The 144,179-nt window shown below is 43.3% G+C and overlaps 1 protein-coding gene across 3 annotated transcripts; it reads right to left on the reverse strand.

Moving 5' to 3' along the window:
- Nucleotides 1-23,185: 23,185 nt before the first annotated feature.
- Nucleotides 23,186-83,517, reverse strand: GATA6 (GATA binding protein 6). Of its 3 annotated transcripts, none has more exons than XM_073550848.1 (7): nt 83,374-83,517; nt 81,643-82,564; nt 69,985-70,151; nt 65,361-65,486; nt 64,991-65,081; nt 62,804-62,913; nt 23,186-28,562 (listed from the first exon to the last, which is right to left on the reverse strand). In XM_073550848.1, the coding sequence occupies exons 2-7, from the start codon at nt 82,517-82,519 to the stop codon at nt 28,392-28,394; spliced, it is 1,542 nt and encodes a 513-aa protein (XP_073406949.1). In that variant the 5' UTR covers nt 82,520-82,564; nt 83,374-83,517; the 3' UTR covers nt 23,186-28,391. The 3 variants fall into 3 exon arrangements, with proteins under 3 accessions (XP_073406949.1, XP_073406950.1, XP_073406948.1); XM_073550849.1 differs by lacking the exon at nt 83,374-83,517 and adding an exon at nt 83,053-83,349; XM_073550847.1 differs by lacking the exon at nt 83,374-83,517 and adding an exon at nt 82,854-83,039.
- Nucleotides 83,518-144,179: the final 60,662 nt, after the last annotated feature.

The following is a 144,179-nucleotide window of genomic DNA, read 5'->3' on the forward strand; positions in this document are numbered from 1 at the left end:
TGTCCACTAGTTGGGCGCATTCCTTCTCAGCCCTTATCCACATGCATGTCACTTGACAAAGGTTTTTAATATTAGAGTTAGTTCTGTCCCAATTACGATCACTGTGGAGCGGTGGGATGGCTTTTGAATTTTTTTGATCAAAAAACATGTTTACTAAATACCATATATTGTTTTCATTCACTATGCTATTTATTTATTTATTGCAGGGTATTTAATCATTATGTTCCTGTTTTGTTTTTTTCTGTTCAGTGGCCAGCGTGAACATACGCTAACCCGCTGCATGCACACCAGTTTATTTCCAAGTTCATACCTTTGCTTTGGTTTTTTTTACATAGTATATTAGTGCATTATGGATCGCTAATCCACCTGATTCCTTGTCCCTTTTGTATATGCTCAAATTTTATTCTTGCAGATTTTTTTTTTACATATGAGAGAATGAAACATACTCTAAATTTTCTGAAAGTTAAGAGTTATGGATCCATACAAGGGCATTATGCAAAATATATAGAAGTTGGTGCATCAAGATCATCTTTAAAGAGTTCTCTATACCCACAACTGATAGTAGTTGCCTACACCACGCTTCTATTTTCATTTTAAACCTTTCCAGAAGAGGACATATATTCAGAGATGTCTAGTCTTGACCTCTTTTCGTGATAATTATACCAAGGTATTTCAATTTCTCAACCATTTGTATTTTGGTACTGTATGTTCTAATATAGCCATGTTAGTGAGATTATCAATATGTAAAAGAACAGATTTATCCCAATTAATGGAGAGACCTAACCATGAACCAAACTCTTCAATAATATTTATAACAGGATTAATAGACTTCTGGAAATCACCAATATATATCAACATATCATCTGCATATAAGGAAACCCTTTCATCCAGATTGCCATAGTCAAATCCTTTGCGAGAGTCTAACATACTGGCCAAAGGTTTGATAAGTTATTGTGAAAAGGAGGGGAGACAAAGGACATGCTTGCCCCTCCTCAACGCAATTGAATTATATGAAAGACGATTAGTCCTTATTTTAGTTTGAGGTCCAGAGTATAATAGTTGTTTATATGATAGAAATCTAGGAGCCAGCCCAAACAGTTTAAGAACCTTCCACAAATATTTCCATTCAACACTATGGAACGCTTTGGCAGAATCAAGAGATAGGATAGTTAAGATCCATTATTACATTTGATTTTTTGCAATTTTTTGCTGTGGATCGGTTTGGCATAAAGCCTTACTGATCCTGATGGATAACCTCCGTAATGATGTGAAATTATCTGTTTGCTAAGGGCCTTTGCAATAATTTTGATGTCAACTGATAAAAAAAAGACGAGACGATATAACTCAGGGCACAGTGTGTCTTTCCCATTTCAAAAGGACCAAAACAATTGCCTCACTCAGAATTTTGGCATTTGTCTAACTTTTCTGGTCTCATTAAAAGTTTCCAGTAGTTTGGGAATCAAAGAATCAAGTTCCTTATATTTTTTTTAATAAAATTCACTTGGCAGTCCATCAGATCTGGGCACCTTTTCATTCGCCAGGGATTGTAGGGCTTCTCTAGTTCAGCTATTGCTAATGGGTTTTGTAAGCATGAGCTACTTTCTTTTTTAAATTTAGTTAATTTTATTCCATCTATAAATGACCTAAGCTCTTCCCCATTGCTATTAAGACTGGATTCATATGTTGGTATGGTAAGAATCAAAGGTCTTTAGTATATTATCAGTTCCCATTAGAGTTGAGCGAAACGGGTCGAAAAAATTCAAAAGTCGCCGACTTTTGGCAAAGTCGGGTTTCATGAAACGAAACCCGACCCTAGGATGAGGTCGGCCACGAGGTCGGCGACTTACTCGCCAAAGTCGCGTTTCAAAAGTTTGTTTTGCGCTCTTTTTCAGCCAATCAGGATCCACGGACACTGTGGGCAACGTGATGACCTAGGCACGGGTCACCACCATCTTTCAGAAGGGCATGCAAGTGATTGGCTTGCTTTGGTGGGCGTCACAGGGGGTATAAAAGGGCGTGCACGCCGACCGCCATCTTACTTCTGCCGATCTTAGTATAGGGAGAGGTTGCTGCTGATTCTGTAGGGAGAGCGTTAGGCAGGGAAGAAGACAAAAAAACTGCTTCTGCTGCTAGCGATTTGGCCTGCACAACACACAAGTCACTGTGTGTGCAGTGCAAGGGGAGGCTATATTGTGGTGTATCAGTGGTGTTGGTTGTTGGGCTGCCTTTTAAGGCTTCCTGACACGCTGGCATTGCTGTTTGCCCACTGCTCCGCAAACTGCTTTTTTAAAAGCAATCCAATCTCCCTTATCCTCTAGTCACTTTTGTCACAGCTGTGCCATCGAGCGTGTCACATAGCGCTCAGATATCAGTGGGCCTCACACAATCCACAAGTGTGCAGTGTCCAAAAGTGTGCGCAGAGATTCAAAATCTCCATTATCCTCTCGTCACTTTGGTCACAGGCAGCTGTGCCATCGAGCGTGTCACATAGCGCTCAGATATCAGTGGGCCTCACACAATCCACAAGTGTCCAGTGTCCAAAAGTGTGCGCAGAGATTCAAAATCTCCATTATCCTCTCGTCACTTTGGTCACAGGCAGCTGTGCCATCGAGCGTGTCACATAGCGCTCAGATATCAGTGGGCCTCACACAATCCACAAGTGTCCAGTGTCCAAAAGTGTGCGCAGAGATTCAAAATCTCCATTATCCTCTCGTCACTTTGGTCACAGGCAGCTGTGCCATCGAGCGTGTCACATAGCGCTCAGATATCAGTGGGCCTCACACAATCCACAAGTGTCCAGTGTCCAAAAGTGTGCGCAGAGATTCAAAATCTCCATTATCCTCTCGTCACTTTGGTCACAGGCAGCTGTGCCATCGAGCGTGTCACATAGCGCTCAGATATCAGTGGGCCTCACACAATCCACAAGTGTCCAGTGTCCAAAAGTGTGCGCAGAGATTCAAAATCTCCATTATCCTCTCGTCACTTTGGTCACAGGCAGCTGTGCCATCGAGCGTGTCACATAGCGCTCAGATATCAGTGGGCCTCACACAATCCACAAGTGTCCAGTGTCCAAAAGTGTGCGCAAAGATTCAAAATCTCCATTATCCTCTCGTCACTTTGGTCACAGGCAGCTGTGCCATCGAGCGTGTCACATAGCGCTCAGATATCAGTGGGCCTCACACAATCCACAAGTGTCCAGTGTCCAAAAGTGTGCGCAGAGATTCAAAATCTCCATTATCCTCTCGTCACTTTGGTCACAGGCAGCTGTGCCATCGAGCGTGTCACATAGCGCTCAGATATCAGTGGGCCTCACACAATCCACAAGTGTCCAGTGTCCAAAAGTGTGCGCAGAGATTCAAAATCTCCATTATCCTCTCGTCACTTTTGTCACAGGCAGCTGTGCCATCGAGCCTGTCACATAGCGCTCAGATATCAGTGGGCCTCACACAATCCACAAGTGTCCAGTGTCCAAAAGTGTGCGCAGAGATTCAAAATCTCCATTATCCTCTCGTCACTTTTGTCACAGGCAGCTGTGCCATCGAGCCTGTCACATAGCGCTCAGATATCAGTGGGCCTCACACAATCCACAAGTGTCCAGTGTCCAAAAGTGTGCGCAGAGATTCAAAATCTCCATTATCCTCTCGTCACTTTTGTCACAGGCAGCTGTGCCATCGAGCCTGTCACATAGCGCTCAGATATCAGTGGGCCTCACACAATCCACAAGTGTCCAGTGTCCAAAAGTGTGCGCAGAGATTCAAAATCTCCATTATCCTCTCGTCACTTTGGTCACAGGCAGCTGTGCCATCGAGCGTGTCACATAGCGCTCAGATATCAGTGGGCCTCACACAATCCAAAAGTGTCCACTGTCCACAAGTGTGTGCAGAAATTCTAAATCTCCCCTGTCCTATAGACACCTTGTACCTTGTTTTACATTACTATATAGTTTGTTGGATTTTGTCTACATTTCTATCAAAAATGAGGAAGGCTGGTGGAAGAGGCCGTGGAATTGGGCGGGGGTTGGCAGCTGGTAATGATGGTGTTGGTGGTGGATCTGATGGTAGTGGCAAGAGCAAAATAGGACCGAATGCAGGAGGTGCTGACCCTGCGTCATCGTCTGGCTACATAAGGCCTCGAACGCTTAGTTTTCTAGGAGTTGGCAAACCGCTTTTAAAGGCAGAGCATCAGGAAAAAGTTTTGTCTTACATTGCTGACTCAGCCTCCAGCTCTATCGCCTCCTCTTCTTCAGTTGTAAAAAGTAAAAGCACTGAGTCGTCATTGGAGGTTCATGTTCATGAACCACACCTTTCCTTGTGTCCTTCACCCCAACCAAGATTGAAGGATGACGCAGGCCATACTACTGATTACTCCATGGAGCTGTTTTCACATACCATGCCTGGATTATCAAGTGAAATGGTTAATTACCCAGGCCAAGATGAATCTGACATGGAGTGCACTGATGCACAGCCGCTGATGGATGATTCTGCTGGTACATTCACTCAGAGCACTACATTGTCCTCGCAGTGTACAGAGCCAGATTTTGACCCTGATGAGACTCAGGTGCCCCTTCCCGCACACTATACCACCATACACGGTGACACAGAGAAAGGTGCACATGACATAGAAGAGGAAGTGATGGATGACCCAGTTGTTGACCCAGATTGGCATCCATTGGGGGAAGAGGGTGCTGCTTCCAATAGCTCAGATGAGGAGCATCCACAGCAGACATCGACATCGCAACAGCTGTTATCTGGCAGGCCCGGAGCACTCCAAAGACAGGTTCCAAACATCAAAAGAGTTGCTGGACAGCTTGTCCAGAGGGTCAAAAGATCACAGCGTGCTAGGCCGCAAAATGTCTGCCAAAGTAGGAAGAGTGCAGTGTGGCACTTTTTTGAACAAAATCCTCATGATCAGGCCAAGGTTATCTGTAAGAAGTGTGCAAAGACCTTTAGCCGAGGGAAAAATCTGAAAAATTTGAATACCAGTTGCATGCTTAGACATTTAACCAGCATGCACTTGCAAGCGTGGACACAACACCAAACCTCAAGTGCCACATGTGCAACTGATCACAACGAAGGTAGTCAGCAACGCTACATTGTTTCCCCCACTGTAAGCCCACCGGTTAGCACAGCAGCAAATGTTGAGGTGTCGTTGCAAGACCACAGCAGTCAGGGAATCCCACTGTTATATCAACTAAAGACTGATTCTAGGCCATCAGAAAGAACACCAACTCCATCACCATCATCAACCCTCTCTCAGTCCGCCCTGTCCACCGCTACTTCCACCATATGCAGCTCTCAAGTCCAGCTCACCCTCCCAGACACTATGAGTAGGTCAAGAAAGTACTCAGTCTCTCATCCGCGTACACTGGGTTTGAACGCCCACATTGCCAAACTAATCTCGTTTGAGATGATGCCCTTTCGGTTGGTGGAAAGCACAGCTTTCCGCGAACTCATGGCCTATGCAGTACCACGCTATGACCTACCCAGTCGCCACTTCTTCTCTCGCAAAGCCATCCCAGCCCTCCACCATCATGTGAAAGACCACATTGTCCATGCACTCAAGCAGTCAGTGAGCGGAAAGGTGCACCTCACAACTGATGCATGGTCCAGTCGGCATGGCCAGGGCCGTTACGTGTCCATCACTGCGCACTGGGTTAATGTGGTGGATGCAGGGTCCACAGGGGACAGCGGTGGTGGGACAGTGCTGCCTAGCCCACGGTATAGGAAACAGTTGGCTGTAGGCGTTCGACCCTCCTCCTCCTCCAGAAGCGAAAGCTCGTCCACAGAGCGCAGTCGTACGAGCACTCCATCTGCAGCTGCCACTGTTGCACACGATGTGTCCCCCTATCGAGCAGCTAGTGGAAAGCGTCAGCAGGCTGTGTTGCAGATGATGTGTTTGGGCGACAGACACACCGCCGAGGTGCTGGCCGAGTACTTGAAGCGACAAACTGAGTCATGGCTGGGCAGTGTACATCTTGAGGCAGGCAAGGTAGTTAGTGATAACGGCCGTAATTTTGTGGCAGCCATAGCCCTTTCAAAACTCAGCCACATACCTTGCTTGGCTCACACCTTGAACCTGGTGGTGCAGTGCTTCCTCAAAAATTATCCGGAGTTAACAGCCCTGCTCCAGAAGGTGCGAAGACTGTGCGCGCACATCCGCCGGTCGCCTGTACACTCCGTTCGTATGCAGAAGCTGCAGCGATTGCTCCACCTTCCCAACCACCGCCTCATTATCGACATTGCAACAAGGTGGAACTCCACCCTGCACATGGTGGAGCGGCTGTGCGAGCAGAGGCAGGCCATAATGCATTTGTGGGAGGATACACGGCCAGGCACTTTGAGAGCAGACATGGAGTTGACAGGCGTGCAGTGGTCGAAGCTGAAAGACCTTTGTAAAGTCCTTCAGTGTTTTGAGGAATGCACACGGCTGGTAAGCGCAGACGACGCCATCCTAAGCATGAGCATCCCACTTATGCGTCTGCTCATGCAAACTTTGACGCACCTTAAGGAGCAGGCGTCTGCAGCCAATGTTGATGAGGAGGAAGAGGAGGAGGGAATCCTTGATGACATTCAGCCATTGTCTGCTCAGGGACCTCTCCTGGACGAGGTGGAGGAAGAAGAGGAGGAGGAGGATGATGGGGATGATTACTTAGGGGAGGAGGATGCATCTCGTGGGGCAAGTGAAAATGTTGGCGTGGCAAGGTCTGGTACAGGGTTTATGCGTGACTGGAGGGATGTGGATTTGCCAGAAAGTGCTCCTCCACCCAGCACTCGCAGTGCATCATTGACACCGGGAACATTGGCCCACATGTCAGATTATGCCTTGCGGATCCTAAAAAGGGACCCCCGCATTGCCAAAATGATGAACGATGACGACTACTGGTTGGCCAGCATCCTGGATCCACGCTATAAAGGCAAATTACAAAACATCATGCCACAGGAGAACCTTGACCTAATATTGGCTAATAAACAAGCAACTCTGGTAAATCGGTTGCTTGAGGCATTCCCAGCACACAGCAGCGGTGATGGTTCTCACACGAGCCGTACGGGCCGGGGGCAGCTTGGCAGAGGTGTTCGTGGTGCACACAGCAGAAGTGGCGTTGGAGACAGGGGTTTCATGACAATGTTGTGGACTGATTTTTCAAATACCGCTCACACAACTGGTAATACTGCATCGATGGAAAGTGACAGGAGACAGCAGTTGTCAACTATGGTTACAAACTACTTTTCCTCCCATATCGATGTTCTCCCACACAGGTCATTCCCCTTTGACTATTGGGCCGCTAAACTGGACACCTGGCCTGAATTGGCCCAATATGCCTTACAGGAGCTCGCTTGCCCAGCTGCAAGTGTGCTATCGGAAAGAGTCTTCAGTGCAGCTGGATCAATCCTGACAGAAAAAAGGACCCGTCTGTCAACCCAAAATGTGGATGATCTAACCTTCATTAAAATGAACCACGCATGGGTTTCCAAGGATTTTGTCCCACCTTCCCCTGATGACACATAGGGTGACAGAAAAATGGCTTGCTTTGGTCCACCTCTTCCTGGTACTTCACCTATTTCGCCTTTTGCATCAGCTGAATGTCCAACATCAACATATGCCACTTTCTAAAACTCCCTAACTGTGCTGCCTCCCCCCCATGGCCGGGGTCACCACCTACCGCACGACACCGTGCGAGTGCCGTTGCCCTGGACAGGTGGGTAGGCCGACTCTTGGGCGCGGGCACTGGCACAGGGTCCCTCATAGTGCAATCAAGTGTCTCTGACGGTGGTGGTGCACACCCGCCGTCAGACACACCGCTGTACTATGAGGGGCCCAGTGCCAGTACCGACGCCCATGAGTGGGCCCCCTTTGCTTGGGCAGGGCCCCAGCATTTGCAATCTTTACCTCTCCCTGCTCCTCCGCTGTGTAATCTGGGCCGTCAAATCCATACTGTGCCTGACACCGTCTGAGCCTGCCTCCTGAGACATATATTTTGAATGTGTACGCTATCCATACATGTTATCCGGGGATACGGTACCCTTTCTAACCTTTGTGCAATCACGTGCAATCCATACTGGGCCTAACACCGTCTGAGCCTGCCTCATGCTGTATAGACATATATTTTGAATGTGTACGCTATCCATACATGTTATCCAGGGATACGGTACCCTTTCTAACCTTTGTGCAATCACGTGCAATCCATACTGGGCCTAACACCGTCTGAGCCTGCCTCATGCTGTATAGACATATATTTTGAATGTGTACGCTATCCATACATGTTATCCAGGGATACGGTACCCTTTCTAACCTTTGTGCAATCACGTGCAATCCATACTGGGCCTAACACCGTCTGAGCCTGCCTCATGCTGTATAGACATATTTTGAATGTGTACGCTATCCATACATGTTATCCGGGGATACGGTACCCTTTCTAACCTTTGTGCAATCACGTGCAATCCATACTGGGCCTAACACCGTCTGAGCCTGCCTCATGCTGTATAGACATATATTTTGAATGTGTACGCTATCCATACATGTTATCCAGGGATACGGTACCCTTTCTAACCTTTGTGCAATCACGTGCAATCCATACTGGGCCTAACACCGTCTGAGCCTGCCTCATGCTGTATAGACATATATTTTGAATGTGTACGCTATCCATACATGTTATCCGGGGATACGGTACCCTTTCTAACCTTTGTGCAATCACGTGCAATCCATACTGGGCCTAACACCGTCTGAGCCTGCCTCATGCTGTATAGACATATATTTTGAATGTGTACGCTATCCATACATGTTATCCAGGGATACGGTACCCTTTCTAACCTTTGTGCAATCACGTGCAATCCATACTGGGCCTAACACCGTCTGAGCCTGCCTCATGCTGTATAGACATATATTTTGAATGTGTACGCTATCCATACATGTTATCCAGGGATACGGTACCCTTTCTAACCTTTGTGCAATCACGTGCAATCCATACTGGGCCTAACACCGTCTGAGCCTGCCTCATGCTGTATAGACATATATTTTGAATGTGTACGCTATCCATACATGTTATCCAGGGATACGGTACCCTTTCTAACCTTTGTGCAATCACGTGCAATCCATACTGGGCCTAACACCGACTGAGCCTGCCTCATGCTGTATAGACATATATTTTGAATGTGTACGCTATCCATACATGTTATCCAGGGATACGGTACCCTTTCTAACCTTTGTGCAATCACGTGCAATCCATACTGGGCCTGACACCGTCTGAGCCTGCCTCCTGAGACATATATTTTGAATGTGTACGCTATCCATACATGTTATCCAGGGATACGGTACCCTTTCTAACCTTTGTGCAATCACGTGCAATCCATACTGGGCGTGAGAACGGCTGGCGAGCTGTTAAGCAAGCTACAGCACCTGTCCAGACAAGTACAGGGATTCCCTAGCGAGGAGACTTATTTGATTGTTTTCAATGTTGGGACAGCAATTTTTGGGGAGCACTATACTCTGGAGAATGATAGATGGGGCCCACCATACACTGGAACATTCCAAAGGTGGACATCAGACACTGGAGCAGCATTTACAGGGCCCATTATACACTAGAGCATTAGAAATGGGGCCCATTATGTTTGGAGCATTATTTGGGCCCATAAGACAGTGGAGCTTCATCCATGGGGACCAACATATACTGTAGCATTATGTGGAGCTCATCATATACTGTTTCAAACATTATATGGGACCAATGATTCTGTATGGAGAAATAGATGGGCCTCGTCATGAGATGTAAAAAGTGAGGTATTTTTCATTGTACTATACCACTATTTCTCTGCCGTATCGGAGCATGATGAGTTGTGGTATGTGTTAAAGGGGCGCTCTTTCGCCCAGGGCACATGAAAACCTGCAGTCAGCCCTCCCCCCCCACAACTTTAGCCAAATAACCCCCATTTTTCAGTGCGTAACTTGTATTATGAAGTTAATTAAGGTTGACAAGCTTAAGTAAGAAGAATTGATGCTTTTGGCATTCAAATGGGCACTGTAGGTGTGTTTCCTGTCCTCCTCTCACTGCCGACTTTTATTCCCCATTGACTTACATTGGGTTTCGTGTTTCGGGACGACCCCGACTTTTCCCTATAATCGGACGATCTTGCTCTACCCGACTTTTGGAAAAGTCGGGTTTCACGAAACGAAACGCGACCCTAAAAAACCAAAAGTCGCTCAACTCTAGTTCCCATTATTATGTCCCCATTTTCCGTAGTCAATTGATTGATATAAGATGGGCCTCTCTTGTGATTTAACTATGGCAGACAGAATATGCACCGCACATTCTCCCTGTTCAAAAATTTCTGCTTTATAAAAAAAATGTTTGTTTTCCACCTTAGAAATAAGATGATCATTAAATAATTTCTGGGATGCTTCTAATTCCTGTCCAGTACCAACTGATATGCAAATTGCCTCTTTAGAGAGAAAGAGGACTTGAACTCTATAACGCCACCTGCTGGACTTAGTAATCCTACACGTTACAATCGACCCTTTAATGAGTCTTGCAATATGACTTAGGATTAAAGTCAAATCAGTACAAACTGATTAATTTAAAACATATTGACCTTCAGTTTGTTGTACATCATTCTGGAGTTTGCGTGAATTCCTTATTTTTAGCTTTGTAAATAAAAATATCTAATATATAAAGCTCAATGTGTGTGTGTATGTATGTATGTATGTCCGGGATTGGCATCCGCACCGTCGCAGCTACAGCCACAAAATTTGGCACAGTCAAACGTCTGGACCCCAAGAGCGTCATAGGCTATGTTGTGAGGTGAAATTTTAACCCCTCATGTTCCAATTCACCAAACAATTTTGCCCCCATCTACATAATGGGGAAAAAGTGAAAGGAAAAGTGTTGGAGGCAAATTGACAGCTGCCAGATGTGAGCAAGGGGGACTTAAAGAATGAGAGCAATGGCGCCAAAGAGTATATACCGTACAGTTGCTAAGGTGGGACCCTCACATGGGATACTCACCACACGGGGATATGAACACACACACAAAATGTGCCACAGACTACCACGTGCTTCAACACATATACCACCCTCAGCACATATTTCACCACACATACACCAACCTCGCCACATAAAAGTCTAAACACAAAAGTCGCCACTCAAAACGCGCCACACTGTCCCAGAGCTGTTTAAAAGATGAAAAATGAGCTGTGATTGGTTGCTATCAGCAACAGTTTTCTTTGTAGACAGTTGTGGTAACTGAGGCCTATTATTCTTATCATTTCTATGGTGTTATTATCCTTCTGTAAAGCTGGAAATAACATAATTCATTACCGTGCCAACACAGACCACCCTCTGACACAGACTGCAGGGGGAGCCCAGTATCACACAGAATAGGATTAGATACACGGCTCAGCAGTCAGTATCACACAGGAGAGGATTAGATACATGGCTCAGCAGTCAGTATCACACAGGATAGGATTAGATACATAGCTCAGTAGACAGTATCACACAGGATGGGATTAGATACTGTTAGGAATGGCGGAACGCACCAAATAAATAAATAATAAAGTGTGTTCTCCACTCGGGGTCCACCGTGCAGAAGGTGTTAACACTGCTGCTAATTAATGGCAGACGCACTATATGGCGGTATAATGCGCACAGGTTCAACGTCACCCGATGTGCACAGAGCGGACTCTGTTAACTCACAGAGGCGCTGTAACATAAACATAAACACCGAGCCTGTTAGACTCACAGGACTCTGCGAAATTGCACGCACGGTATCTGGTCACAGGACAAGGGTCCAAGACAGGGGCCGTTGTCCATCTAGACCTACCGTGCGTGCGGCATCGCAACTGCGGATGCCGGTAAGTGCTGCTGAAGGCAGCGAGGCGGCACACACAGCCGCTATGCGATAGTGCCGTGAGAGACGTGACACCACCGGACGCTAGTGTAGAGGTGCGGTGTGCACAGTGGCCTATGGCTTGCCACTGACTGGCGCTGACTCTTTCTATAGTTCCCTATCCACATGCGTAATATCAGAGGGAAGGGAATCTTAATAAGTCAGTCACCAGAATCATACATGCATCACCATTCACACATCTAGCAAGAAGAGTCTATACTAGCGCATGGCCGAGCGGCCATGCGGGCCTTTTATAGCCGTGCGCTGCCGGAACCTTCCAGATCTCTGAGATAGACCAATCAGATATAGAGAAGGACCTGAGCATGTGACTCCCGACCTCCAATGGGAGATCGTCTTGTGAGCATGCTCAGTGGAGTGGCAGAGGAACTTAGCCTCAGGAATGACTTCTTGCAGAGCAGCATGTGAGGCTCTGGATTCCTGTTGTGTAGCTGCAGGAATCTGATGCCTAACAGATACACGGTTCAGCAGATTGTATCACACAGGATAGGATTAGATACACGGCTTAGCAGTCAGTATCACACAGGATAGGATTAGATACACAGCTCAGAAGTCAGTTTCACACAGGATAGGAATAGATACATGGCTCAGCAGGCAGTATCACACAGGATAGGATTAGATACACAGCTCATCAGTCACTATCACACAGGATAGGATTAGATACATAGTGTCAGGAACACCGCACTGCACTTGCTCACTGAGCCAGAGCGTGTGGCCTGAGTACAAAGACAGTGCACAAAGATACCTGCGGAGCGGGCAGCAGTGGTGACAATGCATGCTCCAGGACCTGAAGCACGTGACTGCTGGGGGCGTGGCCTAAGCTCCATGGAGCTAGGAGCTGCAGGGAAACTCCTAGAAAGGTAACTATAGGACAATGTTACCAAGGGGCATAGACAGAGACAGAAACCAGATCAAGCCGAGGTCAAAGCACAAGATAGCAATACAGTATCAAAGGATAAGTGTTATGAATGAGTCACCGTAGGAGACAAAAACAGAAATACTAGCTAAGTCCAGAAAACCAGAGAAGTTGGCAGCTATCGGATTGCAGACCCCTGAACCTATCAACAACAACTAGCAGTAGCCGTGGGGGGTTCCTACGGTGCTCTAGACCCCTCGATCACAGCCGGAGAACTACATAGCCTAAAGACAGAAAGGGAAATCTAAACTGCCCCAGAGCAGACCCCAAAGCAATAGGCAGCCCCCAATGGCGGTGAAGCAAGAAGAAAAAACACTCACACAGATAGAAAGATAGGCTGAGCAAATGATGGGGCCCAAGCTAACTAAATAGGACAGGATAGGAAAGCTGCTGTCTGCAATCCGCCAAAAACCCTATCAAAACAAGGGCCAACAGGCTGTTAGGGAAAAAGGCCCTGAAGACGCTAGGCTTCAAAAAGACTATATCAGCACTCAGGTATTTTCTGAAGACAGAGCAAAAAGGAATTCAACTCACCCCAGAAGGGAATGGCAGAAATTCAGAAAAACAAGGCAAAACAAAACAAAACACAAATGCAAAAAGCAGTGCAGAAAACTTAGCTTTTGAGGAGCAGGAATCAGACTGGTCTCCTAGAATCCCTCAGAGAGATCACCAGCAAGGCAGAAGGGCATCGGCTGCCTTATATCCAGTCAACAATTCCCGTCACCCAATCATCATCATCATACCCAGGTGCCTGGTAATCAGCCTCACTACCTTCCTTCACCAGAAGAGGGAGTTCATCAGACCTCAATGGTGAAGGGGAAAATGAACTCACAACAGATTAGACAGAATGGATAGTCAGGACGTAGCAATAGATCAGAAAACCAGAACGGGCATTAGACGTACAATAGGGGTAAACTGTAACGGAGTAACGATAGCCAAGCCAGGAGGTCAGAACCAGAAAAGACAATGGTACCAAAATGAGAGATGGAGTACAGAGTGAAGGAACAAGACGGGTCATACACGGGAGACAAACAAACAACGCAGAGTACACGCACACCAGGGGTCATACACACCAGAACAGCAGTATAACTGACAGAGAATGCTAGTTTGGAGTGAGTATAAATACCCCTCCCAGATCCAAAGAGAGGCCGGCAAAAGTTAATCCTGTGAGAACAGGACATTAACCATGTCCTAACCATGACAGTACCCCCCCTCTTAATGGGGGGCCACTGGACCCCCAGGTTTTTCAGGGTACCTGGCATGAAAAGCCCGCACCAGTCGATCAGCGTGCACCGAACTGGCCGGAACCCACAACCGATCAACGGAATATCCCTTCCAATGGATAAGGTACTGAAGTCTCCGGCGCACCCACCGCGAATCAACGATGCGCCCTACCTCGTACTCCAGTTGACCCTCTACCAACACTGGTGGAGCCGCAGATGAGGGATCTTCTCTAACTGTCCCCACAGGTTTTAATAGGGACCTGTGGAAGACGTTAGAGATTTTGAAGGAGGTGGGCAACTGTAATCTGTATGCCACCGGATTGATCACCTCTACAATCTTGTATGGGCCAATAAATTTGGGGCCCAACTTCATAGAGGGTATTTTAAGTTTGATGTTACGGGTGGACAACCAGACTTTTTCCCCCACTGTCAACGCAGGAACCACCCCCTCCTCCTGTCTGCAAAATGTTTGAACTTCTTCTGGGCTTTGGAGATGTTCCCCTGTACCTACTTCCAGAGGATTTTTAATTGGTGTACCATCCCCTCGGCACCAGGGCAATCCGAATCCATACGGGAAAATTCACCAAACTGCGGAACAAATCCATAATTGACCAGAAAGGAAGACTTTCCGGTAGACTGATTAATCTGACAGTTGAATGCAAATTCTGCCATGGGTAATACCTCACACCAGTCTTCCTGTCTGGAGGAGGCCAGGCATCTCAGAATCTGCTCCAATGACTGGTTGGTGCGTTCCGTTAGTCCGTTGGATTCCGGGTGATAGGCAGAGGAGAATGACAACGTGACCCCCAACTTCATACAAAACGCTCTCCAAAACGTGGCCACAAATTGCACACCCCTGTCCAACACCACGTTCACAGGCACCTCATGCAGTCGAACAATGTGCTGTATAAACAAGCGGGCCAAGGTTTCAGCGGATGGTAAGGCAGGTAATGGCACAAAGTGGGCTTGCTTAGAAAATCTATCAACCACTACCCATACCACTGAGTTGCCCTTGGAAGGTGGAAGGTTAGTGATAAAGTCCATGGACAGGTGTGTCCATGGTTTATCCGGAATTGGTAAAGGCACCAATTCCCCGGCCGGCCGGACCTGAGAGCTTTTAGAGCGTGCGCACACCCCACAAGTATTCACAAACCTTTTTATATCAGTACCCATAGAGGGCCACCAAAAACCCTAGCTACTGCCCCCGGGTAGCTGCAATACCAGGGTGTGCACTTAACACAGAGTCATGAAATTCTTGAAGGAGTGTGGGACGGAATTGTTCGGGTACAAACAATTTACCTGGGGGTTTATTCCTGGGAGATTGAGCTTGTGCTTCCAGAATCTCTCTCTGTAACTCAGAGGAGATTTCAGCTGCAACCACTCCCAGTTGAAGAATGGAGGAAGGAGTTTCTGGAGGGGACACAGAATCAAAACTTCGGGATAAGGCATCTGCCTTTACATTTTTAGACCCTGGTCGGAACGTGATGGTAAAATGAAATTGAGAAAAAAAAATGCCCACCGAGCCTGTCTGAGGGTCAATCTCTTAGCAGACTTGATATAGGCCAGGTTTTTATGATCAGTGATGACCGTAATGGGATGAGCGGCCCCCTCCAAAAAATGCCTCCATTCTTCAAAGGCCAATTTAACTGCTAACAATTCCCTGTTACCGACATCATAGTTTCTCTCGGCCGAAGAGAACTTCTTAGAGAAAAAGGCACAGGGTTTGAGGTTAGTCAGGGTAGAGGGGCCCTGTGACAATACTGCCCCCACCCCCACCTCCGAAGCGTCGACCTCGACGATAAAAGGTCTTGACGAATCGGGTTGTACCAACACAGGGGATGTAGTAAAACACTTCTTTAATGCCAGGAAGGATTTTTTTTGCGGCCATGGACCAATTTTTTACATCTACCCCTTTAAGAGTGAGGTCCGTCAAGGGTTTTACCACCTGCGAGAACCCTTTAATGAACTTCCTATAATAATTAGCGAAGCCCAGAAATCGCTGCAACCCCTTCAGGTCATGAGGCTGCACCCAACCTGTAATGGCCTGAACCTTCCCTGGATCCATGCGGAATCTCTCCCCGGATACAATTACACCCAGAAAAGACAATTCTTGCATAAAAATGAGCACTTCTCCAGCTTAGCATACAAATGGTTCTCCCGGAGTCTCATAAGCACCGTACGCAGGTGATGCAAGTGTGACTGACTGTCCTCAGAGTAAATCAAGATGTCATCCAGGTAAATGACTACGTAACGTCCAAACAAGTCAGAAAAAACAACATTAATAAAGTTCTGAAAAACCGCAGGAGCGTTAGTGAGGCCAAAGGGCATAACCAGGTTTTCAAACAGCCCCTCAGTTGTCAGGAACGCTGTTTTCCATTCGTCCCCCTCCCGGATCCTTATAAGGTTATAAGCCCCTCGTAGATCGAGCTTAGAAAACCATTTGGCCCCCATGAGTTGATTGCATAGATCAGGAATCAACGGGAGAGGGTACGTGTTCTTAACAGTAATTTTGTTCAGTTCTCGAAAGTCGAGGCACGGTCGCAACCCACCATCTTTTTTCTTTACAAAGAAAAACCCTGCTGCCACGGGTGAGACCGAGGGCCGAATATGCCCCTTGTGAAGGCTTTCTTTAATGTACTCTTTCATAGCTTGGCGCTCAGGCCCGGACAAATTAACCGCTTCCCGACCGCCCACAGTAGATAAACGTTGGCGCTTGCTGGGCTTTGTGCAGCACCGACGTTTATCTACTGTCGGCGGTTTTGTGCCCCCCGGGACCCCCACATACCTTATAACGCGGGGATCCCGGTGCACAATGCATGCTGGGACCCCCGACGTCATCGAGACCTGATTGGTTCAGATCCTGATGACGTCAGCGTCACAGCAGCCAATGAGAGCGCTCGCTGGGAAAGCTGCTTGTTTCCCGGCGATCTCACTCATTGTAACGTGACTTCTCCTCTGATCTCACACTGACAGATGATCAGAGGTGAAGCAGCGTTACTGTGTGACTAGATCGCTGCCTGGCACAGCTGATCGCTGCCTGGCACAGCTGTGCCAGGCAGCGATCTTGTCACACAGTAACGCTGCTTCTCCTCTGATCATCTGTCATTGTGAGATCAGAGGAGAAGTCGCGTTATTATGTGCCAGGCAGCGTTCTTGACACATAGTAACGCTGCTTCACCTCTGATCATCTGTCAGTGTGAGATCAGAGGAGAAGTGGCGTTACTATGAGTCAGATCGCAGGGCAGCTATCTTGTCACAAAAAGAAAAAAGTAAAGAAAAAAAAGCAGGTACACAGGTTACGGCTAGGGCTAGGGTTAGGGTTAGGGCTAGGGTTAGGGTTAGGGCTAGGGCTGGGATTAAGGTTATGGGTGTGTTGGTGTTAGGTTTGTGGTTAGGGTTATGGTTAGGGCTGAGATTAGGGTTAGGGGTGTGTTGGGGTTAGGGTTGGAATTAGAATTGGGGGTTTCCACTGTTTAGGTACATCAGGGGCTCTGTAAATGCAATATGACACCCGCAGACCATTCCATCAAAGTCTGCATTTCAGAACATCACTACTTCCCTTCCGAGCCCCACCGTGTGCCCAAACAGCAGTTTTCTCCCACATATGGGGTACCAGCGTACTCAGGACAAATTGGACAACAACTCTTAGGGTCCAATTTCTCCTGTTACCCTTGTGAAAATAAAAATTGTGGGCTAAAAGATCATTTTTGTGGAAAAAAAATGATTTTTTTATTTTCACGCCTCTACATTATAAACTTTAGTGAAACACTTGGGGGTTCAAAGTGCTCACCACACATCTAGATAAGTTCCTTGGGGGTCTAGTTTCCAAAATGAGGTCACATGTGGGGGGTTTCCACTGTTTAGGTACATCAGGGGCTCTGCAAACGCGACATGACACCCACAGACCATTCCATCAAAGTCTGCATTTCAGAACGTCACTACTTCCCTTCCGAGCCCCACCGTGTGCCCAAACAGTAGTTTTCTCCCACATATAGGGTACCAACGTACTCAGGACAAATTGGACAACAACTTTTAGGGTCCAATTTCTCCTGTTACCCTTGTGAAAATAAGAAATTAGGGGCGAAAAGATCATTTTATGGAAAAAAAATGATTTTTTATTTTCATGGCTCTACGTTATAAACTTCTGTGAAGCACTTGGGGGTTCAAAGTGTTCACGACACATCTAGATAAGTTCTTTAAGGGGTCTAGTTTCCAAAATGGGGTCACTTGTGGGGGGTTTCCACTGTTTAGGTACATCAAGGGCTCTCCAAATGCGACATGGCATCCGATCTCAATTCCAGCCAATTCTGCATTGAAAAAGTCAAACGGCAGTCCTTCCGTTCTGAGCTCTGCCATGTGCTCAAACAGTGGTTTAGCCCCACATACGGGGTATTAGCGTATTCGGGAGAAATTGCACAAAAAATTTTGTGGTTGACTTTCTCTTTTTACACTTGTGAAAATAAAAAAAATGGTTCTGAAGTAAAATGTTTGTGAAAAAAAGTTAAATGTTTATTTTTTCCTTCCATATTCCATTCATTCATGTGAAGCACCTGAAGGGTTAATAAACTTCTTGAATGTGGTTTTGAGTACATTGAGAGGTGCACTTTTTAGAATGCTGTCACTTTTGGGTATTTTCTGTCGTATTGACCCCCCAAACTCACTTCAAATGTGAGGTGGTCCCTAAAAAAAATGGTGATGCAAATTTTGTTGTAAAAATGAGAAATCGCTGGTCAACTTTTAACCCTTATAACTTCCTAAAAAAAACAAATTATGTTTCCAAAATTGTGCAGATGTAAAGTAGACATGTGGGAAATGTTATTTATTAACTTTTTTGTGCGATATCACTCTCTGATTTAAGGGCATAAAAAAAGTTTGAAAATTGCAAAATGTTCTAAATTTTCGCCAAATTTTGATTTTTTTAACAAATAAGCGCAGATCATATCTAAGAAATTTTGCCACCATCATGAAGTACAATATGTCATGAGAAAACAATGTCAGAATCAGTAGGATCCGTTGAAGCTTTCTAGAGTTATGACCTCATAAAGTGACACTGGTCAGAATTGAAAAAATTGGCCCGGTCACGAAGGCAAAAACAGGCTCGGGTGCGAAGGGGTTAAACAAACGAGCCTTGGGTAATTTGGCTCCAGGTACTAAATCGATAGCACAATCATATGGTCTATGTGGTGGGAGCGCCTCAGCCTCGCTTTCAGAAAACACATCTTTAAAGTCTCTCAGGTACTCCGGAATACCCTCCAGACCGACAGATGACACAGATACGGATTTGATCGGATTGACAAAAGGAACCGGGTTACAACACAGACCATTATCATTACATCCCCATCGGGTGATCTCCCCCTTCACCCAATCAATAAGAGGATTATGGCGTTGCAACCAAGGCATTCCCAATACCAGTCCTGCAGGCAGATTATTCATAATGAAACAGCTTAAATTTTCCACATGAGTGGAACCCACTTTCATAGAAAAAACTTCAGACATAAAACAAATTCCATCCCGGGTAAGAGGGGATGAATCCACAGCCACAATTTTAACAGAGTCTTTTTAACCTGACTGTCCCTATCTTATTAAGAGTCACAACTTGGGCATCAATCAGATTAATGGAAGAACCACAGTCAACAAAGGCGGTGGTCATAACAGGACCGCCAGCAATTTCCAATTCAAACTGGAGCACCATTTTTGTACATGAGAAAAAATGTACCTGGGAGTCTTGACAACCTCCTCGATTGTTGCCCAGACTCAGTCATTTCTCTCATGGTTTCTCTGAAGAAGGGCAGGAGGGGCAATTCCTTTTCCAATGTCCAGAGGCTCCACAGTAAAAGCATAGTAGGTTGCCTCTACTGTGCCTTCTCTCTTTCTCCTTAACGAGACTGACCCAACCTTCATGGGCTCAGATACAGGTGCAGTGTCACACAATTTGGGGTACAAGGGAGACTCTTGTTGCATCATTCCTCTAGCATGGATTCTCCGGTCCATACGGACCGCCTGCATCATGGCATCCTCCAGGGTATCAGGAGGCGGATGTAATGCCAGAGCGTCCTACAGACGGTCAGAAAGGCCCCTGCAAAACAACCCCCTCAGGGCGGCGTCGTTCCAGGATACTTCGGTGGTCCAACGTCTAAACTCTGAGCAGAACCATTCAGCAGAGTGCCTCCCCTGTGTCACACTCATCACCATATCCTCAGCCAGATGCACTCTATCAGGCACGTCATAGATGTGCCCCAGAGCCTCAAACTACAAGTTCACTGACATACGTTCAGGAGCAGAGGAAGACAGAGAGAAAGCCCATGCTTGCGGAGCCCCCCGAAGTAGGGAAATACTGATCCCCACCCTCTGGAACTCATCCCCGGAGAAGCGGGCCCTTAGAGAAAAAAAAAAGCTTGCATCCTTCTCTGAAAGACCTGAACTCCTTTTTATCCCCTGAGAAAGGGTCGGGCAATTTGACCGGAGATTCGGCGGACGCTAATGACACATCCCTACCCCCAGAACTAGAAGCCCCTGCATCGACAGCCCCCTGCACAGTAACCACCAACTGTTGCTGGGTATGGGCCATCGTGCACTGTTCCACATTGAGCTTATGGAACATTTAGGTCTGGTGCTTGACCTGATCAGCCAAGGCTTGTATGGGATCCATGAGGATAACACACTTTTTTTTTTCTCTTCAGAGGAAAAAAAAAACTGAAATGGTCAGTTATAATGTCAGGAACACCGCACTGCACTTGCTCACTGAGCCAGAGCACCTGTCCTGAGTACAAAGACAGTGCACAAAGATACCTGCAGAGCGGGCAGCAGTGGTGACAATGCATGCTCCAGGACCTGAAGCACGTGACTGCTGGGGGCGTGGCCTAAGCTCCACGGAGCTAGGAGCTGCAGGGAAACTCCTAGAAAGATAACTATAGGACAATGTTACCAAGGGGCATAGACAGAGACAGAAACCAGATCAAGCCGAGGTCAAAGCACAAGATAGCAATACAATATCAAAGGATTAGACAGAATGGATAGTCAGGACGTAGCAATAGATCAGAAAACCAGAACGGGCATTAGACGGTACAATAGGGGTAAACTGTAACGGAGTAACGATAGCCAAGCCAGGAGGTCAGAACCAGAAAAGACAATGGTACCAAAACGAGAGACGGAGTACAGAGTGAAGGAACAAGCCGGGTCATACACGGGAAGCAAACAAACAACGCAGAGTACACGCACACCAGGGGTCATACACACCAGAACAGCAGTATAACTGACAGAGAATGCTAGTTTGGAGTGAGTATAAATACCCCTCCCAGATCCAAAGAGAGGCTGGCAAACGTTAACCCTGTGAGAACAGGACATTAACCATGTCCTAACCATGACACATAGCTTAGCAGACAGTATCACACAGGAGAGGATTAGACACACAGCTCAGCAGTCAGTATAACACAGGATAGGAATAGATACACAGCTAAGCAGACTGTATCACACATTATAGGATTACATACACAGCTCAGCAGTCAGTATCACACAGGAGAGGATTAGATACACAGCTCAGCAGTCAGTATCACACAGGAGAGGATTAGATACACGGCTCAGCAGACAGTATCACACAGGAAAGGATTAGATACGCAGCTCAGCTCAGCAGTCAGTATCACACAGGAGAGGATTAGATACACGGCTCAGCAGACAGTATCACACAGGATAGTATTAGATACACGGCTCAGCAGTCAGTATCACACAAGATAGGATTAGATGCACGGTTTTTATGTGCAATATAATCATTATAATTTGTTATAACTAACCACAGTTGGTTACTATGCCCAGGCAACGCCGGGCTCTGCAGCTATTTTCTTATAAATACTCTTCTAACATATGCCTTCATGGTATCCCTCAATATTATTTTTGATGTTGCTCCCTCATTTATTTAAAAAAAATTATTTCAGTACCTCCTTTATAGAATTACCTACCAACATGAGCCAGTATGGATACAATCTCCACAGAGATCTCATTGTCTCCTCTGTTTCCCTTGTTCTCAAGTGCCCATGAATCAGAAAATGGTGTGAGATCCCACTTGGTAGATATTCCACTTCATGGATTAACAAAGATTCTGTTCCAATTGCCAGATCAGTCCGTGATAAAGAATGGTGTGACATTGAATAGCATGAATATTGTTTAACTAGAGGATTTGTCACGTTTAGCATGCGACATTCTGGTGGATGAAGCAACACACACAAACAAAGGTATGGAAAAAGGGAGAGGAAGGCCCTAACAATAGGGAATGATGGATGGGGCACCTCTTAAACAACGACCTGTGTCTATCCCTAAGCTCCCCTAATGCCCTATGTGGGTCCTTCCCCTCACCGCCTTCACGTGCCTTGTCCCTAGCTGTCACCTCACTATACCCTGGCTAGTGCACAGGCCAGCAAGGAAGTTAGCATCACCACTGCAGATGGTATCAACGCAGGGGGTAGTGACAAGCACGAGACAAAATTGATCTGTGGTGCGAGTTTCAAGTCCACAACTTGTCAGCTTGTCTTGCAAGTGCGCAGATTTTCCCCATAGACTTGCATTAGGAGTGGAAAATCCACAGGTGAAAAACACATATGCATCTTTAGTGCATTTCCACTGCAGAAATGCATCAAAAACGCAATAAAAAATGTGATAAATGTGTTGTAAAAAAAAAAAACCTAAAAAACGCAAGTAACCTTATTTATTTAATAGGTGCAGAAAATATGCAACATCAAAAACTCACAAAAAACTCATCATGGGAACGTAGCGCAAGATTGAATATATTCAATAAAATGTCAAGGCTTTATCGCATGCTTTCTACATTTGACTACTACAGCCTATAAAACAACGTTATTATCACGTTTTCGAAATTCCAGTGGTTTGTTTTATATTTGGCCACATTTGATAAAATTATTCCCTTTTCTAATTTATTGCAAATCCATACTGTATTTTAGCTTCAAAGTTGACCAAAGGGCTAATCTCGTCTTTTTTTGACCAGCTACAAACATTGCAGCAACACAAACATGAAAAAAATGCCCTCATTTATGCAACAAACCAATTGACGTAAAATGTAGGTATGAGAGAGGATTTTTTCTCCAGCTATGCAAGCACTCATTGCATCACGGTACCACAGTTCAAGGATTCAAGTAAAGCACAAGCAATGATAAAAACAATAGGCTTTTTTATTATTTTTAAAGCTCTATTATGGTAACGTTTCAAACAACATCCCATAAAAAAAAAGACAAAAAAAAAATAACATAAAACTAACTTAGCAATGTGCCAGTCACACAAGTGTGGTTCTTTACCTTATGTACATATTTAACACATAAACATTTTTTAAAATTTAACATGTGTTGCTCTTTGCACACATTCAACAGCAAATAGGTAGTGGGGTTATTAGCATTCTTTTTATAAAGTTCAATAATAAAGACCATTTTTCCTGAGAATATTTGTTCTTGAAAGAAAATTACAATTAGAAAAAAAAAATACAAAAAGTTCATTTAAAATCTTGTTGAGGGAGGGGGTAGGGGGATGGGGGCGCCTGTCAAGACATGGGAAAGTTATAAAAATGCCAGCTTAACATTATTATTAAATTATTAAAGTACCATTAAGTTAAAATGTATACATTCCATACAAAAAGTTGTTAAATCTTATGTAAATGATTCAACACTGATTGCTGCAATGACAATTGCACTTTTCTCTATACAAAAAAAATTGTACTCTGGAAGAAAACGTATCATTTGCTACCCTGTATGCACTTAGAGACTGAGCAATCCAGTCACATACATAAACCTCAAATAACGATAAACCCTCCACCAGAATGTTGGCTACGGTAATTGGAACACTTTAGAAACCTAGATCTGGATGCTTGATATCACTTAGGTTTGGTTCTCACTCAGGTTAGGGAAATTTGTTCTAATTTTTGCTTTTCATAAATGGAAACAGGATCTAAAAAGAAGGAACAAGGAAAAATATCTCCCAAAACCTTATCTTCCACTGTCGTAGAAGCCATTCTTATCTGGGGTGACAGTAAACAGAGACCTGGTCTCCAAATTTTTGGTGACAACTGAACCTAAGTGACATTTGCTTTTCTTCAAGATAAAATAAAGCAAAATGATGAAATTGCGGTGAATGGTGCAGTCTACATTAAAAGAAGAAAGGAAGAATGGATGGCAAGTGTTGAGCTTTTTAGGTCATATAATAAGCGACACCTGTACTCCAAAAGTACTCGACCAATTGTGTTAATGTTTGGTATTTTCCCAATCTATATTTGGCTGTAGACACACAGTGGGTATGTCTTTTTTGGTCTGACATGCACTGTGAGCTGTGAGATCTTATATAGACAGGTGTGCGCCTTTACAAATCAAGTCCTAGCAGTATAATTAAACACAGCTGGGCTCCAATGAAGGAGTAGAACCATCTCAAGGAGGATCACAAGAAAATGGACAGCATGTGACTTAAATATGAGTGTCTGAGCAAAGGGTCTGAATACTTATGACCATGTGATATTTCAGTTTTTCTTTTTAATAAATTTGCATAATTTTCTACATTTCTGTTTTTTTTCAGTCAAGATGTGGTGCAGAGAGTACATTAATGAGGAAACGATGAACTTTTTTGAATTTACCAAATGGCTGCAATGAAACAAAGAGTGAAAAATGTAAAGGGGTCTGACTACTTTCCATACCCACCATCTTCTAAAATATAAAACCGATTAAACAATAATAATCTTTATTTATAATAATAATAATCTTTATTTTTAAACCACCATTCCTGCCCACACAACAAGAAAGAGGACCTTTCAGAAGTTTGAGCTTGTTAAGGTGGCCACATCATGGAATAGTGGCTGTAGAGATTAATAAAATTTAGTTTTTCGTATGGTCTTCTTTGTTGCAGATATTAGCTTGTTATAAAATATTATAATTCTGGGGGGAGGGCTTGTCTCTGGGATTTGTCTCTGGGAACATGTGCTTTTTCCCTTGCATGAAGTTGTCCAATCAAAAACATTCTGAAAAAGAAAACACCGCTAAAGAAGCTTGAACAAGCTTTCTCCTGCGAGACATGTAATGACTGATCTATGTAGCTACTGTGTAGTATATAGCATAGCCAACTATGATTAGAAACGCTAAGGGTGCTTTCACATTGCATTTTGACACATGCTCGGAGGCCCCGTTGGGACTTACGTCCAGACACCCCGATTCGTGGCCATAGACTAGTGGTACCGAGTGAACGTGCGCCATGTAGTGCATAATTTTCAGGCATATACACTTACTGGAGACACACACCCAGGCGCAGAACTACTGTATGTCTGATTGTCTGCCTCCAGTAGGCATATATGCCCGAAAATGATGCACAACAGAGTGAACATTCACTCTGTCGGCACCATTATAGTCTATGACTCTGTCAGCACATACGTCCCAATCCCATTTTGTTGAGCAGTTTGGATGTAAGCCCCGATGGGACCAAGAGATTTATGACAAAACGGAATGTGACAGCACTCATACAGATTTCATCTCAAGGTCATCAGTGTGGGAGAGGGGGGGATTATAAGAGCTGCCAGCACTGTGAGAGGAGAGCTGCAGAGTTGTTCGTATTCATATAGATCTGCACTATTCCCCTCCCCCCACACTGACTGATGTGAGATGAAAAAGGTGTTTAATGCCTAGTGTAATCACACTCAGATCTGCTCTATACAGTAGGTGCAGAGATAAGTGTTGAGAGCAGGACTCTGTCATTACTTATCACAGGAGAAAATATGTTTTTCTGACATTCTGGGGGGCGTCTTTTGTTTCCCCCCTGCTTATGACTGGTAAGTGTCATGGGGAGAAGAAGTAAATGCCCCGCAAAGAAAAATCTCTGCCAACACAAACTTGGATTTATCAGAAATTATAACCTAAGCTTTACAAAATAATATACTTGTAAGAGATGAAAAATTCAAAAATCAAAACATTTTATTTGGTTATTATTCCATGATTTGGCCAATTTAACATGCTAAAATTGATGAAATGTTCTATTTAAAGGAAATTGTAAGCTTGATTTTTGGTACTAAGCAAGTACCACCAATGCCTGTAAATCTCTTTTCAAAGTTGTCCCTATGGCAGTGATTTTCAACATTGCTACGGATCTCAATAGTCATCTGGGCCGTGCTGCAGCAGTCATGCTTGTAAGGCTACTTTCATACTAGTGTTTCCTGGAGCTGTGGAGGGATGTGCACGGCCACCATGAAGCTCCGCCCACGGCAGCACCTCCTCCGGTCAACTCCGCCTATGGGCGCATGACGCTGTATGCGACCTGCATACCCTATCTTTAGCATTGGGTACGCAGGCCATGCGCAGCTATGTGTTTACCGGCGCATGCATCCTTTTGACAGTGCGGCGCATGCATCCTTTTGACAGTGCACCGTGCGCACCAAAATGCAACACGGTGTGTTTGGCGCAGGATGGTGCACCGTCAAAAGGATGCATGCGCTGGCAAACACATACCTGTGCACTGCCTGTGTACCCAATGCTATAGATAGGCGGAGCTGACTGGAGGGGGTGTGGCCGTGGGCGGAGCTTCACGGCGGCAGTGCGCATCCCTCCGCAGCTCCAGGAAACGCTAGTGTGAAAGTTGCCTAATAAAAGTCCTACTGTAATGATGTTCACTTTACTTTGATTGACATCCCACGCTATGTGTTCACTTTCTCCTTCCTTGTAAAGGCCCTGCTAGACAAGTCAGCCAAACTAACCGATCTCTGCAGGTTCGGAAAATCAACTAATGTGTATGGGTTCAAGCTTCAAGCTCCACTCTGACAGATCATGGGAGCAGGGCGAATTGGAGGGGGAGAAGGATTGGGCACTTCTGATTTCAACTCCCATTCTTTTGTTCTCCCTGTAGATAAGCTAATGCTTTTTTGGCTTGGCAGCATCTTAAGGGCCCGTTACACACAGCGATCTCGCTGGCGAGATCGCTGATTTTGTGACACATCAGCGATCTCTCCAGCGAGATCGCTGTGTGTGACATCCAGCAGCGATCGCCCCTCCCCCCCCCCTGCGGGGTATTGCTGATCGTGCTGGATCGTCCTGGCCCATTTTTTCATCACTGGTCACCCACTGGCCAGCGCGCATCGCTGCAATGTGGCAACGGGAGCCAGCGATGAGCGACGCTGCACGCTAGTTACCGACGTAAACATCGGGTTTCTAAGGGCCGCGGGGCTGCAGGCAGGGCGGGAGGTGGAGGCAGAGTGGCGCACAGACCGGAGTAGCTCTGCTATCTGCTTCTCCAGTCTGTCAGACCAGAGTAGCAGATAGCAGAGCTACGCCGGTCTGTCTGCGCCACTATGCCTCCACCTCCCGCCCTGTCTGCACTGCATGCTGGTATCTAGGGTAAACATCAGGTTTCTAAGGGCCCCACGGCCCTTAGAAACCTGATGTTTATGTTGGTAACCAGCGTGCTCGCTGGTCCTGATCGCTGGAGGGGCTGTCTATGTTACAGCTCACCAGCGATCAGCTAACAATGTCCAGCGATCCCATCCACGTCGGATCGTTGGTGGGATCGCTGGGACATCGTTATGTGTAACGGTACCCTTACTCTCCTCTCCAAATAAAGCCCTCATGTATGCTTGGATGAGCTGATCGTTCATGTGTATGAGGGAGTCAGGAGAGATTGGTGATATGTATGGCCAACTTTAGACCGCTAAAAAGGAATTTATTAGCTCTGCTTCACGATGGTGTTATGTAGAATAACAAAAATCAACTTAACAGGTTCAATTTATTTAATTCGTGATTGTGATTCAGTTGTATTTGTGGGTTTGCAATAGGCAACCTGACATCCAGGAAGATCTGCAGCTGTTCATTCACAAGACCATTTGGCAATAATGCTATAATGGGATTTTTTTTCACCATAATATGGATTAGCATTGTACAGGATGGCATGCCATCTTCTGAATGGAGGACCAATAGGAGTGACAGCAGAACTTCTTGAGATGACAAAAGAAATAGTGATTGAGCCAGTTACCATAGAAGAGCCATTTATGGTGAAATTCACCACCTGGAAGCCTGAAAAATAAAATTGGGTCAAGTGTCTTTTCACAAGGCAGCATTTCTCGATGTGTGATTGAGTATAAAGGCCTTCTTCTGAAGAAAAGTATTTGCATCCATCCAGGTTAGGAAGTTCATTCAACAGTGGTTTCTTTGAACAAGTATGACATGTATCTTTTGGTATCATTCCTCTTGCATAGATGATCGACAATGTTCACAATTCTCTACATGAACCAAGGCACTAAGGATTATAAAGTGTTCTTCATGGATGTATGAGGATCAGAAGTCCGCAAACATACTTCAACAAGTATCAGGAGGAGGCATACTGATACTCAAACCATTCCAACAGTTATCAAGCCAAAGCCAAAGCACACCAAGAATCTTGCCTGACAGAACCGCCAACTTCAGATGAGGATCCTAAACTGACAGCTGAGTACAGCCCATCCTGCCCTGTGTATTTTAGTGCATTGTTACCGGGGCTGGTGCTCCCACTTTGCTGAGAAGACATCAACAATGACCCAACCTTGAAAAGAAAATGAAAAATATTAAAAGCTAAATATAAGTGAATCGTAGGAACATTACCGGTAAAACATTGCTAATTACATTCAAAAGCTGTGATACGAGGGGCGTCTGAAAATTTCAAGGCCCACCCATGAAATCTTTTTTGCATGGTCTTGTTTTGCAATGCAATATGTTATTTAGTTAGTTGAATGGTCTCATGAGCAATCTGGATTCATTTTGATTTTTTTTTTCCGTTACAGCATTTTAACGTTGGGTCGCAAGGCTGAAATATGGAAAAGGAGAAATTGGCAAAGTTCACACATCGGCTGTTGAAATGGCTGCAATTCCACCTTCCACCAAGGTGCTTTTTCATCTGTGGGAATAGCTGATAGTCTGATGGAGCCAAATCAGGGGAATAGGGTGGGTGCTGAAGCAGTTGGTAACCACAGGAGTGAATTGCAGCAGCTGATGTGTGAAATTTGCCAACTTCTCCATTTCCATATTTCAGCCTTGCGACCCAACTTTAAAATGTTGAACGGAAGCAAAAAAAATCAAAATAAATCCAGATTGCTCGTGAGACCATTCAACTAACTAAATAACATATTGCATTGCAAAACAAGACCATGCAAAAAAGATTTCATGGATGGGCCTCGAAGTTTTCAGGCGCCCCTCGTATGTGTCTGATTTTCATCTAAACAGTCAAGTAGGATACACGGGGTAATAAGGAATTTGCCACTTGGTACTCTAGGTCCAGTGCTTAGGGCTGCACACTTGACAGCTGATCGAGGGCTGCACTGCTCCAAACAGATAATGGCATCAGTGATTCTTCAGATTATGAGAGATGATTGCAGGAGGAGTATCCTGTAAGTATTTTTGACTGACTGGGGCTCCTCAGATCAACACTAATAGGGTAGGTTCGCAAAACCGATATCATCCAAGTGCATTTTTTTTCACAGACACATACATTTGCATTGAAGATTTTGATCCGACACTCAGATCAAAATCCAGAGAGTATATCATTGATGACAGTGTCATCTCTGGAAATCACTGATAGCACTCGTATGAGAAAATTGCTCATGCACACAAGCCCTTAGAAAGAGCAATTCTATAAGTTTTAGACCATTTTATTAGAAGATGGAACAGCTAGAAACTGCTGAAGACTGGAACAATACACCAGCTAGAGACAGTATGTGCGTGTGTGGTATGTATGCGTGTCTTACTATGCAAATTTATTTCAATGTATGTCGCATTATTCCACACAGTATGCTAGAACGCGATGTAGATAAAACTGTTCACATCTCACAGTGGTAGGATGCAACTTTAGCATACAGTGAGACTTGTTGCCTATACAAAACCCCTCCATTGCTAGGCTCCTCCATCACTAGTCCCCCTCTAGTATGGACAATTTTCTACTCCTTCTGACCAGTCAGCTGTCACTAACTTCAGCCTAGAACAATATTACCTACAGCACGTGTGTAACTGAAATCAGACGACCAAGCAACTCTAGGCTTTTACCTCAAATTTACATCTTAGCCCTGGCCCAGGGTCATTTGGAAGTTTTGGGTTGTCATTATGATTCAAAAAGAGAAAACACAGTAGTTTGACAATAAATAGCTTCACGCAACCACTATCCATGAGTGGAGAAAAAGTTTTGGTTTTATCATACATATTCTCTGAAAAAAGGCCACGAAAAAAATATTCTCATGGGGTATGTAAACTTTTGAGCACAACTGTACATTTATCTATTGCAGCATTGATAATAATTTTTATGGAATCACAACTGATGAACAAAAATAAAGTTTTATCATTTATGTTCCCCTCTCTTAACACTAACTATCACTATGATTGCTCAGAAACAATCAAATAATAATGATAACTGGAAAATGTAAAAGGCCACTAATGGGGATGTACAGTGGGGAAAAAAAGTATTTAGTCAGTCAGCAATAGTGCAAGTTCCACCACTTAAAAAGATGAGAGGCGTCTGTAATTTACATCATAGGTAGACCTCAACTATGGGAGACAAACTGAGAAAAAAAATCCAGAAAATCACATTGTCTGTTTTTTTTTCATTTTATTTGCATATTATGGTGGAAAATAAGTATTTGGTCAGAAACAAAATTTCATCTCAATACTTTGTGATATATCCTTTGTTGGCAATGACAGAGGTCAAACGTTTTCTGTAAGTCTTCACAAGGTTGCCACACACTGTTGTTGGTATGTTGGCCCATTCCTCCATGCAGATCTCCTCTAGAGCAGTGATGTTTTTGGCTTTTCGCTTGGCAACACGGACTTTCAACTCCCTCCAAAGGTTTTCTATAGGGTTGAGATCTGGAGACTGGCTAGGCCACTCCAGGACCTTGAAATGCTTCTTACGAAGCCATTCCTTCGTTGCCCTGGCGGTGTGCTTTGGATCATTGTCATGTTGAAAGACCCAGCCACGTTTCATCTTCAATGCCCTTGCTGATGGAAGGAGGTTTGCACTCAAAATCTCACGATACATGGCCCCATTCATTCTTTCATGTACCCGGATCAGTCGTCCTGGCCCCTTTGCAGAGAAACAGCCCCAAAGCATGATGTTTCCACCACCATGCTTTACAGTAGGTATGGTGTTTGATGGATGCAACTCAGTATTCTTTTTCCTCCAAACACGACAAGTTGTGTTTCTACCAAACAGTTCCAGTTTGGTTTCATCAGACCATAGGACATTCTCCCAAAACTCCTCTGGATCATCCAAATGCTCTCTAGCAAACTTCAGACGGGCCCGGACATGTACAGGCTTAAGCAGTGGGACACGTCTGGCACTGCAGGATCTGAGTCCATGGTGGCGTAGTGTGTTACTTATGGTAGGCCTTGTTACATTGGTCCCAGCTCTCTGCAGTTCATTCACTAGGTCCCCCCGCGTGGTTCTGGGATTTTTGCTCACCGTTCTTGTGATCATTCTGACCCCACAGGGTGGGATTTTGCGTGGAGCACCAGATCGAAGGAGATTATCAGTGGTCTTGTATGTCCTCCATTTTCTAATTATTGCTCCCACAGTTGATTTCTTCACTCCAAGCTGGTTGGCTATTGCAGATTCAGTCTTCCCAGCCTGGTGCAGGGCTACAATTTTGTTTCTGGTGTCCTTTGACAGCTCTTTGGTCTTCACCATAGTGGAGTTTGGAGTCAGACTGTTTGAGGGTGTGCACAGGTGTCTTTTTATACTGATAACAAGTTTAAACTGGTGCCATTACTACAGGTAATGAGTGGAGGAAAGAGGAGACTCTTAAGGAAGAAGTTACAGGTCTGTGAGAGCCAGAAATCTTGATTGCTTGTTTCTGACCAAATACTTATTTTCCACCATAATATGCAAATAAAATGAAAAAAAAACAGACAATGTGATTTTCTGGATTTTTTTTTCTCAGTTTGTCTCCCATAGTTGAGGTATACCTATGATGTAAATTACAGACGCCTCTCATCTTTTTAAGTGGTGGAACTTGCACTATTGCTGACTGACTAAACACTTTTTTTCCCCACTGTATTACTACTTAGTGCTTAGCGATTTATGTGCTATAAAAAAGACCATGCAAAGTAATATAAAAGAAAATATTTACAAAGAGAAAATGGTTAAAAAAAATGATTATACAATTAAAGCAGCCCTGTATTCATCTCCCTTGGCATTTTCCGTGTTTTGCTACCTCACAACCTGGAACTTCACTATTTTCTTTGAGGTTTTGCATCAGTTTATATACAGAACATGCCTACAACTTTTAACATTTGGTTTTCTTTATTGTGAAGCCAACAAATCAGACAAAGTAACTGAAAACCTCAGTATGCATAAGTATTCACCCACCAAACGTCAGTACTTTGTAGCCTCCTTTTATGGCGACTGCAGCTGCAAGTCACTTTTGGCCAAGTCTCTATGAGTTTTCCACATCTGGCCACTGGGATTTTTACCCATTCCTCAAGGCAAAACTGCTCCAGCTCCTTCAAGTTAAATGTGTCAAGGGGCAGTAGTGGGAAAACAGAGGACGAGGAACCTGGGCCACTGAACTGCCCCTCAGGCTAAGGAGGTGCCCTGACTTTCCTTAACTTGAGGGTACACTTGATGGTAGTGAGGCCCAAGTCCCCGACCTGTCCCTATCTCCTGTTAAGCCCTGAGCTAAACCCCCAACCCCTTCCCCAGGAGGTTAGACAGGGAATAAAGTGAACTGCACTGCAAACCAAAGGAAAGATAAAACAAGACACCAAGGGGTTAAAGCAACTAAAAACCAATGCTCCAAGCAGCAGAGTAAGGCACCCGATCAGCATCCAGCAGCAACACCACTGCTCCAGATATGCTGAACCCCCTCTGCACCAGTTAGGTCCAGTCTTCAGAAAGGTTGGTTAGCAAATGATCAGTATTACCAACAGTGAGTGCAGCACCTAATGACCCTTTATAGGAAGGAGGGAGTGGTCACACCTGCTGACTGATTAAACATGTACTAACACCAGCAGCCACCGGGGGGAAACCCAGCAGCAGACTCACTAAACTTGTAGTAACACCAGCGGCCACCGGGGGAAAAAACACATATTAACCCATGAGGGCCAGAAAAAGGTTTATGTAAGAGAGTCCAGACTCTGACACAGATCCAAAAATGGATCATGACAAGATGATTTCCTATGGTGAACAGCAAGTCAGACCACTGATTCTCAATTGAATTAAGGTCTGGGCTTTGACTAAGCCACTCCAAAATATTTACACGTTTCCCCTTAAATCACTTGAGTGTTGCTTTAGCAGTATGCTTTGGGTCATTGTCTTGTTGGAAGGTGAACCTCTGTACCATTCTCAAATTACTGACAGATTGAAACAGGTTTTGTTCAAGAATATCCCTCTATTTCGCACCATCCCTCTTACCCTCAACTCGGCCAATTTTCCCTGCATTTGCAGCCGAAAAATATCCCCACAATACTTCCACTACGATGTTTCACTGTGGGAGTGGTGTTCTTGGGGTGATGAGCTTTTTTGTTTGGCACCAGACATAGCATTTACTGTACCTTGGTGGCCAAAAAGTCCAATTGTGTTCTCATCTGACCACAGCATCTTCCTCCATACATTTGGGGAGTCTCCTACATGTCTTTTGGCAAACTCAAAATGAGCCTTACAACTTTTGTGTGTAAGTAAAGGCTTTAATCTGCCCACTCTCCTATAAAGGCTACCTATATGGAGTGTATGGCTCATTGTGGTTGTATGGATAGATATTCCAATCACTGCTTGGAAACAGGTTTGTTGTGGTACCATGTTTTTTCCCTTAGATGATAAAGAAGGGGGCTGGGGAGGGCACAGCCTAAAGGAAGCCCCCCATGACTGCAATGGGTGGGCAAGTTTTAAATTTGTTATGGCCGGTTCGAAATGATTAGCTGGGATGGGCCAGGGGAGGAGTTCGGGGTGGGGGCAGCCTGGATAGTGGGAAATAGTGCTTGAAAAGCCACACTTCATCATCGGTAGCAGAGGAGAGAAGACCCACCTGTCCGCTCACAGGAAGATGGAGACCGTGGAGCAGCTGTTTTCCAGACTCCAAGATGCGGCCCGTTCCAGGAGGGGAGGTTGGCTCCAAACACAGCTGTCCTCCCTCCTCAGGGCGGCGGATCCACCAGGAACCAGCCGGCGTGGAAGAAGGACCCGGCCCCCTGAAAGGCTGTCACCGGAGGTGACAGCGCGCAGCAGGCAACGGCTGCGGAGCCCCTCCAGGGACCCTGTGGGCAGCACAAGCGCCGGGGCTGCTTTCCCTCTCGCCGCCCGTCCCGGCAGGAATCCGCCCAGCCGGCCTGTGAGCGCTTATAGCCGAAAACCGGGAGCCGCACAGGACCAGCAGGCCAGACCGGATGTGACGTCGCGGGCGGGAGCCGAAGCATCGTGGGGCACGGCGGCGCCTAGACGGCCCCTGGGAGAAGGAGCAGGCCACGGCAGGTCTCCTTCACCGCGGCGAGGACGGCAGCGGGCGGCACCTGGAAGGACGGCGGTAGCGGGTGATGCGGCGGGTGCAACCTGTGAAAAGGATCGCTCCGGGGTGCCTGCCAGTCGGGGTGCCAGACGGAGTGGCACGATGGGCAGGAGGGGGCAGTGTGAAGACACCCTGCCTGGCCCCAACGCAGCATGGAGGGCAGAGGGAACGGCAGGCGGGAGACAGCAGCGTGAGGACTCCCTGCCTGGCCCTAGTACAGCACGGAGGGCAGAGAGAGCGGCAGGTGGGAGGGGTCAGTGTGAGGATGCCCTGCCTGGTCCCAGCACATCATGGAGAACAGAGGGGGCGGCGGGCAGTCACGAGCTGATGTCCGGCAGTCGGCCGGAGGATGCTACGGACCGGTCAGGCTGGTCCGGGTCCAGGGACCGTCGCAGGTCCCGCTCAGGCGGGAGTTCCAGAGAGTACCGGGATTCGCGAGCTTGGGTCCCCCTGGTGACGAGGAGGCCAGGGGCGCGGGCCTTGAGCAGCGAAGCGTGCATCGGGATCACGGAGGACGCCAGGATTCTGGATATCCAGCTGGCGGGGACACAGCACCCGCGCAGCTATGTGAGTATGGCTCTATGTCTTGTCTGTCGCCCGCAGGGGCTGTATTGCAGGATGTTGGGGGTAGGATGGGAGATGCTAGGGAGCAGGGGGGGCTTAGTGGGCCTACCGGGGCTGAAGTGCCCGGGCTGAGGGATATTTTGGACAATATGTCACAAATATTGAGGAGACTGGAGGGGGGTAGTTGGGGAAGCAGCTCCATCCCCGCCGGGGGCATGGTTAGTGGGTCGCGGTTCCGGCAACCAGCCAGTAGGTGAGGCGCTACGCTTGGTCGAATGCGACGCGGGGGCATCGGCGGGGGTATCTGTCTCGGTGCAGACGGAGACAGAAAAGGGTGATAAGATAAAACTGGACGATAGGGCTAAGGGGGAGGTTTATGTGTGTTTTGAGGGGCCTTTGTGTGCCCATTTAAAGAAAGAAGTGAAAGAAAAGATCTGGCGGGATGAGTACGTGGAGATATTTTCCCTTCTTCCGTTGGAAAAATTTAACCTGGATAAGGGGAAGAAGGATGATAGTAAAAAGGAAGAGGGGGAAAAGAGGAGGTGGTGACTGATTCCACAGACCTTTGTGAACTGGATGCAGGCATTCGCTATTTTGGCAAGTGTCATAGGTGAAAAGTCTCCGGACAATTGTTCTGGTTTGTTTTGTTATTTAGATGCTATTGGGGAGGCGCATCGTATTTATGGGGGCAGGCGTGGCTGCGATATGACGAGCAGTTTAGACAGAGGAAGGCGGTAAGGCCAGAGATAAAGTGGGATCAGAAGGATATCGGGCTGTGGCTGAAGGTGATGGCTCCGGTGAGGTATGGGCAGTCCTTTCACGGGAGTGGGGTCGGCGGCAGTCAGCAAGCAGGTCACAGAAGCGGTGGTCAGGCAACCCAGGGAGGAAGAGAAAAGTCGGGCAATATAATGATGGGCAGTGTAAGTACGGGAACAGCTGCAAGTTCAAGCATGTGTGCTCACACTGCAATGGCAGCTCGCACGGGGCTTCAAAATGTTTTAAAAAAGGAAAAGGTAAGCCGAACATGGGTGCCGGTCAAGGGGGAGAGTCCGGTGAGAGTTCAAGAGATGGCCCCCTTTCTAAATAGGTACCCAGCTCGGGCGGAGGCAAGTGTTCTTTGGAACGGTTTTGTTGAGGGCTTCAAGATTCCACCTCCCGGCCACGTGGTTCCTGTTTCGTTCAAAAATTTGCATTCGGCAATGATGCATGCGGAGGTGGTGGATGCAAAGTTAAAAAAAGAAGTGGAATTGGGTAGGATGGCTGGTCCGCTCCCCACGGCTCCGGTAGCGGGTGTAGTTGTTTCCCCTTTGGGGGTAGTTCCGAAGAAGGAGCCAAACAAGTTTCGTTTGATTCAGCATTTGTCATACCCAAAAGGTTTGTCAGTTAATGACGGTATTGATAGAGAGTTGTGTTCCCTGGAGTATACCTCCTTTGATACGGCGGTGCTTTGGGTTCGTCGGTATGGTTCAGGGGCTCTGTTGGCAAAGACGGACATTGAGTCCGCGTTTCGGTTACTGTCGGTTCATGCAGAAAGTATCCCGCTGTTGGGTTGTTTTTGGAACGGGAGTTTCTACCTCGATAGGTGTTTGCGCGATTTCGTGTTCATTGTTTGAGATGTTTAGTACTTTTTTGGAATGGGTGGTAAGAGATGTTACAGGCATACAATCTATCATTCATTATCTGGATGATTTTCTTTTTATCGGTCCCCCGGATTCACCATTGTGTAGGAACGCGTTGGCAGCCATGGTTTGGGTGGCAGAGCACTTTGGGGTGCCGCTGGCATCAGAGAAGACTAAAGACCCTAAGACCGTTATAAGTTTTTTGGGCATAATCGTCGATTCGGAAAGGATGGAGTGTCGTTTGCCAGAGGACAAGTTGTCGTTGTTGAAACAGGAGGTTGATAGGATTGCGAAGTTGCGGAAAGTGACCCTGAAGGAGTTGCAATCTTTATTGGGGAGATTAAACTTTGCCTGTAGGATCATGCCTATGGGTCGCATTTTTTCTCGTTGCCTGGCTGGTGCGACAGCGGGAGTGAAGGCTCCGCACCATTATGTTCGTTTGACTAAGGAGCATAGGGAGGATTTGATGGTTTGGCAGCGTTTTTTGCGGAATTACAATGGTCAGTCATTGATGCAGGAGGAGACTTTGAGCAATTTTGATTTTGAGATTTATACGGATGCAGCGGGCGGCTTTGGTTACGGCGCCTACTGCAAGGGAAAGTGGAGCGTGGGGCGGTGGCCTCCGGCATGGAAGTTGTTGGGCCTTACAAAAAACTTGGCGTTGTTGGAACAGTTTCCTATTGTGGTAGCTGTTTTGGTGTGGGGTCCCATGTTCGCGAATCGGAGAGTGCGTTTTTATTGCGACAATGCAAGTGTAGTGGCGGTGATTAACAGTTTGACTGCCTCTTCTCCCCCTGTGATCAGGTTGGTTAGGGTTTTGGTGCTTCGTTGTTTGGAGTTGAATGCAGGGATTTCCGCAGTGCATGTGCCCGGTGTTACGAATTCAATAGCAGACTCTTTGTCTCGTTTTCAGTGGGGGCATTTTCGAGAGCTGGCACCAGGAGCGGATGCCACGGGCGTGGAATGCCCTTCTCATCGGTGGAAGGTGATTATGGAAGAGCGGGAAGACTGATTCAGGAATCGTTATCGCATCAGACATGGTCAGCCTACGAATCTTCGTGGCGAGTATGGCAGAGTTGGATGGCGGAATGGGGCGGGGTTAGTAGCGAGGAGGATAGGATGTTAGCGGTATTGTTTTTAATTGGGAGGGCGGCCGACAGCGGTTGGTCCGCTGCTAAGGTAAACAAGTTTGTAGCGGGTTTGGCTTTCGGTTTTAAATTACAGGGAATGAGGGATGTGACCAAAACTTTTTTGATAAGACAGGCTTTGAGGGGGTTTCGCAGGGGTAAAAAAGCTTGTGACAAGAGAAGGCCTATTTCGTTTAGTATGTAAATTTAGACAGAGTCCTGGAGGGTATTTGTACTTCTGGATTCGAATTGGCGCTTTTTAGGTTGGCTTTTTCTTTGGCCTTTTTTGGAGCAATGCGCATTGGTGAGGTGGTGTCAGGCAGCAAGGTTTCAGCCGGTGGGGTGTTGGCAGAAGACGCGGAATTTTGGTCAGGGGGCATTGTTTTTTGGATTCGGCGTTCAAAAACTGATCAATTGGGTAAGGGCAGACGAGTAGTTTTGGGCCGAGTCGAAGGGGCAGTAATGTGCCCATGCAGTTGTTTGAAATCATATTGGGATGCGTGGGCAGGTAGGGCAGGTCCTCTTTTGTGCCATGCGGATGGCACCTATTTGTCTCGCTTCCAGTTCATTGCGGTCTTGAAGAAGGGATTGTTAGAATTGGGCCTTCCCCTGGACAGGTACGGGTCCCATTCTTTTAGGATCGGGGCTGCAACTGAAGCGGACAGTCTTGGCCTGGGGGCGGAGGCGATCAAAGGAATTGGGAGGTGGCAGTCGGATCGCTATTTACTTTATGTTCTACGTTAATTGTGGTGGTTATATGTCCAGGACTGTGTTTTCCATAATCTGTTATGTTTTTTCAGGTGGCGACCCCTTTCTTGCCTGGATATTTGGACACGCGTATGTGTATTGGGGTGCGCTACGGGCTGACGCGAGGCCAGATGGTAGGCAATTGGGCTTTAGGAGGGAGCAGGTTCTGGTCCATTGGTTGGGTTTCTGAGGTATGGTGTGGAGCAGGGTGCTACCGGAATTAGCCAAGTCCGCTCGCCTGGACAGAACCCCCGATGTTATTGTCATACACGCGGGGGTAACGATTTAAGGGTCAGGTCGGTGAGGGAACTAATTAGGGACATACGTTCCGATTTTTTAAGATTGTGGACGTCTTTCCCGAACGTGGTGACTGTATGGTCGGACGTGGTACCTAGGAAGAGGTGGAGGCAAGTGAGGTCTTTAAAGGGGATTAACCGGGCTAGGGTAGAATTGAATCGGGCAGTGTCGGGGTTTGTGTCTAGAAATGGGGGAATTAGCGTTAGGCAGGTGTCGGTAATTTTTGGCTGGACGATGGGGTTCATTTAAATTCTATTGGTGTTGATTTGTGGGCATTGGCAATCCAGGATAGGATTGAGAGGGCCTTGGTGGTTTTGGGGCACTCACGAGCCTGAGGTGGTCAGGGCTGTTCGTGGTTGGCGGGGGGTGGGGTTCTTGGAGTTGGCGGTGATTGGTCGGGGAAGGAGTTGGAAGTAATATTCCCGACAGTTTTAAAATGGTATGGGGGATCTGGCTTTTTGGTTATGAGCTCTGGACGGGGTTTTTACCTCGGGAGCTCTGGTGGTTAGTCTCCCGGAACGGGAGTTACGGTGCCCTCGAGCTGGGCTGGACGGCTGAGGGTAACATGGTGGTCGAGTTTTTACATTGGTTTTTGGGCCAAAAAGGTTTTATAGCCAGATCTTTTAGCTCCAAGAACCCTCCCCTCATATTATTTGCATTATGATTAATATTTTTGATGTTTATTGTTAATGTTATTGTTCGTTAATAAAATCGGCCGCTGTGGCCAAAATTATCCAAAGAATTTAAAATTGTAGTGTGTGTTATTTTAGGAGTGGGGGGATACTAGGAGCTTGGTAGGTATTGGGGAAAAAGGGAAAAACTGTAGTCGCCATATGCGGTCATGCATTTGATGTGCTCCAGGGGATCTTCAGAAATGTGGTTTGTTTTTACCCAAACCTGACCTCATAAACTTTATGCTTCTCAACAACTTTGTCCTTTGGAGATCTCCTTGGTCTTCATGGTGGTGTTTGGTTAGTGGTGCCTCTTGCTTAATGGTGTTGCAGCCTCTGTGCCTTTCAGGAAAGGTGTGCATATACTGACAGACCGTGTGACACTTGGATTGCTCATAGGTGGACTTCCTTTCACTAAGCATGTGACTTATGAAGGTAATTGCTTGAACCAGAATTTTTTTAGGAGATCCATGGCAAAAGGGTGAATAGATATGCACATGACAATTGCTAGTTATTTGATAACATCAATTTAATTTATGCCTATATTTTTTACTTTATTTTACCAACTTAGACTATTTGGTGCTGATGCATCACACACAAATTGGATTACAAAAATATTTAAACACAGGTTGTAATGTAACAGGTAAAGAATCAAGGGGAGAGGGGTGAACACTTTCCCATGTCACTGTATGTTTCGCTAAAGTGTGAAATCCACTGGGACCTTGGCCTACCCGTCCATATCTTACTTCTCACAATGGAAAATTGAACCACCTTAAGACACTCAAAATACTGTTAGCAACTATAAAAGACGATACACTGAATACAAACATGTACATGTCAGTGTTTGGTTGTCTAGTATAAAAATCACTCTCCCAATCAAGCGATATAGGTAGTATTCTCATCTATCAACAGATTGTGTTCATATATCATGAGCTTGATATAGTGTGTGTGTGTGTGTGTGTGTATATATATAAACTAAACATTGGATCATCTCTCGAAAAAAGTGGTTACAAACTGTCATTTTTATACATCTGTTTTGGCAAGCCTCTTGCTTAGTAATTAGAAAAGCTGTCCTTCTTTATACTGTTTCTATGAGAATCTGATATATAATAATAACAAAGAACAAAAGCTATTTTATAGTAATAAAATATTTATACATTTTACATTTATTTTAAGGTATGTAAAGCAATACAATATATGGTATGGATTGAAGAATGTGGACTTTAATCTACAATAGAATAAAATAATAGTGTACATGGTGGCATTTGCATTATAAGGACACTAGAGGTAATATAATGGTGTAAATGTGTCATAAAATATGGTAATAAAACATATACCATTTTAAAAAACACTTTAGTGCAGATTTACCAATATTTTTATGCCACTTAGGTAGAAAACAGTAACAAATGTTTTTTTCTAGCCTATGGCAGATTCATCCATAAGTTATACATCCTGTTTATGAATCTGAAGCACGCAGCACTTTAGGGAGCCACACTCTTTATATGGGCCATCAGTATAATAAATTGGCCCTAATGTGCCAGTATTTATCCGTGGGGTTTAGAATGCGACCTATAATCTACATTTTTTGCTCTAGAAGAAATATGGTTTCTATGTTGCTTAACAAAAACGGTTTCTTTAAGTAAAAGATTCCAAACTCAGACTTCAAGATAGATATGTGTTTTTCTTCTCTAAGGAGTTCACAAAGCCAGACAAATCAGAGGCTCTCTGGTAGGAATTCCATGCAGCTATACTTAAGTTGCCATTGTAAATTATGGCATCGAGATTTGCAAGAAGGATCTAATAACTATGGAATTACAGTAATCGGCCAATAATATGAAGTTGAAGTGTCAAAACGCCATTTATAGGTCATCGATTGTGTTCTGTCAAACAGATTTCAAACTGCAAACTGCATACAACATTATATAGATCTACTAGACCTGATGAGCATGGTGTACTTTCTTTGAAAGCCAAGTAAGAATAGCTGTATAATCCTTTAAAAAGTGTTCACACCTGATATTGTGATAAGTATTTTATGCGACTCCTATAATGCTTATTTTAATATTAAGATTATACAGACATGAAGTACAAGAGCCTCATCGGAGCTACGAAATCATTTTGATAATTGATGAAGTTTGCTTTGTAAAATCTGGTGACTTGAAAACTAAATATTACAGATATAACTACAGAGTTTAGTAAAAAATTTTTGAAAGTTTTGATAAGTCAGAGGTGGGCAGCATTTTAGTAGAGACAGATCTTTATCAAGGCTTGATAAAGATCTGTGTAGATCGAAACGTCACAACAGATGGCAGAATAAAGTGATTGAATTTCACCAACCTGGGAAGCGCTGTCCTCACTTTTTTACATCGTTTGGACTTTTTTGCCAAGAGGGACTCCTTGGATATGACGTGCGCTTTCAGGATGGGTAAAGTTAACCCTTTGTATAAATGAGGTGCTGTGAACTACCACTTATTTGAATATACATATGGGAAAGAGTCTCTCTCTGCTTGATGGGATGGTTTCATTGTTAATTTAGTCCATAGCACTTTTTGCTAGCTAACCATGCTTTTACAATGTAGCAATAGCTTGCCCTCCCTACATTCTTTGAGATATGTGACCCTAAAGTTAACATAAGCACTATGCATGATCTAAAATAGTACTGTATATTTCCCTATTCAGTGATGTACATTCTGCTTCTTTCTACCTGATCTTTTCTTTAAAAGACTCTGCAACTGATTCACTTAAACTTTTTTTATGTGTACACATGCCTAGTGTTTGCTAAATCCAAATATTTTTTCTATACATTTTGGACATTCACTCCTTTTTCTCTATTTTTCTACCTACAGTTGGTGCAGAAAGTATTCAGACCCCTTTAAGCTTTTTACTCTTTGTTTCATTGCAGCCATTTGGTAAATTCAAAAAAAGTTCATTTTTTTCTCATTAATGTACACTCTGCACCCCATCTTGACTGAAAAAAACAAAAATGTAGATATTTTTGTAAATTTATTAAAAAAGAAAAACTAAAATATCACATGGTCATAACTCATAAGTATTCAGACCCATTGCTCAGACACTCATATTTAAGTCACATGCTGTCCATTTCCTTGTAATCCTCCTTGAGATGGTTCTACTCCTTCACTGGAGTTCAACTGTGTTTAATTAAACTGATAGGACTTGATTTGTAAAAGCACACACCTGTCTATATAAGATCACACATCTCACAGTACATGTCAGACCAACTGAGAATCATGAGGTCAAAGGAACTAAGAAGGAGCTCAGAGACAGAATTGTGGCAAGGCACAGATCTGGCCAAGGTTACAAAAGAATTTCTAAAGTACTCGAGGTTCCTAAGAGCACAGTGGCCTCCATAATCCTTAAATGGAAGAAGTTTGGAACCACCAGAAGTCTTCCTAGTCCTGGCCGACCAGCCAAACTGAGCAATTGTGGGTGAAGAGCCTTGGTGAGAAAGGTAAAGAAGAACCCCAAGATCACTGTGGCTGAGCTCCAGAGATGCAGTAGGGAGATGGGAAAAAGTTCCACAAAGTCAACTATCACTGCAGCCCTCCACCAGTCAGGCCTTTATGGCAGAGTGACCCGACGGAAGCCTCTCCTCAGTGCAAGACATATGAAAGCCCACACAGAGTTTGCTAAAAAAAAAACACATGAAGGACTCCCAGACTATGAGAAATAAATTCTCTGGTCTGATGAGATGAAGATAGACCTTTTTGGTGATAATTCTAAGCGGTATGTGTGGACAAAACCAGGCACTGCTCATCCCCTGCCCAATACAATCCCAACAGTGAAACATGGTGGTGGCAGCATCATGCTATGGGGGTGTTTTTTCAGCTGCAGGGACAGGACGACTAGTTGCAATTGAAGGAAACATGAAGGCGGCAAAGTACAGAGAGATCCTGGATGAAAACCTCTTCCAGAGTGCTCTGATCCTCAGACTTGGCCGAAGGTTCACCTTCCAACAAGACAATGACCCTAAGCACGCAGCTAAAATAACAAAGGAGTGGCTTCAGAACAACTCTGTGACCATTCTTGACTGGCCCACCAGAGCCCTAACTTAAACCCAATTGAGCATCTCTGGAAAGACCTGAAAATGGCTGTCACCAACCAGTGGCGTAACTATAAAGTTATAGGCCCCGGTGCGAACTTTCAAATGGAGCCCCCCATGCCAAAATGCACACACATCTCCGCTCCGTACACCTCATACACGCGCGGCTCCACTCCGTACACCTTAAGAATCATAGAATCGTAGAGTTGGAAGGGACCTCCTGGGCCATCTGGTCCAACCCCCTGCTCAAAGCAGGATTCGCTAAATCATCCCAGTCAGATGTCTGTCCAGCCTCTGTTTGAAGACTTCCATTGAAGGAGAACTCATCACTTCTCGTGGCAGCTTGTTCCACTCATTGATCACTCTGTCAAAAAGTTTTTTCTAATATCTAATCTGTGTCTCCTCCCATTCAGTTTCATCCCATTGCTTCTAGTCTTTCCTTGGGCAAATGAGAATAAAGTTGATCCTTCTACAATGTGACAGCCCTTTAGATATTTGTAGACAGCTATTAAGTCTCCTCTCAGTCTTCTCTTTTGCAAACTAAACAATCCCAAATCCTGCAACCTTTCCTCATAAGACAGGGTTTGCAGACCGGTCACCATTCTGGTTGCTCTTTACTGAACTTGCTCCAGTTTGTTGATGTCTTTTTTAAAATGTAGTGCCAAAACTGGACACAATATTCCAGATGAGGTCTGACCAAAGAGGAGTAGAGGGAAATAATGACTTCACGTGATCTAGACTGTATGCTTCTGTTAATACATCCTAGAATTGCATTTGCCTTTTTTGCTGCTGCATCACACTGTTGACTCATATTCAGTCTGTGATCTATTAGTATACCCAAGTCTTTTTCACATGTGCTGTTGCTTAGGCCTATTCCTCCCATTGTACATTGTACACACGCGGCTCCTCTCCATCCACCTCGTACACACGTGGCTCCGCTCCGTACACCTTGTACACATCCAGGTCCGCTCCGTACACCTCATACACGCACGGCTTTGCTCCGCACACCTCGTACACATGTGGCTCCTCTCTGTACACCTCGTACACACACGGCTCAGCTCTGTACACCTCGTACACACACAGCTCTGGGCCATACACCTCGTACACACGGCTCCACTCCGTCTAAAATTGTACACACACAGCTCTGCTACATCCACCCTGTAAACCCCTCCTGACCCCACACAGAAACTTTACCTCGTCCAGCACCATGACAACCAGCACAGCGGAGTCCTGCAGACACCGAGGCTCCTGATCATGTGACCCCTGACTCCTCCCCTCCTGTGACCTCATCACAGGTCCTGTGCACACAGAAAAGAACAGCCTAGGACATCATTGCAGGCTGTGGGGGGCTGTGGTGGGTCTATCTAGGAGGGCGAGGATGGGATGCATGGGGGGGACGTGGCAGCTCAGTGCAGTGCAGGAAGAATAGACTCCTGGGCGGGATGAAGGGGGGGTTCAAAAACGGCACTGTCCCGCGAGAATCGGGATGGTTGGACGGGAGATATGGTCTGACCAGCCGGGCCCCTGACTCCCCCCAGGCCCGGTCGCAGTGGTGACTGCTGCGACCGTGGTTGTTATGCCCCTGCCACCAACGTTCACCAACCAACCTGACGGAACTGGAGCGGATCTGCAAGGAAGAATGGCAGAGGATCCCCAAATTCAGGTGTGAAAAACTTGTTGCATCATTCCCAAGAAGACTCATGGCTGTACTAGCTCAAAAGGGTGCTTCTACTCAATACTAAGCAAAGGGTCTGAATACTTATGACCATGTGATATTTCAGTTTTTCTTTTTTAATAAATTTGCACCCTATCTTGACTGAAAGAAAACAAAAAATGACCTTTTTTGAATTTACCAAATGTCTGCAATGAAACAAAGAGTGAAAAATTTAAAGAGATCTGAATACTTTCCATACCCACTGAATTCTGATAAGACACACAAGACATAAAACAGGAGTATGTAACTGATCCCCTAAGGGCAAAGGGCATTATGAAGGGAGTGGAAGCAGGAGGAGTTGTGACATCACCTATTGTGAAAACGTGGATCTTGTGTCAGCTACTGTGTATAGAGGAGTTACTATTCATGGTAATCCTGTCTGTAATGATAATGAGATTGCTGAAAAGTCTTCTGTGGGGGTCAGGGTGGGTGCATCTTACTGTGATGGTGGCTGTGGGGCCATCATACTGTGTAAAGGAAGGGGGCATTATACTGTGTAAGGGCAGTAAGGGGACAACATACTGTACAGGTGATGTACTGCGGGGACACTATATCATATATGGGGGAATTGTGGATACCTCATGTTGTGAGGGGATCACTGTACAGACTTTATAATGGAATACGTCAGTATTGGGGCAGCATACTTTTGGAGCTTATTATGAGGTTGGTACACTGTGGATGAGAGTGGTATTGCGGAGTAAATTGTGTGAGGAAATTCACTGCGGGGTATCAAACCATGTGGAAAAAGGTTATCTCCCTGTGGGGGGCATAATCCTCTTCCTTGTGTTTAAAAGTTGGGATATATACTTTACTGTGACAATGGTTATGTATACTGATGCCGCCTACTCTGACAATTTTTTTTTTTTTTTTTGGGGGGGTTTGAGGTCCAATATAGACTCTCGATATGGGGGCCCATGATTTCTATGTATGTCCCAGAGAGTTTAAAAACTGTTGCTTTTCCTGTGCTGGTTATCTGATAATAAAGATGACCAAAAGAAAGTATTAGTGGTATCAAGCAGGCATGGAGTTATGGAGCCAAAGAATATATTATGCATCATTCACTACAATGGTGCGACAATAAGCATTAGAATGTGTAGGGGGGGCTCCGACAGGTTTAACTATAGGCATTACTATGAACCTGGCTCAATTATAATGTTAATATGACCTTCAGGGGAGAGGAGCATTTTATTTTCCACCTTCGGAAGCGGAAAAGCTGGTACATCTTCACTTCTTAATGATCTAAATACAGTAATCAAATAAGAATAGAAGTGAAAGTCTTAAAGCAAACTGGTTACCTGTTTTGGCCGCTATAAGATGCGGCCACTGCCTTTCAGGGCTTATCTACAGCCTCTTCTTGTGAGGCCACCCTCCTGCTTGCTTCATGGCTCCCCGGCATCGCGCTCCTGTTGAGGGCAGAACAAAGTACTGCAGTGCGCAGGCACCGGGAAAGGTCAGAGGCCCAGTGCCTGCCGCTCTGCAGGAATTTGCTCTGTCCTCACCAGGGCAGAGAAGTATGCCTACGCAGGAGCGTGATGCCGGGGAGCGATGAATCAAGAAGATGGGAGGTGCCAGACCCGGACCTGCAACACCCATTGGACCGAACCACATCGGACTACCGCCCCCCCCCGGGGAGTATAATAAAACTTATTTTTCTTATTTTGCAGGTCGGACCGGGGGCTTATCTACAGCATTTTAGAATGCTGTAGATAAGCCCTGAAAGGCGGTGCCGTCTCTTATATCAGCCAAAACAGGTGACAGGTTCCCTTTAATTGATGACATTAATGCTTGTAACGATCGTTTCCTGCTGTTCAAGCCTAAATGGACTAACAGGAGAATCTATATTTTTGCCTTTGATGGTGAAGCGTCATTGTGTACAGGGTTTGGGTGTGTAGATAAAATATCTATGGTATGAAGATGAAGTTGCTGATGCCACTTTCTTGTGAATAGATCTAAGCCAGAGTATTTCATTGCTGGGAACTGTTTTGCAATAAATCCATTTAGTGCCCTAAACACTGAATTCTTTCAGCATTCCTTTACTTTTACTGAGCTCTTTTATATATATGGCCATAATCCAAATAGTTCTTATTTAAATTGATATAATATGAGACTCACAAAATATAAGAAAAAATATCATACTTAAAGGGGTTTTATGGTTTCAGAAAACACCTGTATTCATGCTGCATTTTGTTAAAAAACAAGCTTTACTCTTCCTCCGGAGAATACCTCTATGGCTATGTGCACACGTTGCGGATTTGTTGCGGATCCGCAGAGTTTTTTCCACGCAGAATTGCTCCAAATCCGCAAAGGAGTGCTCAAGCAATGTTAGTCAATGGGAATTGGTGTGCACATGCTGCGGAAAATTCCGCACTGAATCGCAGCATTTTCTTTTCCGCAGCATGTCAATTCTTTTTGCGGATCTGCAGCGTTTCTGCATCCATTGACCTACATTGAGTCAGTCAAATCCACAGCCAAACCGCAGGTGTAAAAAGGTCTGTGGATTTGCTGCAGATTTGAGAGCCAAAAACGCTGCAGAAATGAAGGATGAAGTGTGTAGGCAGAGAATGTGTGTGGGCGGAGAATATGTGCGAGCAGAGAATATGTGTATGTCTGTCTGTGTCTGTCTGCGGGTATCTGTCAGCAGGCGTTTGTGTGTTTAGCCAGGCATCGTCTGATGGGACTACTACTCACATCCGGCTATGTCTGCTGTCACATATAACAGTGACAGCAGGAGCAGATGACGGGACAGTAGTTCCATCATCCGGCGACTGTGTTCAATTGTAAAACAAAAAAAAAACATTCATACTCACCAAACACCTAATCCTCGCGCCCTCATTCTCCTGCAACAAAAATAAAATAATAAACCAACATATACTTACCTTTACGCTGTATTCCATTTAATAATGAGTGTCCCACGACGATCTCACGTGTAGAACCATCACATCAGGAGATGTGACTGCTCTACCTGGCCTCTGGTGATACACTGACAGGAGGTAATCCTCCTGTAGTGTATCACTGCGCCGCCGTGAGAGTTCATCGGAGTTCGTGCTGTCACTTGTGGCACTGTTGTGTGAGAAAATTCTCATGCAGTGGTGCCGTGAAAGTACGAACTCCGGGAGACTCTCAGTGGTACACTGCGGGAGGATTAGCTCCTGTCAGTGTATCACCGGATACATATAAATAGAACCTGGCACTCAACTTAATGCTGGTGAATAGTTGCTTTATTTGTAGTACTAAACAAACGTTTCAGTCCCAAGGACCTTCATCAGTTACATACTAATAGTTACAGAACAAGTGTATAGCAGTACAGACAAATATATCCACATCAATAAGATAAACAGTCTTAATGCCTTCAATGTTGAAGTGAGTAACAGGCTTAGTGAGTCTGTGTCCTGACATGGCATCCACTATTTGAGACAGGTGTCTTATTGATGCTTCTCCATTACTAAGCCATGGGTTTGAGGTCACCGGACATTACAAAGGTGACATCAACCCCACAAATATTACCCCACTTGCCACAGCTACAGGGCAAGTGGGAAGAGTGAGGCTATGTGCCAGAACTGGCACATCTATATATTCGCTTATGTTTGTTTTGTGTGTGTAAACATTATATTTGAACATGGTATGTAATGATATTATGGTCTGCAATTGAGAATGAAAAAGAAGAGGTTGGACAAGGAAATTACATCACAATTCTTTTTTTGTTAAATATTATATCTTTATTTTGCTTACAAAAATGCATACAAATCCGCATCAAAAACGCATAAAAACCGCTCGGGATTTCAACTGTGTTTTATCCCAAGAGAGGCAGAACCCACGCAGAATTTTACAAAAGCAAATCTGCAACATGTGCACATACCCTACGTCTCCACCACTATTCCCGGTTTCTGTTATTGTCAGCAGCGCTGATGTTATACAGCGCTGCACCAAGTCACTGAGCTCAGCAGTTCTGAAAGGGCAAAGCCCCTGTGCAAAGCAATTGGCTGCAGAGTTGTAGACAATGACAGACAGTGGCGAGGACAGAGCAATGACTTTGGGAAGCAGTTTTGTTTTGGCTTTTTTTAAATGCAGCCAGAGGGAAAAGAGTTTACAAAACTGTAAAACCCTATAACCACATTATAACTAGCTAATATATTGATTTTAAAAAATCTAATGATGAAAAATCTGTTTCTCTAATTGTCTACTTAAAAGATTCCTTATATTCTGAAAAAAATGGCAAACTTTTTGGATTTTCTAAGACTAGGGTTCCCAGTACTGTAAGGGTTGGGGTCATCGAAAGATATTTGGCTCCTTCTGTGTGATCCACATTGTTGATGACTACTGTAGGGATTCTACTCGCTTAGGTGTGACGGGAGACAGTCAGGAGGCAGGTCCCCTTAAAGTTCATGCGGTTTATTACGTCATAAACCAAACAGCACGTCACCAAAATAAACAGCTTTCAGTTCAGGAGACAAAGTAACATCGAATGTCCTTTCCTTCAGGCTCAGTTCGCGAGCCTCAGCGCACACAGGAGGTATATACCCCCCTCACACACAGCCCCCTGGTTCAGGAGCAGGCCACATTATAAGGGTGTAGTCACACCCACGAACCCAGCAGCTGACTGGTCACATGACTGTGACCTCACCACAGGTCCTTCAAAACAATAATAATACAGCAATATTTGTCATGCCTTACATTATGGAGACAAGCCATTTATGAGACACATATCTCCCATCGACTACACAACCCTTAGCCACGCCACATACCTCCCCCCTCTGCCTAAAGCCATGGGGCTTGGCACTTTCACCTACCAGGCAAGGGATTCTTGAGAGGGCATCGGCATTACCATGTAGTTTCCCGGCCCTATGCTCTACATGGAAGTCGAAATCTTGCAGGGCTAAGAACCATTCTTACCCTTTGTTTCCCTCATCCATCTGAGTGGGGCATGGTCGGATATTAATCTGAACTTCCGTCCCACCAGGTAGTATCATAATGTATCCACTGCCCATTTTATGGCCAAACATTCCTTCTCTATAACTGATTAATTTTTCTCACAAGAAGACAACTTCCTACTCAAGTAGAGAACAGGATGCTCCTCCCCACGTATCTCTTGGGAAAGGACTGCTCCTACCCCGACATCTGAGGCATGTGTCTGGAGGACAAATTCACGTTTAAAGTCTGGAGCCACCAAAACGGGTTGCTTACATAAAGCTCCTTTCATTTCTTGGAAGGCTGACTCCGCCTCTTCGGACCAACTGACCATCACTGACTTTGTCCCCTTAAGCAGGTCAGTTAGAGGTGCAGCCATTGTGACGAAGTTTGGGATGAACCTCCTGTAATATCCTATGATCCCCAGGAAGGCTTTAACTTGCTTCTTTGACAGAGGCCTCGGCCATGTTTGAATTGCCTCCACTTTATTGATTTAGGGTTTGATCTTGCCACGCCCTACTACGTATCCGAGGTACTTGGCTTCTTCTCTACCCAAGGCACACTTCTTCGGGTTTATTGTAAACCCCGTCTCTCTCTTAGCGCATCAAACACTGCTTGAATCTTTTCCAGGTGAGTCTCCCAGTCCGGGGTAAAGATGACGTTATCATCCACGTATGCCGCAGCGTATAGCTTATGAGGCGAAAGGATTCTATCCATCGCCCTCTGGAAGGTTGCCGGAGCTCCCTGCAGGCCAAACGGCATCCGGACATATTGGAAGCACCCGTCTGGTGTGGAAAATGCCGTCTTCTCCTTGGCTTCCTGTGCCATGGGGATCTGCCAATATCCCTTTGTCAGATCCAAGGTGGTTATGTACCTGGCAGATCCAAGTCTCTCGATGAGCTCATCAACGCGTGGCATGGGATAAGCGTCGAACTTGGAGACCTCATTCAGCTTCCAGTAATTGTTGCAGAACCTCCATTCACCATCCGGTTTCGGGACCAGGACAATCGGGCTCGACCAGCCGCTCTTGGATTCCTCAATGACCCTGAGCTTCAACATATGCTGGACTTCCTTGGAGATTACCTCTCGACGAGCCTCAGGGATTCGATAAGGCTTCACGTTCACCCGCACATATGGCTCGGTCAGAACTTCATGCTCCACAACCTTTGTGCACCCCGGTAACTCTGAAAACAGGTCCCTGTTTTTCTGGCGTAACTCTCGGCACTGCTGTTTTTGGTCTTCGATAGTGTCTCCGCTATAGTAACCGCTCCAACCTCCCCTGCTAGGTTGCCCAGCAGGCACGGAGTTACCGCTGGCTCTCTATCTTGCCACGGCTTGATGAGGTTGACATGGTAAACCTGATATGGCTTCCGTCTTCCCGGTTGGTGGATCTTGTAGTTTACGTCTCCAAACTTCTCCACCACCTCATACGGCCCGTGCCACTTGGCCAAGAACTTACTCTCCACCGTCGGGATTAGCACGAGAACTCGGTCTCCCGGATTGAACTGCCTCACTCTGGCTGACCAGTTGTAGACCCTGGCCTGAGCCTCTTGTGCCTGGCGGAGATTTTCTTTAACAATGGGCATCACCTTCGCAACCGGCTGTTGCATCAGTGCCACATGCTCAATGACGCTTCTGTGGGGCGTGACTTCGGCTTCCCAGGTTTCCTTGGCTATATCTAGGAGACCTCGCGGATGTCAGCCGTACAGAAGCTCGAAGGGCGAGAACCCTGTGGAAGCCTGAGGGGCTTCACGGATAGAAAACAGCAGATATGGTAAGAGACAATCCCAGTCTCTACAAGTCTCTACAGTCTTTCTCTATGGCTTTTCTTAGCATGCTCTTCAGTGTCTTGTTAAACCTCTCAACAAGGCCATCTGGCTGCAGATGGTACACTGAAGTCCACAACTGGGTGATTTGCAGGACTCTGCACAATTCCCTCATCACCTTGCTCATAAAAGGTGGGCCCTGGTCGGTCAGGATCTCCTTTGGCAGACCCGTCCGGGAAAACACATGCACCAGCTCGCGGGCTATACTCTTCGCGGAGGAGTTTCTCAGGGGAATTGCCTCAGAATAGCGTGTGGCATAGTCCAGGATGACTAATATATACTGATGGTCCCGAGCTGATTTAACTAAGGGACCGACCAAGTCCATGGCAATTCTCTCAAATGGCACCTCAATAATGGGCAGTAGCACAAGGGGGTTCCGAAAATGAGATGTGAGGGCAGTTAACTGACTTGTCGGGCAGGAGCTGCAATAGTTCGCTATTTCCTGGTGACACCCAGGCCAATAGAATCTCTGTACAATCCGTTCCTGCGTTTTTCTCACCCCCAGGTGTCCCCCCAAGATGTGTGCATGGGCCATGTCCAACACTTTCCGTTTATAGGGGCCTTGTACTATTAACTGCTCCTCCCTTATTTTTGTGACCTGGTATAACAATTCCCCATTCAACATGAAATAGAGAAACCTTGTGTCTGCTCCCGGCTCTTGTGTAACCCCATTAATGACGGTGACATTGTTGAAGGCCTCCCTCAGCGTGGGGTCCCTCTGTTGGGCAGTCCCAAAATTCTCACCGGCCACCCCTAACTCCGGAATGTCAGGTACAGGGGACACTTCCTCCTCATCCCCAACAAGGACACATAAAGGAAACCCATCTGCCTCTGTTGGGGTTGATCCCTTATTAGGGTTCATGGGTTCCCTGCTCTTGTTAGCCATCTCAGAACCCTTACCCCACAGATTCCAAAACAGACAGAAATCGCGGCCTATAATTATCGGATGCAACAAGTCCCGAACGACGCCAACTTCATTTGACTAGGTACCATGCGCCATTTCAATGTTCACCCTGGCCATAGGGTAGTCTTTTGCATCACCATGTATGCAACGATCGCCAACCCTTTTCCCCGGGAGTAGGTTGAAAGGAAAACTGACCCTTACAAGGGTCACTAAGCTCCCAGAGTCCAGAAGCGCCATTGCTGCTCGACCGTTCACCTTTACGGGACAGGCATGTGGCCCCTCGTTAGGTGGCGAGTTCACACTGCAAGCTGGATATGCATAGTATGAACTACGGCGTCCCATGCTGAAGTCCATCTGCTCGGTGGTCTGGTATCAACGGACAGCTATATGTCCTGGCCCGTGGCACTTCCAGCAAATAATATTACCCGTGGGGACCTTGGGCACCGCCTCCCTCACCACTTTTGACCTTGAACGCGCCACCCCTTTTTGGGACTTCGCCCCCTGCTGGGGCCCCCAATACGGAATGGGCTGCTTCCCCAAGGAACCTTCCATCCCCTGGTATCTCTCGACCAGCCCAAGCAGTTCATCGGCATTGGGCAACCCAAGTCTGTATGGGTCTCGGCAGAGAATGCACAAACCGATCCATGGCCACTCACTCTACCATCTGTGCCGGGGAAGACGACTCTGGCTGCAGCCATTTCTGGACCAGGTGCAACAGGTCGAACATTTGGCGGCGGTTTATCCCGGTGATAGGCCCAGCGATGAACTCGCTGTGCCCTGGTAGTCATTGTCACCCCCAAATGTGCGAGAATTTCTGCTTTTAGTTTGGGACTGTAACAACCCTGCTGGCATCACTGCATGGCCTCCCATCCCCTGCACACCAACTTACTTTCTGCTTCAAGCCATGCTGTGAATTCTGTCTGTTGCCAGTCCTGTGCTCTGTGCCTCTGCTCTCCTGTATGTTTCCTGGCTATGTGTGTGTAGGGGGGTGGCGCCAGAACTCTCTGGTTCTTATGCAGTCAGGGTGCATCTGTCTAATCTGTCCCTGTCCAATCACCTAGAGCCCTTGACTATTTAGTTCCGCCACACCCACTGAAACATTGCCTGTGCAATGTCTAATCTCAGTTAGTATCTTGCTGCTGAGGAAGCTAGGCCCTTTCCTGTGTATTTCCTCCTTCTCTGGAGGAATACTTCTTGTCTTGCTTTGTACCTTGTCTGCCTGCCAGGAGGCTGAATATCCTGGCCCTTGAGTCTTGGTCCCAGTACCTTGTCTGTACTCTGTCCTACCTTAGTCTCCCTTTCTCCTTGTCTGTGGCTTCCTTCCCTGCTGTGTCTTTCCTTGTGTCCTCCCTGTCTGTACATCTGCACCCTTGCAGCTCTGTCTGTGCATCTGCACCCTTGCAGCTCTGTCTGTGCATCTGCACCCTTGCAGCTCTGTCTGTGCATCTGCACCCTTGCCGCTCTGCCTGCTCGGCTGCCTTGCTGCTCTGCCTGCTCGGCTCCATAGCCGCTCTGCCTGCTCAGCTCCCTAGCCGCTCTGCCTGCACGGCTCCCTTGCCGCTCTGCCTGCATGGCTCCCTTGCCGCTCTGCCTGCCCGGCTCCCTTGCAGCCCAGCCTACTCTGCTCCCTTGCAGCCCAGCCTACTCCGCACTCCTGCGGTTCCGCCTACTCCGCACTCCTGCGGCTCCGCCTACTCCGCACTCCTGCGGCTCCACCTACTCCGCACTCCTGTGGCTCAGGTCCTAACCTGTTCCAACATACTCCACTTCTTCCTGCCTAAACCTATATCTGCCCCTGCTGTGTGAACAGGCCCCTACCTGTTCCTTTCCGAGCCATGCCCGCCTGTCCTGTGTCTCCAAGCCGTGCCTGCTTGCCCTGTGTCTCCAATCCGTACCTGCTTGCCCTGTGTCTCCAAGCCGTGCCTGCTTGCCCTGTTTCTCCAAGCCGTGCCTGCTTGCCCTGTGTCTCCAAGCCGTACCTGCTTGCCCTGTGTCTCCAAGCCATGCCTGCTTGCCCTGTGTTTCCAAGCCGTGCCTGCTTGCCCTGTGTCTCCAAGCCGTGCCTGCCTGCCAGTGTACCAAGCCGTGCCTGCTTGCCCTGTGTCTCAGCCATGCCTGCTTGCCCAGTGTCTCAGCCTGCCTGTTAGTCACACCTGTCCAAGTGACTTGTCCCCGAGTGGGATCAGCAGTCAAAGCCAGACACCACCCTGGAGTGGCACCCGACAGCTACCTGCCGCACAAGCCTGACCTCACCATCAGAGGCTCCAGTGAAGACCGAGGTAGCTGTCGTAGTCACGCCCCTTTCAGGGTAGTCTGGTTTGTGGCACAGTGGGGCCACAACCCCCCAGCTCATGCCATTCAGCCAAGGAGCGAGCGTGACAGTTTGCACAGGCCATGGTCCCCGCTGAGTCCCATGTCCTTTCGCTCTCGGAACAAGATGAGCTTCTTTGCCAGTATGGGCAACCAAATAAATTTACCCGGTCTGAAGCCCAATCCTTCACTGCTCCTCCCACCATTGTGGTCTCCAATAGACTGTTTGCTCAACTAGAGGCTGGCATACCTAAAGTTGAACCTCCCTCGGACCCGCCAAGATATGATGGGGACCCTAAGCAGTTTTGTGCCTTTGTGGAGCAGTGCCTATGCTATTTTCAATGGCATGCTCCCTACTTCGCCAGCGATCGGGTAAAGGTAGGATTACTAATGTCCTACCTAACAGGAGATGCATTGCAGTGGCTTAACTCCCTTTGGGAAGCGGGGGATCCCATCACCTTGAGCGTACCGGCCTTCCTGGTGGCCTTCTGCAAAGCCTTTGACAAGCCAAGTACAGTGTCTCCTGAAGAGTCTTCCCCCCTAAGCTTCCAGGAACGGACCGGACAAAAGAAGCCTTGGGCCAATTCATCTTCTCCGTCGGTGACCGTCCATGACCCATCTGTTCCTCAACCTGCCAGAGCAGCCCCCCATGCAAGATCCAAGAGGTCTAAAAAAAGGGGCTGGCTAGGTTGTCGCCAGAGGCCAGTCCTGAGAAGGAACAACCTGAAGGTCTCTGCCCTGTGAAGCCAAAGCTCCAGAACCTTGGGTCAGTAGGAGAGACTGCTGTTGTGAGTTCATTTTTCCCTTCACCGTTGAGGTCTGATGAACTCCCTCCTCTGGTGAAGGAAGGTAGTAAGGCTGATTACCAAACACCTGGGCAGCTAGATGATGACTGGGTGGCTGGAATTGAGGACTGGATATAAGGCAGCCGACGCCCTGCTGCCTTGCTGGTGATTCTGCTGGATTCTTGGAGACCAGTCTGATTCCTGCGTCTCAAAGCTAAGTTTTTCTGCTCTGCTTTGAACACTTCAGTTTTGTTTTTGCTTTGCCTTGTTTTTTGGGAGTTCTGCCATCCCCGGCCGGGGGTGAGCTGAATTCCATTTTTGTCTCTGATCTGTTGATCTTTTGCTCTGTCTTCAGAATATACCTGAGTGCTGATTTAGTCTTTTGAAGCCTAGCGACTTCAGGGCCTGTTTTTCCTATCAGTCGGTTGGCCCATTTTGGATAGGGTTTTTGCGGATGGCAGACAGCAGCTTTCCTATCCTGTCCTATTTTAGTTAGCTTGGGCCCCATCATTTGCTCAACCTATCTTTCTATCTGTGTTAGTGTTTTCATCTTGCTTCACTGTCATTATATGTTGGGGGCTGCCTATTGTTTTGGGGTCTGCTCTGGGGCAGTTTAGTTTTTCCCCTTTCTGTCTAGGCTATGTAGTTCTCTGGCTGTGATCGAGGGGTCTAGGGCACCGTAGGAACCCCCCACGGCTACTGCTAGTTGTTGTGGATAGGTTCAGGGGTCTGCAATCCGATAGCTGCCAACCTCTCTGGTTTTTCTGGACTTAGCTAGTATTTTGTTTTTTCCTCCTTCGGTGACTCATCATAACAGACTGCCCTTGGTGAGAGTACCTCCTCTCCACTAAAGTCTGTGACTGTTCCGGTGCCTTGTGGGAGTTTCGGCCCTGCAGATGTCTGTAAGCTGCAAGCCAGATGGAGTCTGTGCGTGGTTCCTGCTCCACAGTTCCAGAATCCTTTGAGGGTGTTTGGTGATGGCCGAGCCCTACTTGTGAACAGTCCAGTACTGAGGGGTCAACTACAACTCCTAATCGGAGAGTTATACACGAAGACATTTGTTTTCCACCTGCTGTCCAGTTTGCCCACCGGTCATTCAGAGCCAGGCACTCTACTGCCCCTTCCGGTCCAAAGACCCAGCGTGGTGCTGCATTTGGAACTGCCTAGCCAACAGAGGTTCCTAGTTCCACTACTGAAAGGCCGGTTTTCTGTATCGTCACCTTCTCCACCTGATGGTTATTAATTCATGCTGTGCTGACGTCACTGAAGAAAAGAAAGCAGTGGCGTTATCTCCGCACACCTCCGGTCACCAGTCCCCAGGAACATCCCTGTCGCTTGATTGTCTTCCCCAGGATAGTGGGCTGAAGATGGATCCTGAGTGGATGCCCTCGGCTCCTCTATGGCCAGTGGGTGAAGGTCCCAGGATTAAGCAGTACTCGTTCGCCAACTTGAAAGAAGTGGCCCAGTCTTTTCCGGGTAACAGGCGGAAGTGGCTCCCCGTATGTATGCCTCCAACTTCCATGTGGCAGGTGGATGAAGAGGTGAGAACAGTGGCCTATGTATCTCCGTTTTTTTACCCATCTGGAGGAGGACGTCCAATTTTCTTGGAATAACGGGCTAAAAATTGACTCTGTGCAGGTGTCTTCAGTTTCTAGCTGGCCGGCTGATGTAGGAGCGAAGTTTGAAGCTGCCAGGGCCCCGCTTTTTGCCAATCTGGAGGAAGAAGTCATTGCACCCTCTGTGTTGAAAGCTGTTGGGCACCAAGAGACTTGGCACTCAGTGATTCTGGATGGCACGCCTACTTCATCTTACCAGAAGGATGCCCTGTCAGCCTGGACTGTGTGTGGTCCCGTACTCCTTCTTCTGGTCATTCTGGCAGGCTTGAGGAAGAGGGGCCGTAAAGGGGGGGTACTGTAACAATCCTGCGGGCATCACTGCATGGCCTCCCATCCCCTGCACACCAACTTACTTTCTGCTTCAAGCCATGCTGTGAATTCTGTCTGTTGCCAGTCCTGTGCTCTGTGCCTCTGCTCTCCTGTATGTTTCCTGGCTATGTGTGTGTAGGGGGGTGGCGCCAGAACTCTCTGGTTCTTATGCAGTCAGGGTGCACCTGTCTAATCTGTCCCTGTCCAATCACCTAGAGCCCTTGACTATTTAGTTCCGCCACACCCAGTGAAACATTGCCTGTGCAATGTCTAATCTCAGTTAGTATCTTGCTGCTGAGGAAGCCAGGCCCTGTCCTGTGTATTTCCTCCTTCTCTGGAGGAATACTTCTTGTCTTGCTTTGTACCTTGCCTGCCTGCCAGGAGGCTGAATATCCTGGCCCTTGAGTCTTGGTCCCAGTATCTTGTCTGTACTCTGTCCTACCTTAGTCTCCTTTTCTCCTTGTCTGTGGCTTCCTTCCCTGCTGTGTCTTTCCTTGTGTCCTCCCTGTCTGTGCATCTGCACCCTTGCAGCTCCGTCTGTGCATCTGCACCCTTGCAGCTCTGTCTGTGCATCTGCACCCTTGCAACTCTGTGCATCTGCACCCTTGCAGCTCTGTCTGTGCATCTGCATCCTTGCAGCTCTGCCTGCTCTGCTCCCTTGCAGCTCTGCCTGCTCTGCTCTCTTGCAGCTCTGCCTGCTCAGCTCCCTAGCCACTCTGCCTGCTCGACTCCCTAGCCGCTCTGCCTGCTCGGCTCCCTAGCTGCTCTGCCTGCTCGGCACCCTAGCTGCACTGCCTGCTCGGCTCCCTAGCTGCTCTGCCTGCTCGGCTCCCTAGCCGCTCTGCTTGCCCTGCTCCCTTGCCGCTCTGCCTGCCCGGCTCCCTTGCAGCCCAGCCGCCTTGGCTCCCTTGCAGCCCAGCCTACTCCGCACTCCTGCGGCTCTGCCTTCTCCGCACTCCTGCTGCTCCGCCTACTCCGCACTCCTGTGGCTCCGCCTACTCCACACTCCTGCGGCTCCACCTACTCCGCACTCCTGCGGCTCAGTTCCTAACCTGTTCCAACATACTCCACTTCTTCCTGCCTAAACCTATACCTGCCCCTGCTGTGTGAACAGGCCCCTACCTGTTCCTTTCCGAGCCGTGCCCGCCTGTGCTGTGTCTCCAAGCCGTGCCTGCTTGCCCTGTGTCTCCAAGCCGTGCCTGCCTGCCAGTGTACCAAGCCGTGCCTGCTTGCCCTGTGTCTCAGCCGTGCCTGCTTGCCCAGTGTCTCAGCCTGCCTGTTAGTCACACCTGTCCAAGTGACTTGTCCCCGAGTGGGATCAGCAGCCACAGCCAGACACCACCCTGGAGTGGCACCCGACAGCTACCTGCCGCACAAGCCTGACCTCACCATCAGAGGCTCCAGTGAAGACCGAGGTAGCTGTCGGAGTTACGCCCCTTCCAGGGTAGTCTGGTTTGTGGCACAGTGGGGCCACCACCCCCCGGCTCACGCCATTCAGCCAAGGCGCAAGCGGGACAGGGATACTCCTTGGCGTCTTGTACAGTTAAGTCATAGTACGCCTTCTGGGGCTCCCCTGTCAGGTATGGGGCTAGTACACCTGCCCACTGCTCTGGCTGAAGTTTTTCCCTCTCAGCCACCCTCTCAAACACCGTCAGGAAGGCCTCAACATCATCCTCAGGGGTCATTTTTTGTAATGCGCGTCTTACCGCCTTCTCGACGGGGTTGGTATCAGCCAGACCTGGAGTTGGGGCGCTCTTCCTGCCCTCCGGGATAGCGGTTGCCAGAAGCTACATCTGCTGCCGTTGCTCCTGCTGGCTCTGCTGGAACTGCTGCCGCTACTCCTGCTGGCTCTGTTGGAACTGCTGCCGTTGCTCCTGCTGGCTCTGTTGGATCTACTGTAATAACAGCCTGTTGGTCTCCTGTTGCTGTGCCTGGACCTGGACCAGGTGTTTCAGCAGGTCCTCAATTATCCCAGGCAATGCTTGCTGGCTTGTTGCAAACTTGACCCAGGACATGCAGTAACAGTCTCACGGCTCTGCTGGGAACGCTGCCCGCATTCTCCACCAATTGTAGGGATTCTACTCGCTTAGGTGCGATGGGAGACAGTCAGGAGGCAGGTCCCCTTAAAGTTCATGCAGTTTATTACATCATAAACCAAACAGCACGTCACCAAAATAAACAGCTTTCAGTTCAGGAGACAAAGTAACATCGAATGTCCTTTAGTTCAGGCTCAGTCCGCGAGCCTCAGCGCACACAGGAGGTGTATACCCCCCTCACACACAGCCCCCTGGTTCAGGAGCAGGCCACATTATAAGGGTGTAGTCACACCCACGAACCCAGCAGCTGACTGGTCACATGACTGTGACCTCACCACAGGTCCTTCAAAACAATAATAATACAGCAATATTTGTCATGCCTTACATTATGGAGACAAGCCATTTATGGGACACACATCTCCCATTGACTACACAACCCTTTGACATGCCACACTACATAGAAAGAGTATACATCCCTAAACTTACAGCAAAATGCTTATTTTTAGTTGCCAGAGATTCCAGGAAAAATTTCTCAGAATGTTTATCTCAGAACTACCCTGTTTATTTTCACGACCAATGACTTATATTTACGTCATCAACTGTGTCCATGCCTTTGATGCTGAGCCCGCATCTTTCCCCACACTTGATGGTTTTCCCTGCACTTGATGACTTTAATCAGCTATCAATTTCCTCTGGATCTCGGATCTACCCTCGACTGTTAACCAGTTAAATGCTAACAGCAGCATTTAACAAGCGCATACATGAAGTGCGTCATTAATCCAGCCCATCGGCATGCCCGTCAACATGATTGCAGTTGTCATGACAGCCAGGGGTCCACTGAAGACCACCATGCCTGTCATTACGATAGTCCTTTGAATGCAGATTCGGGGCCAGCGTTCATAGGAGATTGTGATTTTTGCTAAACATAGCAGGGTTGGAGCACTGATATGTATAGTACAAGCGATCAGACGATCGCAGCTTCAAGTCTCCTAGAGGGACTACTAAATACATTAAAATAAAAAGTAGAAAAAAGTAACAAAAAAAATATAAAAAAGAAAATACAAAAAAAACGCAAAGCTCAAATCACCTCCCTTTTGCCCAGTTCAGTCTATTAAAATATAAAAAACCTACAAAAGACAAAATGAAAAAACCCTGCTATAATTAAATAAGTAAAAAGCAAAAGTGCATTTAAATCATACAGAGTTCTTAGTAATACTGTATTTGATCAAACATAGCATTGTATTGTATTATAGCAGGCTTTTTTTCATTTTGTCTTTTGTAGGTTTTGTATGCTTTTTGGCCATGTGAACATGCATTTATATGCTGCATGTGTACCAACTCAAACCAAGCTCAATTTTTGTGTTTTTATCAAAATATAAAGTACATTAATCCGATGGATAACAGCGTAATGAGAAAAAATCAAAATGCGAGAATTACATTTTTCGGTCGCCACAACATCGCAATAATTTGCAAATAAAGGAGGTCAAATCATCATATCTTGCCCAAAATTTCACCGCACTTGGTATTTTTTTCCCGTCTCCAGTACACTATGTGGCAGAATGAATGGTGTAAATCAATAGTACAACTCGTTTCGCAAAAAAAAAAGCCTTCATATGACTGGAGAAATAAAAAAGTTTTGGCTCTTGGAGGAAGGGGATGAAGAAAAATAGAAAATCGCTGAGGGGATAAGGCGTTAGCATACAGGAGCCCTTACAAACCCTACTATAAATGTAGGATGTGTTGCTATTCCTCTTCAGTAATCTCAGGAAACACTTGCCTATATGAAGATCTCCTTTAGGAGAAATAATGATCCCCTATGTGAGAGCTTTCACACATACGTTTTAATGCTACAAGTGCTATTCCATATTTTTGCAAATTGATCACTTGTGCCCCTTCACACATCAATGAGCCCGTGGGGAAAAGACAGATCTATATTTTACTGTTAAAAGGGTAGAAAATTCTAAGGTTTTTTTTCTTTATACAACAAAAATAGATACAGCAATGAGTGTGAAAACTGACACAGACCAAAAATGGGTCCACACACTGAAAAAAACCCAGAAACTGTTATTCACGTATCTACTATATAATCGTCTAATTCTGTCTGTCTTTCTGTTTGTAATGGAAATCTCGTGTCACTCATTGGTCACGCCCGGCCGGCCGCAACCAATCAGAAACAGGTGCAGTCCGCCCGCGAATTGCCGCGGGATTTGAAACACGCTTTTCTGATTGGTCGCACCCGGCGACCAATCAGCGATATTGACGCAGAATTTAACCCTCACTCACAGCGCGACGTAGTTCACTCATCTTTACTGAACAACTTCTGTCTTAAATCTTCATAAATAAACTACATACATATTCAAGAATACTCGATGCGTTAGAATCGGGCCACCATCTAGTGAGATATAAACCTGTTGTGTGAAACTGGCCTAACAGAAAGGGTTAATATTGATCACAAATATAAAGCAGAGTTCCAGCGTGTGGACAACATCACAATCCGTGGAAATGTCTGATAAATGTTTGTCACAAAGATCACAATGTGTATAGCAAGAATGTTAGCTATTGCTTTTAATAAATCCAGCATTAATAAAAACTCCATTTTTTTGTACGATTATGTGCAACTATGGACTTCGATGTGAGGTACTGAAATTGACAAGGAATCCTCTTTTTATATTGGCTTGGTTATGGCTTCTGATTTTCTTACGTACATGCTATCATGCATTGAAAGCTAAATGTTTGTGGAGATAACTTCCCAAAGATAAGATAGCGAGAGAGATAAGACACCACTTGTATTCTTGTGTTATCATTATGACACTTACCCCAGAAGCTGTGCCCTGATTGTTAGGAGAACCGCTTTTTACACAGTCATCAGAGTTTGTGGATGACGTTGTGGAAGTCGGAGTCATAGGAATTTGGTGGCTACCGGTACCTGCAAATCACATGAACAAACAGGACTTGGTTTAGATAGGACATCAGTATTATGTATAAATATCAGAAAGGCTACAGGACATTAGAATCTCTGCCCTGTCATCACAACATACAGAAAAAATGTGGACCCCTAACATTGATTGTCATTTAAATAACAAAAGCAGTTATTAGTCATCATCCTCGGCTCCAGCGTTGACTCTTCACTTGGCGGTATTGATGATGTCACAACTAATGTTACCTCTGCAGACAATGACTGCACTAAGCGACTGGTGCTGCTTACCTCAGCTGAGCTTCCAAACTCAGTGATTAGCTGCAGCAGTGATATGAGTTGTCACCGTAAAGTCACCACTGCGGCCAAAACAGAGACTGGAGGAGTAGCAGAGAGGGTGAGTACAATTTTCTTTTGTTAATTTACATGACAGGTAACGTTAGAGATCCACTTTTCTAAAAGTGGAAAATCCCTTCATATATAATGATAAAATTATTCTTCAACTATGGTATTCGTCAAGCATTATTTCCTGCTACAAATTTCAGGATTTGTGATGCAGCTTCCTAATGGAGCCTCCAGTGCACATTGTGAACAGAGCATAAAAGGTTTCACACTAAGGGAAGTTTACCTTCTTCCCCTTCCATTGAATTGGAGGCTATGAAGTTGGCTGTAAACTATGCCAATAGAGAGTGTAGACCAGTGTTTCCCAAACTCCAGTCCTCGCGGACCCCAACAGGTCATGTTTTCAGGATTTCCTTAGTATTTCACAGGTGATGGAAGTATCATCGAGGCATCAGGAATTCTCTCACATAAATAACACTATGGAAATCCTGAAAAAATGACCTGTTGGGGTCCGCGAGGACTGGAGTTTGGGAACCACTGTTGTAGACAGACAACTTTCTGTCGTGGCAGCATCATGTATATATCATAGTGATACATTTAAAGCACCACTTCAGTTTTTATTTCAGCACTAGAGTGGCGCTTTATACTCACCCTCTGGCATCTTTACACTTTTTCGTCGCCGCCCGCCATCTTGTGACCGCAACTTCTGACTGTCTGGAACTCAAAAGTAAAGGTCACAAGCTCTCAATGTAAATCTATGAAAGCCAAAACAAGGCTCTCATAGACTTGTAATGAGTTGTGACCTCTGACTTGCTCCATGAAACACTAGAGCAATCCAGTAGGTCTCAAATTGCCGAAGACTGATGGGAGCGGCGGCGATAAAAGGGGAAGACAGAGTCAGTTAAGTATGAGAGTATGGTCAGGGATTTTACAGGGATCTTAGGTCAAAAGCATTTTTTTAATTTTACTGCTGGAGTGGTGCTTTAAAGAATGGAATGGCCATTCCTGATAAATCATATTAACCTATTATTATCAAGCACGCTGTACTGTATAGTGACTTGCTCACATTGCGGTTCTACCACTCTAGCTATGGGCTACTCAATATAATATAGAGTTGTTTTACACTAAAAGAATTTTTTGATTGTAAAGATAAAAATTGTAAAAGATGTACATCTAGATGTTAAAAGTGCTATGTTAAAAGTGCTAAACAAAATAAAACTAAATACTGTAGTTGTCTTATTTTATTAAGGTTGTTTTAATATATGATCTAAATAGATTTAATGGATCTGAAAGAGAATTAAATATTGGCAGTGTATTCGCAGTGCACTCCTTGATGATGTAAAATGACCACTGAAATTCAAATTGTGATAAAAATATAGTAATAGAATCACTGTCGGATACAGAAAGAAAATAGCACCTTTGCAAGAACAATATCAAGGAACCTTTGGAGCCCAAGAGCTCCTAAAAATGCAAATAATGCACTTTATTTGGAGGTAGAAATGGGCACCTTACCACTTGGGCCCCTGTATGGCCAAACAGGTTGCACCAATGAAATATTCGCCCACGAATAGAATAGAAGAGAAATGTAATCTATGGGCTATGGCTGCAGACACGTCCCTTGGAGATCCATGAGATTTTTACATTTATATAAAAAAAATGCTTGAAATTAATACAGGCTCCAAATGTAGAAGAATTTTAGGTGCAATTGCTTATAGAGATCCTTTTATGCATGTGATGTGTGACCTACCATTACTAGAGGACTTTGACTTGTTTAGATTCTTTGGCTTTCTTTTTCTAGTTTGAATTCCCTCTTTTTTCATGGCGAGCGGTCGAGGAACCTGAAATATCAGGAATGCAAAATTATTCTTTATAAATACATAAAAGAGGGAATGTCCCACTTTATGTCCGTCCAAGAGATTTACAACTGAAAATGATGCCAAAAATGTCTGATAGATGCAGCTCACACTTCTAGGAACCGCAGGGGAGGTCCTAGATGCCCAGTCTCTTCTTTTTACATTGGTGTTAAAGAGTTAACAGCTACAAAATGCTACATGCTCTTTTGACCCATTTAGAAACCATAGTAAAAGTGAAAATAGTAAGAAAAAAGTAGAACGTACCCCATGTAATTTCATGTACAAGCCACAGGCATTACACACAGGCTCGCCCTCCGTATTCCTGCGCCATAGTGTTGTAGTTGTGGTGTGACAGTTGGCACAAGACAGTCCAATTCTCCTTGAAGACGGCTGTGTATAAAAATAAACCTAAGATATAAATTTCAACTACCTAATAAGGTAATTGTTGAACTATTATTAGCTGCCACGGTCTTACATATTTCTCGTAAATCTAATGAACCATAGTAAAAAAAAGATCAATGCACCTGTGTGTAATAATACATTAAAGATGTCTTATCTCGATCTATAAAGTTAATAGTTGTTTTCAAACACCAGAGATAAAGGTCCTTATAAATGCAATAAAGAAGAGATAGGGATCGATCTGGATTCAGTAACGTAAAAGCGTCTTATGCAATCATTGAGCCACGAGTCCGGGTAAAATATGGTGCTCTCAGCACCAACGTACCCCACCATAATTTTACATGTAATGACAAACATCTGTCAACAGACAGACCCCCAAAGTGTATTGTTCTAAGGCCCCTTTATTTTGGGAAGAGAAACAATTGGGATTAGAGCATTAGAGTCTCCTGATAAATATTGATACAAAACGCATAAAGAAGTCTCAACTCCAACACCGTAAACCAGTAAAAATCGATGCAAACGTGTTTATGTTTCAGACTTTTTTTTTTCTAATCCATGTCCAATGTAAGTTCTATCAAGGTGGTGGCTTTTGGCCCGTCATAGTAATGTCATAAAGGAATAGTAGTGTAAGTAGCAGAAGACTTCTTGTTTGCTTCTATAACATTACTATAGGATGAGCTTTACACATTAATAACTATGTTGTATTTGACATAAAGTAGGCAGCTTGTTTTGAAGGGCAGAATAATAAATGCCATATGGTCAATGTGTGATCTCTTCTTAATCTGTTCTCAAACTACAAGTGAACTTTTGGCATCAAGGTCCATGGTACAAATAAGCCCTTTATTACTCTATATCCAGCCGTTTGGAGCCAAGGTACAGCAGTCATATAACAAAACTAACACAGCTTTATGAGGGCTGAGCGCACAATGGACAATGAGTCCCTTACAGATGTAAAGGTAAGTGGGTTCAATAGTGATGGCAAAGTTACAAAGGGCATATTAAAACAATTTCAGGGTAAATACGGCAATTAACATACAGTTCTTCAGTGTATATTTTCGTATGCTTTTCTATGCTGTTATCAATTTGCCATCAACTGTTTATTTGTAGATTTTGGGCAAAAGGCAGCCAAGAGAATATGGAGATCAAAACATTCTGGGTCGCTTTGCAAAACATTTTGCATACAACTAACGGATCAATGGGCCATTAAAGGGGTTGTCCTCCTTCAGATAATGTTTGACCTTGGCTGCATTTTATTAAAAACAACAATTCGCTCTGAACTCTCCTTCACCGAGTCCATGGTAATCTCCGTTGCTGCTTACATTGTGTGGCATTGTCTCCAGCGCGGTAGCCAATCAGTGAGCTCAGCAGTTCTGAAGGGAGAGTTCCGAGCTCATGGATTGGTTGCTGAACTGTTCACGTGACATTTTCCAGACATCAGGATCAGCAGTGGAGACTCACCGATGGACCTGGGGAAGATGAGTAACTTGTGGATTGTTGTTTTTTTTAACAAACTACAGGCACGGCCAAACAGTATCAGAAATGGGGCTACTGGTTTCATGCAGATGGCTTATCCGTCCCATATCCATAAGATAGGCCATCAACTTTTGACTAGAGGAGTTTCAACCTCAGAAACCTCAAGTGATCAGCACAACAAATGAGCCCCAATGAGCACAATAAATCTGACAGAACGCTTTTTTTCTACTGAAAGGGAAGTGTCTACTGATCACATATCGATAACCTATGCAAAGGTGCTGTGTATGTTTTAAAGAAGCATATGTAAAAACTTGATATTATTTTATGTTATAATTCTATCCACAAGCTTTATTAATGCTAATTACTATAAGCCGTCTTTTCCAGCCGACTCATGAGGTCTAGGCTATGAACCTATTGGTAATATCCAAGTGCTTTGGATATTCATGCAGCCTGCAAAATAGCAGCCTCCATCATGTGCTGTTCCATTTAAACCACCAAAATTATATTTTATGGATTTCTAGTTGTTTCTCTGTATACAAATATGAACATCTGTCTTAGCATGTCAGCTTTGGTTTCAAAATCTGAGATTTCTGTCACGTATCGCCTATAAAAATGGATGCTGCTACTACTACCGGCTGCAGATGGTAAAACAACACAGCCCGTAGCGCCTGATCACACCACCAGGCAAAATGTTTAACACTTTGTACAAGTGTTTTTATTATACTGGATAAACACCCTGTAAAATGTATTTATAAATTGAAAAAGTAATGTGGAATCAAATAGACTGAATACAGCTATGGCTAACCAAAACCACTGTCCTGCCTGATACCAGATCCTTTCTAGGAAAGTAACTTTTCTAAACCATTCAATAGAACTATTCCAGTAAATAAAAAAACATAGCCAAGATTTTTTTCTTCTCTAACGGCACTACTTGTACTTCCACCCGTTTGTCGGTCACACTTTGTAATTGTCATATATATGTTGTTTAGTCTCCGATTATCTTCCATTTGGACAGTAAATTTATTTGGAGCTTTTATTCTGATTTCCTCAATGCTCTGCTATAAACACCATGATACATCAGATTAGCATTACATGATGATATCTGCCTGAAGGGATGACAGAGTGATCATCCTCTCATTTATGGTTTCCTAAATGAAATAGTCGCTTATCAATATATAGTCAGAAGGCGAAACTGTGATCTTCTACATTATAACTGAGTGAACCTAGCTGTGTAATCTTCATCAAGAACTGTGATATGTGTTTAATTCCCCCTACCCATGGAGAAAGTGTGTGGTGCATGTCATGCAATTGCATCATTCAAGGAGATTTGCTAACTGAAATGGTGACCCAGTGAAGAGATCACAGACCCAATTAATTCCCAGGGGTTCACTATATGGTCACATGACATAACTGGAGCCGTACCCCATGAATTCATAGATAAAAAGGGAAAACTAAATAAGGTAATACTAGCTGAATTATATATAGTAGGGGACTAGGGACAGAATGGAGCAAAAAAATAAAAACTATTTTAAAGGGAAGATCCCTGTGATTGTGCATGAAATCAGATTTTTGTATCTATGACAAAGTATATTGTGAGATGTCATTTTTAATGGAAGTACTGGCATATAATTGCATTTGCCATATTATACATTAGGTGGGACTATTTCTAATGGCCCTCAACTTAGTCACTGAATACTCACCAATTGCCAGAACAAGTGAATAGAAAGTGTACAACACTGCTGCAGATCCTGCTTCATTACAGTCAAAGTAACTAATAATGAAGATCACATACAGGTTCAATCACATGATCGGCCTCACCACAATCTGTCACAATTTAGAAGTCTGCAGTCACATGAAATGACTGCAGACTTGGGTCCGAGCCTGAGACAAACCCTTTAAAGAGTTTGAATACTTGATTAATTTATTTCCCTGTAATGTTTGATTTTGTCTGTGCTGTACCTGCATCTTCTAAATTGTAAAAAGCAGAATAATGTTGCTGCAGTATAACAAAACTAATTATTATCCCATATGTTTACAAGTTTAAACTCCATAGCATGTAATTCACAACTGCTGGCACAGCACAGGATGGAGCCTCAACAACACAGAAGTGTACCCTGCACAAAAGTGACAGGTCTGGGACAAGTCGGGAAACCCAACACCAGGCAACCGTCCATACAGTCAGACACAACGTCCTTGATATAGTGAGGCAAATAGAGTGGACAGTGATCTATCACAATACACATTAACTCTCAATTTCTGAAATGTTAAAATTGAAAAATGCTCTAATATATATAGTATTCATCCGAGGTCATAGAATCATAGTCTAACTTCCGGTAATTACCTTTTCTGGGTTCTAATATAATTTTATTAACTTATTTCTGTTCTCTTTAACAAAATGTAACTGGTGTATTAAAATTGTTTTTAGCAAGTTTAAAAAACATTAGGAAATAATTTGCTGGAGGGGCCCCAAGATGTTGACTGCCTAGGGGCCTCTACAATATTTAATCTGGCGCTGAAACCAGGATGCAGCGGTGCGGCGCACACCGAAGACAGATTAAAACAACCTTTTCTAGACTGTGGCTAATGATGTGCATCACAATTATAATAATTATTTCTTTCAGAAATATATATAATGTGTGTAAACTCAATTGAATAAATATATCACAGAAAAATCCCCCCAAACTGTAAATGAATGAATGCAAGCATAAAGTAGAATGCTTACTTTTTTTTATTGATAACCTTTGAAACACAATTCATTTAGATAGTAATTCATTAATAGAGAAAATGGTCATGAGTATGGGGATGACATGATTCACAATTTACGTAAATGTCCCATCAATCTGACTAATAATACTGCTGAACTACCAGAACTCCGAACACTAAAACGGACTTCCAGGAGAAGTCCATGTCCGGAGTTCAGTACCGTCCGGTATGAATTCTGAACTGTAAAGTTTAGGTTCGCTCATCTCTACTTATAATAATAATGCAGGTTATAATAATATATAAGATCACTCACCACTCTCTTCTGGGGTTTGATGAGGGGTCGGCTCAGGCCATTCATCTTGCTGTACAGGCCGCAGGCATTACACAGGTAATGGCCAGTACCATCCCTTCTCCATAGTGGGGTTTGCACAGAGCCACAGTTCACACATTCCCGGCTCTCCGGCAGCTCATCCAGCACATCTGCAGGAAGAACAGACGTTATTATACACGGCACCGAGCACCAGCCTATAAAGAGCAGCCATCAATATAAAGACCAATCTCACATGACCAAGGTGATTAAAAAAATCCTTGACCAAATCTGCAGATGTCCAGCAGCTATGAGACTATAAGATGTATGTGTATTAGTATAATAAATATATTATTAAACCAGTCATTGAGAACATGATGGATCTGATGTTGTTAACCTATCTAAAACATTAAACAGGTTGTCCACTACTTTTTCATTGATGATTTATCCTTACGATAGATCATCAATGTCTGATCGGCCAGGGTCTAAGGCTGGAGTCACACACAACGATTAAAAAATCAGTCCGATTTTAACGGTGCGAAATCGCACAAAGATTTCTTGTCCAGGGATCCGTCTGTCATCCCATTTTCCGGCGATGAACCGATTTTATTCGCATCTAAGCATCAAATTGACATCCAGTGCCAATGCCTGATGCTCTTTCCTGTTGACCTGGAGAAGTCTTGCGATTTAATCGCAAGTCACACATGTGGTGCGTTTTCAATGCGATTTTTAATCGCATCCATAGACTTGCATTGGCGAATCCGATCAGAAAATCGGTGACAATCGCAGCAAGCTGCGATTGGTCTCGGTCGAGGAACGGATCCGATAAAAAAAACGGATGATGGGAGCAGCACCATAGAATAACATTGGGAAGACTGCAATGAGATTTTTTATCGCATTGCATTCGTCCGATTTAATCGCTAGTGTGACTCCGGCCTAACACCCGGCATCCCCCCACCAATCAGCTGTTATCAGTGTCGGGAGTTGTCCGCCAGCCGGAAGTACTCACTTGTGGAGCTGGTCATCTTCTGCTAGTGGCCAAGACAGGGTACTGCACATCTGCCTCCTATTCAGATCATAACAGCTGATGGGGGGGTGTTGGGCGTCGGACCCCAGACATTGATGACCTACCCTAATAATAAGTCATCAATGAAAAAGTAGTGAAAAGCCTCGTTAACTCAAATTATGGGTTCACTCAATTCTCGTTTATGTTTGTTTGACTGTGTCCTATATAGCAGGCTGGGGAAGTGAGCCTGCTCCACGCCTAACAATCATCAGCTATGTTACACATCCAGTATCTGCCTGTAACAGCATTTACTTACTTTGCTTTACTTACATAGTGCCATCATACTCCACAGCGCTTTAGGGTACCGTTACACGTAGCGATGCACCAGCGATCCCGACAACGATATGGATCGCTGGTGCATCGCTAAGTGGTCGCTAGTGAGCTGCCACACAGGCAGATCTCACCAGCGACATAGCAGGGGTCGGGACTTACCTGTCAGACGAGGCGATCCTGACGTCCTCCCGCCCGCATCCACGCGTCGCTCGTCGGCGCCACAGGAAGCGGCCCAGGCCATTCTCGCATGATCAGTGCAGGGGGAGCCGGTAAGTGTCACATGTAGCGATATCGCTAGCAATATCGCTGCTACATCACAAAATCAGTGTAACGGGCCCTTTACAGACATTATCATCGCTGTCCCCATTGGGGCTCACAATCTAGATTCCCTATCAGTACGTCTTTGGAATGCGGGAGGAAACCCACACAAACATGGTCAGAACATAAAAACTCATTGCAGATGTTGTCCTTGGTGGGATTTGAACTCAGGACCTCAGCACTGCCAGCCTGTAGTGCTAACCACTGAGCCACCAAGCTGACCTGGGCTTTCACCATTTATCAACTGCCAAAACAATGGTAATGTAAGGATAGGCTGTCCTGGCATGTCTGTGGCTGGGTTTCATAGGAAGACAATCTTTTTCTCTACTGCTGGGACTAAAAAATAAGGAATAAAAATAAAATTAAAAATAAAAACTAGCAACATTCAAATCACATCCCTTTATCCAGTTTAAAAATTAAGAAATAAAAAAACATTTTTCGTATCACTGAAAATGCTGATCTATCAGTTTATATAATATTAGATAACCTGCACAGTAAATGCTGTAAAGAGGAAAAAAATGAATTGAGACTTTTCAGTCACCGCATGTGAATAAAAAAGATGTAATATTAAGTGATCAAAACATTGTATTGTGCCCAAAAGTGATTACTAAAAAAGTTAGCTTTAAAAAAATATATAAACCTTCACATAGTTTTATATACAGGAAAGATAAAAAAAATTATGGGTCTCATAAACTGGTGAAACAAACCAGTTGTTTTTTGTTTGTTTGTTTTTACAGATGTCCCTAAACTTTTTCACAACCTTAAATAACAAAAAAAAATAGAAAACTATGTAAGTTAGGTATCACACTAATGGCGCTGACCTGGACAATTTTGTAATTTTTATTGAACACGAACACCATAAAGAAAAACTATGTTGGAATTATGTCAGGTTTTTTTTCTCAAATTCATCACATCTGAAATCTTTTTCATTAAATTATATGGTAAAGCAAAAGGTGTCATTTACAACTGCAACTCGTCCCCCAACCAATTGGGAATTTAAAAGCTATAAAATAAAAAAAAATAAAATAGAAAAGTTATGGTGAAAGAGCAAAAATTAAAATTGGCCATGGCGGAAAAGATTTAAAATTTGTCTAATTCTTAAGGTATTATACATTATTCTGTGATACATTCATATTCCATCTGATTACAATGCTGTCTATTTTATAAATTCATAGCATACCTATTTAGACATGTATGTGTGTTGGGCATCTATGTAATTGTAGTTTATGTTTATTCTACTTATCTATGTTATACATTATTATATTAAAAATGTTTATATCTATTTCTGATATAATGCTAATATACCAATATTATTTTTTCATTGTATATATATCAGAAATAAATGAACATATATATATATATATATATATATATAAAAATGAAAAATCTTATTTAATTTACCCATTGTCATAAATTATACAATATATTTTAGGTTACATATGTGACAAAAATATTTAAGTAACACAAATATTGAGATGATATTCTTCATAGGATTGTGATACAACAATATATTAGGCGAGATCTGCACAATAAAGAGAATGGAAATATCCATAGAAAGTCATCCGCTATATGGAAGGAAACATCAAGAAGAAAACAACTACTGTCTATCTATATGACTACTTGTAAATAGATACATTTTTGCTTATGGAAAAAAACATTATCTAACTAAATTAATGTGTTTTTTTTCTCTTCCTTTTTATCTTTTTATTATAATATATGACATCCTGATGTAACAGCTGACTTGTGTCAGTATAAAACAGACTTTACATCGATGATAAATCCAATTTTGGCGGTTACTGTAGAGATAATACAATTTGTTATAGTCACTGCATGTCGCAATGTATTGAACGGTTACATGGCTTCTTGTTTTTCGCCATGTGAAAGGATAAAGTGAGGAATTTTTATCATGTCTGTGTCACAGCTGTCCAGTTATCTATATAGATCAGCAGAGCCTGGCTATTACATCCAATGCTTGTGTGTTCACTTGTATGAATCTAGCCATTTATTACTTTTTGAAAAAAAATGGAAAGACTGGTGTATTTTCCGTACAAGGCAATTCTACTTTAAGATTTTGCAACTTCTAACATTGCAGAGACTTCTCAAGGACAATGGGAGTTATCTGTTACCACCTGGATGAGTCCTGGCTACATTGCACAATGAGGCGCAATGACAAATAACCTGGAATACAAGGTTTAAACTCTCAGGAGCTACAAGAAGTTGACCTTTCGAGCAGTAACAAATTCATTGTTCAATGAAACATTAACTCGAAATATGACTTCATTCAATTCTCCACAGTTTTTGTTTAAACTTCATGTATTTTATATTATATAATAAAATTAAATTGAAACACATACTTATAGCTAATATATATATATATATATATATATATATATATACTGCTCAAAAAAATAAAGGGAACACAAACCGCCTGTTGCGAATGGAATAGTGTTCCCTTTATTTATTTGAGCAGTCTATATATATATATATATATATATATATATGTACACACACACAGTATAAGTGTTCTTCCGCATGTTATCGATGCTATAAATGTTAAATCTTCATAGTGTCCCTATGTCTGTATGTTTTCTTACTAGTCATTTTTTCTCTCTAAATACACAATGTTTAGAAATACATAATATCATATACTGTATAGATAATATTTTTGTACAACCATAAAAAAAATCAGGAAAAAAAAAAGATGCAACCCTATAGTAATTTGTACTAATGCACTGCGGTTATGAATGACTTTAGTGTGGATCTACAGGATAATTGACCAATATTTGTAAACTATAAGTGGATTATTTAAAATGCCATCATCTGAGCTGAAAAGAATAAATGATTTTCTGTGATCTAAATCACTTATCTATAACTAAAGGAAAATATTTTGTTTTAAATTGTCTGCCCCCTTGATCCTGGCTGACTGTAAGAAGAATCTCTGAGGAATTTTATGATAAACAGACTGTCAGGGAGCTGCACATTAATAAATCTCTGGAAGTGGCGCTATGGTGTGCGGCCTGCTCAGCGAGGCTGGGAGGAAGAATCATTCCTGATCTATGTCCTGTCACTGTGCACCCGGCCTTCCTAGCAGATTGGGGGAAATATCAAATATACAGTAGATATTGGGAGCCTGTTACATTTTGTAGATGCCGCATTAAAACAAAATAACGTAACAGCTTCTATACGGATATGCCCATGGCCCAAATCAGAATCAGATTATTTGTCAGAGGGAGGTCAACTCTTAACAAACACGCACATGTCCCTTATATTTGAAGAGACAAATATACATATGCAGGCGGCACGGTGGCTCAGTGGTTAGCACTGCAGCTTTTCAGCGGTGGGGTCCTGGGTTCAAATTCCACCATCTGCAAGGAGTTTGTATGTTCTCCCTGTGTTTGTGTGGGTTTCCTCTTGGTTTTCTGATTTCCTCCCACATTCCAAAGACATACCTGATAGGGAATTTAGATTGTGAGCCCCAGTGGGGACAGTGATGATAATGTGTGCAAACTGTAAAGCGCTGCGGAATATGTTAGCGCTATATAAAAAAGAGAATTAAGTTATATATACACATATATTTCTCTAAAGGTTTTTTTTTTTACGCTTGCTTGTTTTCACGGACCGTTTTTGCGGGCCGTACTGTCATGATTTTTGCGGTCTCCTGCAAAAACGGGCCGCAAAAAACTTTCTCGGATCGCCATTTTTCATTGTTGTAACAAATTGGACAGAAAAAAAAGTTGATCCGCAAATACGGTGTACCGCAAAAACAAGCTACCATTGTTTTTGCAGTACCATTGATTTAAAAGGAGGCCTTGTACGTGAGCCGTGAAAAATATCAAGCAAGCTTGATATTTTTTCACGGCTGTCTATACAGCCCTCAGAGCCATACAGCGCACGGCGCTCCGATATATTTTTGCAGGCCATAGAAATCTATTAGGGCTGCAAAAACGGCCCGCAAAAACACGGCAAGTGTAAAAGAAGCCTAACTGCTTTAATCTCAATAAACAAGGAAGATAACAAATAATGTTTGAGCCTATAAATCCATATAGATACATCCTATATATGCAAATATTGCTACACCTGAAGCAGAGCTCTCTGACCTTTACATCCCTCATATACTCCTTAAAATCCCATATCCCCATCACCCTCCTAGTTGCTGATATGTTTATTAACTGTTATTATCTGGTGCCTTTTATAATTCTATGTTAACGTTACACTACTAATCCAAAAACAAGAAGGAAAAATAAATGTATATTATACTATTATATACTACTATATTATATGTATGCATAATAATATAAGCTTATTTTTCCTTTTTGTGCGTATATGTGTATATATATATATATATATATATATATATATATATATATACTGCTCAAAAAAATAACGGGAACACTATTCCATTTGCAACAGGCTGTTTGTGTTCCCTTTACTTCTTTGAGCAGTATATATATATATATATATATATATATAATATTTATATTTTTTTATAATTTTTATTTATTTTATACATATCTCCTTATTTGGACTTGTGGATAATTCAGTTTGATTTCTTTTCTTTTGTAAATTTTTTTGGTTTTATATACTAAAAAGTTTTTTAGGCCTTGTTTCCACTTTTCCAGCAATTCTTCCTGTAACATGCAACATAAATCCCCAGTTTCTATGGGCTAGTTCCCATTCATCTGGTATATCAGCTATTGTACCCAATTCTTCTTCAAGAAACTGTTCCATGTTTCATTTGTGATGCAGATCACCAGTTTTGCAGTAGAAATATTTTCTCATTAGCTGGAATCATTTGAGGCACATGAGAACCAATCATAATGTCACCGAAAAACAAAACACAGCCTTTCAATTGAAAAAGAAAAGTCTTAAAATTTACTTAAAACTGCAGAAAATAAGTCTTAACTTTAATATTAATTCCATCCCCCTTGTACATAATGTCTCATTGAGACATAACCAACCATGGTGCGCAATTGATGTATTTTTTCTGGTCGCCATGGTTAGGCACATACACTATGCATACATATAAGGGTAAGTTCACACCTGGCAGGTGAACAGCACAAATGTCTCCAGCTGTCCCATATGTTTGCATGAAACTTACAGGAATCCATATACATGATGGAGAAACAAACTACATTTATTTAAATTTGTGGAAACTAATGAAACAATTTGACTTTGTGTGAATTTTCCTTTCTTTGACTTTTTCTTCGTAATCAGCAGATAATTTAGTCCTCTTTCAGACAGCAGTGATTTTTCTTGTCCTTGAATACCGGTACAATTTTCATCTGTGTTTCATTTTTTTGCCATAAGTGTTTGATTAGTGAATTTCTCACATGAAAAAAAAAATTACATTATATTCCCAGTTGCGTCTTTGAAGCGTTTTTTAATGCGGTTTTTTTTCTGCAAATTTTAGCTTCACAGTACCAGCACAGCGCATGAGATTTCAGAAATTGTGTTTTTTTTCCGCCGTTTTTGTCAAAGAGCTGTGTTTTGTAAAATTCAGCGTGTCCCCTCTGTAAACATTTTTTTCCAGCGTTTTTTGCGGCATTTTTTACCCATTGGAAACGGTGGGAAGTGCAAAAAAAAAAAAAAACGCTGCAAAAAATGATGCAAAAACACAGGTATCCGGTTTCACTGCGTTCTCGGTGCCAAAACCTGACAACGCTGGATCAGATTTTTTTTTTATGCACTAAACTTTACAAATGTAAACAAACAAAAACACAGCAATAAAAACGCAGCAAAAAAGACCAAAAAAAAAAGCAAAAGCTGCTTTTTTTAAGCATCTTAGGGTATGTGCACACAGTGCGGATTCTACTGCGTTGTACAGTACCTTTATTTCCTATGGAAATTTTTTTAAAAAAGCTGTTCACATGCTGCGGATTTTTCTACGCGGCTTTGCTGCGGTTTACAAACCTCAGCATGTCAATTGTTTGGTGCAGAAACGCTGTAGTTTTACACCTCATCCATTATGAGGTGTAAAACCGCAGGGCAAAACCACAGATAAACCGCAGGACTTTTGTCCTGCTGATTTACCTGCGGTTTTCTCTACAAAATCCGCACACCCAAAAAACTACGTGTGCACATAGCCTTAAACTTAGCGTTAAAAAAACGCGACAAAAATGCAAAGTGTGAACATAGCCTAAAAATACAAATCTTTTCCCATCTACTACAGTGTTAAAGACGGACAGCATACAGATTGCACCCTTGTGCTGTCAGGGTTTTTTTTCACAGACCCATAAACTTGGATGGCTACAGTCACATGGTCAGTGTTTGGTCAGTATTTTATATCAATATTTGTAAGTTAAAATCAGACATGGAGCAATCAGAGGAAAAGTAGAATAGAAACACGTCACCACTTCTGGATTAATCACCCACTCCTGGTTTTGGCTTATAAATACTGACCAAATACTGATAATGTGACCGGAGCCACAACACGGATCAAAATCAGACATATCTCTATTTTTTTGCGTACCACTGTCACAAACACTAACATGGAGACAGCCACATAAACCAGAATGGGTGTGTATTTGGTACATTAAAAACATGGCTAAAAAACATGTCATTCATAGATGTCAACTGAGCCCCAAATGTCATAAAATATATGTAAAGTAAAAAAATAAATATATTTATATATGGATCCCTTAAATGTCCAATCGTGAACTGAAAAGATTTTTATAAACTGCATTTTTTCTTTGGAATATGTTTTACATTTACTTTATGTGGCACTTTTTGAATTGTTCCATTTTTTCAGGTGTAAAAAAAGTTTTTTTTATAAGCTGTATAAAAAAGCAACAGAATAAAAAACAGATCTTTAGGTTGTTGAACAAAAAAAAAATGAATAAAATAACCACAGAATTTCAAAACTGCAGATCTTGCTGCTACACGAAATGTTTTTGTACTCTGTATGGGAAAGCTCTAAATACTGGCCATTTTCACTACCAGTCAGTGGCACAGTAGTGGTTAAATCAGTGAAGAGATTATCTTTAAGTCTTGAAGCCCACATGGGGTAGATTCACAAGTATCATTTTTAGAAAAACAACAAAAGAAAAAAAGTTTCCTTGTTCTTTCCCCCTTTTTTTTCAACTACACTGGTCTCATGTTTGCATTAGACCAATAATTAAATATAAATTACACTACAATTATTTATTTTTTTCGTTAAGCTGATTTTCTTCACTTTTTTGAAAAATAGGCTCTTGTAGAAAAGTTTGAATGTATAATGCAAATCACAAAGAAAATCACAAAGAAAATTTTCACAAAGAAAATCGGTAATATTTCGGAATTATTAAGTTCATAACATTTTTACAAACAAGAAAAAATGCAGCAAAAACTGTGAATCTGCAAGTGTGTTCCAAAAATGCTATTACATTTAAACAAGTCCCTTTTCTGTATTATAAATATATTATAATATATATTATAAAAAAAAATTACAACTGTTGTAAATCTAGAACCAACTACAATTCGTTGAGTTTTTAAGAAAAAATATATATAAAAAGCATGTTTACAAAATGATTGTTTGCTGTTGGGCACATAAGCAACAAACATACCCGCAAATTGGTTTTCAGGTTCTAGCAGCAGAATAAATAAGAGCCTGAGAGGTGAACACTGAGCAGGTATGGCTGGATATACACAACACATGTTGCAATGTTTTTCTAGGCTTTTCATGATTATTTTCAAAGGTTTCACCCAGATTTCTCCTTACACCGCATGTTGTATTTGCGGTTTGTTTGTATGGTTTGTGTATTATTATTATTTATTTTTTTTACAAAACGCAGAATACTCTGGTATGGCAGAAAACGTCAGAAAAAAAGTACATAAAACGCCTGCCAATGAGGCTATCCATTATCTCTTGGTACATTAGCTTATTCCTAAATATAAAGGAGCAGCATCATTCTATTGACAGACCTGAAAAAATAAGGATGATCACCAAATTGCTTGAAACCCATACAGAACCATATAGACGTGTACAAAAGACAGCAGCCCCCATCAGCCTTCCCCTAAATACACACACAGGGCTCAGAGGCTTTATTTTATAGGGCAAGAAGAACAAGACATGTCTGCAATCCAACATGCCCGATCATTGGTTTTTATGTGTCTTCAGCGGCCACTCCATTAATCATGAATATATATATATATATATAGATTTCTTTTATATATTTATTATTTTATTTTATTATTTTATTTTATTTTAATTTTATTATTTTATTTATTTATTTTATTTATTTATTATTTTATATATTTATATATATATAGATTTCTTTCTTTTTTTTTTTTTTTACATAAACCACACACACACACACATATATATATATATATATATATATATATATATATATATATATATATGTGTGTGTGGTTTATGTAAAAAAAAAAAAAGTACATCTCATCAATAACCCCTCGGACAATAAAAGAGGCGATTACAGTACATTCTTTCCAGCATGTTCCCTACAATTACACAGGACATTTTGCTTTGGATTTCCACTATTCTTATTTTTTATTTTAAGTATTTCAATATTGGTTTCATATTCACACAGCAGATCAATGACCTGGATGATGGACAACTGATGCCAGCTGTGAAGGGGAAAAAGGTAGCAAGATTTGTCCAATTCCCTGCTCTTCCTGGAGATAAGCGGTGCCTGGTACCTGGCAGCTGCTTATCTGCTCGGAACTAATGCTCTAGTGATGTGGTTCACTTTGGTTGGGCATGTGAGTGGGTAAGATCGGTGATGAAACGTCTTTGCTAGTTGTTCCAATTTATTGCATCGACTTCAGATCGCAAAGCACAATGTGCTATATCCAATGTGACTCTGTTCTTTCGGTAATAATAATAATAATTGTAATACTTAGGCTCAGTTTCCATATGTCCGTTCCACCAGGATCATTTTTGTACATCAATTGATGTCAAAACAGCATCAGTTGTCATTGGGTTATTTCACTACTAAAATTTTTATTTAAAAAAAAAATTGGTGAACCGGTTTGAAAAAAAAATCCTCAAGGTGTATACAGTGTTCTGTATCCAACTCCTTGAAGGTTTAACTACTGATTGGCTGGATGAATGTAAATGAGCCCGTAGTTTCACTGGCACACCAGAGGGGGGGGGGGGAAGAGCCTAAAAGAGGACTACTAATAAATATTATGATCGTTATTCATCATTAATATTTTTCTCCATATCCAGTACTATATTATCGTTAATATTCTTGCTAATAACTAAGAGTTACTATGTTCCATTGATAGCATGGCTTGTTGCACTGACAGCTGGACCCATGAGTGCACTCAGCCATATGACACATGGCACATTGGAGAAGTCTTCTTCCCTTCTGTTATTATTTCGTAGGATCTTCTGCTAAAGTGGTCTAATCAATCTGATAACAGCTTGACATGATAACAGAAGAGATGAAGAATGCTCTGTCACTGAAAGTTTACATTGCTTCTGGTCCCAGTTTACAACCTTGGGGAAAATATTCAGCTTCTACCTACCTTATAATGAGATTATTATTTAATTAAGCATTAGGCAGTATGGGGAAAGAACCTAATTATGTGGCATTTTCAAGGCCCAGTTCAACAACACATGTGCACAGATCTGTTCACCGATTGATACAATTTTACCAGGGGCATTTATAATGGAGAAAGGGTAGCTCCAGCTGGTAATACACCTGTGCAGGTGCTGTCATTGTTTGATCCACTTTAGGACATGATTAAAATGAAATAGAATCTACGATCCATACAATTCCTCGTGTATAGCATTTTGCATCTTCCTTTTGCACAGTGATCAGTTACAACACAGGGTAATTTCCTTTTACCATTGTGCAGTAAAATTTGCCTAACCAGCTAGGCTATGTGTCCATTATGCAATTTAGCCTAGGTTTAACCATTAACATAAAACAAAGAGTCCATTTTTTTCTCCAAGGAGACTATTGCAACATTTTACATCCATATGTCGCTTAATGTTAAGGTCTGAACATACAGAGCACAGCATTCTAGCCTACCTGCTATAGCATAGGGATTGGCCTTACCTCCAGGATGCCCTCTCATAGGGATTGGTGTCGGTCTGCCTTGAAGACTGTGGAGCATGGAGTTATCAAATGGTCCAGTGGGCCAGGCTGAAGTCATAGGTGGTGTCATGTATGATGTGTAGGGATTAGGGTAAGATCCATTGAGCGATCTAGCAAGAGGTGTATATTGATCTCTGCCATTCACGTTGATGGTGGCATTGTTGTAGCCACTTTCCCTGGTGCTTCCATTGGCCATAGGAGGACTGGGAGAGTAGTGGTATCTGCTGGACGTGTGTGGACTGTTGCTGCTGTATGAGGAGGTCTCAGAGGTTGGTTGGGACCACACCGAGTGACTGTTCACAGAGTGGGAGGCTTGAGAGGGTCCGGCCCCTTGCAGGTAGGAGATGCTTGTAAGCATGGGTCCAACTCTGGTGGTGGGCACATAAACTGGAGAACTGGCAGCGGAGTGCATAAAACTTCCAGGAGATCCATCATAGCTGACCGGCCCCTGAGCCGCAGTGATGGCCAAAGTTTGGTACATATCCCCTTGTGGTTCAGGCAAAGCGCTAAACCTGGAGTCTCTGTTGGGCAGAATCAGCTTGTTGATGTGATCCAAATCCCTAAAAAGTATAATATCTTCCGGATTGGGCAAGCTGGAGAGATGAGTGACACCAAAGTGGTGGGCGGCAGCGGTGGGCGACCTGCCCTCCTGTGCAGGATGGCTCCTGTCCGTGTCAGGCTGGTGGTGGTGGGCTTTGGTGGAGCTCAGCTCTCCTCCTTGGGAGCTGGGGGATGGAGATGATGAGGAGCTGTCAGTTCCTTTTACTTTGATTGGATAAAAAGAGCTCCCCACATTGAGCCTCCTGACATCGGACCAGGCGTCTTCAGGAAGGTCCATCCAGGTAGGGAGCTGGAAAGAAATGGGGACTTGGAACCTCGAGTCCTTTAAAGCACAGCCCATAAAGTGGATATATGTGGAAGGAAAACAAAGAAGAACAAGGTTAGAAAACAAAGTAGAAAATTGGACAATGAAATCCCTTTTAATTCAATTAATCAGCTGCTTCTAGACAAAGGAAACATAATCGGATGGTGCAATGCAAAGGGGAAGTAAATAGGATCAGACTCATTAACAAGCCCCCTGGAGAATGATTATATTAACACAAGAAGTCCTCAATGGCGTGGTGAGCACAGGGAGGTGCACCACACCAAGTGCGCCCCGTAACCGTCAGTACCATATGGAGGCTCTGCGGCGGCTCTGCTCTTCTCCCCTTGTGAGAAGCTGCTGCTCAGCTCACATCCACACTCTCTGACTCAGTCCTATGGGAGGGGAGAGCCTGGGGAAGCCAATCTTCAGGAGTAGGTCCGTGCCAGTCAGCACCATTTACTTAGGGCCTCCCAAGGTTTACATTTTGGTTACATGTTCCAACACACCTTAGGGATGGCAGCTCTCCACTATCAACATCATGAGTCTCAGAGAGAGTGCAGCTCTCTTAGATCACCGCTGCCCCGTGTCTGGACTGTGGTGTGAACCGAGGTCTCACCTGAGAATAAGGAACAAGCAGGAAGGAAGCGGCGAGTGTGCAGATCACAGGCAGCCTTATCTCATTACTACACTTTAACCCCTTATCCCCAGAGCAGTCACCAACCAATACCCAGATCCCAAAGATCCATATCCAAAACCAGAATCCCTTACACGCCTCCCAGTGCATTAATCCAGTCTGAAAAAGGTACAAAGCAAGGAAGGGTGCAAACCTAATAATGCAGAGCTGTGTCCATGGGTGTCCCGAGTGCGGTCAGTGCTCCAGTGTGCAGAGGCAGAGCAGAAGTGTCTGTGCTCAGTGTGAGGAGGAGGCGCCTCTCACAGCTCTGCCTGCAAACTGCAGCCACTCAGCACTGGACTCCTGCGCTCTGTCCACACACTGCTCTCCCCAGGGTGCCAGCCCCAGCTCTTCACATGCCACATACAGACTGGCTGGTGGTCACTGTGTGTATATTAGCCAACCAGGGGCTGTACAAACACCAGCCTCTGCTCAAACACATTAATGACTACTGATCAAAGCTATTATAATAGCTTTACAGCCCACTTACTGCAGCCCGAAACATTTATATACATAAGCAAACACATATGGCGCACAAGAGTGTAGAAATCGGCAAAAATAGACATTCATCATTAGCATTCATGAGTTTTCATTAGTCGGTACCACCAGAGAGGTAGGCTGTGTTAGTTATGTTCATTGTAATATATATATCCACCTTCCCTATGCCATGGACTTCTATAGCCCCATCCTGGATCTGCCCCCATCCACCTTTCCTACAGCCCCTACCCAACATCCCTACAGTCCCTATCCCCATTCCATTCTGTACACTGGCTTTGGCAAAACTATGTGTATTTAGTCCTGCTAATAAAGCTTCTTTGAATTTGAATATATGGAGGCTCTGCTCTGTATATATATATATATATATGTATATATTTACATATATATATACATATATATATGTGTGTCCACAAAATACATTGCACACAATCATAAATGTATATATATATATATATATATATGTCTGATTGTATATATATATATATATATATATATATATATATACATGTCTGATTGTGTGCAATGTCTTGCAGTGGACACATAAATTATAGATAGTCACCATGTAGACTGTTGGTCTCCTGACACCTGGTAGAGCAGCTACTAGTTATCTCCTGTGTGGACATAGTGATATGGTGGAGCAGCTTCATACAGAGTAGCTGAGGTTATCAGGAGTAGATCTGTCACTAGCACCGACCATATAGGAGCAGCCCTCTGTAGCACATGGGCTCCTACATAAATCACAGGCTCACAGTGCCATGATACAGAAGTGGGGGGTGAGTAGAATGAGCAATAGATCACAGGCAGGTATACACAGGATACATCACATGTAATAGAAATGTCATCATTAATGTCTGACTTACACACATAAGAATATGCACTTGTAGTTTGTCACAGCCAAAACGCCTGACATTAAGTCTTTTGCAATGGATACAAATATAATTTAAACTTTTTTGATATGCTTCATTTATCGAGTCTTCCTATGTCTTGTGTTATTGCAAAGTTAATTTAATTCCTGGTAGAATCTGATTACTGTGAAGGTAATTTCCTATTAATCCAATTGTATGTTTATAAATTAATTGATGACATTGTGGTGGATTGAAGAGAACAATTTATTGTAAACCTGCCTGCATTAATATTATTATATTGTACTATTCTTACTATTACATTACTGCTGGGATGTATGTCCTCTGGTAAATAGGCAGAAAGGGAGATAGGAAATCATCTTTCAGTACAATACTGATACTTTACTTTCTGGGGACATGATAAGAGTAAACATTTATCGAGTCAATGTGGATTACTGAACATTCATTTTCTTTATGATTACATTGTACAGTAATATTCTCAATAGAAATATAACTGAATTACTGTCCTATATAGATTCCTTGTATCATTTCATTATTTAATTCATTGCACATAGCTGAATATTGTTTATTTCCAAATATTCCAGATAAAACTTATACATACAGTCTGGCAGAGGCAGGTCATTCACTTCATTTGAGGAAAGTTACACAAATGGCATGTGACACCGATTACTAAACAATCGAATTGCTTTGCCGAATATGTTGGTGCGATTTAAATAAAAATGTAATATTATTATTATTATTATTATTATTATTATTCCCTAACATTGTACAGTTACACAGTCAAGATATGTTTCAGCTTGTTTAATATGGTTGCATTGAAATAGTAATAATTTTGGAAAATAATAATAATAACAATAATGATAATAATAATAATAATAATAATAATAACATCAGTGCCTTAAAAGTCTCCGATTTGGAAGTATATATTGGAGCACACACTACCTGTAATCTTTGATCAGTCTCTTGCATAAGGAAGAGCCTGTGCAATTTAACTCCTAGTTTCCAGGCACATTTTGGACTGTGTGTTTTTCCATGCAGACTATGATCTACATGCAAGACCACAGGCTGCAGATTTCACCTTTATTTATGTGGTTTGCTGCAAGATAAGGAGAAACAAAAGTCTGTTCTGTGATCATGTATCTGGAGGGCACGGTTACCATGAAATAAGAATATTTGCAACACTATTCCCTTCTATAGAAGAAATAATGACAATCCTCACAAAACATGAACTTCTTTTATTATCAATATTATAGCAGAATGTTCTGCATCTACTGTGCAACTGTACAATGTCCCACAAATAGGGCGAGATGCATCCGAAAAGCGGTGTCCAGGGAAAAAGTAATAATTATAATATCAGAAAAAAATGGCTCTTTCTTTCTTTCTTTCTTTCTTTCTTTCTTTCTTTCTTTCTTTCTTTCTTTCTTTCTCTTTCTTTTTTTTTCTTTCCTCTTTTCTTCCTTCCTTTCTCTTTTACAGAAAAGACATAGATAATTATATTAATTATAATCAAAATCCTATTATACACCATCCATAATTAAGCGAGACAAATGCAATGGAAACTGTGCACATTAGAGAAAGAAAGTCCTGTCTATAGAAGGTTCCAGATTGTAGGAAGGAGTAAGCAGTAGAACAAATCAGGAACGCACTTAGTGATCACCAACAAGCCAGGGGTAAAAAAAATGTAATACTGAAAAATAGAAACATATGAATCAGGATAATAGATCATGATGTTACATTGTAGGAATCTAAGGCTGCAGATTTGTATTTTCTTCTGAAGATTAAAGTGACTGTGATGTAGGCAAAGTATCATTTACACATATATATATATGATGACTTCTCGGTTATGTGTCCTGGCTCTAGGATCTGCTGCCCGATAGTGGGGAGATTACTGCTCAGGAACCATTGATCGGAGAGGACAGGAGATCTGCGACCTTCCTGGAATCTCTGGGGTTTCATTAGCTCCATGGAATATGAAATGAAACTTGTCCTAGACCCCATTATGGTTGTGGTGGGGGAGAGGCGGGAGCCGGAGCTCAGTCGTCGGGGTGTCTGGGTCCATGCAGCCCAGTGAGAAGCCCCCGGGTGACCCGCCGTGTTATCTGTAGACTCCCCCCATAGACGAGGCGAGGGAAGGCTGATTAGCGTCTGTTTACCAGGAATTACCATACACAATGTAGAGAGACAAACGCCACCATGTCCTGGAGCTCAGCAGGAGCCCTCACTATTGGGATTGTCACCCTGGCGCTGGAGCCTGTGCCTGAGCCAGATGGTGCTGGAGTTATCACAGACCCCAGACCTGACCCCCACCCACCTAGAAGGGGACCTCTCCTCCATTACCCCTCATGGCACACACCTCCCCAAACACTCCAGCACAAGTACACATTGTCACTCTAATCATAGGCGTATATGGATAGATAGATATTAGATAGCTATGGGATAGAGATAGATAGATATGGGATGGATAGATAGATAGATAGAGGACCTATCTATCTATATATCTGGTTGAGCATATATATATTTATATATAACAAATATAGTCATTAGTTTTGTGGAACACATTATTTTTACAACAATTATAATTACAGAAATAAACAAACAAATATTAATTGCACTGAATATGCACTAAATTTCACTCCACAATTCACACCGAGGCGCTGAGATATTAGAGTATACACATACATCATTAGCATATGTGGTCTGGATGTGTCTGCACTGTGCGAATATCTATCTATCTATCTATCTATCTATCTATCTATCTATCTATCTATCTATCTCTCTCTATATCTATCTATCTATATCTATATCTATCTATCTATCTATCTATCTATCTATCTATCTATCTATCTATCTATCTATCTCTCTCTATATCTATCTATCTATCTATCTATCTATCTATCTATCTATCTCTCTCTATATCTATCTATCTATCTCTCTATCTATTTATCTCTCTCTCTCCAGTATATAATATACATATATCTTCTCTGTATATGTCTAGCAGCAGGTTGCAGCACTGATGCTAGAGGTGAGGTTCCCTGTCACTGAGCCTGGGGTGCAGCCCATTCTCTTCCATGCTGTGTGTATACACCTCCCCTACTTTACACCCTGCACCAGGCTGATCAGAGCTGACTCCAGCTTTGTCTCCCCCTCCTCCACACATTCTACAGACACATTTCATTTTTCTTCTTTTCCTTCTCATTATCATCATTTCTCCCTGGGGCTGTATGCAGAATTCCCTATTTGTTGGCCAGATATATTTAATACTTAGTAGTAATTGTGAAAATGTTACAGTTGTTCATATCATGTAGACCCTTTCTGTGATGTAGGTAATGATATCCGGGAAGACAATGACAGTCAGGGTTACCATCCCAACAGTAAATGATTTCCAGTCACTGACTGATAAGTGCATGGTGCTATGTGATATGACATCTAATATAGTGAGTGAGTGGAGAAGGTTGTCAGGCAGCAGAAGATAGCTGCACTTTTAAACACCACTACTACTATAGCTACTACTAATGTAGTTTATGTGCTAAATGTAATAATATTAGAAAAAAGAAAATACTAATAAAAAAAAAATAATAATAATGTTGTCACACTTAGTAGATATAATTATGATTTCTGCATGCTCCTAATTTAAGAATACAAAAAGAATAAGAATAATAAAATATAAACATGATTTCAGCCCCAATGATTTTGAAAATCATGCCATAATACGCTAAATATATATGATTTGCTTCTTCGCAGGCACTGGATTCATTAGCTGAATAATCTATCCTACATCATTAGAAATGATCTTATTGTCATTGCATTGTTTGATCATTTCCTTTCTTTTGCTATGAAAAAAAAATGCAATAAAAAACACTGCATTTGGCTGTTTCTTTGTGCATTGTTTGAGGGTGTACCGTAATGAAAACTATAATAACATCCATTTTTTCTCTACTTTTGAGCTATATTCAATCATGAAGAAGAGTTTACATTTCATATTTACGGTAATTATATATTTGTGACATTTTATACTTCTGATATTGGCAGCCATTACAATTTTAAAGCGGAGTTACTCCTAAGAAGTTGATCTAGTCATAGATATAGCAGCTTCATATTCATAGAAAATGAGTTCAAAAAGTGACACATTGAAATCCATGGCAATGAATTAGAGGACAGTACTGTGGTGTATGATGGTAATATTTAATAGTATTTTAAGCCATATATGCCCCAGATAATTGACATTTCAGCTCACAGTCCCACAATTTCTAACACTGTTTTTGGTGTGGCGGTTCAGAGAAGCACTCCCATGAAATATGTTATTCCCTAATTCTATGTAAGGGCAGGTTAACCCAACCGTATACAAAATCATGCAGGGTTTTATCCAGAAAAGTGGGACGATTTTTTTTTATCACTTGTCATCTGTGCGCAGTTCGTTTTTTTTTTTTACAGCAGCAGATAATAATCATTTACAGGACCATTTACAGTTTCCTATGTTACAGAATTGCAATGTATCGGTAAAAATCAGATACAATACTGTGGCATCCGATTTATTATGCGCCCCCATAGAAGTGAATAAGTGAGTCTCACCCTATTTACGGAAGAAACTAGTGCATGCTGCAATTTTTTTTCACACATTGATTCGGTGGGTGAAAAAAAATTGCTCATCTGCACTGCACTGCCCCATTGAATAACATTGACCTGTGTGAGATCCGTTTTTCATGCATAGCACTTGGACCAAAAATACGGTTTTGTGCATAAGCCCTAAACGTGTATGTAATGTAGGGTAAGTGCGCTAAAATACTTTCTGATCAGCTTTTTGGCACCACTCCATTCCGATTCTCAACAATGTGGCTGCAATCCCAACCTGGCAGATCACACTGGGGTTTGCACTGCATCAATGGAGAAGAACTTGACACAGTGATACCCACTACAGTCAAAGTCATCATACCATTTTTCTTTAAATGGAGTGGTTACAAAGGAAAAATGAAAACTGTGAAGGTGTCCTTGTACTGTACATATTCCTTGTGTGTAGTGCTCGTGATATATTCATAATTATGCTATAAAAATCACAATTAGGGATGAGTGAATGTGTTCTGTGATACTCGGATATCACTCGAGTATCTAGGTGCTTGGATGTGCTCGGCACTCGACGAGCATTGGCTGGTGCTTATATTTGAGGCTCGAATCCCCACCCCTCATGTTTGGTGCCTGTTACACAGCCAATAAGCATGCGGTGATAGCCTGTCAGTCACTGTAATGCCATACCCATCTTGGTAGTGGCATTAGTGTGATTGGCTGGCTGCACTACTTCATCAGAGGTTATAAAATGACAGGGGCCACCCCACTCGGCACACTGCTCCCATTGCACAGCTCAGGGACAGTTGAGATTGGAGGGAGAGAGCAGTTATTCAGGCCTGCGTGTGCACAGTTTAACTAAATAGAGTCCTCTAGTGTTGATACTGGTGCTGATGCTGAACCATCATAATAATAGTCCTTCTATGGGTAAAGGTACTGTCACACTTAGCGATGTACCAGCGATCCCGACCAGCGATATGACGCGGTCAGGATCGCTGGTACATCGCTAAGTGGTCGCTAGTGAGCTGCCACACAGGCAGATCTCACTAGCGACATCGCTGGGGACGGGGGTCGCTACATACCTGTCACACCAGGCGATCCTGCGTCCTCCCGCCCGGCTCCACGCGTCGCTCGTCCTCACAGCAGGAAGCGCCACAGGAAGCTGACGACGAGAAACAGTCCTGAACGTTCTCGCGCGATCAGCGATAACCAGCGGGGGAGCCGGTCGCTGGTAAGTATCAGACACAGAGATATCGCTAGCAATATCGCTATAACGTCACTAGTTATAGCGATATTTTGGATTTTAAAATCATTTTTCATGCTGGTGTTATAAAGTATTCTAATTTACTGAGATAATGACTTTTGGGTTTTCATTGGCTGTAAGCCATAGTCATCAACATACACAGAAATAAACAGTTGAAATAGATGTAATGACTCTATATAATACATGGGATTCACTTTTTGTATTGAAGAACTGAAATAAATTAACTTTTTGATGATATTCTAATTTTGTGAGAAATACTTGTATTTACAGGCTGATACTGTATATAGGAGGCTACATAGAGGCTCATACTGTATATAAGAGACTATATTGTGGCTCACATTGTATACAGGAGGTTATGTGCGGGCTCATACTGTATATATAAGGCTATTTGCTGGCTAATAATGTATGTAGGAGGCTATGTGCAGGCTTGTAATGTTATAGGAGGCCAAATGGGGCTCATACTGTATATAGGGAGCTATGTGCAGGCTCATACTCTGTATAGTAGGCTATATAGGGGTTCATACTGCATATAGGGAGCTATGTGGGGGCTCATACTGTATATAGAAGAATATGTGGGGGCTCATGCTGTATATAGTATGTTGCACCAGCGCCTGATCCTGCCCGCCAGAGTCCCCACTACCTGTCCTCCGTTCCTGGGTCCACAGGCTCCTCTCCTGCTGCTGCTTCCTGGTGCACATTTGGCAGGTCTCTGGGCATGGCTCTGAAAACGCACGCACACTCCCGCTCTCTTAAAGAGACCGCGCACCTTTTTCAAAATATGGCCAGAACCAATGACAGAGTGCTGATACTCTTTTTGGCACTTTTGCCCTAGAGGAGGTGCCTGAGCAATGAGTGTTTCCTGTTGCTGTCTCAGGTTCCCCATGCTGTAGTGTCAGCATTCCACCAGTATCCCACCAGTGTCCCGCCAGCTCCTTGTTAATCCTGTTTGTCTCCTCAGAGTGTCTGCCGTGCCTCTCTACATCACCTGGGACAATATCAGAGCTACCATTACCAGCTCCTACCTGCTCCTGCTCGCTACTGGTTTCTGCCACCTGCCATCTGCCGAGCTCAACGCTACCTACAATACCAGTCCGTCTGCCTGCTCCCCTGGGTCAGCTTCCACATTTTCGGGGTCTAACTGGAGGTAGCACCTGCTTCCCTCGGCCTTCCCATCTGATTATGTTCAAGGGGTCTTACTACGGGTTTCTAGGGCTCGCATAGTTGCGCCCCCTTCGGAGCCCCCGGTCCGTGGTCCTGTGGTTCCACAAAATTGCAATAAACGAATGTACACTGCAACATCTGTGCCTCCATTTCCATTCATTACATAGGAAGCTATGTGCGGGCTCATACTCTTACAGGAGGTTATGTGCAAGCTAATACTGTATATAGGAGGCTATATAGGGGCTCATATTGTGTATAGGGAGCTATGTGGGGCTTATAGTGTATATAGGGAGTTATGTGAGTGCTCATACTGTTTGTCGCTTGCTAAAAGGGAGCTCATATTGTATATAGGGAGCTACGCGGTGCTTATACTGTATATAGGGAGTTATGTGAGTGCTCATACTGTATCTAGGTAGCTATATGGGGCTCATACTATATAGAGAGCTATAGAAAACACATTGTCCAGCAATATATATATATATAGAGAGAGCTATGTAGGGCTTATACTGTATATAGGGAGTTATATGAGTGTTCATACTGTAGGTTGCTGTATGGGGGCTTATGCTGTATATAGGGAGCTATGTGTGATTTATACTATATATAGGTAGCTATGTGAGGCTCATACTGTATGTAGGGCCTTTGTGTGGACTCATTGTATATAGGGGCTGTGTGTGGATTCATACCGTATGTACAAGGCTGTGTGGGGACTCATATTGTATGTAGTGGCTGATGCTGTATATAGGAGGGTTGTGTGGCAGCTCATATTATATGTAGGGGACTACATGGTGGCATATTGACTTGGCCTATGAGTTGTTATCCTCATTGTTCATGGTCTCTTTTTCTTGTCCTGATTGAAGGAATTCCGTGATGAACTCCTGAAAGACCAAAATAGTGGGGGGGATGCGTCGAAAGAAGATGCCATTAAGTTAAGTATACAACTCTTTAGACCATTTTTGGTTTATATACACTACCGTTCAAAAGTTTAGGGTCACTTAGAAATTTTCTTATTTTTGAAAGAAAAGCACAGTTTTTTCCAATGAGGCTAACATTAAATGATTCAGAAATATACTCAATACATCTTTAATGTGGTAAATGACTATTCTAGCTGCAAACGTCTGGTTTTGTAATGAAATATCTTCATAGGTGTATAGAGGCCCATTTCCAACAACCATCACTCCAGTGTTCTTATAATAATAAATTATAATAATCAATTTTATTTCTATAGAGCCGACATATTCCGCAGCACTTTACATTTCAGCGGGGACTTGTACAGACAATAGACATTACAGCATATCAATAATCACATAGATCATAACAGATACCAAGAGGAATGAGGGCCCTGCTCGCAAGCTTACAATCTATGAGGGAAAAAGGGGAGACACGAAAGATGGGTGGTAACAATTGCCCTGATTGTTTGGACAGCCATAATGTTAAGTGTGTAACAGTAGGGACACAGAGGGCTAATAGATGCATAAAGCATGTGGGAACATGATACGGGGAACCTGGTTATGGTAAAACTTTTGGCTGTGCCACACAGGGATAGTTACGTTAATGTGTTGAGGTGGTAGGCCAGTCTGAATAAATGAGTTTTCAGGGCACGCTTAAAATTGTAGGGATTGGTGACTACTTGTATTGACCTGGGAAGTGTATTCCAAAGAATTGGCGCAGCACGTGTATAGTCTTGGAGACGGGAGTGGGAGGTTCTGATTATCGAGGATGCTAACCTCAGGTCATCAGAACGGAGGGCACGGTTAGGGTGGTAGACTGAAACAAGGGAGGAGATGTAGGGTGGTGCTGAGCCATGGAGGGCTTTGTGGGTGAGGGTAATAAGTTTGTACTGGATTCTGGAGTGGATGGGTAGCCAGTGTAAGGACTGGCACAAGGTAGAGGCATCGGTGTAACGATTGGCGAGGAATATGATCCTGGCTGCAGCATTCAAGACAGATTGGAGGGCGGAAAGTTTGGTAAGAGGGAGACCGATTAGAAGAGCGTTACAATGGTCCAGACGAGAATGAATAAGAGAAACAGTAAGAGTTTTTGCAGAGTCAAAGGTAAGAAAAGGTCGAATTCTAGAAATGTTTTTGAGATGCAGATAACAAGAGCGAGCCAGTGATTGGATGTGGGGGGTGAAAGAAAGCTCGGAGTCAAGTATGACCCCAAGACAGCGGGCATGTTGCTGGGGAGTAATAGTGGAACCACACACGGAAATGGCAGTGTCGGGTATAGGTGCATTAGTAGAGGGAGGAAACACAAGGAGTTCAGTCTTTGACAGGTTCAGTTTCAGATATAGTGAGGACATGATGTTAGACACAGCGTTTAGACAATCGCCGGTGTTTTCTAGAAAGGCTGGCGAGATGTCAGGAGAAGAAGCGTATAATTGGGTGTCATCAGCATAGAGATGGTACTGGAAACCAAATCTACTGATTGTTTTACCAATAGGGGCAGTGTACAAGGAGAAGAGGAGGAGGCCTAGAACCAATCCTTGAGGAACCCCAACAGTAAGGGGAAGATGAGAGGAGGAGGAGCCGGCAAAAGATACAGTAAAGGAGCGGTCAGAGAGATAGGAGGAAAACCAGGAGAGAACGGTGTCCTTGATGCCGATAGAGCAGAGCGTAGTGAAGAGGAGCTGATGATCCACTGTGTCGAATGCTGCAGAGAGATACAAGAGAATTAGCATGGAGTAGTGACCGTTAGATTTAGCTGTTAGTAGATCATTAGAGACTTTAGTGAGGGCAGTTTCAGTAGCGTGTAGAGAGCGGAAACCGGATTGGAGAGGGTCGAGAAGAGAGTTATCAGAGAGATAGCGGATCAGATGGGAGTGGACCAGGCGTTCCAGGAGTTTAGAGATGAAGGGAAGATTAGAGTCAGGTCTATAGTTAGCAGCACAGTTTTGGTCGAGGGATGGTTTTTTAAGTAGTGGATGTATGATGGCATGCCTAAGTGAGGAGGGAAAGATACCAGAAGAGAGAGAGAGGTTAAATATTTTAGTTAGGTGAGGGGTGACAGCAGGGGAAAGGGACTGGAGCAGATGTGATGGAAATGGGTCACTGGTGCAAGTGGTTGGGGAGAAGATGCAAGGAGCCTGCTTACTTCTTCTTCTGTGACTGGTTCAAACTAAGAGATTGAGGTAGATGCAGTGGGGGAGGGAGGACAGTGCATGGTATGAGATGATTGGGAGATAATTTCCTGTCAGATATGATCAATTTTTTCTTTGAAGTAATTGGCCAGATCGTCAGCTCGAAGCTCTGTGGTTGGGGCCTGCACTCTTGGGTTGAGCAGGGAATGAAAAGTGTCAAAGAGACGTTTCGGGTTATTGGTGAGGTGATGAGGGTGTTGAAATAGGTTTGTTTGGAGAGGTGAAGGGCAGTGTTGTATGTTCTAAGCATGAACTTATAATGGATGAAGTCTTCGTATAGAATGGATTTTCTCCATAGACGTTCAGCACACCTGGAGCACCGCTGCAGGAAACGTGTTTGCAGGGTGTGCCAGGGATGTCGCTGTCTTTGTCGTGTTGTTCTGTGTATAGGAGGTGCAAAATCATCCAGGGCAGTTTGAAGTGTTTCATTGTAATGCTTCAGTGCAGAATCAGGACATGAGAGGGAGGAGATAGGGGCCAATGGTACTTATGGTACTTTGTGTTTGCTAACTGTGTAAGAAGGCTAATGGATGGTTAGAATACCCTTGAAAACCCTTATACAAGTATGTTAGCACAGCTGAAAACAGTTTGACTGATTAGAGAATCTATAAACCTGACCTTCCTTTGAGCTAGTTGAGAATCTGGAGCATTATATTTGTTGGTTCTATTAAACTCTCAAAATGGCCAGAGAAAAAGAACTTTCATGTGAAATTCGACAGTCTATTCTTGTTCTTAGAAATGAAGGATATTCCATGGGAGAAATTGCCAATAAGATGAAGATTTCCTACAATGGTGTGTACTACTCTCTTCAGAGGAGAGCACAAACATGCTCTAACCAGAGTAGAAAGAGAAGTGGGAGGTCACGCTGCACAACTGAGAAACAAGACAAGTACAATAGAGTCTGTAGTTTGAGAAATCAACACCTCACAGGTCCTCAACTGGCAGCTTCATTAAATAGTACACGCAAAACGCCAGTATCAACATCTACAGTGAAGAGGCGAATCCGGGATGCTGGCCTTCAGGGCAGAGTGGCAAAGAAAAAGCCATATCTGAGACTGGTTAATAATAACAAAAGATTAATATGGTCAAAATAACACAGACATTGGACAGAGGAAGATTGGAAAAAAGTGTTATGGACAGATGAATCCAAGTTTGAGGTGTTTGGATCACAGAGAAGAACATTTGTGAGATGCAGAAAAACTGAAAAACTGAAAAGATACTGGAAGAGTGCCTGACAAGTCTGCCTGTCAAGCATGGTGGAGATAATGTGATGGTCTGGGGTTGGTTTGGTGCTGGTAAAGTTGGAGATTTGTACAAGGTAAAAGGGATTTTGAATAAGGAAGGCTATCGCTCCATTTTGCAACGCCATGCCATACCCTGTGGACAGTGCTTGATTGGAGCCAATTTCATCCTACAACAGGACAATGTCCCAAAGCACACTTCCAAATTATGCAAGAACTATTTTGGGAAGAAGCAGGCAGCTGGTATTCTATCTGTAGTGGAGTGGCCAGCGCAGTCACCAGATCTCAACCCCATTGAGCTGTTGTGGGAGCAGCTTGACCATATGGTACGCAAAAAGTGCCAATCAAGCCAAACCAACTTGGCAGATTACCTCAGCAAATTATCTGCTAGAATGCCAAAGGTTTGCAATGCTGCAATTGCTGCAAAGGGAGCATTATTTGATGAAAGCGGTTTTTCCGGAGTGTCCCCAGTCTCATAGAAAATAGCTAGAAATGCAGATTTTTCTGCGAAATTAATGAGCATGCTGTGTTTTTTACCGCAATGCTTTTTTTTTTTGCGGAAAATCAATATGCACAAAAAGTGCAGAATTCATTAAAATGAATGGGATGCTTCTTGTAAGCGTTTTTTAAGCCTTTTTTGGCAAAAACGCTTAAAAACCGCGAAAAACCGCTTACGTGTGCACGTACCCTTACGGGTGCATCTCAGAAAATTAGAATATCATCAAAAAGTTACCGTAATTTATTTCAGTTCTTCAATACAAAAAGTGAAACTCATATATTATATAGAGTCATTACAAACAAAGAGATCTTTTCCAAATGTTTATTTATGTTAATGTTTATGATTATGGCTTAGAGCCAATGAAAACCCAAGTCATTATCTCAGTAAATTAGAATACTTTATAACACCAACTTGAAAAAATGATTTTAAAATCCAAAATGTTGGCCTACTGAAATATATGTTCAGTAAATGCACTCAGTACTTGGTAGGGGGTTCTTTTGCATCAATTACTGCATCAATGCGGCGTTTCATGGAGGCGATCAATCTGTGGCACTGCTGAGGTGTTATGGAAGCCCAGGTTGCTTTGATAGCAGTCCTCAGCTCGTCTGCATTCTTGGGTCTGGTGTCTCCCATCTTCCTCTTGACAATACCACATAGATTCTCAATGGTGTTAAGGTCAGGCGAGTTTGCTGGCCAATCAAGCACAGTGATTCTGTTGTTTTTAAACTAGGAAATGGTATTTTTGGCAATGTGGACAGGTGTCAAGTCCTGCTGGAGAGTGAAATTTCTATTTCCAAAAAGCTTGTCAGCAGAGGGAAGCATGAAGTGCTCTAAAATTTCCTGGTAGACGGCTGTGCTGACTTTGGTCTTGATACAGTAAAACACAGTGGACCTACACCAGCAGATGACATGACTCTCAAAACCATCATTGATTGTGGATACTTCTTACTAGACCTTGGAAATCAAGGTCCCAGAGTCTAGAGGAAGAGTGGAGAGGCACACAATCGAAGCTGCTTGAGGTCTAGCGTTTCACTACATTCAGGCCATGAACCATGCTGAAAAATCAACTCAAAAGTCAAGTGTACAAGTACTCAAGAGGAGGTCTGCTCTCAGCATGAGCATCCAAACCAGCTGATGCAAGCCATCAATGTGGTGGCTACCATGCTGCAGGATCTGTCTGCACTGGATCGCACTGTGCTTCCAACTGCCTAGGCAAGGTCACTCACAAGACGTTACCCCCTGTGCCTTCAAACCTTGCTTCACTGACCATCCATTATTGTGCCTTGGCAGATGTCTTCTGTGTAAAGAAGGCTGAATTCCTGCCTCCCTAAAGATCTTATGACTGTTCCGTCGATCTTCTTCCTGGCATTTCATCACCCCAGGGGTGGTTGTATCCCCTATCTCTATCTGAGACTCGAGCCATACATCCAAGAGAATTTAGCCAAGGGATTCATCCATAAGTCCTCTTCTCCTGCTGGTACCAGGTTTGTAAGTAAGGATTGTTCATTGTGCCCCTGTATAGACTATTGAGGTCTTAATAAAATCAATATTACAAATAAGTATCCCCTTTGATTTCTGAACTATTTGACAGAACACATGAAGCTAAGATCTTATCTAAATTGGCTCTTCATGGGGCTAACAACTTGATTCGCATCCGTAAGGTTAACAAATGGACAATGGCCTTTAATACCAGTGACGGTCAATACGAATATCGCATCATGACCTTCGGCCTGTGTAATGCACACGTCGTGTTTCAGGAGTTCATTAATGACATCTTCTAGGATCTCTTTTATGTTTAGGTTTTTGTGTATTTGGATAATATCCAGATTTTCTCCCCTGATCGTCCTTCCCACAGAAGACACGTCTGTCAAGTCCTGCAGCATCTTCGAGAGAACAATTTGCAATTTGTTTGCCAAATTGTCCAAATATGTTTTTGAAAAAATCTCATTGCCTTTTCTTTGGCTACATTGTTTCCCACCAAGGTCCTGAAATGGATCCAGAGAATGTTTCTGCAGTTCTATCCTGGCCTCGTACTCAAAGTCTTTGTGCTATCCAGCACTTCATGGGTTTTGCCAACTTCTACAGGTAATTCATCCTGCACTTTTCATCCCTTCCTGCACCTATCTTTGCCTTAACCAAGAAGGGGGCCAATGCTAGAGACTGGCCTGAGTCGGCAGTGTCGGCCTTCCAGCATTTGAAAGAGGCCTTTGCAAGTGCTCTGATGCTGCATCATCCCAATCCCAACAAGCAGTTTCTCTTGGAGGTAGATGCCTGATCTATTGCTGCTTGGGTACTGCGCCTGCAAAGAACTTCTTAGAGAAAGTCTGTCTCTTTTGTTTTTTTCTACAAACTATTGTCGCTGACTGAGTGAAATTATACTATTGGGGATCATGAGCATTTGGCTATAGAGATGGCACTTGAGGAGTGGCGACATGTACTGAAGGTTGCCAACTCTCTGGTATTAATATACCTAAAACATAAAAATCTAACCTTCCTATAGTCCACCCAGCGGTTGAATTCTCGTCAAGCCAGGTGAGCACTCTTTTTCACTTGTTTTACCGGTGTATTACTCTACCATCTTGCAGAGAAGAATGTTAAAGCAGATGCTCTGTCCTGGTCCTTTGATGTGACCGATTCTGTAGAAGAGACTCAGCACATCATTGATCTGACCAGGATTATTGAAGCAGCACCAGTCCTTTTAAGAGACATTCCTCAAGACTTTTTTTTCCTACTGCTAAGAGGAGGTGAATTCTGTCTTGGTGTCATGAATCCAAGTTGACTGGCCAGATGGGCATACGCAGGTACACTGAGCTAATTGCTCACCGCTTCTGGTCACTTTCACTGGTAAAGGATGCCCAGGACTTTGTAACCGCATGTCCACATTGTGACAGAATCAAGTCCTCCAGGGACAACGCTGCTGTTCTCCTTCTGCCACTGCCGATTACTTCACTCACTGGCAACACATAAATATGAATTTCATCATGGACCTACCTCTCTGTGGATTGCAACACCACTTCGGTCATAGTGGATTTTGGTTTTCCAAGATATTTCATTTCATTCTTCTAGTCAGTCTTCCCTCTGCTCCTAAGCTTGCCACACAGTTATTTCAGCATGTGGTTTGCTATCTCACAAACTCAAATTTCCCTGTTTTGTTTTTGAGTGTTTGTATCACTTCATGTAAAGGGCATGCCTAAAACTATGAACATTTGGTTTTCTTTTTTTGTGTGAATAATACAACAAATAGGACAAAATAACTGAAAACTTCCATCTGCATTACTATTCGCCCACCTAAAGTCAATCATTTGTAGACCCTCTTTTTGCAGAAATTACAGCTGCAAGTCACTTTGGATAAGTCTGCATGAGCTTTCCACTTCTTGCCACTGGGATTTTTGCCCATTCCTCAAGGCAAAACTGCTCCAGCTCCTTCAAGTTAGATGGTTTACTCTGGTGAACAACAATCTTCAAGTCTGACCATTGATTGTCAATTGGATTAAGGTCTTGGCTTTGACTAGGCCACTCCAAACATTTTCACGTTTCCCCTTAAACCATTTGAGTGTTACTTTAGCAATGTGCTTTGGGTCATTGTCTTGTTGCTAGGTTAACCTCCATTCCAGTCTCAAATCAATGTCCAAGTGAAACAGGATTTGCTCAAGAATATCCATGCATTTTGCACCATCCATCTGTCCCTTGATTAGGACCATTTTCCCAGTCCATGCTGCTGAAAATCAACCCCACAGCATGATCCTGCCTCCACCATGTTTCACTGTGGGGATGGTGTTCTTGGAGTGATGCGCTGTGTTGGTTTGGTGCCAGACATAACATTTACCTTGGTGGCCAAAAAGTTCAAATTTGGTCTCATTTGTTTAAGTAAAGGCTCTTTCCTGCCACTCTTCCATAAAAGCCACCTCTATGGAGTGCATGACTTATTGTGGTTGTATGGACAGATACTCTAGTAGTTTCTGCTAATTAAACTCTGCAGCTCCTTCAGGGCTACCTTTGAAATCCATGCTGTCACAAATATTAATGCTCTCCTTGCCAGGGCTGAGAGTTTTGGTGGGCGGTCCTCTCTTGGCTGGTTTGTTGTGGTACCATGTTCTTTCCACTTGATGATAATGGATTTGATGGTGCTCTGGGGGATCATGAGACATTGGAATATTTTTTGATAATCCTTCTTTCCTAACAGGATGATGTTTTCTATGACAGCAGTACTGTCAGTTTAAGGCCGGGGTCACACTTGCGAGAAACTCGCACGAGTCTCGCATCTCAATACCTGGAACTGTCACCTGCACTTGGGACCGGAGCTCTCAGCTGCATAGAAATACATGCAGCTGAGCACTCCGGTCCCGAGTGCCGGCGGCAGTGCCGGGTATTGAGATGTGAGACTCGTGCGAGTTTCTCGCAAGTGTGACCCTGCCCTAAGTCAGTGTTTTGAAGATTCAGTATTTACGTTATCTGGCTTATAAATTGCATTTTGTATGAATGTTATAAGTATAAACATTCTCTCAACTTTTATGTGCTTTAGGGAAAATAGAGAAGTAGCCATCTAGCTGATAGATTTACTGAATGTCTTCATCTTAACCCTGCCCCGTATACAGTATATATAATTATTAATTAAACTAGATGGAGGCCCGATGCTATCGCATCGGGAGGGCAGTAATGTCATGATTGGGGCAGGCTTTGCAGCGTTGAGAATCTCTCCCCCATGTGCTCACCCACCTATCCACTCTCTCTTTCCCCATGTGCTGACTTCTCCCATATGTGCTCTCTTCTTTGACCTGTCTACTCCATGTGCTAACCCCCTTGTCTGCTGTCTCTCTCCTTCCTGTGCTGTGTTCTCCTGTGTCTGACCGTGTACAGAACATACCACAGCTCCTGGGCAGGGGAGGAAGCAAAACATAATACTGACATTACAGCAGGAGATCGCAGAGGATACATTTTGTGAGGTAAAATATTGTTTAAAAATAGTCAGTGAAATATTTTACCTCACAAAATGAATCTTCTGTGATCCCCTGCTGTAATATCAGTATTGTCTTTTGCTTCCTCACCTGCCCAGGAGATGTGGTATGCTCCATACACGGTCAGACACAGACAATTTTTAAAATGAACTTTCGTTTGTTGGAAAACCCCTTTAATGTGACCTGCTTCCTCTGCCTGTAGACACGTTGCCCATCTGCCGCCGGGACCAGCCGAATGATTCACTGCACCTGCATGGAATTTGAGCAGGCGCAGTAAATCAGACCGCCTCCATCTTTGTGCAGACAGATAGCGGCGGTCACATTAAAACGGCGCATGCGCTCCTCCTGTACAAAGATGGCGGCAGTCAGTGAATCATTCTGCTGATCCCGGCGGAGGCGTGTTTGCGAAAGTGTTCCGCTGGTAATACTACGCAAGAGGCTGCACACGGCGTATACAGTGTGTGTGTGGTGTGACGGCGTTCCATTGGTGGTACCGCTCAAGAGGCTGGTACCACCAGCAGTTTCCATATTGAGACATCCATCACTTGGGTATCCCAATATGGCGGTCGGTGAACTTCCCCGCTTGGAATTCTGGGATCCGGATACATCTGGATGGAACAGCATGTGAAGACAGTACACGGTAAGTATATATTAGATGACGATTGTTCAGCTGACTCACTCTGTCAAGTTCTACTGCATTCTCAATTATAGAGCTGCTATCAGACATCTATAGTGGCAGCTCATCTCTTAGAGAGCAAAAGGACATACCATATACTTCTGTCCCCCAACATCATCTGTCGAGGCACAGCTGGGAGACCGCATAACCATTGTACTATTGGCCCTTAGAAATGCGAAAGTGAACAATGTCAGGTGTGACCAAGTTCAGTAATAATGACTGTTTTTCTAATGTGCCTATGTAGTTATGGCATGCAACTCTCACAATACTGCTTATCGCTAAGCCAGTACACTAGTCTTTGTAACTGGCCTCTTGTGTCTTATTGGTGTATGCTCTTTTTTGTACAAATACTCTTTTGTGCAAATTAGAAGTCCCAACATAATGTCTCAAGCAGTGCCAGATTTTGATTGCATGTTTTTCACCATCATTATAGACCGCTTTAAATTTTTCACTCTTTGTTTCATTGCAGTCATTTGGTAAATTAAAAAAAGTTCATTTTTTTCTCATTAATGTACACTCTGCACCTCATCATGAATGAAAAAAGCAGAAATGTAGACATTTTTGCAAATTTATTAAAAAAGAAATACTGAAATATCACATGGTCATAAGTATTCAGACCCTTTGCTCAGTGTTGAGTAGAAGCACCCTTTTGAGCTAGTACAACCAGGAGTCTTTTTGGGAATGATGCAACAAGTTTTTAACACCTGAATATGGGGATCCTCTGCCATTCTTCCTTGCAGACCCTCTCCAGTTCCGTCAGGTTGGATGGTGAACGTTGGTGGACAGCCATTTTCAGGTCTCTCCAGAGATGCTCAATTGGGTATAGGTTAGGGTTCTGGCTGGGTGTTAGCGTGGGTGGTCTGGAGCAGGAACCTCCAGGAGTGGACCCTCTGGACCGTGGCACCGAGGGTCCCCGGGCGAGCTGCCAGGTGGAACCGACCCCTATACAGGGACCGTGAGGAGCAGGCCCAGGGGTTCGAGTACCACGGTAGCCGGTACCGAGAGGGGCGGCTTAGGATGGACCGGAGTAAGACTGAGACTGGAGTAGGACGGCAGGAACACTGAAGGCAGGGCTGGAGTAGGACAGCAGGAACACTGAAGGTGAGACTGGAGTAGGACAGCAGGAACACTGAAGGCAGGACTGGAGTAGGATGGCAGGAACACTGGAGGCTGGACTGGAGTAGGATGGCAGGAACACTGGAGGCTGGACTGCAGTAGGACAGCAGGAACACTGAAGGCAGGACTGGAGTAGGATGGCAGGAACACTGGAGGCTGGACGGGAGTAGGACAGCAGGAACACTGAAGGCAGGACTGGAGTAGGACGGTAGGAACACTGGAGACAGAACTGCGGAAGGGAACAAGGAACACGGGTAGCAGGACTGAGAAGCTGCTGCGAGGAGTAGCCGACACTGGAGCTGCAGGAGCAGAGTGCACACGATGAAGCGAGGCCAGAGTGTTAGGAAACACAACGATCAGGCGCCTCCCTCAGGGGGAAGCGGCCTGATATGGCCCCGTCTGGTCAGCCATTGGTCCAAAGGTGCTTCCGGGTCAGGCCACAGCTGGAGCATAAGAAGCAGGAGGAGGCGTGGCCGCGGCCTATAGGGCATGCGCATAGCATGCAGGGAAGGCATCGGTCGCGAGCCCGTCTCAGGTGACCGCCGCGGCCTTCGAGTGGAGAGAAGCTGCAGCGTGGGAGCGGAGGCTGACTGCGGCGTGGGAGCGGAGGCCGGGTGAGTATGGCGGAGCGGTGTAACACTGGGCCAGTCAAGAATGGTCACAGAGTTGTTCTGAAGCCACTCCTTTGTTATTTTAGCTGTGTGCTTAGGGTCATTGTCTTGTTGGAAGGTGAACCTTTGGCCAATTCTGAGGTCCAGAGCACTCAGGAAGAGGTTTTCATCCAGGATATCTCTGCACTTGGCCACATTCATGTTTCCTTCAATTGCAACCAGTTGTCCTGTCTCTTCAGCTGAAAAACACCCCCATAGCATGATGCTGCCACCACTGCTTCACTGTTGGGATTGTATTGGGCAGGTGATGAGCAGTGCCTGGTTTTCTCCACACATATCGCTTAGAATTATCACCAAAAAGTTCTTCTTATGAGACCAGAGAATCTTATGTCTCATAGTCTGGGAGTGCTTCATGTGTTTATTAACAAACTCTATGCGGGCTTTCATATGTCTTGCACAGAAGAGAGGCTTCCGTTGGGCCAGTCTGCCATAAAGGCCCGACTGGTGGAGGGCTGCAGTGATATTTGACTTTGTGGAACTTTCTCCCATCTCCCTACTGCATCTGTGGAGCTCAGCCACAGTGATCTTGGGGTTCTTCATTACCTCTCTCACCAAAGCTCTTCTCCCACGATTGCTCAATTTGGCTGGACGGCCAGGTCTAGGAAGACTTTTGGTGCTTCCAAACTTCTTCCATTAAAGGATTATGGAGGCCACTGTGCTTTTAGGAACCTTGAATACCGTACAAATTCTTTTATAACCTTGGCCAGATCTGTGCCTTGCAACAATTCTGTCTCTGAACTCCTTGTCCAGTTCCTTTGACCTCATGATTCTCATTTGGTCTGACATACACTGTGAACTGTGAGGTCTTATATACACAGGTGTGTGTGTAATGGGTGTACCGGGACCTTGTGATGCTCCACCCCTTTAATATTTAAATGTATATGATGCTGTATGTATATTATGTGAAGATTCCTTATACTTGTTCTGCTATATATTGTAGTATTGGCATAGGGAAAAGTGCAATACCCAAATTTAGCCACAAGATGGGGTACATTGTAGTTTTAGGTGTAGCACTGTACATAGTATGGTAGGAAATTAGCATAGGAGTTTCACAGATTAAATAGTTAATGTAAGAGGGGTCAGCTGCAACTAAGAGAGGGATAACTTCTTCATAGGAGACAGATGGGCCACAGTGCCCAAACTGCCTGCATGGGCATAAGTGCCCAGGATTATAGCATGGACTTAAGTGTCCAGAATCGTAGCAGTGACCATGCAATGTTATGATAAGTGAGGAGTCCAGCCATCTGCAGTAACAGGCCAGGAAACAGCAAGACAGAACTACAGTGGGCTACAGCAGTGTGGTGCAGAAGCAGAAGGAAAGGCCAGGAGAGTACAGGGACGCAGGAGACTCCATGATGTGGCAACTTATAGCATGGGTTGATGCCCTCAGATCCGGGGTGAAACGGCTGAGGGAATCCCCAACCGCAGTGAGTATAAGCATAGAGGATGCTGCATTACCATTATAAGCGGTAGGTCCCCGTAATGTACTGGAGGCCATAGGAAGTACCACAGGAAAAGCTATGACAGTACAGAAGGGCAGGTCACTCGCCATGTGGCAACTGACTTCGGGTACAGATGATCTGATGTCTGAGCCAAACAGGGAGGACGCTGAGGAGCCGTATGGTACTGTCCGACCCGGGAACGTGCTGTGTGACAGTGAGAGAAGTTCAGGGAAAGAGGAAGAAATGTGTAATGTTGAACATGTGAATAATGCTGTGAAATACTTGGATGTGCTGAGAAATGAAAACAGTAAAGTTGTTCAGTTTCAAGTTGAAATGGACTGTGTCTCAATCCATGCGAACTCATTTGCAGACAGCCTTCAGTGGTGCAAAAGAGATCTTGATGATGCTGGACCTGAAGTCACAGGTATGCATTGCTAACTAATGGACATTATTTTCATGTGATCGGAGGCCAGGGCCTAGAAGCCCCGGTGTCCTCGGCCATGACTACAGCCATGGCCCTCCCTCACATGTGCCTTTACAAATCAAGTCCTATCAGTTTAATTAAGTAGCAGGACTCCAATGAAGGAGTAGAACCATCTCAAGGAGGATCACAAGGAAATGGACAGCATGTGACTTAAATATGAATGTCTGAGCAAAGGGTCTGAATACTTATGACCATGTGATATTTCAGTTTTTCATTTTTAATAACATTGCAAAAATTTCTACAATTCTGTTTTTTTTCAGTCAAGATGGGGTGCAGAGTGTACATTAATGAGAAAAAAATGAACTGTTTTGAATGTACCAAATGACTGCAATGAAACAAAGAGTGAAAAATTTAAAGGGGTCTGAAAACTTTCCCTACCCACTGTATTTTTCTATTACAATTTTAGGGGATGATTAAAAAGCAGACTTGTCAGTTACCACTTTTCTGGAGTTTTTTGTGTCACTCTTCTATCTTCAGGTGGAACAAATAAATAAGGCTACTTTCACACTTGCGTTTTTTTGCTGCACGTTTTTTGCGCACACAAACGCATGAAAAAAACGCATCATGCGTTTGTGTGCGTTTTTTGCGGGATTTGGCGCATTTTAAAAAAACGCATGTTTTTTTGCGCATACGTGCGCATTACAATGCACACGTATTAATGGGTTTTTTGCTGTAAAAAAATGCATTGCGTGCGCATGCGTTTTTTTGGGGCAAGTCGGACGCACAAAAAATGCAACAGGATGCATTTTGTGCGCCCGAGCGCACACTACAAAAAAACGCATGCGCATACAAACGCGTACAAACGCATGTGTATGCGCACATAAGCGCACCCATGTTAAAGTATAGGGAAAAAAACTCAAGTGTGAAACCAGCCTAAATGAACACAAGCATAATTCTTTACATTCTTTTTCCTTGGCTCCAAGTAGCATTTCCTACCTTTCCATATAATTTTTTTCTTTTCACTTCTGTATTACTTTTTCTCATTAGTTTAGAACTCTGTCCATTTATGTTAAATAGATAAGTAATTAAATGTAGAAAAATCAGACAGCTGTTTGCATATTTTATCAAAACAAATATCTGTCTATCATGCCAAGAAGCAGAAGCCCCCAGGAATGCACTGTGATCTGTGGTAGAACTCATTAGTAATGGTACTGTCACACTTAGCGATGTACCAGCGATCCCGACCAGCGATATGACGAGGTCAGGATCACTGGTACATCGCTAAGTGGTCGCTAGTGAGCTGCCACACAGGCAGATCTCACCAGCGACATCGCTGGGGACGGGGGTCGCTACTTACCTGTCACACCAGGCGATCCTGCGTCCTCCCGCCCGGCTCCACGCATTGCTCGTCCTCACAGCAGGAAGCGCCGCAGGAAGCTGACGACGAGAAACAGTCCTGGACGTTCTCGCGCGATCAGCGAAAAGCAGCGGGGGAGCGGGTCAGAGGTAAGTATCACACACAGCGATATCGCTAGCAAAATCGCTATAACGTCACAAGTTATATTGCTAGCGATATCGCTTAGTGTGACAGTACCTTAAGTGCTCTAGAGTTCCTATTTCTGGCAGCAGGAAAAAAAGAGCATTGCACAATTCTCTAATAAATTATCGGATTGTTTTTGGCCTTCCAGAGATAAGACTCATTTTGACGTGATGAATTGATGAATAAGCATTTGTAGAAGTGTTCACTCCCGACTATTGGCCCGTCTAAACCGATTGGCAATTACAGGACAAACAAGCAAAATTCTTATTAGTTTAGTGTGATTTTTTTTTTAGCCGGTGATTAATGATCATTACTCTCGGCAGTACAAGACTTGTGGCGTCAATGAGGAAGCTATTCTATGAGCACAGAATATTCGTATCAACAATTATTCTGCGTACATAGAATTTGGGTTGTCCTGTCTAAACGGTCCATTAGGCGACTGAAAATTGGCTTGCAAACAAGTTGTTTAACGACCATGGTCTGCTCATGTAAGTGGGCCCTAATAGACGGTCATATTTGCAAATATATGCTGGTCCTTCTTTCTTTAGCTTGGAAATTATAAAAGAGAATGAGAAACAGGATTTCTAAAACCATTTACTGAAATGAAGTAAGAAAGGGTAGTCTTATTTGTGTTTCAGTACAAATGTTACCAGAAAGGTAACAATCAGTGCATCGAGTTGGATGTAAATCAAAATTTTTAAGTTGATGATAATGATGATGATGATGATGAAATTCCTTTAATGTCTGTCACTATATACATTATATGCGGCACTCATAGGATGTCAAATGAGTATGATATTGCAGGGTGCATAAGATGAATTGTCCCGCAAGAGAGTAATCCCAGTCTCCATTTCCCATGTCATCACCCTTGTGGTTGTCTCCATGAATTCCTTGTAATACACAGTCTGCAGGACTTGCAGAGTTATTTATTATACTGCTGTCTGAGGTGTGTCAGACCACCCCAATTAGCCGTGTCCATATCACTGTAGAGTCACCGAGGTCAGCAGTGCTGCTTTCTGTTCTGTAATGTTAAGTCCATCTTTTCTAATCCCACCATACATATGTCAGTATTTTGATAAGGACACATTACCGGTCGCCATGGCTGTCTGTAACCTCAGAACTGCTAGGCAATGAAAAGCCACTTTTAGTCATAGGCGTCCATCATTCATAGGCTATAATGCTACCAATTTAATTGATGCATTATAAAAAGTTATTGAAACTCTTTATGACATTTTTTTTAATCGATGCTTATGGCGGCTGTATATCTGATATCCATCACCTATAAGATCCCATGTTTAAAATGAACCCCAAAATATACTGTAGTTTATGTTAAAAGGTACTGAATAGCATTGCAGTTTAAGCACCTGTATGGAAGTGTTGTTTGTCATATGGTTCTGCTCTTTGGGAACTATCCTGAGATATGCCTGTAATTAAGCAGTGGATGTCATCATTAGTTGTATTTGGCCATAAATCGTATCTACAATAGAATGCTAAATAAAGCACTGCACAAAGAATCATGCAAAGTTATGTAACATAGCACGGTGGTAACCGTGGGGTGGTACTCATCTCTTCTGCCCAGGCACATTACATGAGGGTGGGGATCCTGGCTGGGTGTATGGACTTGTGCTTTGGGTGTGTTACACCATTGCAGGTTGCATATAACCGATGGCTTTTGTTTGCCAGGGCCAAATGTTTGACAGTTCAATGAGAAACACCACCAGTCAAAAATAAAGTTTTTTTTCAAAGATGACTTGAAAGGGATTATATACATTAACCCTCTTTACCCCCAAGGGTGGTTTGCATGTTAATGACCGGGCCAATTTTTACAATTCTGACCACTGTCCCTTTATGAGGTAATAACTCTGGAACGCTTCCATGGATCCTGGTGATTCTGACTCTGTTTTCTCGTGACATATTGTACTTCATGTTAGTGGTAAAATTTATTTGATATGACTTGCGTTTATTTGTGAAAAAAATGGAACTTTGGAGAAAATTTTGAAAATTTCACAATTTTCCAACTTTGAATTTTCATGCCCTTAAATCACAGAGATACGGCACACAAAATACTTAATAAGTAACATTTCCCACATGTTTACTTTACATCAGCAGAATTTTGGAACCAAAATTTTTTTCTTTGTTAGGAAGTTATAAGGGTTAAAAGTTGGCCAGCGATTTCTCATTTTTACAACACCATTTTTTTTTGGGACCACATCACATTTGAAGTCACTTTGAAGGGTCTATATGATAGAAAATACCGAAAAGTGACACCATTCTAAAAACTGCACCCCTCAAGGTGCTCAAAACCACATTCATTAAGTATATTAACCCTTTAGGTGCTTCACAGAAATTTTTTGAATGTTTAAAAAAATGAATATTTAACTTTTTTTCACAAAACAATTACTTCAGGTCCAATTTTTTTTATTTTACCAAGGGTAACAGGAGAAATTGGACTGCAAAAGTTATTGTGTAATTTGTCCTCAATACGCTGATACCTGAAATGTGGGGGGAAACACTGTTTCGGTGCATGGGAGAGCTCGGAAGGGAAGGAGCGCCGTTTGACTTTTTCAACGCAAAATTGGCAGGAACTGAGAACCGATGCGTTTGGAGAGCCCCTGATATGCCTAAACAGTGGAAACCCCCCACAAGTGACCCCATTTTGGAAACTAGACCCCCCCAAGGAACTTATCTAGATGTGTGGTGAGCACTTTGAACCCCCAAGTGCTTCACAGAAGTTTATAACGTAAAGCCATAAAACTAAAAAAACATTTGTTTTTTCCATAAAAATGATCTTTTCACCCTCAACTTTTATTTTCCCAAGGGTAATAGGAGAAATTGGACCCCAAAAGTTGTTGAGCAATTTGTCCTGAGTATGCTGATACCCCATATGTGGGAGTAAACCACTGTTTGGCTGCATGGCAGAGCTCGGAAGGGAATGAGCGCCGTTTGACTTTTTCATAGCAGAATTGGCTGGATTGAGATCAGACGCCATGTCGCATTTGGAGAGCCCCTGATGTGCCTGAACAGTGGAAACCCCCCAATTCTAACTTCAACCCTAACCCCAACACACCTCTAACCCTTATCCCAACCCTAACCCTAGCCCTAACCCTGATCCTAGCCCTAACCCTAGGCCTAACCCTAGCCCTAACCCTAATGGAAAAAAGGAAATAAATACATTTTTTTATTTTATTATTTTTCCCTAACTAAGGGGGTGATAAAGGGGGTTTGATTTACTATTTATAGTGGGGTTTTATGTTTGGCAGCTGTCACATGCTAAAATACGCTTTTTATTGCAAAAAAAATAGTTTTTGCATTACCACATTTTGAGAGCTATAATTTTTCCATATTTAGACCCACAGGGTCATGGGAGGTCTTATTTTTTGCGGGACGAGTTGACACTTTTATTGGTATCATTTTCAGGCACATGACATTTTTTGATCGCTTTTTATTCCTATTTTTGGGACGCAGAATGAAGAAAAACCAGCAATTCATGAATTTATTTTTTTTGGGGGTGGGGGGCGTTTAGACCATTCCGAGTGTGGTAAAATTGATAAAGCAGTTTTATTCTTCAGGTTAGTACGATGACAGCGATACCTCATATATCTTTATATCTTTTTTATGCTTTGGCGCTTTTATACAATGAAAACAATTTTATATAGAAAATAATTATTTTTGCATCGCTTTATTCTGCGAGCTATAACTTTTTTATTTTTTCTCTGATGAGGCTGTATGGCAGCTCGTTTTTTGCGGGATAAGATGATGTTTTCAGAAGTACCATGTTTATTTATACCCGTTTTTTTGATTGCGTGTTATTGCACTTTTTGTTCGGCAGTATGATGATAAAGCATTGTTTTTTGCCTTGTTTTTTTTTTAAGAGGTTCACTAAAGGGGTTAACTAGTGGGACAGTTTTATAGGGCGGGTCATTATGGACGCGGTGATACTAAATATGTGTACTTTTATTGTTTTTTTTTATTTACAAAAAAAAGAATTTATCAGGGATTTTTTTTCTTTATTTAGGAATTTTTAAAAAATTATTTTTACACATGTTATTTTTTTTTTTACTTTATTACATTGTCCCAGGGGGGACATCACTATCTGGTGTCAGATCGCTGATCTGACACTTTGCACAGCACTGTGTCAGATCAGCAATCTGACAGGCAGTGCATTGGGCTTCTCAGCGCCGGCTCTCAGCAGGCACTGAAAAGTCACCTATTAAACCAAAAATAATTCCACATGGTCAGGTGGAAAACACCTCTAGACCACAAGTAAGAAAACCGAAAAACAAACAAGAATCAGAGATTGAAAAGGTCAGATGTAGTGATTACTCCAAATGATTATCAATTATACGGGATCAGTACCCAAAAGTCCCGAGTAAGTCATCACAATATTATAAGTCATATGAGCAAATGCTCAAACAATTCCAGATTAAAGATTAGAGGATAACAAAAAATGAGTCTCAAAATTATATAGAAGTTTATTAACAATATTTTACATATATTACAAAACATGCACAAAGTTATTATACACAGTAAATAGAGAGGACACAACTTGATGGACGTTTCTACACAGCATTTTCCCGAAGTTTCAATTCCGTCCTCTTTACTCGTTTGTCCTATACTTCAATGTTCCCTTATTCTTCACCACAACCCAGCTTAGTTCTACTGTCCAGTTACCAAGAGTCTTTACTCAACTTGCAGTTCTACGTCTTATTTCCCCTCTTGGAAAATATATTGCTAGTATGGCCAGTACTTAACTTCTCTGTCACTGATGCCTTAGAACTCTCGCCTAGGTCACTCTCTTCGTTTTACGTACTCTGTCCCTTCCAGGCCCGATAGCTCTGTGAGTTACATCCTCTGGGCCATACTGCTAGGTGTCCTGACTCATGAACTGTCTCCTTGTCTCTGATTTATCACTCTGCTCTTTATGTCCCTTCTCCCTCTTGCCCTCCACTAGGATATCGCTATCCTTTGTCTCTTGTTACCCCTCTCGTTTTGGTCACCCACGTCATGCGTCACTGCTCATATCAGACCTTAGGCCTTTTTTCTATGTACACTGGGCCTTTCTGACATTCTGACAGGAAAATAACTCTGACCCTTCAGCTTAGCGCCTTCCACTTTGGGCCTGCCCCAGCCATTAACTCTTACCTTCCCTACTGTCAAACAGCACACACCATTAACACATTTCAAGGTTCACATTACACATCAAAATACTTCCACAACAATACACAAGTTCTTCAAGGAGAAATGTGGGCAATCCTTCTATCACCTTACACTAAAGGCCCCATTTCACATAGCGAGATCGCTAGCAAGAGCGCTGAAACGTCACAGATTTTGTGATGCAACAGCGACCTTGCCAGCGATCTCGCTATGTGTGACACGCAGCGGCGACCGGGCCCCCGCTGTGATCTTGCTGATCGTGTTCGAATGTCCTGGGCCATTTTTTGATCGCTGGTGTCCCGCTGGCCAGCATGCATTTTTGTGTTTGACGCCGATGAGCGACCTAGTTGGTGACTCAGAACTCATGGACGCAGGCCGGAGTCGTCAGAAAAGCTGCTGTGTGACAAGGTCCCAACGATCGCCGAGGTCGTTATATGGATCGCCGGATCGCTGCTGCGTCATTGAGTAGATCTTCCTGTAAGACAGCTCACTAGCGACCATTTAGCGACATACCAGTGATCCTTACCAGATCGTATCGTTGTCGGGATCGCTGGTGCCTCGTGTAGTGTAACGGTACCTTAAAGGGAATCTGTCACGCTTTTTTTTGCCCTATTGGCTGCCGGCATAGACATTGGGGGCTTATCTACAGCATTCTGTAATGCTGTAGATAAGCCTCCGATGTAACCTGAAAGAGAAGAAAAACACGTTATATTATACTCACGGAGGTGGGCGGTCCGGTCCGGTGGGTGTCGCCGTCCCGTGCAGCGCCTCCCATCATGCGATATAGTCCTCTTCTCCCGTCCTGTAATGGCTCCTGTGCAGGCGCACTGCTCTGCCCTGTTGAGGGCAGAGCAGAATTCTGCAGTGCGCAGGCGCCAGACCTCTCCCGACGCCTGCGCACTGCAGGACTCTGCTCCGGATGGGAGAAGAGGATGTCATCGCATGAAGAAGGGAGGCGCTGGATGGGACGGCGACACCCATCGGACCGGACCGCCCACCTCCGTAAGTATAATATAACGTGTTTTTCTTCTCTTTCAGGTTACATCAGAGGCTTATCTACAGCATTACAGAATGCTGTAGATAAGCCCCCGATGTCTATGCCGGCAGCCAATAGGGCAAAAAAAGCGTGACAGATTCCCTTTAAGGCCAGCCCTGCATACACAAGTCCCTTTCTCATTCTACAGTCCATTTCCTTTCAACTGAGAAAAATAAATATCTTTCCATAAATTTGCAAATTTATAACAAGTGGCCCCTTCCCATTTTTATGTTAGATGCTCTATAGTGTTTTTTTTAATTAGGATTTCTATGTGACAAGAGAAGAACACAGAACAGCATGGCTTCTTAATGTCAGCAGTCCTGTGTGGCGTAAGCTTGCTATTCTTCCAAGAACATTATATCATTATGTGACATCATATGGTCTGCAGGTTTCACTCAAGACAACAAACCTGTTGTTTCTGGGAGTATTATTCCTGGCTCTGCTGACAGAGGCTACAGCTTTTCTTTCCACAGTAAACAGCGAGTTTAACAAGCAGACTAACAATGCCAGCCCTGTTACTGGAGCTGTAACACCTATTAAGTATTTATTATGAAGCTGTTCACTAATTTACACTTCCCTCTACGATTATTTCATTTTTATTTTTATCAACCTTATAAAAGCTTTTCACATAAAAGAGACTAATGTATACCTCTAAGCAGTCACAGTCGAGAAACCATGATTTGATATCATAAGAGGCATTTATTTATAAAGTAATCCATATATATTTATGGAGATATATATATATATATATATATATATATACAGTATATAAAGTGCTCACAGCATAAATTAGTACATCCCCTTTGAAACGTAAGATTTTATTCAGTATATCACTGAGCAAGGAACAATTTCTGTAATTCTGAGAGTTTAATAGAAATTGTTTTTAACCCATAACATGAAAGTAAGGTCAATAATGTTCCTATCATTGCAAAATTTTCAGATTTACTTAAATTAATTGATGCAAAAATGAATACACCCCACATAAAAAAACAACTGAATCTAGGATTTTGTATGACCTCCATGGTTTTTAAGGACAGCATCAAATCTTCTAGGCATGGGATGAACAAGTTGGCAACGTATTGCGGCATCTATATTTTTCCATTCTTCAAGAATTACTTCTTTTGAAGACTGAATGCCAGTGTAGCCAACCGTCCTGAAATTCGTTGACATTCCGTAAAAATAGGGCATTTTTTTGCTCTGTCCGTAAAAAAACTGAGACATCCGTGATTTTTGAAGGTTGAAGAAACTTATACAGATTTTTTTTTACTATAATTATCATCATATTTTACAGTTTACAGTAAATGCAGATGATGTCTTCATATCAGAATCATGGGCTGTAGATATGTATTATGTATAATCATAACTATTTATTATGACTTTTCAATGTGTCCGTAAAAAATATTGTCTGTCTGTGATTTTGTGATAAGTAGTGTTGAGCTTTCCGATACCGCAAGTATCGGGTATCGGCCGATATTTGCCGTATCGGAATTCCGATACCGAGCACCGATACTTTTTTCGTATCGGATACCGGAATCGGAAGTCCAAAATGCAATGAGCCACTTTTGTGGCTCTGATTGGCTGCCGAAATGACGTCATCATGATGCGCTGTCTGTGCGCATCATGATGCGCCGTCAGTTCGGGCCTTCGGGGGGGCTGTGCCGACTGTCCGGGAGTCTGTGCCGGCCTGCCGGTGGTCTGTGCAGGCTCCGGGGGTCTGTGCCGGCCTGCCAGGGGGCTGTGCCGGCCTGCCGGTGGTCTGTGCAGGCTCCGGGGGTCTGTGCCGGCCTGCCGGGGGGGCTGTGCCGGCCTGCCGGTGGTCTGTGCAGGCTCCGGGGGGCTGTGCCGGCCTGCCGGGGGGCTGTGCCGGCCTGCCGGTGGTCTGTGCAGGCTCCGGTGGTCTGTGCCGGCCTGCCGGGGGGCTGTGCCGGCCTGCCGGTGGTCTGTGCAGGCTCCAGGGGGCTGTGCCGGCCTGCCGGTGGTCTGTGCAGGCTCCGGGGGTCTGTGCAGGCATCGTCCGATGGGACTACAAGTCCCATCGGGCGATGCCTGCTACCATGACAGTGATTAACACATTAGCCAATGATGGGACAGTAGTAGTCCCATCATCCGGCTAATGTGTTGAATGTAAAAAAAAAAAAAAAAAAAAAAAAATTTTTACATGCTACATACATGCTACATACATACAACATGCATACTACATACATGCTACATACTACATACATGCTACATACATACTACATACATAATACATATATACTACATGCATGCAACATACATACAACATATATACTACATGCATGCAACATGCATACTACATATATACTATATATACTACATGTAACATACATACTACATATATACTACATGCTACATACATGCTACATACTACATATATGCTACATACTACATACATAATACATATATACTACATGCATGCAACATACATACAACATATATACTACATGCATACTACATATATACTATATGTAACATACATACTACATATATACTACATGCTACATACATGCAACACACATACTACATACATGCTACATACATACTACATACATAATACACATATACTACATGCATGCAACATGCATACTACATATATACTATATATACTACATGTAACATACATACTACATATATACTACATGCTACATACATGCAACATACACACTACATGCTACATACATGCAACATACATACTACATACATGCTACATACATACACACTACATGCTACATACATGCAACATACATACTACATACATGCTACATACTACATACATGCTACATACATACTACATATATACCACATGCATGCAACATGCATACTACATATATACTGCATATATACTACATGCATGCAACATACATATATACTACATACAATACATACATATAGACATACAGTACATATAACATAGAGTACATTCTCACCGTCACTTGTCACTTTGATCCCCGAAGCCATTGTCCCCTTGAGGAATAAATATCAAAATAAAAAAATACCAATATACTTACCCCGATCCGCAGAAGTCCACGAGGGTCCCACGTCCATCTTGCGTGGAGAACAGCAGCATCAGCTGATGCTACCGTTCTCTACCAGCTCCAGGAATACAATGACGGAAGGTACGTATCCTTCCGCACTGTATTCCTCCACCACTTTAAAAAAAAAAAAAGTCCCTAGTCTCACTTTATGCCATTGCTGGTAGAGAACGGTAGCATCAGCTGATGCTGCTGTTCTCCACGCAAGATGGACGTGGGACCCTCGTGGACTTCTGCGGATCGGGGTAAGTATATTGGTGTTTTTTTATTTTGATATTTATTCCTCAAGGGGACAATGGCTTCGGGGATCAAAGTGACAAGTTACGGTGAGTATGTACTCTGTTATATGTACTGTATGTCTATATGTATGTATTGTATGTAGTATATATGTATGTTGCATGCATGTAGTATATATGCAGTATATATGTAGTATGCATGTTGCATGCATGTGGTATATATGTAGTATGTATGTAGCATGTATGTAGTATGTAGCATGTATGTAGTATGTATGTTGCATGCATGTAGCATGTAGTGTGTATGTATGTAGCATGTATGTAGTATGTATGTTGCATGTATGTAGCATGTAGTGTGTATGTTGCATGTATGTAGCATGTAGTATATATGTAGTATGTATGTTACATGTAGTATATATAGTATATATGTAGTATGCATGTTGCATGCATGTAGTATATATGTTGTATGTATGTTGCATGCATGTAGTATATATGTATTATGTATGTAGTATATATGTAGCATGTATGTAGTATGTATGTTGCATGTATGTAGCATGTAGTATATATGTAGTATGTATGTTACATGTAGTATATATAGTATATATGTAGTATGCATGTTGCATGCATGTAGTATATATGTTGTATGTATGTTGCATGCATGTCGTATAGGTGTATTATGTATGTAGTATGTATGTAGCATGTATGTAGTATGCATGTTGCATGTATGTAGCATGTAGTATATATGTAGTAAGTATGTTACATGTAGTATATATGTAGTATGCATTTTGCATGCATGTAGTATATATGTTGTATGTATGTTGCATGCATGTAGTATATATATTATGTATGTAGTATGTAGCATGTATGTAGTATGTAGCATGTATGTAGCATGTAGTATATATGTAGTATGTATGTTACATGTAGTATATATAGTATATATGTAGTATGCATGTTGCATGCATGTAGTATATATGTTGTATGTATGTTGCATGCATGTAGTATATATGTATTATGTATGTAGTATGTATGTAGTATGTAGCATGTATGTAGCATGCATGTAGTATGTAGCATGTATGTAGTATGCATGTTGCATGTAGTATATATGTAGTATGTATGTTACATGTAGTATATATGTAGTATGCATGTTGTATGTATGTAGCATGTAAATTTTTTTTTTTTTTTTTTACATTCAACACATTAGCCGGATGATGGGACTACTTCTGTCCCATCATTGGCTAATGTGTCAATCACTGTCATGGTAGCAGGCATCGCCCGATGGGACTTGTAGTCCCATCGGACGATGCCTGCACAGACCCCCGGAGCCTGCACAGCCCACCAGCAGGCCGGCACAGCCCCCCGGCAGGCTGGCACAGACCACCGGAGCCTGCACAGCTCCCCGGCAGGCCGGCACAGACCCCCGGAGCCTGCACAGACCACCGGCAGGCCGGCACAGCCCCCCCCGGCAGGCCGGCACAGACCCCCGGAGCCTGCACAGACCACCGGCAAGCCGGCACAGCCCCCCGGCAGGCCTGCACAGACAACCGGAGCCTGCACAGACCACCGGCAGGCCTGCATAGACCACCGGAGCCTGCAAAGACCCCCGGCAGGCCGGCACAGCCCCCCGAAAGGCGCGTACAGACCCCAGAGAGGCTGTACAAGGCAAAAATAGGGTTTTTCTTATTCCGATACCGGAAGTCCCATAGACTTAAATGGGACTTCCGGTATCGGAATCGGCGATACCCGATATTTTTTTTAGATCGGCCAATACCATCCGATACAATACTTTTAAGTATCGGACGGTATCGCTCAACACTAGTGATAAGCTGTCTAGAAAAAAATAAAAAGTTGCCAACCCTGCTGGATGCTGGATGCTGGATGGAGAGTGATGTTCAACTTGCCTCTTCTGAATTCCCCATAGGTGTTCGATTGGTTTCAGATCAGGAGATATACAGTACTTGGCAACTGAATCACTTTCACCCTGTTCTTCAGAAATTCCAGTCTCCTTTGATGTGTGTCTTGGATCATTGTCACATTGGAAAAGTTGCACATCTACCAAGGGGATGGATAGGTGGCAGCATCTTTTCTTTCAATATAGAGCAGTACAGTACAACTGAGAATTTATGATTCCATCAATGAAATGTAGCTCCTCGACACCAGCAGCTCTCATGCAGCCCCACATAAAGACACTGCCACAATCTGTTCCAAAAACATGAATGACACTCATGAATGCCATTCTCTGCAGTATACGCTGTACTGTGTCATGGGAAACACCCAGCTTCCTACTTCTTTAGCTAACTACAGCAAATTAGCATGTCAATTTTCTTTAACCCTTCTCATCAGAAGATGCTTCTGGTTAGATGTTAAAATTTCCTTTGTCGGCCTGGACATCTCTGTGATATGGTTGCAGTTCCATCTTTGTTACATTTTTATATCCCTTTTGCTACAGTGTTCCAATTGATAAGTAAATCTTTGCTGATCTTCTTGTTGCCTTCACCATTCTTGTGCAAAGAAATTATTTTTTTTATCTCAGGTCTTATGACATTTCTCTTCCATGTGGTGCAATTGCTGACATCATGAAATGCAAAGGGGTTTCTTTATTAAAGGGTGTAAAGCACTGGCTTTCACACCAGCATGATAATGAGGCAGTGACCCAACTAAGTTCAATATAAAGGGCTTAATTTGCCAAGTTACAATATAAACTCAAAGCTTTATCATCCAGTTTGCAGCCGGAACATCTATATCCAGTTTGATGCCTCGGGTGTGACAATAGCTTTGCCCAAGTCTCTAGCTCCGGTCTATGTTCAATCTCACACAGCCAGGCACACGCACAGTGAGCTCTACTGCACAGTAAAACAACACTGACACATCCAATACTTACCTGCAGGTTTAAATGTCAATCGTGGCCATGGATCACTTGCAAGGCCCTTACTAGAGGGAAAGATCCATCCCACTACCTTCCTACAGATCTTTTAAAAAATAGAAGCCCATATCAGACTATCCTAAATCTGAACTGGTTAAATTACTTGACCCAGTCCACAGTTACTTTTATTTTATGTTGTAACCACAGCTACGGCTGTGATTAAAACACTCTCCTGCGGGTTCAGTATGTTTCCAGACACATAACATCCCTTGCTCTGTCCCTGACTTGTCAATCACTGTCAGCTGTAAAAACGCATGTTTTTCTCTGAAACACCGCAGCTTTTCAGAGACAAACATATATGGCTGTGATCACACAGCCAGTGACTGATACATGCCTACGGTTTGCGCACCATGTATCAGCTGACAGATTCCCTTTAAACATGTTTTACCACACAGGCAGAATCAGCTTGCACTCCTGTTCAGGCCTGTCTTTACTGTATACCATTTTGCTTCCTCTAATGCTCAGTATCACAGCAGGGGCACATTTATAAAATTATATCAACAATTTTTTTAACAAATCCAATTGTAGATCTTATTTACTTTAATATTTATTCATTAAAATGTACTTTCTTAGAGGGAAAATCCATTGAACTGAATTAGGTGCTTCTACACAAACCCCATTCATTAAGACTGATGTGCCCAATGTCAATCTTGATCTGCCATTTTGTGCTAAAATTCTCAAATTTTTCAGTATCTCGTCTTGTTGTCAGTATGAAAATATTTTATCAATTACAACAGAAAGTTGGTTTCAATAATATGCAAATTCATCAGTAGTGTAAATTTCTCTCCTCTGCAATCTACAATGAAGCTTTGGCTTTTTACTAAGAAAGATTTGTTTAAAGGGGATCATTCACCAGTCTGAACAAGGTAAACTGGCTACATCATGGAATAGTAGTTGTAGAGTTGAGTAAAACATATTTTTTATATTTTATCAGTTCCGTAGCCGTGGTATTAACTTGGAAAAGTTTAGATTCTAATTATTCTAACCCAAAAGGCATTTGCAGAGCTTCATCTCTGGGGGTTTATACTTCTTCCCCTGGGGAAAAAAAAACATCAAAAAATTTTCTGTGAGACATGTAATAACAGAGAGCCCTGCTCTCCTTCCTGATCTCTCCAAGCACTGTGTAGGGTAGATCATTGCTGTGTGTCATTACAAGAGAATATTGGATCAGGAAAAATTAAAATTTGCCTGTTTGTGCAAAAATTTGAATTGCGATAATAATAAAGTTAAACGTAACATGTAAAAAAAATAATAAGTAAAAAAAATCCTTACACACACCACTCACTTCTCCAGCCCCAAAGCTCTTCACCATCGAATCTTCTGATTCCCTCAGCTAATGCTAAAATTCCCAGGCCTCTCACACTAAGTCAGGACTTCCGACTCTAATGAGGCCTGAGAGGGTTCTGTGCAAGTGCATGTTATGATGTCACGACGCGTGCTGTGACCTTGAGAATGCATGTACAGAAATGCCCTGGGCCTCTTCAAAGCCAAAAGTTTAGGATCAGTGTGAGAGGTCTGTGGACTTCAGCGTGAGTGATGGGGATAAGAAAATATTACAGCTTACAAGGACTGGACAGGAATTGATGAGGAATAGAGGGGTCAGAGAGGTGTGTGGTATTGTACCAAAACTAATTACGTCCTCAAAAAAAGTTGAAGATCGAAAGATTTTTAGAACATTTTGTAAATTTGGGGTATCTACAATGAAGTGATAACTCTGTTCAGTCTGGTCAAATACTTTATAGGACAAAAAATAATATTTTTCTATTTCACAACCTGTTGTAACAAATTGATATGAAATGTAGTTATTTCTGACCTTGATTACGGTTAGACTATGATGCAGTCTGATATCTCTATACAATCGTTTTCTCAATAGACAATGTCCTTCTGTTTATTATGACTAGAAGTTCTTGACTGCAGGGGCTCCCATACTACTCAGTTGACATCAGTTACGAAAGTTCAGAACTGGCACATATTTGCTGTGCTATGTATGAGAGAGCAATACTCTCAAGTTTATCAATCATTGACATGCACTTTCTGTATGCAAAGTCATAAGATATAAACTGTTATAATGAAATGCTAGTAAGGCTTACCTTGGCTATGTACATGCGATTCTTGTACACAAAACCAATAGGTTTTGTCTGGACTCACATAATCTTATGTGACTGAGCTCAGGATCACAATAGTAATTTTGAGGTTGCATTACTTTTTTGCTTACAAAAAACAAGAATGGACAGAAAATTGGACAAATTATGTGAAATAGTTTTTAGTAAAGTTTCTTTCATAAATCTTTACATATTTCTTACATCAAAGTCAACAGAACAGTGGATTAACCACAGATTAACAAAAGTCAATTGATCAATTTATCTGGTTTCTAAAAACCCTTTATCTTTCATAACGTATGTGTAAAGAAGGTTAACTGTTGCATCTAGGACTAATGATAAATTAATGTTCTATAACAGTTATACGCCATACTGAGTGTGCACCTGCGTGATCATCAGCAGGAGCCTGACTGACATACAGTACAGACCAAAAGTTTGGACACACCTTCTCATTCAAAGAGTTTTCTTTATTTTCATGACTATGAAAATTGTAGATTCACTCTGAAGGCATCAAAACTATGAATTAACACATGTGGAATTATATAATTAGCAAAAAAGTGTGAAACAACTGAAAATATGTCTTATATTCTAGGTTCTTCAAAGTAGCCACCTTTTTCTTTCATTACTGCTTTGCAAACTCTTGGCATTCTCTTAATGAGCTTCAAGAGGTAGTCACTGGAAATGGTCTTCCAACAGTCTTGAAGGAGTTCCAAGAGATGCTTAGCACTTGTTGGCCCTTTTATCTTCACTCTGCGGTCCAGCTCACCCCAAACCATCTCGATTGGGTTCAGGTCTGGTGACTGTGGAGGCCATCTGGCAAAGCACCCCATCACTATCCTTCTTTGTCAAATAACCCTTACACAGCCTGGAGGTGTGTTTGAGGTCATTGTCCTGTTGAAAAATAAATGATGGTCCAACTAAATGCAAACCGGATAGAATAGCATGCCGCTGCAAGATGCTGTGGTAGCCATGCTGGTTCAGTATGCCTTCAATTTTGAATAAATCCCCAACAGTGTCACCAGAAAAGCACCCCCACACCATCACACCTCCTCCTCCATGCTTCACAGTGGGAACCAGGCATGTAGAGTCCATCCATTCACCTTTTCTGCGTCGCACAAAGACGCGGTGGTTGGAACCAAAGATCTCAAATTTGGACTCATCAGACCAAAGCACAGATTTCCACTGGTGTAATGTCATTCCTTGTGTTCTTTAGCCCAAACAAGTCTCTTCTGCTTGTTGCCTGTCCTTAGCAGTGGTTTCCTAGCAGCTATTTTACCATGAAGGCCTGCTGCACAATGTCTCCTCTTAACAGTTGTTGTAGAGATGTGTCTGCTGCTAGAAGTCTGTGTCGCATTGACCTGGTCTCTAATCTGAGCTGCTGTTAACCTGCAATTTCTGAGGCTGGTGACTCGGATGAACTTATCCTCTGCAGCAGAGGTGACTCTTGGTCTTCTTTTCCTGGGATGGCCCTCATGTGAGCCAGTTTCTTTGAAGCGCTTGATGTTTTTGCCACTGCACTTGGGGACACTTTCAAAGTTTTCCCAATTTTTCAGACTGACTGACCTTCATTTCTTAAAGTTACGATGGCCACTCGTTTTTCTTTACTTAGCTGCTTTTTTCTTGCCATAATACAAATTCTAACAGTCTATTCAGTAGGACTATCAGCTGTGTATTCACCAGACTTCTGCACAACACAACGGATGGTCCCAACCCCATTTATAAGACAAGAAATCCCACTAATTAAACCTGACAGGGCACACCTGTGAAGTGAAAACCATTTCCGGTGACTACCTCTTGAAGCTCATCAAGAGAATGCCAAGAGTGTGCAAAGCAGTAATCAAAGCAAAAGGTGGCTACTTTAAAGAACCTAGAATATAAGACATACAGTATTTTCAGTTGTTTCACACTTTTTTGCTAATTATATAATTCCACATGTGTTAATTCATAGTTTTGATGCCTTCAGAGTGAATCTACAATTTTCATGGTCATGAAAATAAAGAAAACTCTTTGAATGAGATGGTGTGTTCAAACTTTTGGTCTGTACTGTACATAGTAGTAATCCTAATTACATAAGATCAGTGTGTCCCAAACCCCGCCCTCACGGCCCCCCCAACAGATCATGTTTTCAGGATTTCCTTAGTATTGCACAGGTGAGAGACCTGAAAACATGACACTGTGGTGGCTGTGAGGACTGGAGTTTGGGAAATATTGCACTAGAGTCTCCAATGTGTATGACAGCAGCAGCACATGGCGACAGTGACATTTAAGTGATTAGTCAGAGGGGAGGGTCTCCATCTGTCTGCCCATGACCACTTATGGCCAGATTGCAGAGTTGACATCCTTTTAGACCAGGTAGAGGTGATAGGCTGACAGAAATAATGCACTGCAATTTAAAACTTTTCTAGAGGACCAGAAGAAAAAGGCAAAAAAAGATTTAACAAAAAACTGTAAGAGATATAAAAGATAAAACAAACATAAATTGACATTTTGTTCTTGGACTAAGTTCACACTGTCATGGGTTTACCACGACAGAGAGGAGCCAGAAGACCGCAGCATCTAATTTCTCCTGTTCCTGCACTGATTAGAAGCGCTTCACCTTCTTATTAAACAGTGTACATTTCTTTTGGCAGTGCAGGGGTTAATCTGCTCTGTTGAGAGCTCATGGAGCATTAAGGCTCTCTGTTGTGCACTGTTAGCCACTCCCATCTTCTATCTAATCTGGGCCATGGCTAGCACTCATTGTCAGAGACAGCTTATGCTGCATAGCTGGAGCTTGTTGTTGGAGGCGTTTGGTGGATTTATCTGTGACTGTTGCTAGGTTTTGAGCATTTCATTTCTTCTCCTACTTTGGTTTAACCTCATCCTCCACTGCCCAGTGCATTCCTCTGTTATACACTATGTTCCAAATTATTATGGAAATTATATTTTTCTCTGATTTTCCTAAGTAGCCGGTGCAGATGACAGTCAGTCTAATAAAAGTCATCACCCGTTAGCGTATACATCGAATTTTATTGAAGAAACCTCCCAATGATAACCATATAATCTCCAAAATGAATAAAAACTCAAAATGCACTGTTCCAAATTATTAGGCACAGTAGCATTTCTAAACATTTGATATGTTTTAAAGAACTGAAAATGCTCGTTTGTGGAATTTGCAGCATTAGGAGGTCACATTCACTGAACAAAAAATCTATTTAACTCCAAAACATCCTAACAGACCAAGTTACATACTATCATAGGAACCCTTCTTTGATATCACCTTCACAATTCTTGCATCCATTGAACTTGGGAGTTTTTGGAGAGTTACTGCTTGGATTTCTTTGCATGAAGTTAGAATAGCCTCCCAGAGTTGCTGCTTTGATGTGAACCGCCTCCCACCCTCAGAGATCTTTTGCTTGATGATACTCCAAAGGTTCTCTATAGGGTTGAGGTCAGGGGAAGATGCTGGCCACACCATGAGTTTATCTCCTTTTATGCCCATAGCAGCCAATGACTCAGAGGTATTCTTTGCAGCATGAGATGCTGCATTGTCATGCATGAAGATGATTTTGCTCCTGAAGGCACGTTTCTGCTTTTTATACCATGGAAGAAATTTGTCAGTCAGAAACTCTATATACTTTGCAGAGGTCATTTTCACACCTTCAGGAACCTTAATGGGCCCTACCAGCTGTTTCCCCATGATTCTGGCCCAAAACATGACTCCTCCACCTCCTTGCTAACGTCGCAGCCTTGTTGTGACATGGTGGCCATCCACCAGCCATCCACTACTCCATCCAGGGTTGCTCGACCCTCATCAGTAAACAAGACTGTTTGAAAATTAGTCTTCATGTATGTCTGGGCCCACTGCAACCGTTTCTGCTTGTGAACACTATTTAAGGGTGGCCGAATAGTAGGTTAATGCACCACAGCAAGCCTTTGAAGGATCCTACACCTTGAGGTTTGAGGGACTCCAAAGGCACCAGCAGCTTCAAATATCTGTTTGCTGGTTTGTAATGGCTTTTTAGCAGCTGCTCTCTTAATCCAATGAACTTGCCTGGCAGAAACCTTCCTCATTCTGCCTTTATCAGCACGAAGACGTCTGTGCTCAGAATCAGCCACAAATCTCTTAACAGTACGGTGATCACGCTTAAGTTTTTGGGAAATATCTAATGTTTTCATCCCTTGACCGAGGCATTGCACTATTAGATGCTTTTCGGCAGCGGAGAGATCCTTTTTCTTTCCCATGTTACTTGAAAACTGTTGCCTGCTCAATAGTGTTGAACATCCAGTTTTCCTTTTATTGGCCTCACATGGCAAACTAATTATCACAGGTATCTGAGATTGATTTCAGTGATCCAAAGAACCCTGAGACACAATACCATTAATGGGTTTCATTAAAAAAACAAAAAAAATGCTATGACACTTAAAAACAATTTGCATAATAATTTGGAACATAGTGTATGTGTGAGTATATTTGTATGTTTGGTATTTTTCATTAACCCTGTTTGCATTATCTTGTTAGTATAGTTAGTGTATTACTGTACACTAAAACTCCCCTGTTCCCTGGGTGGTGGAAGGGTGCAGAATGAGGGCGGATTCAGGAGCTAAGGCATGGTATGTGGTCCCGACATCTTCACCATCAGAAGTAATCCAGGGAGCAGGGTGAGCTAGTGCTCCCATAGCATTAGGGACAGGGAAGGAGCCCCTGGTCCTGGGACACCCAACAATAGAGTCATGAAATGCACATTGTGTATTAAATGTGATACTTTTTTTGTGGCGCATTTGCAGCTTATCTGCAGCAAAATCTCCACTGCACTTACATGTTAATTAATTGATATATTTCTAAGAGAAATATGCTCTAAAAGCATTGTAGTAAACAGCCAGTGCATATTGTTGCCGCTGATGTACCTACAGAGAATAGCTGAGATTAAATAGATTTCTATCCACTTCTTTGCTAAGAGCAAGGCTAGTTATGAATAAGACTAAAGCTGGAGTCACATATAGCGACTTACCAGCGATCCCGACAATGATATCAATGTGTTAGGATCGCTGGAAAGTCGCTATGTGATCGCTGGTGAGCTGTCACACAGACAGCTTCACCAGCGGTCAGCACGCCGACGCCGAGGTGAGGAGCTAGCCCAGGAGCAGCGGACAAGTGTGCCTGCTGTTCCAGTCCTCCACCAGCAGAGGGCGCGCCTGCATCCCTGGCCCCTCCTGTTGGTGTCCTGCTGCCTCCTGGTCCCCAGCGTGCGGCGGCAACAGGTACACACTCCGCGGGCTCCTGGTCCCCAGCATGAGGCGGCGGCACCTGTAACTCGCTGGTAACTAACGTACACATCGGGTATCCAAGGGACGCGCGTCCCTTGGATACCCAATGTGTACGTTAGTTACCAGCTGATCGCTGGTCTCCCGCCTGTCATACGCAGCGATGCGTGCTGGCCAGCGGGAGATCAGCAACGAAAAAAATGTCCAGAGGTTTCTTGCAGCGATCAGCGATACCAGCAGGGGGGCCGGTCGCTAATTGCTGTCACACACAGCGATCCCGCTCGTGAGATCGCTGTTGTGTCACAAAACTAGCGAGATCGCTATGTGTGACGGGGGCCTTAGGCTAGATTAACATTAATACTTTGTGAACACAAAGCTGGGGTTCCTGTTGGAATACAGCTTTTTTTCTGGATTCCAATGGAGACCACGAAAGAGGTCCAATGGAGCCATTCACTTGAGGTTCCATCATAATACATTTTTTGTGGATTCTGATAGAAACCCTGCCGTAGTGCTCATGAAGAGAGCACTGTATTAACATGAACTTAGTCTTAAAGGAGTTTTACACTTTAAGGAAAATGGAACCCAAACTCTCTTACAGTTGTGCTTGAAAGTTTGTTGATCCTTCAAAATTTTTCATATTTCTGCATAAAATTTGACCTAAATCAGATTTTTACATCCCAAAATTAGATAGTGACTCAAATCAAACAAATGACTCAAAAATATTAGATTAAGAAGGCGAATTATCTTCATTGTCCTGATGCCTTTTTTAGGCTGAGCGGGTGGTGCCGCAGTTTTGACTAATCCAACAGACACCATTCACAGTGATGTGTCTGTTCCTAGCACAACTCATTTAGATGAGCACAATATATACCTATTTCTGCACCAAAGTATTTTAACCCCTTAGTGACCCGGCCATTTTTTAAAAAATCTGACCAGTGTCTCTATACATGGTAATAACTCTGGAACACTTCAATAAATCCCAGTGATTTTGAGATTGTTTTTTCATGGCGCATTATAATTTATGATAATGGTAAATTTAGGTCAATATTTTTTATAAATAAACACAAAACATATCAGAAATTTGACAAAAATGAAAAAATTTTTTCAAACTTTGAATGATTATTCCTTTAATCCAGATAGTCATACCATAGAAAAACATTAATAGCACGCATTAATAACAAATAACATTAAAAACAAATAACATTTCCCTCATGTCTACATTTTTAAAATGTTATTTTATTTTGTTAGTATTTTAGGTGGTTTAAAAATGTACCAGCAATTTTTCATTTTTTCAATGAAATTTACAAAATTATTTTTTTTAGGTACCTATCCAGGTTTGAAGTTACTTTGTTGGACCTATATATTAGAAACCCTCCTAAAGTGATACAACACCCTCAAACAAATTGAAAATTGCTGTCAGGTAGTTTATTAACCCTTCAGGTGATTTTCAGGAATTAATTCAAAGTGACATGACAGGAATGAAAAAGTGTATTTTTAGCACCTAAATATTGCTAACTTCTGAACAGGCTGCTGTAGCCGACAGACTTTAAGGCCGCTATTTGCTCGTGAATTGCCATGACAATCATCAGGACCACACAATTATGATCTCAGGGTGCTAATGTGGATAAAGAGGAATCCCCCACACTCTATTAGCCATTTATATGCTGTAGTCACTATTGACAGCAGCATCTAAGGGGTTAAGCAGATATGGACGGTGCAAACACTGATAGTGGATGATACAGCAAGGTGTCAGCTATAGTGAACACCTGTATGGGGATGCAGGTATGGGGATCTCAGGTCAGTAAAAAGACGAATACTGATACGTCTTTTTACTGACCTGAGATCCCCATACCTGCATCCCCATACAGGTGTTCACTATAGCTGACACCACTGGGTCATTGGTTGGTTAAGCTATGGAGAACCCTTACTGTTGTGTTATAAAAATATTAGATTGTCGTTTTTATTGAGGAAAATGATCCAATATGACATCTGTGAGTGGCAAAAGTTTGTGAACCTTTAGTATTATTTGACTGAAAGACCACTGCTGGAGTAGCCATAAACCACCAAAAGAAATATTAAGTTACATAGTTACGTAGGTTGAAAAAAGACTTAGGTCCATCAAGTTCAACCTTCCTCCACCAATTGTGCATTTTGGCACTAATTTAACTTTAACCCACAATGTTATGTGTATCGAAGAAATCATCCTTGACAGCATATGCTTCTCCTATGGGTGTAACTGTTGTTTGACAATCCTTTTTCATATGTTTTCCTCCTAATTAGACCATGATATTATACATGTAATGTTACATTCTTTATATGTTCTAATAAAAATCCTTTTAATATTTCCTTGGTGGTTTGTGGCTTTTTATTTCTCTTCACAAATAGGGGGAACCTTTTACTTTTGTTACGTTCTTAACCTGGTCATATATTATGTGATATGAATATTTTATTAGTGAACTTTTGGCATTAGCAGGTAATTTGAAGGTAAAACAAGAATCTAGTATTTTCAATCAATGTGTTGAAAACCATGTGCGAGCAGGCAGCCTGATTTTTTTTAAATAACAGGGATCTATCAATGTCCGATCTTCACAACACATTTGTGGAAGTGTATCATGACCCAAGCAAAGGAGATTTCTGTGGACCTCAGAAGAAGAATTGTTGATGATTATCAGGCTGGAAAACATTACACAACCATCTCTAAAGAGTTTGAACACCACCAAATTAGAATCAGAAAGACTGAGTACAAATGGTGGAAAGCCAAGACAATTATAACCATTCCTAGAATTGATCAACTAACAATAACCATTCCAAAAGCAAATTATCTAATAGTCCAAGAGGTGACAAAGAAACCTAAGGTAACCTCTAAGCAACTAAAGGTCTCATCAGGAGGACAATGAATTATAATGTACATTGATAATCTCTGGAGAGGGACAGAAGTGCACACAAAATAGGACAATATTGTCTGGTAAGGGATAGGTATAATCATTGGTAGCACTCACCAGAGGTGTTGTGTACTGCCACAACACCTATGAAGGCATGGAAAGCTGCTGCTGCTGCCTTGTGGCTGCCAGAGAAAGTTCTTCCTGAGGTATAATGGCAAAAAAGTTTTTATACCTTGAGAAAGGCCCTGATCCAAGGCTGAAATCTGTTGGTATTAATAAAAACCATTTTGGAATCTCAAGGCTATTAATTCATTAATTACCACAGTGCAGCCCACCTAAACATATTAGCTTTCATTTTTGCCAGAACAAGACAAGACAAAGTGGGTAATTCAGCAAGACAACAGCCCAAATTCTGCAAAAGAATGGATAGAGTAGAATAAAATTAAAGTTTTGCAATGGCCTAGTCAAAGTCCTGACCTTAATCCTATAGAAATGTTGTGGAAGGACCTGAAGCGAGCAGTTTATACAAGAAAAGAAACCAACATAACTGAGTTGACAGTTTTTTTGTAGGGAGAAATGGGCTAAAATTATTCCAAACTGATGTGTAACACTAATCGTCAATTATTTGGAAAATTTAATTATTGCTGCACAACGGAGTTACACCAGAATCTGAAAACAAAGGCTCACAAACTCTTGCTAAACACAAACGTGATATTTCATTTTCCTCCATAAAAAAATGACAAAATTTAATATTTTTGACTCATTTGTTTGAGTTCTCTTTATTTACTTTTAGGAATTATGTGAATATCGGTCAAATGTAGCCAGAAATATGGACTATTCTGAAGAGTTCACAAACTTTCAAGCAGCACTATATATACTTAAAATAACAAAGGGAACAGATATTCACCTTCCCCAGGTCTGGCTCTAGCTCCCTGCTGCTTTGGTCTCCGTATTTTGGCTACAGCAGTAACTTCACGTTGCCAGAGCACATCACCACTGCGGCCAATCAATGAGCTCAGCGGCTATGCAAGACTCAAGACCATCTATCTCGGAACAGGCAGAGACTGTCCGCAGTGCTGATGATGTAATGTCAATGCAGCAGCCAGAATGCAGAGACCCGAGCAGGGTCAAGGAGGTGGCGCTGTACCCGATGATGTTGAGCACCTGTTCTGTTTGTTATTTTAGGTGTATAAGAGCATTTGGCTCCACTTTCCCTAAAGCCTGTGAATGATCTCAATCACTCACAACAATCATGAAAAGGTTTGGAATTGAAACACAAAGTATATTAGAAAGCTGCGTAAGTTTTAATTTATATGCTAAATAAGGTTTATTAACATAAAACCAGAAACCCGCACTTAAGGATTCGGTCGATGACTCCTTTGTTGGTTGCCAGACGTCCATATTCGCCTGCTCTTGATAAATACTTTATAATGTTTGCAACTTAAATAAACCTTTCACTGGTTTCTCTACTGACTCAGTCTGAGCAAAGAATGTTTGCACCTTGGCCTGTGTTAAAAGGATTGCCACACTGAATCACTGATGTTAGCAGACTGACAAGGGACAGAATGAGCGTCGCACAGACGTATTTTAGAAAGGTTTTGTGTTGTTGCATATATTTGGTTGGACTTGTTAAATCTTGTTAAACAGGAAGCAGGTTTTAAGGCAAAGGGTTTCTTACAGTTCATATTCCAGCCCAACAAGAAGCAAAGACTTACAGGAAGCATTTAATTAGAGACGGAAGCGTCCAGCTTCCATGACCTTGTTACATTTTGTCTGCAGGACAAAGCTTACTGTGCAAGTGACACTGATAATTTATTTCAGTTTTCAAGGAAAAGGGTTGTAGACTTTAGACACTAACACTAAATAAATGGGGTTGGGCATATGGCATGTGCTGGGCGTTAATGATAGGTAATCATTAGTACTGTACATGAACAGTTCAGCAAAATTCCAATGACACATTTATGAACCATCTATCAGTTCCATTTACACATAAAGGACACTTATTAAAGGAAGGAAAAGTCACCTACTTGTGTGCGTAAAAAATGAAAAAGAAATAACCCAAAGCAGAAGGTCAGGAAACAATAAAGTAAATACTGGATTTCCACAACATATGATAAAACACTAAACCTACTTAGCGTTAATGAAGGACATATCGGTCTTACAAGAACGAGCTGTACAGATAAAATGATGAAGGGGCTTAAAATTATTACTTATCAAAACATTTAAAAACTTTTTTTTTTACATTAAGCAGAAAGCAGTGAAAATAACAATTGATAGCCCAAAGTACAAAGCTCTATAAACAGTTGATACAGGAGATCTTTGTATAGTTACATAGATAAAAAAGTTGAAAAAATACAACTCCATCATGTCCAAGCTATAAGCCTAACATGTTGATCCATAGAAAACCCTGTTATATTAAGGGGTAAGAGAATGGAGAAAGAAGTGAGGTGGAATTCAAAGATCGAAAATATGGACCATTTTCAGAAATCTTTTATCCCTGACTAGAAAAATATTCAGGATTGAGAGTCCTCAGTGGTTGATACCTTTTAATGGCTAACTGAAAAGATGGTAACACATTGCAAGCTTTCCAGACTACTCCGGTCTCTTCATCAGGCATTGACTAAAGGTACTGTCACACTAAGCGATATCGCTAGCAATATCGCTATAACTTGTGACGTAGCAGCGATATTGCTAGCCATATCGCTATGTCTGATACTTACCTCCGACCGCTCCCCCGCTGGTTATCGCTGATCGCGCGAGAACGTCCTGGACTGTTTCTCGTCGTCAGCTTCCTGTGGCACTTCCTGTGGAGAGACGAGCGACGAGCGTGGAGCCGGGCGGGAGGACGCAGGATCGCCTGGTGTGACAGGTAAGTAGCAACCCCCGTCCCCAGCGATGTCGCTGGTGAGATCTGCCTGTGTGGCAGCTCACTAGCGACCACTTAGCGATGTACCAGCGATCCTGACCACGTCATATCGCTGGTCGGGATCGCTGGTACATCGCTAAGTGTGACAGTACCTTAATACAAAATCTGAAGAATCACATATTTATGCACAACACAGCACAAAAAAAAATGCAATAGATAAGACAAGTAACGCGAAGCAGAACTATCTTTGTGGGAGAGTTATCCCTACAATTAAGGAATCAAGGTCTATCTTGAACCTGTTCACTGCATTAATAATAATAATTATAACAAATTTTATTTCTATAGCGCCGACATATTCCGCAGCACTTTACATTTCAGAGGGGATTTGTACAGACAATAGACATTACAACATAACAATAATCACATAGATTACAACAAGTACCAAGAGGAAAGTGGGCCCTGCTCGCAAGCTTACAGTCTATGAGGAAAGAGGTAGACACGAAAGGTGGGTGGTAACAATTGCCCTGATTATATGGACCAGCCATAATGTTAAGTGTGTAACAGTACAGACGCAGAGGGCTAATGGATGCATAAAGCATGTGGGAACAAGATGCGGGGAATCTGGTTATGGTAAAACTTTTGGCTGTGCCATACAGGGATAGATTAAGTTAATGTGTTGAGGCGATAGGCCAGTCTGAATAAATGTGTTTTCAGGACACGGTTAAAATTGTGGTGATTGGGGACTAATCGTATTGACCTGGGAAGTGCATTCCAAAGAATTGGCGCAGCACGTGTAAAGTCTTGGAGACGGGAGTGGGAGGTTCTGACTATTGAGGATGCTAACCTCAGGTCATCAGCAGAACGGAGGGCGCGGGTAGGGTGGTATACTGAAACAAGGGAGGAGATGTAGGGTGGCGCTGAGCCATGGAGGGCTTTGTGGGTGAGGGTAATAAGTTTATACTGAATTCTGGAGTGGATGGGTAGCCAGTGTAATGACTGGCGCAAGGTAGAGGCATCGGTGTAACGATTGGTGAGGAATATGATCCTGGCTACAGCATTCAAGACAGATTGGAGAGGGGAGAGTTTGGTAAGAGGGAGACCGATTAGAAGAGAGTTACAATAGTCGAGACGAGAATGAATAAGAGAAACAGTAAGAGTTTTTGCAGAGTCAAAAGTAAGAAAAGGTCGAATTCTAGCAATGTTTTTGAGGTGCAGATGACAAGAGCGAGCCAGTGATCGAATGTGGGGGGCAAAGGAAAGCTCGGAATCAAGTAGGACCCCAAGACAGCGGGCCTGTTGCTGGGGAGTAATAGTGGAACCGCACACAGAAATGGCATTAACCATCATAATGCTTAAATTGCTTTAAATTATTTCACTGTTCTTCCAGGTAGATACAGAGAATGTCCCTTTTTTTAAACAAAGGGCTTGGGCTTGGCTTTGTCTTTCACTATAGGTTTGCCTGTTGGCCCGCTCATGATTTCTGTTTGACAGGCCATGCAAATGTGATCATAATCTAATGCGATGTCACAGTGGTCTTTTCAGTAAATGGAGGAGCCTATGGTCTATTCCAGGCACTGAGACGTTGAGATCACTGACCCCAGTTTTATGGCCACATAGTACGATCATGCCATGTGAATTTAATAAATCTATTCATCTGCAAAAAGCGTATTTTACTTACAGAAAAAAAAAAGTCCAAATATTATAATTATTATAATATAATCAAATGTTCTTATGTCCAAGAAGGTAAAACATCAGCATCTCACATCATTTTAGCTACCTGAAATGGCTATTTGAGAATCATAATGTACTAAATGAAATGAGTAGGTGCTGTAGATGTCGCATGACTTTGTAGAGACCACACTTTTGTAGTAAGAAGGGCTGGCCCTTCAGAAAAAAAAGGTGACTGGGTAGCAACAACATACAGGTAAGATCAGGTAACTAAAGATTGGCAGAAAACTAGTCTCATTGCAACACTCTTCTACAGAATCAACAGGACAGTAGGGAAACCTAAATGATAAAAATCCGTCTGCGCAATGGTACATATAATTGTTCCACACACACCAATTGATTGGGTCATTGATTGGGGCTTTTAATTATTTAATTATCATTGCTAGCAGCGCATCTCACCTTTTAAATATTGGATTTGCCTTCAACAAGATTCATTCTGTATGGGGCCAAATGATTATTCAGTCACCAAAAAGTTTAGATTGGCCGGTACAACAAGTGCCTATATTGTGGATCGGTGCTTATTATGGGTAGAAATCTGCACATGTAAATCCTAGCTTTGCCCTTTAAGTTTGCCCATTCACAGTCTTTCTTTACTTCATTTCACAGGTCTAGTTGGGTGTGTAAAATTCCACTCAAAACTTTGGTGTGATAAAACAACTCACATTTACTGAACTGGAACGACAAGAATGCTACTCTCAGAGTTGATGACTCAAACACAAGGTTTAGGGGGTGAAGTAGGAGTTTGGCCCTAGATACAGACATATTCACCAACCAACTAATGCCTAGCTAAATGGGAAGATAAGGTCCCTCTTTGTTTTCCCATGGTTACATTTGATGTCATTGCTCTTAGGGTCCCGTTTCACTTAGCGACGCACCAGCGATCCCGACAACAATACGACCTGGTAAGGATCAAATGGTCGCTAGTAAGCTGCCAAACAGGCAGATCTCTTCAGCGACGGAGCAACGATCCGGCGATGCGTATAACGACCTCGGTGGTCGTTGGTACCTTGTCACACAGCAGCTATTCTGACAACTCCCACCTGCGTCCCTGAGTTCTGCGTTGCCAACGAGGTCGCTCATCGGGGTCAAACACAGTGATGCGTGCTGGCCAGCGGCGCACAGGCGATGAAAAAATGGTCCAGGACATTCGAGCACGATCAGCGATATCCAGCAGGGGGGCTGGTCGCCGCTGCGGGTCACATGTAGCGAGATCGCTGGCGAGGTCGCTGTTGCGTCACAAAATCGGTGACGCTTCAGCAATCTTGCTAGCGATCTCGCTCTGTGAGACTGGGTATTTAGGCTTTAAACTGTCTTCTTTGATCTGTCTTCTGCTCTTACATGCACCATCTGTTTTTCTCACAGTGGCAGAACACAATGCGCATCTATCCTCAATTCCAGCAGACCTGACGATCACTTCTTTGCCTGTCTTGGTGACATTACACACTTCAGACAGATATCCAAGAAGTATCATTTTTCCTTGCGGAGAATGACATGCTAAGCATGTCGAGATGAGGAGACTTAAATCCACAATGCTTCTCTGGGAAATATGCTAATTATGCAAATTGTCTCTTCAGAGAGAAAGAGGACTAGAACTCTAGTGCCAACTTTTGGAAGCAGCAATCCTAAAAGTCAATGTTGACCCTTTATCGAGCTTTGTTACATGACAGGATAAAAATGATTGCTACTTCCAATAGGTGGCACTAGAGTTCTAGTCCTCTTCCTCTCTGAAGAGACAATTTGCATAATTAGCATATTTCCCAGAGGAGCATTGTGGCTTTAAGTCTCCTCATCTCAACATGCTTAGCATGTCATTCTCCGCAAGGAGAAATGATACTTCTTGGATATTGGTCAGACACCTCTCTTACAGCCAAACCAGATCTCACACTTTGCACTGACGAGGGGCAGTACCCCAAAACACAGTGTCTGCAAATTGAGATTCTGGCTTGGCTTTTATCCCAAGTCATGTAACAAGGCTGGTTAAAGGGTCGACATTGACTTTTAGGATTGCTACTTCCAATTGGTGGCACTAGAGTTCTAGTCCTCTTCCTCTCTGAAGAGACAATTTGCATAACAAGCACACTTCAGACAGGAACTCTACCTTTTTTTTTTTTACCTAACCCTGTTCAGGGAGGTGAAGGATACAGGATGGTAGGGTTCTTCCCTAACATAATGCAATGAAAATTCCTCGGGGCAGTACTACTTTTGATTTAAATAGTATAGGCAACCCACAAATGGGGATCATGTGACGGAGCCCAAAAGATAATATTTCCATATAAAACATCGACTTATGTGCATAATGCTATAGTCAACGGCACAGATTTGGTGGAGTAAAACCAAACAACTGTTCTAAGGTTCAAGTAAAGGCCTTTACGTCTTGCGCATATAGATTATAGATTGATAAAAAATATTCAAAAAGAGTTGAAATATTTGGAAGCAAATTTGACACAAGATATGATGGAGCTTAGAATTATCTTTTTCACATGAAAGACTGCGATAATTATTCTACATTGGAAAGTGAATGTTTCCTCTCTATCATAGTTCATTGCCTATCTTCACACCCTTCCAAGAGTCCTGAGAATTCCTCATAGCTAAACAATGCTGGTGTGAGATATGAAGATAAGCTTCAGGAAATCACTTGTAGCTTGTAGTAAATGGGCAAACACATTACTTTATAATAAGAGATAAAGAAATTATGCATGTGTGTACTTTGCTATAGAAGGCAGAGTGGCTGCCAACCTCACAAAAGAGAAAGGGAAGTGACACGACACTGAAACGTAAATGCAAAAGACATTTTTAATAAAGAACTTTATAGATATCCAGGTGTTGGTTTACTGACAGACTTAACAGTGCGATGGAAGTCGTGGTGGCAATCTTGTGTCAATAAGACATAAACTGATAGACCCTATTGGAAAATATACTGGAACATTGCAGACATTCTTCATTTTATAGGATTATTTTGCATTTCACAGAAACATTACTAAACAGATTTAAATTTAAATACTTCATAATGTTGAACTGGTGCACTGTATTCTAATAATGGATTAAAAATTGTCCCCAGAAGAAGCAAGGCGAAACGTGCATCATTGTGAAGGGATACGGTGCCTAGCATATTCCCAGCAGTGGTGACTATACTATTGGAGATACTTATACCTACAGTCCTGCTCATCGTTATTGGCACCCCTTCATTTTTTTCATAGACTGTACAATATTTTCAGAAATAAATGGAAATGTACCAAAGTTATACCCTCAGTATTTTTAATTAGTGCTCCAAAGTAATACAACAATAAAAAATTACTTTTCAATTTACATGTTAAATTTACAAAGGAGAAACAGAAAAAACATCATGTGCAGCAATAAAGGCACCTCTAATTAATACTTGGTTGCCCACCCTTTGGCATTGATTACAGCCTCCCAACATTTCTTCTAACCACCTATAAGCTTCTTGCACTTCTCAGATGGTATTTTCTCCCGCTCTTCCTATGCAGTTTGTTCATACTCTTGAATGTTTGCAGGGTTCTTTTTCCCAATGACAGATTTCAGCTGACCCCAAAGATTTTCAATGGAATTGAGGTCAGAACTCATTGCTGGCCATTTTAAAACGGTCCATTTTTTTCTTCTTTTTCAACCATTCCTGTGTACTTTTGGATGTGTGATTTGGACCATTGTCTGGCTGGAAGACCCATGATCCTCGTCTCAAACCAAGTTTTCTTACACTGTGTAGAACATTTAGCTTTAAAATCTCTTGATAATTCTTTGATTTCATGATTTCTGTGATACGATCAAGGCCATCAGTATGAGACGCAGCAAAGCAACCCACAGCATTATGGATCCTCCACCATTCTTAACTGTTTGTAGGGGTTTTCTTGTAAGCTTCATTGTGCTGTCTTTAAGCAAACTGTTGCTTTGCATTGCCAAAAAGCTCTATTTTTGTTTCATCTGTCCACAGAACATTTTCCCAGAAGAATTATGGTTTGTCAAGGTACTCTTTGGCAAAGATCAGTCATTCCTTTTTATGTCTCTTCTTCAGAAATGGTTTCTTCCTTTGGCTTCGCTCTTAAAGCTCTGCTTGGTTTAGTGTGCGGTGTATGATACTTGTTGAAACCATGACCCCAGACTGTTCTAGCTTGGCCGTCAGGTCTTTGGATGTTTGACGTTGTGTTGTTTTCACCATTCGCACCAACCTTCAAAGACATCTCGTGTCAATTTTCCTCTTTTCCCCTTATCCAGGGATGTTCTTCACTGTTCCATGTTTGGCAAACTTCTTAATAACATTGCGCACTCTTGAAACTGGGATACCAAAGTCTTTTGGAGATGGCCTTATACCCTTTGGAAGTCTTGCGTTTGCTAATAATAGCAGTTCTGATGTCATCAGACAGCTTCTTTGTCTTAACCATTGTGACAAAGGAACATTTCCTACAATGTGACTATTATTTAAAATGCTGAAGTCATCATTGGCTACTTCATGTCACATGGGCACCGACAATTAATCACTGGTGATTCTCATATGTGATTTACTATAGGCGAATCAAAATGTGTTTCCATACTAATTTAATGTAAAGAGCGTCCATAGCAGTGCACGGCAGCAAGCTTTAGGTTTTTCTATTTATTTATTATTTATTATTTTTTGTTTTAAATTATTGTTTATCATTTGCTCTCTTGTATTTAACACTTGTGCTCTATACAAAAAAAACTGTTTCACTTGATTCATTTTTTTCAGGAGATATTACGCATTATGTACTTAAACTTCATGGGTGCCAATAACGATGAGCAGGACTATATATACAAGTGCATTTACAAAATTAGAATATCACCAAAAAGTTAATTTACTTCAGTTCTTAAATACAAAAAGTGAAACTCATATTTTATAGAGTCATTACACAAAGAGTGATCTATTTCATGTATTTATTTCTGTTAATTTTGATGATTATTGCTTACAGCCAATGAAAACCCAAAAGTCATTATCTCAGTAAATTAGAATAATTAGCAAACAAAACCTGCAAAAGCTTCCTAAGCGATTAAAAAGGTCCCTTAGTCTGGTTCAGTAGGTTCCACAATCATGGGGAAGACTGCTGACTTGACAGATGTCCTGAAGGCAGTCATTGACACACTCCACAAGGAGGGTAAGTCACAAAAGGTCATTGCTAAAGAAGCTGGCTTTTCACAGAGTGCTGTATCCAAGCATATTAATGGAAAGTTGAATGGGAGGAAAAAGTGTGGTAGAAAAAGGTGCACAAGCAACCGATATAACTGCAGCCTTGAAAGGATTGTTAAGAATAGGCCATTCAAAAATGTGGGGGAGATTCACAAGGAGTGGACTGCTGCTGGAGTCATTGCTTCAAGAGCCACCACACACTGATGTATCCAGGACATGGGCTACTAGTGTCGCATTCCTTGTGTCAAGCCACTAGAGTTGAGCGATACCAGCCGATACTTGAAAATATCGGATCGGAATGGATCGGCCGATCTTTAAAAAAAGTATCGGTATCGCCGATTCCGATACCGGGAACCAATGCAAGTCAATGGGGCCAAAATATCGGAATTAAAAAAAACCCTTTCTTTCCTTGTAGGTAAATTCTACATGAAGAAAAACAACTAAGAATAATGTAGAATGTATTGTGGGAGGTGGAGGAGACATTAAAGCCATAGAGGTTTAGCCCAATCAAATGGAATAGCAGGAATTAAACTTTTTTTTTAAAGATGTTAGGAGTTACAAAGATATTGACTATGTTAGCCTCATTTATATTTTGCCAGACATGTATGTCTTCTTCTTCTACTTCCTTTTTTTACATTCTTCTTCTTCTTCTACTTCCTTTTTTTACATTCTTCTTCTTCTTCTTCTACTTCCTTTTTTTACATTCTTCTTCTTCTTCTTCTACTTCCTTTTTTTACATTCTTCTTCTTATTCCTTTTTTTACATTCTTCTTCTTCTTCTTCTACTTCCTTTTTTTACATTCTTCTTCTTCTTCTTCTTCTTCTTCTTCTTCTTCTTCTTCCTTTTCTTACATTCTTCATATTCTTCTTATTCAACAATTATTATTCTACATATTCAGCTTCTTCATCTTCTTCCTATTCTTCTTCATCATATTCTTGTTTGTGTCAGGCATTCCTGTAGTTGTTATCTAGAAATGTTAGAAGTTTACACCTTCCGTTCTGCCTGTCACAAAAGATTTACAACAGGATTTGTCCGCGTTCAGTTTGGCCTGCAGCAGCAGGCCTTTTCCAGGGGCACCACGAGGAGGAACGGACTCACCCCCATACACTGCTTAGTCTTCTTCTGCTTATAAATAAGATAATATCATTTGCTCAGAGTATTAGTCTTATGCTTAATGTTCTTCTGCTTTGTTTTTTTATGCTTCTTTGTCTTCTCTCTCTTGTTGTTCTGCATCTTGGTGGTTGTCTTCCTGTTCTTTGTCCTCTTGAACCAGCTGACGGTACTGGCACCCGGAGGGGCAGCAGAAGGAACAAGAGCCAATGGCACTACCGAGGACCAGCTGACGGTGCTGGAACCCGGTTACTAAGCAGGAGGTACCTGTGCTACAAAGCACTACCAAGGACCAGCAGACGTTGCCGGAACTCGGATACCGAGATGGAGGCACCTAGGCCAAAGGCTCTGACGAGAACCAGCTGACGGTGCTGGAACCCGGAGGGGTAGCATAAGCTGCAAGAGCAAATGGAAATAGCGAGGACCAGCTGACAGTGCTGGCACCCGGAGGGGCAGCAGAAGGAATAAGAGCCAATGGCACAACCGAGGACCAGCTGACGGTGCTGGAACCCGGTTACTAAGCAGGAGGTACCTGTGCTACAAAGCACTACCAAGGACCAGCAGACGTTGCCGGAACTCGGATACCGAGATGGAGGCACCTAGGCCAAAGGCTCTGACGAGAACCAGCTGACGGTGCTGGAACCCGGAGGGGTAGCATAAGCTGCAAGAGCAAATGGAAATAGCGAGGACCAGCTGACAGTGCTGGCACCCGGAGGGGCAGCAGAAGGAATAAGAGCCAATGGCACAACCGAGGACCAGCTGACGGTGCTGGAACCCGGTTACTAAGCAGGAGGTACCTGTGCTACAAAGCACTACCAAGGACCAGCAGACGTTGCCGGAACTCGGATACCGAGATGGAGGCACCTAGGCCAAAGGCTCTGACGAGAACCAGCTGACGGTGCTGGAACCCGGAGGGGTAGCATAAGCTGCAAGAGCAAATGGAAATAGCGAGGACCAGCTGACAGTGCTGGCACCCGGAGGGGCAGCAGAAGGAATAAGAGCCAATGGCACAACCGAGGACCAGCTGACGGTGCTGGAACCCGGTTACTAAGCAGGAGGTACCTGTGCTACAAAGCACTACCAAGGACCAGCAGACGTTGCCGGAACTCGGATACCGAGATGGAGGCACCTAGGCCAAAGGCTCTGATGAGAACCAGCTGACGGTGCTGGAACCCGGAGGGGTATCAGAAGTTACCCCTGAAAAGCAAAGTTGGCATGCCGCAAGCTGGCCGCAGTTACCGAATCACACAGTCCTACAGGGGGTGCTTGTCCTACTGGCACTATGGAACAAACCTTTCTTACCAGAACCCGCAGTCCGCATAGGAAGGACCTAAACTGCTGGCACCCTAGCCTCGGCTAACCCAACCGCAACACGACATGGCAACTTGGGGTGGCAAACTGACATTGACACTTCCCGGAAACAGCAGGCAGGGCTGGAACCAAGCTGGGGAGGAGGGAGTACCCGTGCCAAAGTCAGTTATGAGCAGCAACTGGCGATGTTGGAGCCCAGGACAAGCACTTAGCAGGCTGAGGCCTGATGTGCTGTCAATTGGGAGGCAGCAGGACAGATTGCCATCAAAACAGCAGGGGAACAGCTGACGTTACTGAACCCCACAAACACAGGAGCTAGTGTTTTACTCTGTGAAGACGGCACTTCCGAGCAACAACTGGCTGTGTTGAAGCCCAGGGACAAGCACGGAGCAGGCTTAGGCTGCATTGAAGAAATTTTAAGATCGGTTGTAGACTACTAATTTGAACCAAGCTCCACTTAGGCCTGTGGCTTCACTGATTTCCGTATTTCCCCTGTCCTCCAACCCCGCCAGTTACAGCTCCGAAGTGGCGTCTGCACAATCCACACTTGTTCCTGTGTTACAGGTGTTCAGTCCGGTCAGTTAATCCCCTGATGTGTGTCCGGCAATGTCGCCTGCTCTGTCCACATTCCCATAATGGGAATGTGGACAGAGCAGGCGACATTGCCGGACACACATCAGGGGATTAACTGACCGGACTGAACACCTGTAACACAGGAACAAGTGTGGATTGTGCAGACGCCACTTCGTAGCTGTAACTGGCAGGGTTGGAGGACAGGGGAAATACGAGAGACAGTGGAGCCACAGGCGTAATTGGAGCACGGTTAAAAATCAGTAGTGGTACGACTGTGTAGGCAGCAGGAGACTTTGCCATCCACACAGCAGGGGATCAGCTGACATTACTGAACCCCACTGAGACACGGGAGCAAGTATCTCTTTCCGTGTGGACGGCACTTCCGAACTACAACTGGCTGTGTTGAAGCCCAGGAAATAGGAGGGTGTAGGCAGAGGCCTACTGTATTTTGAATGAGGTGACAGCAGGAGAGACTGCCATCCACACAGCAGGGGATCAGCTGACGTTACTGAACCCCACTGAGACACGGGAGCAAGTATCTCTTTCCGTGTGGACGGCACTTCCGAACTACAACTGGCTGTGTTGAAGCCCAGGAAATAGGAGGGTGTAGGCAGAGGCCTACTGTATTTTGAATGAGTTTACAGCAGGAGAGACTGCCATCCACACAGCAGGGGATCAGCTGACTTAACTGAACCCCACTGAGACACGGGAGCAAGTATCTCTTTCCGTGTGGACGGCACTTCCGAACTACAACTGGCTGTGTTGAAGCCCAGGAAATAGGAGGGTGTAGGCAGAGGCCTACTGTATTTTGAATGAGGTGACAGCAGGAGAGACTGCCATCCACACAGCAGGGGATCAGCTGACATTACTGAACCCCACTGAGACACGGGAGCAAGTATCTCTTTCCGTGTGGACGGCACTTCCGAACTACAACTGGCTGTGTTGAAGCCCAGGAAATAGGAGGGTGTAGGCAGAGGCCTACTGTATTTTGAATGAGGTGACAGCAGGAGAGACTGCCATCCACACAGCAGGGGATCAGCTGACATTACTGAACCCCACTGAGACACGGGAGCAAGTATCTCTTTCCGTGTGGACGGCACTTCCGAACTACAACTGGCTGTGTTGAAGCCCAGGAAATAGGAGGGTGTAGGCAGAGGCCTACTGTATTTTGAATGAGGTGACAGCAGGAGAGACTGCCATCCACACAGCAGGGGATCAGCTGACATTACTGAACCCCACTGAGACACGGGAGCAAGTATCTCTTTCCGTGTGGACGGCACTTCCGAACTACAACTGGCTGTGTTGAAGCCCAGGAAATAGGAGGGTGTAGGCAGAGGCCTACTGTATTTTGAATGAGTTTACAGCAGGAGAGACTGCCATCCACACAGCAGGGGATCAGCTGACATTACTGAACCCCACTGAGACACGGGAGCAAGTATCTCTTTCCGTGTGGACGGCACTTCCGAACTACAACTGGCTGTGTTGAAGCCCAGGAAATAGGAGGGTGTAGGCAGAGGCCTACTGTATTTTGAATGAGGTGACAGCAGGAGAGACTGCCA

The sequence above is a fragment of the Dendrobates tinctorius genome, unplaced genomic scaffold (assembly GCF_039654945.1).
Source record: "Dendrobates tinctorius isolate UK_male_01 unplaced genomic scaffold, ASM3965494v1 ptg000171l, whole genome shotgun sequence".
In the NCBI taxonomy this organism is placed as follows: domain Eukaryota; kingdom Metazoa; phylum Chordata; class Amphibia; order Anura; family Dendrobatidae; genus Dendrobates; species Dendrobates tinctorius.

Excerpts from the sequence above, each read along its gene's own strand:
- GATA6 (XM_073550847.1), bottom strand. Across the intron at positions 70,152-81,642 it reads TATGAGAGGGCATCCTGGAG|ATGTGCTGGATGAGCTGCCG; the intron begins GTAAGGCCAATC and ends TTCTTCCTGCAG. Across the intron at positions 65,082-65,360 it reads TGTACATGAAATTACATGGG|GTTCCTCGACCGCTCGCCAT; the intron begins GTACGTTCTACT and ends CTGATATTTCAG.